The sequence below is a fragment of the Podarcis liolepis genome (genome assembly GCF_965112155.1).
Source record: "Podarcis liolepis genome assembly, chromosome: 5".
In the NCBI taxonomy this organism is placed as follows: domain Eukaryota; kingdom Metazoa; phylum Chordata; class Lepidosauria; order Squamata; family Lacertidae; genus Podarcis; species Podarcis liolepis.
The window spans coordinates 61,426,884-61,551,001 of NC_139556.1; the positions used below are offsets into that span (position 1 = coordinate 61,426,884).

At 47.8% G+C, this 124,118-nt stretch overlaps 2 protein-coding genes across 8 annotated transcripts; one reads left to right on the forward strand and one right to left on the reverse strand.

The window, feature by feature from the left end:
- Window positions 1-9,053: 9,053 nt before the first annotated feature.
- GOLGA7B (golgin A7 family member B) lies at window positions 9,054-43,786 on the forward strand. Of its 2 annotated transcripts, none has more exons than XM_083505807.1 (5): window positions 9,054-9,212; window positions 35,802-35,927; window positions 36,373-36,525; window positions 38,904-39,005; window positions 41,734-43,786. In XM_083505807.1, the coding sequence occupies exons 1-5, from the start codon at window positions 9,141-9,143 to the stop codon at window positions 41,839-41,841; spliced, it is 561 nt and encodes a 186-aa protein (XP_083361933.1). In that variant the 5' UTR covers window positions 9,054-9,140; the 3' UTR covers window positions 41,842-43,786. The 2 variants fall into 2 exon arrangements, with proteins under 2 accessions (XP_083361933.1, XP_083361934.1); XM_083505808.1 differs by lacking the exon at window positions 9,054-9,212 and adding an exon at window positions 29,687-30,260.
- An 11,575-nt stretch (window positions 43,787-55,361) lies between these two features.
- On the reverse strand, window positions 55,362-92,461 carry CRTAC1 (cartilage acidic protein 1). 6 transcript variants are annotated; one of them, XM_083505790.1, is made up of 16 exons: window positions 92,383-92,461; window positions 85,064-85,266; window positions 76,611-76,807; window positions 73,534-73,664; window positions 72,734-72,890; window positions 71,303-71,437; window positions 70,538-70,677; window positions 69,506-69,642; window positions 68,742-68,824; window positions 67,045-67,145; window positions 66,747-66,915; window positions 65,702-65,850; window positions 63,089-63,131; window positions 62,677-62,820; window positions 56,537-56,662; window positions 55,362-55,734 (listed from the first exon to the last, which is right to left on the reverse strand). In XM_083505790.1, exons 2-16 carry the CDS (start codon window positions 85,264-85,266, stop codon window positions 55,604-55,606), a joined length of 2,046 nt encoding a protein of 681 aa, XP_083361916.1. In that variant the 5' UTR covers window positions 92,383-92,461; the 3' UTR covers window positions 55,362-55,603. The 6 variants fall into 6 exon arrangements, with proteins under 6 accessions (XP_083361916.1, XP_083361914.1, XP_083361917.1 ...); XM_083505788.1 differs by lacking the exon at window positions 92,383-92,461 and adding an exon at window positions 92,044-92,249; XM_083505791.1 differs by lacking the exon at window positions 92,383-92,461 and adding an exon at window positions 85,565-91,852.
- Between the last annotated feature and the right edge of the window lie 31,657 nt (window positions 92,462-124,118).

The window sequence follows — 124,118 nt, forward strand, 5'->3', positions numbered from 1 at the left end:
CTATGTCCACCAGTTCCCCTTGGGAGATCTGGGGTTAACCTTTTCTTGCTCTATTTCCAATAGCCCCTGGAAAAGCAAAGGTTAGCCTTTTGCTCCAAGGAGAGATGTTAGCATGCCTGGATGCTAGCTGGGAAGGGCAAATTGATTTCCCCCTGGGGTCTTTGTGTTTGCTTTTTTTGCTGGGAGACATTGTTGGAGACAAGATGACGCCTGCTTGGGGGCACTGCTTGGAAAGGGGGAGTTGAGGGAATGCTGCGTATTGACAGTAAGGGACAGGGGCATCTTCACTGACTACACTGGGGAACAAATTTTTTGTTGCATTGACACCTGCAGTTGTTCTAACCTAATTTCAACGTGCTGAATTCATATCTGAAGTTGGTTTTGCTCTGTAAGCTCTAGTTTTTTTTTTGCAATTCATGTTTTTCACTTTTCACCATAATCTTTGTTTTTCACAATGCAAAATTGTTTTTGTCTACTTGAAGAAGCCATGGTCCGATCTGAAAAATACAAATATTTAGGTTACAGAACTATAAAAATAAAGAAAAATTAAGTTTGCAAAACAATGATTACCATGTGGTTAGGGTAGATCAACGTGTCAGTGTCCACTTGTCCCCAGTGTAAATATGACATATCGGCAAAAGTCAGAAATAGCAAGATAACTATGGCAGGTACATGAAAATCAATTTCAGATTTGTAATCAGCATTGAAAGAACATATAAGAACAGTTGAAAAATCTCATGCAACAGAAAATGAAAAAAAAATTGTGGTATTACCTTGCACAAGGTTTATGACTCTACTGTCTACCACTTAGATCCTCTGCTCTCCTATGCATTTGAAGTACTTGGCAAAGGAACCTCTCTGCTACATTTTCTGGGGGTAGCATTATATGGCCATTCATCACTGCAGTGGTGTAGTGGCAACATAGAAACTGCAGGAGCTCATCATGGCAGCCCCCATGGCAACACTGCCAAGGAGAGCCTTGTAGCCCCTGGGGGGGGGCGGGACTCCAAAATGCAAGCAGCAGAGACACACACAGCAGTGCAGCACAATTCTCAATTCAATAGGAGCTACATGACTGCAACCCCACTCATGGTTTCCTGGGAATAAGCTCAGGTGGACTCAGCGGTGCTGACTTCTGACTTGCACAAGGTTGTAAAACACAGTGAGCATCCATGAAAGATTTCCAGCCAACCAAAATGCAACCTTTTGGTCAGAAATGCACAGAACAATTTCAAATGCAAATTGTGCCAAGAAGTGGTACTCCTTAAATTGCTATTGTTCAGGCAGGTGATGTCATCACTCCTGACAAAAGTCCCAGAGCTGCACTCTCCCTCCACTACATTGTGGGGTTAGAGAGCTGCCATGGCTGTTTACACTGTGGTTTTCACCCCAGAAGGAGCGGCTTATCTGTATCCTCCAGCATGCTGTGAACTGAGCCACTGCCATGCTCTTGCTAGTCTGAAATCTGGGGAAGTGAGGGGAGGGGCTTGAGAACAGTTGGCTCATGGTGCACCTGTTCTGGGAGAGCATGCACACCATTGGATCTCCATGCATGTTAAGCTGCCATGGTATCAGATATAGACATGTGGTTCAGCCCTGTGTTGCCAAGATCAGATTCTGACCACTCTGAATAGGTGCAGATTTTGAGTCCCTTCTGGACTCACAGCTGTCCATGGAGGCGCAGGTCAATTATGTTTATCAGCTCCACCTGGTACGCAGGCTAAGACCCTACCTGCCCGCAGACAGTCTCACCAGACTGGTGCATGCTCTAGTTATCTCTCGCTTGGACTACTGCAATGCGCTTTATGTGGGGCTACCTTTGAAGGTGATCCGGAAACTACAACTAATCCAGAATGCGGCAGCTAGACTGGTGACTGGGAGCAGCCGCTGAGACCATATAACACCAGTCTTGAAAGACCTACACTGGCTCCCAGCACGTTTCCAAGCAAAATTCAAAGTGTTGGTGCTGACCTTTAAAGCCCTAAACGGCCTCGGTCCAGTATACCTGGAGGAGTGTCTCCACTCTCATCGTTCTGCCCGGACACTGAGGTCCAGTGCCGAGGACCTTCTGGCGGTTCCCTTGCTGCGAGAAGCCAGGTTACAGGGAACCAGGCAGAGGGCCTTCTCGGTAGTGGAACCCGCCCTGTGGAACATCCTCCCACCAGATGTCAAAGAGAAAAACAACTACCAAACTTTTAGAAGACATCTGAAGGCAGCCTTGTTTAGGGAAGCTTTTAATGTTTAATACGTTATTGTATTTTAATATTCTTTTGGAAGCCGCCCAGAATGGCTGGGGAAACCCAGCCAGATGGGCGGGGTATTAATAATAATAATAATAACCCAGGCAGTGACATAATACTCCTTCTTACTGAGTCCATTATCTTTCCTCCTAGAATTTCCAGGACCCAGGTGGTTTTTATCATGGACAATTTCCTATGCCTTCAGCAGTTCCCTCGGATGCTGCACCACAGCAAGAATGAACAAGATAAACAACTTAAGTGGCTCATTTACGTTTGACTGAATGACCATTTTTTTTGCAAAGTGGCTTGGAAGGGCCTAGCTGAGAAGGTTAGGCCAGAGGCAGAAGTACTCTGAGTTTCTGTTGGGATGCCAATATTATTTTTAATTTCTCCAGCATGTTTTCTACAACAGAGAGCTTTTGCTGCTTCTTTTAATTCATCCTCATATGCATGTGTGGTCATGATCTAGGGATTTCAAGGTGAGTGACAGCCGTAATGCCCCCAAAAGGACTGGGAGGGACTGAGAGCTGTTTCAGCACTGGTGAGATATCCTGCCATTTTGAACAGCCTGCAGTTTTGACAGGCAACCCTGTGCATAACACATAACAGTAATGTAAATCTGGATATTGCCAGAGTGGGGGTAATTGACCAAGCTGTCCCTTTCAAGGATCAATTGTAGCTGGCACCAGGGGAGCTGCTGGAAGTCACCTTCTCTCTCCAACCTGGTCCTGGTTCTGCTGCTTGGGCCGTTAGTGACAAAACTAGATCCACATTGAGCACCCTCAAAAATAAGAAGCTGCTGCTTTAGGGAGAATACAGTCCTGTCCAGGACCTGTTGAGCACCCCTTTGACAGCCAGAAGAACCAGCCACCAAATACACCTCCACCTTTATAGGATAAGCTTCACCAACCTAGATGTTTTGGACTAGAACTCCCATCAACTCTAGCCAGTATGGCCCATGTCCATGGATAATGGGAACTGAAGTCTAAAACATCTAGAGCAGCAGTTCTCAACCTGTGGGTCCCCAGATGTTGTTGGAGTACAACTCCCATCATTCCTAGCCAGCATGGTCAGGGATGATGGGAGTTGTAGTCCAACAACATCTGGGGACCCACAGGTTGAGAACCACTGATCTAGAGGGAACTAGGTTAGGGAAGGCTGTTGTAAGGGCTAGTAAACAATGATGGCTGGCCCATTGGTTATTTAGCTGGGTGACAAGAAGCAAATAGCTGACTGCAAGGGTTTATGGTTGGTGCAGGAGAAAATATATTAGGCATATCTGGTTTCTGGGCACCCTTGTTCAAGAACCGCCTCTCCTCCCAGTCACTGAATACCTTACATGGGTGTGTGATGAAACAATCATTTTATTTTCCAAACTTTGTGTGAATCTACTTAACCAGTTTGGACCTACAATTTGGTTGTCAGCGATAGTAATAACCCCGGGGCTGTAAGTTCTCAGTGAGTTCCTCTGAAGGTTTCCTTCATTTAATATTGTGAGATTGAGAGCTGGTGTAGTGTAGTGGTTAGAATGTTGGGCTAGGACCTGGTAGACCAGGGTTCAAATCCCCACTCCGCCATGAAACTCACTTGGTCACCTTGGGCCTGTCGCAGTCTCTCTGCATAACCTATCCCACAGGGTTATTGTCATGGTAAAATGGGGAGAAGAGAACCATGTATGCTTTGAACTCCTTGGTGAGATGTAAATGTGACTGATTGATTGATTGATTGATTGATAAATAAATAAATAAATCCTGGGTGAAGAGTGGCTAACACTTGTTATCTACACACACACACACAGCAAACAGAACAGAGATACTTTAACAAAACAGCAAATGGCATGTTGTGTTGCTTTAGTGGGAACACTGTATTAAAATATAAGATCTTGTTATTCCACCCCACTCAGCATCCCTCAGGCTCTGAGCTGGGGAATTGAGATCTTCCCTTTAATAAGGATGCTGACAATCTGGAGAGAGTTCAGAGGAAACCGAGTTGGGAAGATGATTGGGTTGGAATGCAAGACCTATGAGGTAAGCCCAAAGAATTGGGCCAGATCGCTAAAGAGAAAATGAGGGGAAGCGGACAGCACAAAAACTGCTTTCAAATAAATCAGAGGCTGCTTTGAGCTGGATGATAATTTGAAGGACACCGAGCCTGGGAGTAAAGGGAAGGAGTTTTGGAGAAACAGTGGAGGAGGGACCTACTTTAAAGGAGACTGCAAGCATTGGGCCAACTGGGAGACTCCTTCATTGCAAGGTGGTTTTTTTTTTAAATTTAAAAAATGTTTGACAAATACTGTTTGGGAAAGGACTGGGTCAGATTGGTCCAGTTATGGGATGGGTCTTATGGAGATTTTAAGTCATTTTTTGCACTAACATAGTGGTTCAACTGGTTTGTGGAAAAGGGAAGGAGCTGGGTGTTCCTATATAGTCACCACCTAAGGGTTCTCATTTGCTTTCCTAGCAGGTATCCTGGTATTCTGTGTTTTTTTTACCAGCGGAATTCAACAGGTGAAGCCTTATCTGTATTTCCATGTGGGGAAATCCAGCACTTGCTGAATTTCTGTCTGATGTGCAGCTAACTGCATGGGGGTATCTCCCCACTAGGAGATATGTCCTCCTGGCACCAGGTATGCTTTCCTGTCCTCTCCCTTTCTATCATAGGGTGCTGTGCCTGAGGTGCTCCTCTCCAGCCTCATTAGCACTGATCTGTTCCCTGTCTGTCAAAAACCCAGCCGGGCCGAGAGAGTCGCTGCTGCAATTACTGTCTCCTCAGAGAGCTTCAGCAAAGACACCACATGTGCCTGCAGCTCAGCCAGCCACAAGATACCAATTAATGTTACTGACTGTGAACAGCATGGCCAAACTCGACTGCTTCCCTCTGGCGCTGCTTCCTGCCAACCCTTCCCCAACCCCCATGCTGCAGCCTTAGCTTGCAATGGGGAGAGGGGTCTTCTCTGCACTCCCCTTCCCCAAATCTGGCTCTCCCTCCTTCATGCACTCAGAAAAAAAACTTACAATGTTTTTAATTCCAGCTTTGTGGCTGAATGAGATGACCCATGTCGTAGGGTGCCAGCCTCTAGGGACAAAGACAGCTTTTAAAAGGGGATTAGGCAAAAGAACAGAGGATAGGACTATCCATAACTGCTGCTAGTCAAGAATCCATAAGACAAGTAGTCAAACTTAGTCTAACAGTAGTAGATAGCTACAATCTCAAATACCCAACTCTCTTTTTTAAAAAAGATCAGTCTATTTTCCTATTACACTGCAGATTCACAGTACACTCCTTCTAACATTTTGGTTCAGCCCAACTAGTGGTGCTTAGGCCTCAGAAGTATCAAGAACACGTAAAAGCATTGCTCAAAAGCTCTTTGAGTAACACCTGCAAAGAAAAAACAGTTTACATGAAGTGAAAATATCATTGGGCGACATTGGTTAGGCTGCTGGCTGAACCGCTTAATCCATTTTCGCTCTTCTGCAGCGTTTTCACGGCACTTGGCACCTGCAGTCAGTGGCGTAGCGTGGGGGGTGCAGGGGGGGCCGGCCGCACCGGGCGCAACACCTGGGGGTTAGGGTTAGGGGGCGCAAATCCACGGGTTAGGGGGCGCAAATCCACGGGTTAGGGGGCGCAAATTACTTGCCTTGCCCCGGGTGCTGACAACCCACGCTACGCCACTGCCTGCAGTCCTGTTGTCAAGGTGAGACCACCACACCAAACCATGAAACCTGGTAGGAGTGGCTGGGTGAATTTTGTTTTGAAGGTGTACAACAACTGCTTTGAGCTTGCGTTATAGAAAGAGAGCTGACCTCCATCAATGTCGCAATAGACTCCTATCCTGTCTGGAACCCAGGACATCTAGCTATGCAATGTCTCCAGGATCAGAGGCACCATGCATCTTAATACCTGTTGCTGCCAGGGAATCACAAGCAGGAGAGGAGGGCTTTTGCAGTCATGCTCTCCCGATGGGCTTCCCATGGGCCTCACGTTGGGAAAGGGGACGCTGGACCAGATGGGCTTTTCCTGTGTTCTTATGTTCACTTCCTGTGGGAGAAAGGAATCGCTTCCCCCTCTTCATTTGAATGAGGGAATCTGCAAAATCAGGGGAGGCCAAGGTGTTTATGAGCTTGGTTCCTGCTGTAGTATAATACTAATGTTTTGGCGTATCCAGAGTATAACGTGATCGGCAGTCAAAGGGGGAGCCCCGGAGAAAGGGAGAGAGGATGATGAGCAAGTTCCACAGAATATTCAAGAGATCTGTGCACAGTGATAAAGGGTGGATTGATGACGGTGATTCAGAGTGCTGCAAGAAGAAAACCTCCAAATGAGAATATGGTTCACTATGGTTAGATCCCCCACCTTTCCTTAAGGGCTCTTTAATGAGCATCTTACTTTTCACAAGGAAGTAGTACAGCGCCCTCTAGTGTCACACTGGCAGCATGGGGGGGGGTCACTCAAAGGGGAGAATGTCCCCTGACTTATCTGCAATCCTCCTGACGGCACAGCACCTTCTCTGCCCTTCAAGTTCAACCCAATTATTGATGTTGATCCACAGTCTGGCTTTGCTGCTCTGCTGGGGAAGCCTTGCCAGTCCCATAGGCCAAAGGTGGAATGCAAACCTGGTCTTGGGTTTGCAAAGATCCTGGAGTGTGAGAGGGGTAACACACAGACAAAATCCCCTTTTTCTTGGATGGGGGCACCTCTCCTCCTTCCAGAGGCAAATGGGACTCCCATCTCAATCAGGCTCCAGTTGGCCCCTATGTCTTTGCTCCATGAGACTTGCTCATCTCAGGCTGCCCTGAGCTTCAATCCATTCTGACTGAATGAATGCATGAATTATGCCCCTGAGCTCCACCATCCACCTTGCTGAGGTCCCTGGAATCACTGCAGCAGGTGCCTTCGGACTGTCAGTATTTTGCAGGAGGGATTCAAACATAGGCTTGTGCAATGAAAGTGGATTAAAAGTGTTTTGTCACTCTAGTGCAGCAAATCCACTTAAAATAACGACGACATTGGTTTTCTGAGATTTGGAAAGGGATAGGGGAATGCATTGAAAAGTGTGGGGTGAACAAATGGCCAAACGACACCCCACAAGCAAATCAGGATGAATGCTCATTGTCATCTAAGCAGATCAGAAAGAATGCTTAGTTAAGGCAGGACATGAAAGCTTTGTGCAAGCATGTAACCTCCAGGTAAGCTTTGGATAGGTGCTGGATAAAGAGGTCATATGGAGGACCCCAGAGGCTGGCAGGAATGAAGTCCAAAGACTACAGAGCCACCTTTCTGGGGATCAGGGGGATTATGAAAGGCCTGTCTGGGCTGGGCTCAGAGCCAGTTGGCCCATCTGCCCTGTCTGTCAAGACACCTTCATTACTGCACACCCTCTGATCTCCCGGCACTCCTTGACCTTTGGGAAGGAAGACACAAGGGCTTAGCATGCTCTGGCCACTTCCCCCCACCTGATCAGGTAGGGCCTCTTTCCCACTTTTATATCCCACTTTCCCATCCAAATGGACCCGCAAGTTGGCATAAGAGCAATATCAGAACAAACGTTTAAAGAGCAAAATAACAGAACAAGGCACCCCCACCTGCAGCAAAACAAAACAGAGCTGAATAAAGACCTATTAACCAGGCCATTTAAACATCGGAGGCAGCACTTTCAATTGTTCCAAGAAACCAGGTGCCAGAAAGTTGGTACTATAATGGGAGTTTTGTGTCTCATGCACCAGTTAACACTGGGATCATCCAAATGACCTCTTTATTGAACAATCATCCTGATTTGCTTGGACAAAGCTTACACAAAGGTATAGGAGCCAACTCCTAGGGGCTGAGGCCCCTTCACCCCCCAATAAAATATTTGAGGAGGCCAGTTATCCCCCAAATTTGATGGGCATTGCGTGTTCGTGCATCACATTGATTATACAGGGCAGGGCTTACCTGCCCCCCCTTTATTCAATTTGGCACCCTACGCCCCGTCTTAATTGAGCATTTGTTCTGATTTGCTTGTAGGACAACAGGACAATGAACATCCATCCTGAATTGCTTGTGTGGTTTTCACACATATTCCCATTACAGTGATAAAGGTAAAGGGACCCCTGACCATTAGGTCCAGTTGTGGCCGACTCTGGGGTTGCGGCACTCATCTCACTTTATTGGCTGAGGGAGCCAGCGTACAGCTTCCGGGTCACGTGGCCAGCATGACTAAGCCGCTTCTGGTGAACCAGAGCAGCACACGAAAATGCCGTTTACCTTCCCGCCGGAGCGGTACCTATTTATCTATTTGTACTTTGACATGCTTTCGAACTGCTAGGTTGGCAGGAGCAGGGACTGAGCAACGGGAATCTCACCCCATCGTGGGGATTCAAAACGGCAACATTCTGACCTCAGGTTAAGAACTTAATTTGTTCTGGAGGTCCATTCTTAACCTGAAACTGTTCTTAACCTGAAGCACCACTTTAGCTGATGGGGCCTCCTGCTGCTGCGCGATTTCTGTTCTCATCCTGAAGCAAAGTTCTTAACCTGAGGTACTATTTCTGGGTTAGTGAAGTCTGTAACCTGAAGCGTATGTAACCTGAAGCGCCTGTAACCCAAGGTACCACTGTAATTCTCAACTCTCCCCTCCACACATATCAACGGCAACCTCTTGGGGTGGAGGCTCTGATCCAAACAGAACACAGGAGTCTGTGCTTCTCTGACAGCTCTCCCTCTCTGTTGTGTCGGAGCTCCAGCAATGTCTTGAATCCTGACACTAGCCCTGGAGGAGGAGCTGGCCGGGGTGGATGCATGACCAGGCTGGCTGGGCCTGGGAGCACCTGTGCCTGTCAGTGACATGCCGGGGTCAGCAGACTATCTCAGCCGGGCAGTGGAGGCAGGAAGAGAAACAGGGACTGTGCTTGCAGCTGGCCAATGGGGGCTGGAAGCTCGTCTGAGAATGCGGCGAGACCCTCGGCTGAGACAGGGACATCTCTAGCTTCACAGGTACTGAAACAGCATCTCCTCTCCTTGTTGGCAGTAAGGCCTCACTCAGCCCCCCAGGCTACTGTAAGAGCTGCTTCCTTTTATAGGGCCAAAGCTGGGTACTGGGAGATTGGAAGCTGAGTGCCACCTCTGAGCAGGTACTGTTTCGTTGCCCCTGTCGGCTCCAGAATGCAGCCTTGGCTTCTTCTTCTCCTGGGCGAATAACCCCCTCGTAGGCCGCTAGAGGACTCTTTCTCCAGCCCCCAGCCTGTTTTGTTTCATGCCGCAGGCTCTGATGCCTCCATGTCCTTGTCATTTGCTCTCTGCTGCTTAAGATTTATTGAGGCTGTTGGCTACAACTGAGTGCTTTAGAGCTGCAGGCAGCAACGGAGAAAGCGGAAGGCGGCTGTAAGGAGAGGGGCGGTGGTGGTGGGAGTTCAGCTAGAACGATGGCGAAATCCCTTTGGCAAGGCAGGGAAGCTACGCAGAAGGGGGGGGGGAGGAGAAAGACATTGCAGGCATAGTTCCAAGTACCCTTGGAAAGAAAGGAACAGGTGATATAGCAGGGTCAGGTTCTGCAGTGGTGCATTTGTGGTGGGGGGGGGGTAGAATTCTGACATTTAAAGCTAAAAGTGATGACAGGGAACTGTGTGGCAGAAAACTGCCTTTCTGTTTATTTGGTGGTGGTGGTGGTGGTTGTTAATTATCCACTCTCCAGCCTAAGATCCCCGGTTGAGTTACAACAATTAAAGCATAATATTAAAAACAGTTCAAAACAACTTACAACCACAGCAATAAGATGGGTAATAATAATAATAATAATAATAATAATAATAATAATAATAATATAATATTTGTACTTAACCCATCTGACTGGGTTGTCCCAGTAACTCTAGGGCATCTCATGTGTCCAAAGCCAGGTATTACTATTAGAGATCATGAATGTGAGTTGCAGACCAGAGGCAACCTCTGTGGGTCTGGCAGGGGGGCATTGATAAATTCTGCCCTCCTGGCGTTGATCAGTGGTACAACCACATGTGGCTGGGCGCCTCTTAAGTGCTCCTCACAGAGCCCTTTGACTTGTGCCTATGTGCCAATCCCAGCGGCCTCCCACTTCTCCTAGCTCACAAGCCCTCCTTTCCTCCATGCCACACACTTGCGCTCTTGTCCCCAAAGCTGCGGAATGTGTCCTTGGCTGAGGCTCAGCCTGGCCGGTGAGAGGGGAGGGAAATGCATCTGGAGGCGGCCCAGTTAGTGCTGTGCCATGCTGTTGCTGCTGCTGCAACTCACGCTTCCCATACTAATAAATCCTTCCTGGCTGGTGGAAGCACTGCAGAGATGCTGCCTACCGCATTCCCTTCTGCCCACCCAGGACAGAGTCCCTTCCCTTGGAACAAGGTCAAGGAAGAAGGCTTTGAGCAGCAAGGATCTTTCCTAGCCCTTTGGGGTCTCGGCTGCCCTCCTCCAGCTGCATTCATAATGCTCTCCCTGTTTGTCAGAGCTGGCTGGCTGACAGGGAGGATATGAAATATGAACAGAACAGCTCTTTGTACAGAAGGGAATCCCAGAAGGTGTGCTGGGAGAATCAGAGCCACAGTCCAGGAAGCTCCTCCAAAGCTCCCTTTTGGGGGGATTAGTGGCTGTGCTTCAATGAAGGCTCCTTGACTGCCCTCTTGTGCGGACTCAGGTTTGCCCTCCATCACCTGTAGGTCTCTGGCTTCTTCTGGAAGCAATGGCAGTAGCCTAGGCAAATTTCTCTCTGGTGCAGCAGAGGATGTACTGGGAACAGCTCAGGAGTTGTGGTGGCAAGTCAGGCAATATAAGTCAGAGTGCACATATAAGAATATAAGTTGGATTAGTTGGTTAGAGCATGATGCTGATAATGTCAAGGTTGCAGGTTTGATTCCCATGTGGGACAACTGCATGTTCCTGCATTATAGGGGGGTTGGACTAGATGATGTTCAGGGTGCCTTCCAACTCTTCAGCTCCATGATTCTATGACATGGGAAATTGCATGCGGGGCCACAGAAGACGAGGATACTGGGTGTGAGGGCTGGCAATGGCAGTAGGAATATACAGCCAGGCACCTGAGCAATCAAACTCCTCTCGTGTGTAAGAACATAAGAAGAGCCCTGAGAGATCAGACCAAGGGCCTATTTGGTCCAGCATCTACAATGCCTGTGGGAAGTCTGCAAACCGGGTGTAAGTGCAGCAGCACTCTCTCCGACTTGTGAGTCCCAGCAATCCCAGCATACTGCCTCCAACCAGGTCGTCATTCATCATTTCCATGGCTAGTAGTCACTTGTCAGTTTTCCACTTTCTTTTCTCACACCATCATGCCAGGTTCCTAAAAGAAGTCTTTTAGAGCAGCCTTCCCCCAGATGTTGTTGGACTACAACTCCCATCGGCCCCAGCCAGCATGGCCCATTTGTCAGGGATGATAGGAATTGTAGTCCAACAACATCTGGGGACCCAAGCTGAGGAAAGGCTGCTCTGAAATATTTTTTAAATATCCCATAATTCTTTGCTAAATCATCTGAGCCAAGTCCCAGTAGAATTCAATGTTTTGGGACCAAAATAACTTACACTAAGGAGGAAGGGGCCCAAATAGTGCAGAAGTAAAAAAGTTTTCCCCTACATGCATTATAATGTATTATTGTTGCAATATATTATATTGTTATCTTCATCAATAACAGCAACTTTCCCATATACAATGGTACCTCGGGTTACATACGCTTCAGGTTACAGACTCCATTAACCCAGAAATAGTACCTCGGGTTAAGAACTTTGCTTCAGGATGAGAACAGAAATTGGGCTCCGGCGGCGCGGCAGCAGTGGGAGTCCCCATTAGATAAAATGGTGCTTCAGGTTAAGGACAGTTTCAGGTTAAGAACGGACCTCCAGAATGAATTAAGTACTTAACCTGAGGTACTTAACCTGAAGGACACTGACAAACTGGAACGTGTCCAGAGGAGGGTAACCAAAATGGTCAAAGGCCTGGAAACGATGCCTTATGAGGAACGGCTAAGGGAGCTGGGCATGTTTAGCCTGGAGAAGAGGAGGTTAAGGGGTGATATGATAGCCATGTTCAAATATATAAAAGGATGTCACATAGAGGAGGGAGAAAGGTTGTTTTCTGCTGCTCCAGAGAAGCGGACACGGAGCAATGGATCCAAACTACAAGAAAGAAGATTCCACCTAAACATTAGGAAGAACTTCCTGACAGTAAGAGCTGTTCGACAGTGGAATTTGCTGCCAAGGAGTGTGGTGGAGTCTCCTACTTTGGAGGTCTTTAAGCAGAGGCTTGACAACCATATGTCAGGAGTGCTCTGATGGTGTTTCCTGCTTGGCAGGGGCTTGGACTCGATGGCCCTTGTGGTCTCTTCCAACTCTATGATTCTATGATTCTACCATTGTATTGTTCTTTGTCCTGTTGCCTTTGTTTGTGGGTGTTTTTTTTGGGGTGTGCCAAGATAACTTGACTAGCCTTGTGGGTGCTATTTGTGGGTGGGTATGGGTGCCATATGCTGTTCCACCTGGAAGCCAAATGTATTGAGCTAGTCCTGCTCACAGCCACCTCTTGCCCAAACCTCCATGCATAGCTCTGCTTTTACTGAGAGCAGCTGTGCACCAGGGTCAGGAAGAGGAGCAAGCTGTTGGGACAGGGGGAGTTGTGGCTGGTGCGATAATAAAGCTCTGAGTGTAAAGGTGCCTGGTTTGAGAACGAGTGGTTCCCTTTACGGGAAATCCAGCCAATGCACTCTCTTTAAAATACTATTGGACTTTAAAGGAGGATTGGACAAATTCATGGAGGATGAAGCTATCAGTCGCAACAAGCCAAGATAACTTTACTCTGCCTCCATGCTTCTGAATACCATTTGCTGGAAACCCCAGGAGAAGGGGGCTCTTGGGCTCAAATCCTGCCCTACTGGTTTCCCACAGACAACTGGTTGGCCACTGTGAGAATAGGATGCTGGAGTAGGTTGGAGCTTTGCCCTGATCCTGCAGGCTCTCTGCGCCATTCACAAAGAAAGGTGCAGGATCGCAGCCATCTTCTATCTATCTGGCTCTGTCCTATCCTTCGTTGCTCCTATCCTTCATTCACCTCATTTCTGCCTTCCTGTACTATGCCGAAGGGGCTGGCCATTGGTCAGCTCAGATTCTGACCAGACTGGAATAGATATGAAGTGTAAACAAGATGCATAGTAATAAGTAGCTAGCTCTGGCAGCTTGAAAGTTTTATGTTCGGTCTTCGCAGACCAGACTTTGCAAAAAAATAACTTGGCCCTTCAGTCAAGAGGAATTTGAAAATTAATATGCAAAAAAGAGAAAGCTCTGGATTGGTGCTGCTGGCTAGTGAAGATGCCGCCAAGCTTAAGAAGCTGCAAGCTGTGCTGCCCCGTGGCACCATCCTTTATGGCCAAGTGGGAAATGTAGGCAAAAGCTGACTTCATCTTCCTGCAGTCTCTTCCTGAACAGAGAGTGTTTGTTGGAGTCTGGTTGTATAGTTTGTTGATGGTTCTGGCCCTGCCAGCCAGATAAAGTTTTGCATCTGAACCAGGACTTCATGATGGAAAACAAACAAACAAAGGACTGGGTGCTTCCTGGTCCTGATTCAGTTAGGTTCATTCATGATGCTTCAGGGAGAAGAGCAGTTCTAAGCCAAGTGCTTGGTGCTCCAGTTGGTCTGCACGGCTGTCCATTCTTACTCACAAATAGTAGCTGCCCCTACCACCCTCTCCCTTCTCAGCGAAATATGATTTTTGCTTGAGTCCCTTTGTCTGCTTGGAAGACCTCAAGTGTGGGAGGGGAGGGGAGGGGAGGGGAGACAGAGGAGATGAAACCTGCTTTAGACTATCCACCAAAAGGTCATGCATCAGAGAGTATCTCCCACGCACAAAGGTACCCTTAGAAACAGTTCTCTGGAGTTTCTCCTTCCACACGCACCTGGTGCCTTTATAGAAAGGTCAGCGCATATCTCCAGTAGCTTCTGCGGTCACCTGGCTTGGCTGCTGTCTGTCTCCATCCTAATGATCCAGTCGGAGTTTGCTTCCTCCCCATCCTTGTTTTGGAGTGCAGCTGACAGGCTCCTAGCTAAACCGCTTGTTCTCTCTGTTACTTTGAAGAGGGCTTGAGCAGGCAGATGATGACAGCCTGGCCATAATGGGTTTAATGAACTGGGGAAGCAGCTGCAGATTGTGATGAAAGCTAACAGGGAGGGGAGTGTGAGCAGGATGAGGGCTTTCAGATGCCTTCCCTTTTGGTCTTCATAACTTGCAAGGAGAAGAAGAAAGCTGACTGTGATGGTCCAGGCCTGGATAGTGCTGTGGGATTTTTTAAAGCTAATAGCCAGTATCATCCTTAACTTTCCCATTCTTTTGTGCTTTTGGTTTCACTGCAATTGGACAAATAAAGCAGGCTTCAAATGAACGTTGATCTGCAGTGAGCTGAAAAGCAATGCATGAGTTGTGCCCTGTTTCATGTGAGACACCTAAGCGATATAAGAAGAACCTGCTGGATCAGGCCAATGACCTATCTAGTCTAGCATCCTGCCTTCGCAGTGGCCAACCAGGCGGCTGGGGGAAACCTGCAAGCATGACCTGAGCACAAGAGCACTTTCCTCTGCTGTGGTTTCCAGCATTTGGTATTTAGGCTCATACTGCCTCTGACCATGGTGTAGAGATGCTTAAGTATACAGAATCCTGCTTCAATGCATGAGATGAAATTCCAGGTTTCCTTCATCCCAACCATTTTAGGGTTTAGGGATTTGATGTCTACATAGACAGTTGGCTCACGCAATGGAATAATCCCCCACAACAAATTAAACTAACCCATATAAAACCAGCATATCTGAGAGAAACCTAGGTTACAAAAACAATTCTTCCTTTTAAAAAAAGGTTTCCATATGAGGGGAATTTTGCTTCACGTTGTATGGAAGAGCATTCAGTCATGTGAGCTCTCAAGCTGCAGTGGGACAGCCTAGACTCAGATTTACCAGTACAGTGGTACCTCAGGTTAAGAACTTAATTCATTCTGGAGGTCTGTTCTTAACCTGAAGCACCACTTTAGTTAATGGGGCCTCCTGCTGCCGCCGCGCCGCTGGAGCACGATTTCTGTTCTCATCCTGAAGCAAAGTTCTTAACCTGAGGTACTATTTCTGGGTTAGTGGAGTCTGTAACCTGAAGCGTATGTAACCTGAAGCGTATGTAACCCGAGGTACCACTGTACCAGTTTGGGGAGAACGCTAAGCCCTTCCACAGGATTGGGGACCCTGTAGCCTTCCAGATGTTGTTGGACCCCCAACTCCCACCAGCCCCAGTGAGCAGAATCAGAGGTCACAGGGGTTGGGAGCCCATAGTCCAGCAACATCCAGAGGGAAGCAGGTTCCTTATCCCTGGCATTCATAATACAGTGCTGGCTTGGGACCAGAAGTCAGCATGGTTGAGCACCTGTTGACTGCCTCCCCTCAAAGAGAAGGAGTGGCTGCTGCCACCTGTACATTTAACCTCTCCTTCACCTCGGCAGAAGGCCGATGACCATGTGGATCATGTCCTGCTACTCTGCTCTTTCTCCACCTTGCCTCCACTTACCTGTCTTCTCCTGCAGAGGGTGGACAAGTGAAGACACTGGCAATTTTGAGGAGGAGCAGTAGAGGAACAGCAACAAAATTTGGGCAGACCCACACCATGCATTTAAAGCACATGACCCTCCCACCAAAGGAGGGAACTGTGGTTTGTTAAGGATGCTGGGAATTGTAGCTCTGTGAGAAGGAAAACTACACAAGTCACCTGGAACACTTTCCCTGCTGAAATCAATCAGGCACCCACAGTTCTGATATGTTGTCACATGCAGAAAACATTTTTTTGCCCACTGTTTTTAGAGAATGACTTTGATTCAGTGCTGGTCGTTTGCTTCTTACTTTTTCATGCTATGGTTTTATGATGTTTGAATGGTTTTTTTTTGTACACTGTCACAATATTTTTATGAGTAGGTGGTTATTATAAATACATACATAAATAGAACAGCAGCAGCAGCAGCTGCACACTAATGTGCTGCCCCCCTATGGCTACTGGGAGAGGAGAGGATGAACCATGGACAGGGGCCCTTGCAACCCGTAGTTAAAGGGGTCCATTAAGGTCCACTTACATGAAGCCTCCCTGCCCCAACCTTGGAGCTGACCCAGATTCAGTGATCACTAGAGTGATTGACGTAGGGGTTGATTTTCCCTATGATCCAGCTCAAACGCCATATTACTTGCTTTTACTAGCTACATGGCAGGCAGAAGTTCATTAGCTGAAGTTTTCCCAGCCCTGCATCTCAGAGAGAGGGGTGGGGAGAGGGGGCAATGTACTGTACACACTGTACTGCATTTTAGGGCACACCTACTTACTTACCCCTTCTGCGCCCTTGTGCATACCTTGGCCCCCTACCTTCCCTCTGTTTCCCGAAGGCATTCATGCAAACACAGTGGCAGGTACCCTGCCCTGCTAATCATACGTTGCAGAGTAATATGCGCAGCTATTCTGTTCTTCCTGCTGTGCAGGATTTTCCCATTCCACAACAAAGAGCGAAATGGCTATTATCTCCATGCCGTGGTCTAAGAAAATAGCCCCTAAACAGTGGAGAATTGAAGGTTCTGAGAGCAGGGGTGGGAAACCTGCAGCCTCAGGGCCACTTCCAGTCTTTGCCTTAATTAATTGTGTGCAATTCTTCTTGACTACGTTTTGCATGGGGGAGGAAGCAGGGAAATAGAGAGAGAGAGAGAGAGAGAGAGAGAGAGAGAGAGAGAGAGAGAGAAAGAGAGAGAGAAAAGAAGGTTCTCACTTTTGGCTCTGGTCTGCTCACCCCCCAAGCAGGTTACTTCAAAGGGAATGTGGCCCTCAATGGGGAAAAGTGTCTCTATTCTTGTCTGAGAGGGATAGGCATTACTACTCCATTGAGAAACACTTAGATCTGCATCTTGGCTTCCCTCCAGGTGCAGAGCTTCCTTAATGCATGGGTTAATTCTCCTTGATGTGGCTGTCTTGGCAAAAGTAAATTAGGCAGGGACACCTGGGAAGGAGACCATCTGCCAGGTGTTTTCAAAGCCAGCTCACAGGGTACAAAAAAGAGCAGTCTCTTGCCAGCAATTCTTCATGGAAGCACGGACTCCCCTTCGCTCCAGATTAGGAGACGTGTTATATTTTCTCAACACAGAGTTGTTTGGATAGGGGAGCATGGGGAAATGTATGTACATCATCAGGTGTGACAAATAGACCTGGCCGCCCTCCTTTTCACTGTGGCTGTGTACACACCATGCATTAAAAGCACATTTCCTCCCCCCAAAAGAGAACTGTAGTTTGTTAAAGGTGCTGGAGATTGCTACTCTATGATGGGTAAACTTCCCAAGATTCTTTTTCGGTGGGAGGGGTGTGTGCATTAAATGTATGGTGTGTACTATATGCATGCTGGGAAGACACAGGGAATTGCATCTTCCGAGATTGTGCATGAAAAGAAGATACGATCATTGCATGTGGCTATCTAGATGGAGATGCCATGCAATTACATAAGCAGAAGCCTTCCCTGTAACATAGCTGTCAACTTTTCCCTTTTCTTGCGAGGAATCCTATTGGAATAAGGGAATTTCCCTTAAAAAAAGGGAAACGTTGACAGCTATGCCCTGTAAGGGGCAAAACATGTAACCGGTGGAGTGACCGTCAGGTACGAATAGCAATGTGCTTGGTGAACGTGACCATGGCCAGGAACTTCTAAGGTGTGTTTTTGTTGCTCTAGTAAGGGAAGAGTGATGTCATCTCTGTTCCTTTAGGGCCTGCAAAGCTGTGCTGGGAGCAATTTAGTAAGCTCTGAGACTTCTCTAGCCTCAGCACATTCTTCCTTCGCTCCTTCCCTCTCCACCTGCTTTGTAGAGCATCCATGTGCTGCTGTGTCCCAGAAGATAGGGAGCTCTTTGAAAGGAGAGAGAGAGAGAGAGAGAGAGAGAGAGAGAGAGAGAGAGAGAGAGAAGCAGAAGCGACAATATGCTTTTGAGGCCAAACAGGCAGACACGTTTAATTATACACTGTACAGCACAATATATTTTAACTAACTGCTAGCTATTTCCCTAAGTACCCCCTTATCTCTCAGAGCAATATAAAACCTGGGATGGATTATACTGCAATTCTGGAATCTCTGTATATATTATCGGCTGGGATTACGGAACACATCCTGCATAAACACTCCACTGAGTCAGAACAGCACCAGGTCTAAAAATAGCTCAGCACTGTCGAAACCCAACAACCTGTGAACACCCTCTCCCCCAGTACATATGGGGTGACAAATTCCAGCTCCCTGGCTTGAGAAGGATCCAGCCATTCAGGAAGAAGCCGAAGCACAGAGATTAAAGGCAACACAGCTTCTTAGTTTTATCATAGGCACGTCCCTGTCTTATGAGTGGAGAGGGGATGTCTCAGCTGACCTGTCTACCCACAACCCACAGGACTGCTGCTAGACTCATACAGTGCTTATACCAAATGAATATAGAGTTGGAAGGGGACCAAAATAGAGTTGGAGGGGGACCAAAGGGTCATCTAGTCCAACCCCCTGTGGTGCAGGACTATTACAAAGAAGCTCCTTATATGCCAAGCAAAAGCTCAGTAATCACCAAAATAAACTTCTGGCAAAATGAGTGTGCAATAATGTATCTTGTTGGCAAGGAGTGAATTGTACTGCATTGCTGGGGCTGCAGGAAAAATGAGTCCAGTTTCCAAATTTGATACTGGCGAGTTTGTGAAGAGGGGTGGGAGAGATGGTCTGTTTGGATTAAATGGTCTTATGCCTTTCCTGCCCCAAAGCCCTGAAGAAACACAATTGCTGCACTTCATCAGTACTTTTCCAGGGACATTTTGTAGTATGTTTAATACAGGCAGTCTCAGCCATGCCCATTCAGACCACACCTGGAACACTGTGCCCATTTCTGAGCTCCACCATTTAAGAAGGATATTGACAAGCTGGTATGTGTACAGAGAAGGGCAACCAAGATGCTCAAGGGTCAGGAAAGCAAGGCAAAATCACTCGGGGGCCACAGAAAGGTTCTGGTGAAGGAGAGTGTGGCCTGGAAGGGGGATCTGGTTTGGGAAAATCCCAGAAGGCCTGAGAGAGAAACCTGGAAAGAAGGCCACATTCAAAGCCCTGGCCTGATGTTCCCTACCACTCTTGTTATTTGCATATTTTAATTGATTATTGATTGTTGATTCCTTGTCAGCAACCCTGGGGGCTTGTTGAAGGACATGGTAAAAAATCTCTTAGTAAAGCAGAAAAGCAAGCAAGCAAACAGATTTCCCAAATTCTCTGAACGTTCTTAGGGTGTGGCTTCTTCTTCTTCTTCTCTTTGGTGATCCACCAGGTGTTCTTTAGTTCTCTGGTTCTTCTTTGACCCTCAGCCTTAGAGTTGGCATAGGTTTTTTTTCTTAGTGGTGCAGTTTCTATCTCTTTGCTAGATCTGAAAGGCCTTTCTTTTCTTGTCAATAATGCATTCAATCTCACTGTCATTCTCATCAAACCAGTCCTGGTGTTTCCTGGTTTGGTACCCAAGTTTGTTCACAGGCTGCAAAAATGGATGATTTTAGCTTGGTCCAGTGTTGTCAGGGTCCTTAAGAGTCTTTTGGAAGCAATCCCACTTAATAGGACCTTGAAGGGCTTGCATGTTCATTTTGCACCTTGGTTTCATTCCTCGAAGCCTTCGTTGAGGTATAATCTTGATAGCCATTATGGAGTGTATTAATCGGTGATCTGTCCAGCAATTGTTGGCACTGTCATAGCTCTGGTAAGGAGCACGTCACAGTGATTTTCAGCTCGGGCAATTACATAGTCGAAGAGGTGCCAGTGGTTCGACTGAGGGTGCCTCCATTATGCTTTTTATTTATTTATTTTTGTTGAAAGTGTGTGTTGGTGATAACAAGGGTGTGTGACACCCTGCTACTAGTAATGTTAAGAAAAGACGTTTTTAAAGGAGTTAAAGAAACAGGATACAATTCAAACTTAATTTTTAATACATCCCAAACCTCAGACCAGCTAAACCTGAAACAATAATCCTTATTCACCATCTCTCAGATTAACCTGCCTCACAGGAATGTTGTGTTAATACGGAGTTAATACAGAGAAGGGAAGAGCCATGGTATGGCCCTTGAGCTCCTTAGAGGAAAGGGTTTTTTTTTTAAAAAGCAAAATAAAATAAATAAACAAGCATTCACTTATACCAGGAGCCCAAACACTGAAATCACTTCCAGTTAATGTGCTGAGACCAGTTTGAGAGGCTGGTAATAAATGATTATTTCAACACACCCCTCCCAAGAGCTGAATTCAACTTAAAAGAGAGAGCAATGCTTAGTTCTGTACACTCAGCTCTCTTTTGCCTCTGGTATACAAGTTTAAAGATTTATGTTTAACCCCTATTAGTGCTTTTGTTCGAACAGGCTTTGCAGGTTTTTGAAACAATTAAAAACATTTGCAAGATTTAATCAGCTCATGGGACAAATGGAACAAAGGAAATAAGCATGTAAGTCATAGGTGCTGACGTCTCTCTCTCTCAAACCACTTTTAACTCTTGTCTCTTTCTCTCCAGCTACCTGAATTTCTTCTACTAGCATTGCAAAAGCATGGTTGAGACTGTTTTCACAAGTTATCGTTTCTGGCTATGGTGCCTACTTGCATTCTGAACTCCATACCTTAAGCTCAGTGGATCATCTTCACCTCAGATAATTACATCTCTCCTTTCCTTCCATAAACTCTTTGAGACATTTACACTTATCTTCAACCATCATGTCCTCTGTCTTGGCTTTTAGGAAAGGTACATAGATGGATTTGCTGTCTTGAAGGTATCAGGAAGGGAATTAGATCGTGTCAGATGGAATCCACATTGCTGATGACAGAAGGCAGTGGAAATTTGCCTTTGTCTTTGCTCAGCCCCTCAGCTCATTCCCACTCTCTGGGCAACTTGGCAGCCCTGAACAGAAGGGGGTCATTAGGCATTGCTAGTGAGATGTGCCAGTCAGGAGCATCCTTTAAGGACAGTGCCTGACACTGGTACAGTGTGAGTCTTTGTCATGGGCCTCCATATCTGTCTAGCAGATGGATGGGGAGTGGGGAGGGGAACTTGTGAGCAATAGTTGAATGAGTGCCTTGGTCAATCTGTCTCTGGAGGCTTGACCAAGACTCCTTCTGTTCCCTCTGATGAATGGGTTGAATGGACTGTTGTGTTAGGGTAGGGAGGGTCCCTCATCTGTTTGTGGCTCATTTTCACATCACCCTGCTGCCCTGTGTGTCTTGATAAGTGATGAGCCCACGGCACAGTAGTGGAATCAATAATGCACAAAACAGCTTCACTGGCTCCATCCCAGCCCTCTACAAGGCCTGACTCTTGCTTGCTTCTCTGTGCAAGTGATGGATGGAGCAATGCAGTGGAGCGATAGCTCTGGGCAGGAGGCAAGGGCACACATAGGCCTGGGAGAGCCCAGAAGGGCTTTTTCTCAGGGAAGATTCATTGCTGACTATCCTGCTCTTTTCATTTAATGCAATCATGTTTCACAGACTCGGAGATCATACTCTGTCGAAACAGATTGTATCTGATCTAAGGCTCGAGGGGGAAATTAGTAATTAGGTGTGGGTGAACAAATGCTCCACTCATTCCTCCATTCCAGCTTTGGAAAAGGTTGGGTTGGGGTGTTTCTAGAAAACCACGGAATGAGATGTTGCCAGATGATCTACTTCAGCAAAATGCAGGTGTGGTGCACATGTTGCTGGACTCCAACTCTCATCGTCCCTGACTGTTGGCCATGCTGACTGGGGCTAATGGGAGTTGTTGGGCCCCACAATTCCTGGAGGGCCACAAGCTCCCCATCCATGCTCTACAGCACTCTGTTAGCAGAATAAATAAGAAAGTTGAATGCAAGCAAATAAGGAAGTTGAATGCAAGGTTGAATGAAACCAATTAGATCAGGTTGGACTTGTGTATTTGTGTTTAGGACCTAGTCTCCTATGCCCGATCACTGTCAGGTTCTGGGTGACTCCAAAATCTAGAAACATCTCAAATTTCAGATGGTGCCTATTTCCCTGGGGTGCACAACTGAGAGGAACGGACACATTTCAACAGTGGAGCATACAGGTATGCCTTGCCTGCAGAAAGTGTGAGAGCCCTGGGATCTCCATAGAAAACAACAACTCTCATGTCACTGGGAAAAGCCTCAGCTAGCTTGTGTAGGGTGTATTGACTTATGTGGCCCACTTTGTAACAAGAAGCTCGATATCCTCATTTGCACTTCCCTGCTTCCTGTAGACCCAATACAGGCTTCTAATCCGCCGACTGAATATTCATGAGCTTGCATGCTATTGCCAGATCTGCTGGAAAGCTCTCCTCCCCTAAAACAACGCCTTAAGGAGGCAGCATAGATTCTCCTTGGAATTGGAATTTGGGGGCACCGTCAGTTGTTCAATGTTATTTACAGAGATGTTTGCTTTGGGGAAGCCCAGTAGTGCTTGAAGTTCAATAGGCTTGAAGTTCAATTATGTCCTTTTCCTGCACAGTCCTGCCTGTGTTGAGGACAAGCTCAAATGCAGCAGCTGATTTTGTTTCCTGAGGTGTCATCACCACTGTGCTAAAAAAGAGAGAGAGCAGCTAAGATGTGAATACAGAGGGCACAATGTTTATGTTTCCCCCTCTGCAGAAAAAGAATTGAAGGATTCAATGGCAAAGCTGTTAAGCCCTTTACTTCTGCTCCAAGAAAGGAGTGGCAGACCACAGTGAATGTGTGAGTGTGATTTTTTTTTAATTCATACATCCAAAGGCAGAAGTGTTGCCATAGAAACACAGCACATCCTTTTTGCCAGCTGGGGGAGATGGCTCCTGGATGACGTCATAGAGAGGATGACACACACGTGGCACAGAAAGGTGTGGACAGTGGAAGTTGAACTATTATGGGGAAACAAAAAAGGGGAGCATAGGAGCCAATTCCTAGGGGCTGAAGTCCCTCTGGCCCCCCCAATAAAATATTTGAAGGGGCAGACTCCCCCAAAGTTGATGGGCATTGCCATGCAAATGGTTTGTGTGTGCGCGCGCTGCATCTTTGTGATCGATGATATGGGACAGGGCTTACCTGTCCCCTCCAATACAGTGGTACCTCGGGTTAAGAACTTACAGTGGTACCTCGGGTTGCATACACTTCAGGTGACATACGCTTCAGGTTACAGACTCTGCTAACCCAGAAATAGTACCTTGGGTTAAGAACTTTGCTTCAGGATGAGAACAGAAATCGTGCTCCGGTGGCACGGTGGCAGCAGGAGGCCCCATTAGCTAAAGTGGTGCTTCAGGTTAAGAACAGTTTCAGGTTAAGAATGGACCTCTGGAACGAATTAAGTACTTAACCCGAGGTACCACTGTAATTCGTTCTGGAGGTCCGTTCTTAACCTGAAATTGTTCTTAACCTGAAGCACCACTTTAGCTAATGGGCTGCTGCGCAGCCGCCGCCCGATTTCTGTTCTCACCCTGAAGCAATGTTCTTAACCCGAGGTACTATTTCTGGGTTAGCGGAGTCTGTAACCTGAAGCGTCTGTAACCCAAGGTACCACTGTATTTTATTCGAGTTGGCACCCTTGAAAGGGAGCATCAGGAGGTTCTGAATGGGAACCCCAATCTAGTATGTAAATTCTGTGTCAATCTGTCTCAGTGCGGTGATGGTTGATGCCCATTGGGATTGGTGAGGCAGAAGAGAGGCAGACCCAACAATAGGTGGAACCAGATCTAAATGAAAGGCAAACCCACTTCCTAACCAGTTGTAAATAAGAAAGCAGGCAGACAGACAGAGAGTTGGTTGACGGTAGACTGAGGTTGGTGGTGCAGTGTCCAATTTGCCCATGCAATGAATGGAGTGAGGATAGCAGATAGTCCTGCTGAAAAGAGAACATTTAACACTTGTGGACAAGGGAATTCCTACTGCCTTTTGTTTGCCCTGATATTCTGGCACTTGCCAGAAGGCAGCATCTGATTTGTGACACACAACCTCACTGGACTGCATCTTTACTGCATCACCTGATTTCACTAATTTTGAAGGCTACAACCAGGTTCTGTCTGATGCATCCGTGGGTGATTGCAGTGGGCGATGGCTGCCATGCCATGCTGGAAGGGAGAAGCTTGGCATTCTCTGAAACAAAGTAAGTATCTTAATATGAAACACTGCATACAATCATCAGTACCTAGAGTGAATGTCAGTAAAATAAAATGAATAAAGAAGTCAAATGACTCGTAGAAAAAATAAAAGCTAATCACACCCCAAAGCTGAATATCACTGGCTAGGATCCCTGTGGTGTGCAGGCATATTCCCCACCTACCCAGTTAGAGAAGATGACACAGTTTAAAAACATTTCATGGAGGGTTTATTTTTAGATTCAGAACATTTCTTTCCTATCGGACTAGTTCTCTTGTGATTCTAGGCATCTGGGTGGTGTTGGTGGTTATTATTGCTTCTTTTACTGGCTTCTCTCCATCAAGGGCGACTGATCCCCATCAAAACTCATGCCACATACATGTGTGTGGTCATGTTGAGAAGTTGGCATTTTCTGGACAGATAAAGTTTTTTTTGCAATGGACTTCCTTGGTAGTGCATATAATACTATGATTGAAACACAGATAGTATCAGCTGGCTCCAAGCTTCTGTCTAGCCTCTGTAAGGAGCAGAAAAATGTCTGTGTTTGTTGCTGGTTTGCCACTTGTCTTAGGGCTCTTCCAGACTTCTGCTGTTTTGGGGTGGGATTCAATCACATACCAGTGAGTCCATCTTTTGCACCGCAAACCCACTTCCTCCTCCCCAAAGCTGGTTTTTGTGACAATGAGAGTGATGGGGAAATGCCCCTGAAAATGTGGAATTATACTTGCTTGACACAACTATCACATAACTTCCCCACAAACAATTCAGAATAGTCCTGTTCTTGCAAACTTGTGCCAACAAGGCAGCATGAGTGCTCAAGAAACAGGTCATCTGCAAGTGACCTTAGCTAAATGATAATGCATTTCAGGATGCTTGTGCCAATACACCAGAGTCCTTGCCACCAGCTCTCTAATCTGGACTGAATAAACTGCTTTTATTCTGCCAGCTGTAGGTTCTAAAGTCAGCTTTTGGACTGCTCTGACCCATAAGAGAAGCAGTCCCAGGCTAGCTGCATGCATCTTAAGGTTTACAACCTCTGTTATTATTTTCCCTGCTGTATTATTTCCATTAGTACATTTTTAAAAATTCAGTGCAGAGAAGTAGCTAGGTCAGCATTGCCTCCCATTGCTTTTCCAATTGAGGTAGAAGCCAGGCCACTCATACCACATGCAAACTAAATAGGGCTGATAGTGGCTGTGTCAGTAGCAGGCAGAATTATGAGCTTCAGTCAATTTTCTTGGTAGATTAATCGACTAAAGGAATCATCGGATTAATTAGTAGTGCTAATAGTGAAAGGTTTGTCATCGGATTAATTAGTAGCGCTAATAGTGAAAGGGAGCCACCCTGCAGACTTCAGGCACATGCCAGCTCCTCCTTCTTTGGAAAAAAACAGTTATACCAACATGTTCTGCATGCATGAGTAAACAGAGAAATATAGGATGAAGATGCCCCTTGTTGCTCATTCCCCTTATTCCCCCCCCCCCCCAATCACTGTAGTTCCACTGACGGCTGTGTCTTTGTACCCTTTGAACTGAGGACAATGCAAGATTCCTCCATGAAATTCAATGCAATTTGCTGACAGCCAGTCCCCTTCCATGGCGAGACACAGCATGTCTGACTGCAGCAATCATGACCTAAAAGGACTGGCTTGAGTCCATTAGGCAGCAGGCACAATTACTCTTCGCCATAAAGCACCGATGCTGGCAGATTCCTCTCTCCACTGAGTACCATGAGTGATTTGCGAGGCGTGCTTCCTTCCCAAAGGCAGCTCATGTCCTGCAGGGAAACTTATTTTTAGAACGCCATGGAAAAGTCCCATTGGCTTGCCTTAGGTCCTCCCAGTGATCTGAGGTGCAAGGAGATTCAGTTCCAGGGTTCTTCAGGGTTCTTCGGGGTTTCCTCACCTCTTCCTAGAAGCATTTTATAGATATTACACATGCCTGCAGACTGAGGCTGTGCACACATCATATGTTTAAAGCACATGACTTCCCCCCAGGATTCCTGGGAAGTGTAGCTTGGCAAGGGCACTGGGAACTGTAGCTTTGTGAGGGATAAATGACAGTTGTCAGTAATCTCTGGGGGAAGTCATCTGCTGTAAATCTGTGGTGTGCATGCAGCCAGACGAGACAACATATATTGTAAGCTCCCTAAAGAAGAGACCTATCATTTTTGCTTATGCTACCCTGCGAAGCTCCAATGCACATTGACTGTGAGGTCTATCTATGATATGCCATAAAAAGCACATGGTGCATATCACACAGTAGTAACATGTCTTCCATCCTTAAATGCATGCTATTTGTCATTTTACTCTGGATGCAATCATCCACCTTCTATCTTGTATGCAAGCAGCAAATACTGTTGCTAATATTACATAAACAGAAAATGTGGCGTCTCCAAGAGCTAGAGAACTGAATCCTTTCGAAGCCATACTGCCTAATCATAATAAATAATACTGCCAGAGACCTCACCATCATTTCCCTAGAGTGAGCACGGATGTGCTTAACCCAGTCTGCCAGGTCTTTCAATTATTGACTTATGAGTATAAGGCACTGCCTTGACCTAAGACAGTTTCCCAACTTGCTCTCCTTCCCAAACACAATTCCTTATATTGGATTCAAAGCACCCTAGCTGTGTATCACTCTTCAGCCACCCTCCCACTCTGTTTTCCCCATACTGCAGACTGTACCAATTGCCTGCATAGGTCTAATGAGCCCAGACTTTGTTCAATCTTCCAGAAGTTTTGCTCCTCTCATTGAGCTGTAGCTAATCTTTCAGCCTTTCTTGTTGATGTGATTCTGTGCAGTGATCTCCAATGTGCAGCCTGAGTTTCCTTTCCAAATCTTCAGTTTTCGGGGGGGGGGGGGCGACACGCCATGTCTGAAGATCCGTAAATGAAATTTTAGGCTGCACTTTGGGGAGCGCTGCACAGAATGGCAATGAGAGATACTAAAACATTTCCAGAGCAGAACTCCTCTGCAGATAATTACAGGTTCCAAGCACTAGGCATCATCGTTGGCTTTGGGCCAGGCGTGCCCAGCATCTGCTCAGGTCAATGCAGCATTTCTGCTCATGCCAGCAAACAGCTGGATTACCACTGGCTCTCAAACCTCCATTCTGCTCAACTGCAGGATTGAGAAGCTTCTCAGCAATCCATATTGCTCCTTTAATTTGCCTGAATGACAAGATCCTTTGAGAAATTTTTCTTGTGCCTTTGTACAATGAATCTGACAGGGTCCTGGGTTGTATTAATTGGGAAGAGATGGGAAGAATGGAGGAGGGCCAGAATGACAGGTTTGTCTTCAGGGTGAGGCAGAAGAAGCAAGTATCCTGGCTTGAGAGTTGGGTGTGGTTCTTCTGCAGGTGTATACAGGGTTGAATTAGGCTTGCAGCTGATATTTATATGTGTGTGTCTGGGTATAAGTATGCATATCTGAAGTCTCTCTGAAGTATCACATAATGACACTATATTTTTAGACCTAAGCATTTATTTTTCTTCCTTCTTTCCTTTTTTTCTTAAAGGTAGCACATATATATCACAGAAACACACCCACCTAAACTATTCCTGCTATCTGCATATATCTCTGTTTCCCTTATGTTGCTGTTGTGAAGTCTTGGAACATTCAGAAACAGTCACAATTTTCAAGACAGAACAGACAACAGTAAAAGGTTCATAAACAGGCCAATTTCTATGAGGGGCTAGAGAGCTCAGCTTGGGTGGGGGAAGATTCACATAGGGCAGAAGAAATTATACCCATGTTGTTTATATTCCATGAAGTCTTCAGTACCCTATATAGCTTGTTGCCCCTTCTCTATGTCTGCTGAATAAATTCTGCAAACTAAGCAAAGACATGAAAATAATAAATGTGCATAATTCATAGAGATTGCAGAATCTAGCCTTTTCCTTAGCACTGAACTCCATAATTCAGAGTACATTTGAAGGCAGCAGCTGAATAGCAAGAGGCCCCAGGAGGTAAAGAAAACAAAGAGCAGATCCTGACGCAGAGTAGAGTAGGCATGGACTGAGAAACCAAAGGGAAGGATAAGTAAATAAGGCAAAATCCTAAGGCAAGGATGATGAACCTGAGGCCCTCCAGATGTTATTGGATTACAATACCAATAATTCCTGGGTTGCTAATGGTGCTGATGGCACTTTGAGCTGAACAACATCTGAAGGGGCCAGGTTCACCACCTTTGTCCTAAAGAAAGGACAAGCAGAAGAGACAGTGAATTGAGAAAAGGATTAATCAGTGAGAAAGGTGTTAGGAACAAAGCTCCCATATGGCCTCAAGCAGGTGTGGAGAACATTTGGCTCCTCCAGATACTGCTCAACTACAGCTCCCATCATGCTTGCTAGGGCTGATGGGAGTTGAGATAACAGTGACTGGTGGTCACCTGGAAGTTGCACTAAGGAGAAAGCGGAGCAGGCAAACCCCATAAAACAGGATAAGGGACCTTGTGCTGTTAGGAGAAAGGGTGAGGACAGGCAAAGATGCTTTGGAGATTAGAGGAGTGTTGGTCAAGGAGTGATATGAGAATAGGTGTCAGGAAACATCCTGTACCTTTAAAAGTACTGTAAAAGGGAAAATCCAACCAAGGGTAGAAGAAGCCACACCAGGAACTGTAATTATTATTTTAATCAAATGGTCAAAGCAAAGGTACGGAAAATCTCTCAAGGTGTGAACATTGCAAGTTTAAGGAGATAGCAAGGCCCAGAGATGCAGGGTTGAGTTTGAACTATTAACTAAGGGCACTGCATCTAAAGTTGCCCAATTGTGAACTCAGGAGAGAGGATACAAATATATTTAATTTCATGAAAAATTATGATTTATTGGTATCTTTCAGTCCTGTTTTGGGAATATCATTCCCTGGAACAGGGAGAAAACCCATTATCTTTAATTCCAAATAAATATTCAGAAATCATAAAATGCTTTTATCCACATTTCCCTCCGAAGATGAACACTCCCTGGCCAGTTCTAGACAGTAAGCATGGAGGATCAAGTATAGTGCAGACACGCCACCCCAGGGAGGGCTATTCTGAAGGAGGCCCTTCTGTCGCTGTGCCTTAAGTGCCCATTAGTGCGGCCAATTAGTCAGTCCCACACCATATACCAGGTCTCCCTTAGGCTTGGTATGTAAGGGGTGGGTATGTGGCAGCTGGGGCCAAGCGTCCCCCATCAAAGAGAACTGCCCTGGAAGCGGAGGCAACAACACCCGCCAGCAACACCGGGACCTGAAGCTCTGCGCTATCTCTCGCTTTGAGGCTGGGGTGGCACGTGCCCCAAGTAACCCGCACGCCGGCTCTCGGAGGACAAGCAGGAAACGAGCGAGAGCCCGGTTGCTCTTTTCCTTGCTCTGCACAGCTCCGCCTCTCGCCGTCCCTCCCGCGAGTCAGTGCCGGAGCCCGGCGCTCCAGCGTGGGGACGCCCTGGGGGGATGCGGCTCCCACGAAGGCAACCCGCCCCCTCCCCTTGTGGTGGAGATGCCATTCACTGAGGAAGCCTGAGCGTTGAGGCTGGGGGCGAGCGAAGCAGCTGCCGGTTGAGGAGGGGATCGCGCTGGGGGAGCGGGTCGTCAGCACCGCGGACAGCGCTAGGCGGGGCGCTTTGCCCCCGACTCCTGCGCCTCCCATTCCAGCACTAAGGACAGCGCAGAACTCTCCACGCCCGTTGCCCACCGCGCTTCCCCGCCGCGGACGCCGCCCCAGCCCTGCGGGTGGCAACAAGCTCCGGGGAGCCGAGCGCTTCCTCCGCCTGCGGCAACAGGGACATCGCCCTTAGGTCGGCTTCCTGGGAAAGGAGGAGCCGTCGTCACCAACCTGCTCTAGCCTCGGCTTCGGACTCCCGGGCTCCCGAGCAGCGTGGAGCAACCACGCTGGCAGCACAACATGGCAACCGAGGTGAGCAGCGCGGGGAAAGCAAGAAGCACAGGAGGAAGCTCTGTCGAGTCATGGCAGCCGCCGGGAAGCATCTCCTCCTGCCTTGCCTGCCTAGTTTCTGCCCGGTGCGGTAGGAGATCGCCAGACCAGGCGACCCTCACCGAGGCTGGCTGCTCCGGCACCGCATCCTCTGGGTTTGTTCTGCAGGCCCCAGAAGTCCCTTGTGCCTCCGACTTCAGCGCGGGTTAAAGAAAGGCAGCGCCGAGAGCCTCCGGCGTGTGTCTGGGGCTAGGGTGGTTGGCATGTCATGGCTCCCTCCCCCAGCTTGGCGCTTCCCCTGCTCCGCAATCCTGGGTCACTAAACAAGGCAGGGCATTGCTAATAGAGAACGAGACCTCGCTATGCTCAGTGGCTGAGGCAGCGTGTTTCTATGGGTGCAGCGCAGAGTCTCATGGCAGTACCTGCCAGCGTCAGGCAAGGGTCAGGAGGACGACAAGAGGAAGCCACAGGGCGAGGACAGCAGCACCCCGATGCTTCCCCAGGCTGTCCTTTGCATGTGGCTCTGGTGATGGAGGATGAGACCACCTGTGGCATACGACTCTCCTCTTTAAGTGTGGGTCCCATTAACCAGCTTTGTGAATCACCGGCAGCCACCCCCATTGCTCCGTGTGGAAGGTCTCAGTAGTAGAGCCCTGGGACCTCCAGGTAGGACTGAGAGAGACCCCTGCCTGAAATCCTGGAGAGCCATTGCCAGCCAGTGTGGGCAATACTGAGCTAAGATGGACCAATTATGTGGCACAGCATAAGGCAGCTTCCTAGGTTCCTATGTGGGGTTCAGAGCAGAGCAGAAAGGGTGGGGGAACGGGGATCCAGCAGCGCGATCTGCCCAGGTGTCCTATAGCCAGGAGCTCTCCAAAGTCAGCTCCTTCATCTTACACCTCAAGTCCATCCCTTAGGGCTGTTCTCCACAACCTATGCTCTTCACCTTCCCCCTCCAGCGCCACAAAACAAGGTCTTGTTTACTGTCGTTGTTGTGCTGCTGCCGATGCAGCACCGAGCAGGCGAAAATGGTCTGAGCCGGAATGGGAACTACCGAAAGGTTGTTACTAGGGGAAAGGCGGCAGTTTCTAAATGCGGGTGGTGCGGCGCGCGGGGGGGGGGGGGGTTGCAGCCTGCTACTAACGCCACAGCAAGGCATCCCTGTAAAAGGCCAAAGCATCTGAGCACACGGTGCGCCCTGAACCCCTCCCCTGTAGAGTAGACCACTTCCCCTTCCTGCTAGGAAAGTCAATAATTTTTATCCCAGCAGATCTTCAGCATCGCAACCCTTGTTGTTGAGGTTAGGACCTCGGTTGACTCCCATCTTGCACATGCTCAGATTAAATAACCCTTGACTTGAGCCCAAACCCTCTTGGGAAAAAACGAGGGCTGTTCCAAAATCCAGGTAGAAAACAACTGCTGACTTTCTCAACATCTAGAATGATTTATGAATCTGGAGGACCCGAGATCCAATATAACAGAGCATGTGGGAAATTTAATGAGGTCAGAACCCGAGGCATACCTTTTTTGAAGTCTTGTAAGGAGACGTCTAATAGGAAGGAAAGGTGTGTGCTCCCTGCCAGACAGGGTGGGGGCTGCTTGCAAACTGGGAAGAAATATAAGATTTCATCATGCCTCTAAATAAAGCCAGCATCAGACTGCGAACAGGCAGGATGACAGATTATCCTACACTTGCTTCCCAGGGGATCTGAAATGCCTCTTGGAAGGTTTGAAACTGGGCTGAAAGGATTTCTAGATTATATATACTGGGCAGCTACAGAAGTTTAAAAAGGTAAAGGACCCCTGACAGTTAAGTCCAATTCCACAAAGCTCATTAGAAACTAAAGTCAGTGGGATGGACCCTGGAGCTAAGAGGTGTGCAGTTCCATATCGATTCTTAATCACTCTGGGATTCATCACAAATAGGAGAGGAATAGCTTGAGACACAAAATCTGCTGCCACCTCTTGGAATTATCCGTCACACAGCTCTAACTCCCAGCAATCCTATTCAGGATTTTGCAAGCTGTCAGTTGGCATATACTGCTGCAGTTAATTTCTGTTTTCTTTCTGTTACTCCATTCTACAGTACATCTTTCAGTGTTGGTTTTAACGTTTTGGACCTGCTATGTTTCAACTCAAGCTGAGTAAATTTCAATAAGTTTTTGAACTGATTTTTGAGAGCACATAACAGCTAGATAGTTGGTTTTTTAAAATAGTTTTTGCCAAAAGTGCACTTTCTTGTTCTGTTAATAGCTTATTGACTTGCCACATCCTCATTCAGCATATTCCATTATAAATAATTGGTAAACCAATGAGTCATACAACCTGGAAAATCAAGATACAGAAGTACACCTCAATAACAACAAGGTGTTCCATACCTAACTATGTATTTTATCCTCACACTATCAAACCCTCAAAAATGACGTGTTTCCATCAAAATATTTTTGTGAAATTGATTTTTCCAGAAGGTTATTAAATAGTTCCAATTTTCTGTATAGCTTCTAATTGTGTTAATCCTATTCCCATACTGAATCAAACAACATGTATTAACTTTATCAATTAACAGATGTTCCATGCATTCATAACTCTTTCATAGCTTTAAGTTATTCTTCCAAATTGTTTTTGTGATTTCAATTCTTGCAGATATAATTTGGTTATTGAAAATCCTCTGGTTTTATCCATGTCCTCTGCTCTATAACACAGGAGAAACCTTAATGGTATTAAAGGCAATACAGAGAGAATGGGCTTTTACAGAATTGGCGTGTGTGTGTGTTTCAAAAAGATGGAAAAATAATGCATTACAATGCAGAAAAATATAGGTAGTGCCAAGCTTATTTTCTTCTGACATAATTTTTGTACATCTCCATTTCTTTAAGCTTTCTTATTTATCCCTCTTTCTGTCTGATTAACTGTGTCTTTGGGAGTCTGTGTGAAGGGCTTGGGAAGCTTCTGGAGAAAAGGCAATCTCCTTCAAAAGCAATTTAGTTCTGCTGCAGAACAAATTATAAGTATAGCTGGAAATACAGAATTAATAGGATTTTTTATTTTTATTTTGGTTACCCACAGTTTAGTTCACACTCACATATACATTACATCATTGCATGGGTCAAACACAGTGGACCTTACTCCAAATGGAACCAGGACACTTTGAAAGAATAAAGAAAAGTGTCTGGTTTTACCAGCAATTTTTCAGAACTGTTTGGATACTTCATGAAGAAGGAAACTGCATGAGGTTTTTAAAGGCTTAGATAATCTGGGTTTAGGAAATGCAAGTGTCAAGAGAACACAAAAAGTAATATGGCATGACAAAGACGAAGATGCTGAGCATAATTGTTAGGAACAAGTGACTCAATGTATTGTTTCATGCGTCTTATGCAGTTTAATTATTACTGTGACACAATAAGGTAGGGCAGAAATGGGTCGTGAACCCAGGATTACCCACACCGAGTCTAATGCTCCAGTCATTGAGGCACACTGCTCACTGCTCAGTTGTGTGTGTGTGTGTGTGTGTGTATACACCCCACCCCACCCCTTCTGGATGAAATAGGACCAGAAAGGAAACACCCATTAGAATTGCCAGGGGATATTCAGCTACAAGCTGGCAGTTTATGAAGTTATATTCATATAGTCACAAATCTAGGGGCGGCTGGAACAACTCAGAGTGTTTAACAAAAATGTTTATAATGGGTTAGCCTCAGGAAGGATACACACTTTTACTCCCTAAAGTTATGTGACAGATGTCTGCAGTGTTTATGGAGGATCTTGCTTTGGGGTTGTAGTTCTTGAGCCTACGTTAAATAAGGAGACAGATGCCAAGGCTAGACTCCATATCAGCCTGAGGCTCTTACCTTTTTACCATGCATGATCTGCTGCTCTTACTTTTTATCTGTGTCTTTGGCTGGCTGGGATTCAAACTGGAGGTGGGATGAGTCTATACATTCAGCTCAATCCAGTCTCGGAGTTGGCTGGCAACCAGGGGAAGAAAGAGTGTTTGGGGAGCAAAAAAACCCTCTGTGGTTTATTCTGGAAGAACTTGTTCTTGCTTTGTTAGGTGTGTCTCTTCAATTGAGGTCATCCTGTGATCTTTCCTATATGTTCCTGCCAGCCCCACTCTTTGTAAGATATATAACCCCAGAGTTTCAGGTTTTCCAGTCATTGATGGTCTTGGGAACCTGCTCCATTGCTTACTACGGAGCATCTTGCCAAGTTCCATTGATAGTCCTCTTGCTCCAACAGCAGCAGGCACATGTTGCTTGTATATAGGGATAGCCCATAAAATGCAATAGGAGGGCTGATTCACACATGGAGGTTGCACAGTTCTCAGCCAATAATGTGCACTGCCTCAGTCGGAAATTACTATCTGTTGTGACATAAAAGCTTCATGGTGTTTGATCTACGATGACTGTTTTACACATCTAAGTTACTAGCTAATGAGTATGGATGTATGAATTTACTCCATGTCTAACCTTCAAACTGCATTTCCAAATCTAAAATCCTTACCAATATTCTAAGGTGATGCTCAAGAGATAAGGAACTGTGTTATAATCCACTGCAGCAGGGCTTACCAAAATTGTGAACTACAGTCTCATAGAACATATTTTCAATCAGTTTTGGGTAGGTTTGCAATGCTGAATTGGTTAAACAGCTGTTGAATGGCCTTCTGGTCAACTAAAGAGATGCCCTCCAGATAAGTAGCAGATCAAAACAACTGTTCTTTAAATGCAAGCAAGTGTCAGACGCCATCTTAGAAGAGTCATTCTTGCTTCTTGCTCACACAACTCTTGCTTCTTGCTCACACAACTCTTCTGAGATGGTACTCTCAATGAGGAGTGGCACATCATCCAAAAAACAATGGGTGGCATCCAAACCTGTGCAAGCCATGTTCCATTTGTGCAAAGTAACTCACCTTCCTCTCCTCTTGCCCTGCACCCTGCACCCAGAGTGTTTGTGGGGATGGCTGAAGGGGCAGTGGCGTAGCGTGGGTTGTCAGCACCCGGGGCAAGGCAAGTAATTTGTGCCCCCTAACCCGTGGATTTGCGCCCCCTAACCCGTGGATTTGCGCCCCCTAACCCTAACCCCCAGATGTTGCGCCCGGTGCGGCCGGCCCCCCCCTGCACCCCCCATGCTACGCCACTGTGAAGGGGAGATGAGAGAAGGGGATATTTCCAATGCACAAGCAGAAATCAGTTGCATGAGAAGAGCAGCATTGACTATAACCCAATAACAGTACTCCATAATCATAACTATTTTTTTAAAAAAATTATTTGTATCCAAGTCCATGTAGATTCAGGGACTCTTTAGAGCAGGGGTGAAGAACCTGCAGCCCTCCAGGTGGTGTTGGGCTCCATCTTCCACCAACCCCTGCTAGCATGAACAATGGATAAAGAGAGTTGTAATCCAGCAATATTTGGAGGGCCACAAATTCCTGCCTTAGATGCATGGCCTCAGGGTATGGTGTGAGTTTCCCCCACTGTTCTAGAAGGGACCTTTGCCTGTTGTAACCACCTGCCTCTGCTCTGCCAGGTCCACAATCTCCAAGAACTACGGCGGAGTGCTTCCCTGGCCACCAAGGTCTTTGTTCAGCGGGACTACAGTGACGGGACCATCTGCCAGTTCCAGACCAAATTCCCTCCAGAGCTGGACAGCCGGGTACAGCCAGTTTTCTCACAGGGTTCATGCTGACTGGTGAAGTAGGTGACAAATCCTTATGTCAGACAAAGGCATTGTAGTCTGGATGCCACTGAGAGCAAGGTGTTAGTGCACCAATGATGTTTCAGATGCTCTAGAAATCTTAAGCTGCAGAGAGTGGTTTGCTGCCTTCTTAAACACCTGGGGTATGCCTCATTTCCTTTTATGATTTATTCTAACTTGTTAGCTGTTGTGATCATATACAAAATGCATAGCAGACCATCATGCTCAAAGATGTGAACACACACTTCCATTCCACCGTACACCTGCTCTTGTTCCAATGCTCCCTTCTCCATGATAGCATCTATTATTGTGCACTGGGTGAAAGATGGGTGCCATAAACAATGGAAGGCCTCCTGTGTATACATCTTATGGCATTCTTTCTCTCTTTTTCTCCTCACCAAAGATTGAGCGGCAACTTTTTGAAGAAACTGTGAAGACCCTCAACAACTTCTATGCGGAGGCTGAGAAAATAGGGGGCAGCTCCTACCTGGAGGGATGTCTGGCCTGTGCCACAGCCTACTTCATCTTCCTCTGCATGGAGACCCGCTATGAGAAGGTTTGGAGCCACAACATGCATTGTATTGTGATATAACAATTGACGTTGTTGCTATATAATATTGATTGGTCAATATGGAGTGTGTAAGTTAGATGAACCACCTGATTATCCACGTTCGTAAGATGTAGATTCCTTGTTTCTGCCATATTTAACAATATCCTGTCCAACCTCTTCTTGTGCCAATAATCTCAATTTGTGAATCATTGGAGTTAAAGGTAAAGGTAAAGGGACACCTGACCATTAGGTCCAGTCGTGTCTGACTCTGGGGTTGCGGCACTCATCTCGCTTTACTGGCCGAGGGAGCCGGCATACAGCTTCTGGGTCATGTGGCCAGCATGACTAAGCCGCTTCTGGTGAACCAGAGCAGTGCACGGAAATGCTGTTTACCTTCCCGCCACAGTGGTACCTATTTATCTACTTGCACTTTGACGTGCTTTCGAACTGCTAGGTTGGCAGGAGCAGGGACTGAGCAACGGGAGCTCACTCCATTGCGGGGATTCGAACTGCCGACCTTCTGATCGGCAAGTCCTAGGCTCTGTGGTTTAACCCACAGTGCCACATCCTTGGGGTTAGGACTGAACTAAATAGGATATAAAGGGTTACCATCCATAAATGTTGTGATCACAACTATTGTAGCAAAGCTGTAGCAAACTGATGCTATCCATCGGTGCATATGGTGCTGAAGCACCCAGAAATTAGAATGCCAAGCTGATGTTTTTATTTATATACTTGCTTTTATTTACTTAATTGTGATAGTATGTGATCTGAATCCTGAACCCACACAACGTAGGATCATGTAGACAATGAGGTCACACTGGCAGAGTTTTTAGCTTTGTCTGATATGCTGATGGCAGGAATCCAGTGAACACTTGGCTCATGCATATGGACTGAAGGATTACTTGCACATAATGAACACCTAGAGTTTCAAGAGTGGAGAGAGAAGCCCAGTGTGGACACATCCTCATTCTTTGGTTTTGTTCTTTAGAGTCCCCCCCCTCCTGGTTGCGTCTGAAATTTGCTTATCTCTAACAGCAGGTAGGCAGGGCCTTGAATATCCTTGCCTAGTAGAGAGCTCTGGTAGAATAGAACCAGGGAGACCTGCAGCAAAATGTTGCAGTGTGGAATGTTCTTGGGCTCCTCCAGATGACCTGTTTATTGAGCACTCATCCCAGTTTACTAGCACAAAGTTTTCAGGGCAATTTTACAATACCCTCTCTTTATTGAGCATTCCTCTTGAATTGTTTGTGGGGAGGTTATATGACTTCCTGTCAACTGACCATCATCACACACTTTTTAGTGAACTTCCTCATCACTTTCCTTCCTGCAAAAAGTCTGGAACTTTTTTAAAAGTAGATTTGTTGTGCCACAGCACTTTAACTGTGACAACTAAAAATTCTGGTATGCAATTAAATTCTTCCTGCGATATAGTGACAGTCGTTCAGTACCCTCCCCAGGATACTCCATTACATTTTCCACCCAATCAGTTTTCCTCCCCCCACCAACATGCTGCAATAGTACTGCATGGCCACTGAACATGTTCTTTTTGGGGTTCCCTATAATTTCCCCCCTAAAGATTCTTTATACTTCTGCAAAAGTTAGAGTTTCCTGAAGCCTGTTGATACTTCCCTCTTGCCCATAGCTGTCTTAGCTTCATAATCAGTGGTACTGATGTCTGAACATAAGAAACAGAGGGAATAATGAACAGGATTAAAAGGGAAAGGCACATGATTTAAACTGACAGCCTGTTTCAAGCTGTAGGGAATGCTTTCTTTGTCACAGGTTTTGCTCAAAATGTCAGACTTGACAACTCACTATTTTCCAGGGTTGAGAAAATATTCAAAATAGCAGAGCATTCTGATACACTTAACAGCTCTCCCTTCAGGTTTTATACATTTCATCTGAATGTAGCTCTACCTTTCTGTGAAGTCTTCAGCTAATTTAGATTGGGCTCCCATGCATTCAAGATGTGATGCAGTCATTCACAGGGGCACATAAATAGCGTAGGAGAGAGGCTAAAATAATTCTTTTGGTTTCACTTACAAAAAATGTTCTCAGGCAGATAGTAGGGCAACATGCTCTGTGTAGGAGCACAGTTAGGCAATAGAGTGACTTGTCTTGGGAAACTTTCAAAGATTGATGGTTATCAATCAGAGATTACTGAAACTGGGAATGGGATATCTAGGTCAACACCAGCTTCTGTTATTGAGGTGTTTCATCTGTTGAGGTTTCATGAAACACCTTTTCCTTCTTGAAGTAGGTGAATCGAAGAACTTCAGAGGATCCCAGTAAATGGATCATCTTCCCTATATTTTGTGTCTCATTCTGGGGCTACATCTTCGCCAAATAGTTGCTGAACGCTTGTCCAATTATCTCACCAGGTTCTGAAGAAGATCTCCAAGTACATCCAAGAGCAGAATGAGAAAATCTATGCTCCTCGAGGGCTGTTGCTGACAGACCCAGTGGAACGGGGCATGCGAGTTGTATCCTTCCTGGTTAGCACCAAAGGGGAAAGATATGGTCACTATATAGATCACTCTTCTTACCCATGTGGCTGACTCTCACCAACACACACACACGACCATTTCCTGTGTCCCAGTTGAGATTCTCTGCTCCAAATTCAGCATTCAAGCTCAAAAAAGAAGTTGCGGGATCGTACTACTTAGTCTACTTACTTATTTTACAGTGTTTGTTTACTGCTTTTGAACCACAATGGCTCTCAAAGCAGTTCACAAAAATAAAATCAGATCTACAGGCAGATGATATTACTCCACACAGCAACAAATCTGGACTCCCAAGTGCTATCAGTGATATTTCGAACAATAGCATTGTGTGACTCTGCTCCCTTGACAAGAGTTGGGGGAAATGGGGCAATATAAGGCTGAAGTTTTTAGGAACATAGGAAACTGCCTTATATGGAGTCAGACCATTGTCCCATCTTGCTCAGTACCACTGAGCTATGACCCTTCCTAACTGCTGCTCACTTTTCTGCTGCTCTCAGCAGATGGGATCAGCTGGTTTGAGGCACAGTGTGTGGACAGTGATGTCTAAAGTAACCCCCCAATTCCCTTTGCTGGTGTTGCTGCCTCCCCAGGTTCACCACAGTGCCACAGGAAATGACCCTTGCTCCCAAAGGGGCTACCAGGCCTATGCTTAGCAGCCAGAGGTTTATGGTCTTTGTGAAGGCAAGCTTCTTCACCAGAGGTTGTGTCCAGCTATTGCGGCTTCTGGCTCTGCTCCCTTGAAGGGATGTGGTGGCCAAGAAGAAGTGGGTACTGAAAGGCTCATGTGTTCCCTCCAACCCACCAAGCATTCCTGCTGCCTCTAGTGCTGCCAGGACTCACAGTTTCCTGAACTCGTCAGCAAAATGTATTTTAGCCTTCAAAAACACCAGCAAAACACCGGAGGGATTATAAAGGATGTGCTTGGGATGTGTTTGTTTAGAGCTTTAAAACTTTGCTCTTCAGATGAAAAAGGCTCGCAAAGACCAGAAATAAAACAGTCCCTGCCCTCGGGCTCACAATCTAGGGGACACAGCACAAAATGAAAGAGATTTGGGAGGGAAGAGGTAAAAGCAAAGTCAGGTGCAAGTTTTTAGTTACAAAGAACATCTCATAATGGAAGGCAGTAGCATATAACTTTAGGGCTGTGCCTGCAAGAGTGAGCATGCAATACATTCATGGGGCAACGACTACTTTTTGTGTAAGGAAAGATTAACTGTCTTATCATGTGCCTGCTTACTCTCTCAAACATAAGTTTCACTTAGTTCAGTAATACTTACTCCCAAGTTAATAAAGCATTGCACGCTTTCAACTATTTGGCTTAGATAAGTGGTGGTTAAGGAGTGGAAGTAGACAGATATGAAACTATGACTATGGAGCAACCTTCTTTCACCTTCTGTGTGATATCATACAGCAGGAATGGAAAACCTGTCACCCCACAGATGTTCTTAGGTTCCAGCTCCCATCAGCGCCAACCAACTTGGTTGGCCAATAGACTGGGATTATGAGATGGAAGCCACAGATTAAGCGCTCGTCCACACTTCTGCTTGTCATGCCACTTTCCCTGGGGTAATGCAGCTCTTTACCGCTGAATCGGAGCAAATGTCGATTGGGTTTTCCATGGACTGACACTTGCTCCAATTCAGCGGTAAAGAGCAGGTTTTCCTGGGGAAAGAGGTGGGGCAAACAGAAAACCTCTGGGACCTGTTCTTTCTAGGCGAGGGATAAGTGGAAGTGAGCAGATGCTCCAGCAACACAGGATGCCAACCCCTTCTGTAGAAGAAGGCACCTGATGTCAGATAAAAACAGATGAGGCATATTTTTACCCAGTGCATAGTTGACTTGTGGAACCACAACAACATGCATTTGAGACAAAGCAACTGCCTGAAAGGTGTGCTGTCATTTCATATTTCAGCTGCACATGCCAAACTGTCTGAGGTTGGAACAGTCAGGAACTTGCTCTTACCAGATCAGCTGATGTCTTACAACAGGGGTGAGGAAACTTCTTAAGTCTGAGGCCTCGTTTCCTTGTGGGGAACCTCCCAAGGGCTACTTGCTAGTGGTGGGTGATGCCAGAGGCAAAGCTGGGTGAAAGATCAGATGGGACTCTTCCAGCATAAATCGGAGGTTTATATACACACATCTGTCCAGCCAGGCAGAAGAACTCAAGGTGGACATACAGCAAGATTGTCCCAGGAGGGGCATGGTCTAGGGCACGGCTGTCAAACACAAGGCCCACGGGCCGAATCCAGCCTGCCAGACCTCGTCATGTGGCCCGTGTAGCCGGCCGCCAGCCTTCACCTTTTATTCTCGCTTCTTTTTTTTTTTTTTGACACAAGAAAGCCGCCTCTTCAGCGCATGCGTGGCAGCCTACAAGCCAGAGAATGTCTGCCCTCTAGCGGCGCCGGCCGTTCTACACAGGAAACCTCCACTTTACATGCATTCCTACAGATACAACTGGCCCTTTGAGGGTGACCAAACTGCTGATGCGGCCCCCGATGAATTTGAGTTTGATACCCCTGGTCTAGGGAGTTTCCTAGAGGCTGGATGGAGAGATCTGGAGGGACACAGTTGGCCCCTGGGCTGGAGGTTCCCCACCCTGTCCTACAGCATTGTCAAGCTCAATGTGCATTTGTGGCTGCTGAACAGGGGTGTGTGAGGCTACTAGCTCTCCTTGTTCCCTGTGTCCTCCTTATCCTCTTGCCCACAGATCGAGATCTCCATCTATGAGGATCGTTGCAGCAGTTCCAGCTCTGGCAGCTCAAGCAGCAGCAACAGCAGTGCTGGCGGCGGGGGTGGGGGAGCCGGGGGCCGGTGACTGGCACAGAGTCCCGGCAGGGATTTGTACTGCCGGGACGACGGTGTCTCCGAGATCCGCAGACTGCGCTACCAGAGCACCCGCTTCTGAGCAGCCCCAGGGGGGTTGGGGTGCCGGCAAGGAGGGTTGTGACACCCCTGGGGAGGGGCTTCTGACAACCAGCGGGGGGCAAAGTCCTTCTAAAGAGGATGCTTGGCCTCAGCCCCAAATGAGCCCAGTCTCCCCATGGCTCAAAACCTGGATAACCTGAATTGACACTTCCTGTGGGCTCCTGGGGACACTCCTGCCCACCCCCTCCCCGGGATGTCCAAATGTGTCATTGTCCAAGTCCTGTCCTCACAAGCTGCAGGTACACAAATACCCCGTCCGAATGCACCCTCTTGCTCAAGGTCAAATGACCAGTAAAGATCAGCCCAGCATGGTGAGGTGGGATGGGGTGGGGTGTGGGTGAGGGAACTGGTGGTTTTGGGACCCTCTGACAAGCCTTTCCCTGAGCACCAATGTCCTCTCCCCTCCTGCATTGGCACTGACCCCCTATCCTAGCTCCTGTCTTTTGCTTGCTGCTGTGCATGCCATTCTCCTGGCACTTTAGGCATGGTCTGAGCATTCAACGTCCACAGTGCTGTGGTGGGGCCCCTGCAAGTGCTTTGCCCACCCTCCCGTCCCTCCTGCAGGGTGCTGGTACTGGCAGAGACGTGCCCTCTCACAGATTCCAGGATGGACTCTGTACTAGGGCACATGCCTCATGCTCTGGATCCTTCTGAGGCAACAGAGGGACAGGGGCATTGTATGGAGCCACAGGAGGAGGTGAGGCAGCACAGTCCCCCTCTGCAGCACGGATCCTGTCGAGAACTATATAGTCTTCCAAAGTTGAAAGACTGCACCTTGCCACCTCTGACCAGCTGCAACAGGTTTTCCAGTTCAACCAGGGATCGTGGAGAGCATCAGAAGATGGGAGATGTTGGAGGTGCTTTAGTGGAGAGGCCTCTGGCTCCTCAATTCCTCAGCTCATCCCAGTCCAATAAGCATCTTTGGGATTATGTATGTAAATATTTAATATAGCCCTGGCTACCAAAGCTCCACCCCTCCCTTCACCCTTACACCACATTTGGCAAACAGAAGAAAGAGGAAGGAGGATGAAAACTCCGAGGTGGGTATGGAACCCTGCAACATTTGACCCACTTCCCTAGTGCACCTTATCACTTGCATGCACAAGTTGTCTCCTTGCTGCATGTTCCCTCTCCCTCCTTCCTGTAAATAGCTACCCGGGCCCCACATGCGTATGTTTGAGACCCTCTTGGTTCTGTACCTCTTCTCTGAGTCCCCAGTGCCATTCTGTGAAATGAGATGGGAAGGCAAGGGGGAGACGACTGAGCCACTGGGTCAGTGGACTGGGCCGCCCAATGAACAGGCGTCCAAACCTTGGGCGAAGCCTACCACCACTTCTGGCAATGGACAGCAGTTCCAAAAATGTTTCCAGCTTCTCACACACCACACGTCCCATGCACAGCTAGATGTCCTTGTGGGGGTCACTCAGTATAAGACTTTGTTTGCACCCAGCTGTGGAGGGGGAGATTGTTGGAGGGTAGACACTAGGCTGTTTTGGATGCTTGGCTGGGCAAACTCAGCAGTCACTCCACTACTTCGTCAGTGCTCCAAACTTCTTGATTTCAGAATGGGATTTCCTCCTTTTTGATGGTGGGGATGAATGTGTTTGGAGAGTGACCAGACCCTGACTGTGCTGCAGGGAAATGGGAGAGCTGCAGAGGGCATCACAAATGCATAGAGGTTAAGCCAATGTGACCCTGGGAGGGTTTCCCTCTGTACCCAGATGCCCTGAGAAGCTGCTCCCCATGCCATATATTGGACTCATGGATCTGGTCATAGTTGTATCCCTCTGACTCTACATGAAAATTTCTGACAATAAACTAGAAGTGAGAATCTACCAGTGTTGTTTTCTTCCTATCCGTTCTCTTAATAAATAATAGACCTGGCTCCTGCACATATATTTCATTCACAGCCACCCATGCTGTTGTCTTAAGGCTGCATAACCTATTAGTAGTGATGGTTCCCATGAATTAAAATATAAAAGTATAGTATGCATTGTCTGGATGATTGAGAACTATCAGCAGGCTTACACTTTTAGGACCCTGTTCTGCTTTAATTGGACCTTTATTCGTATGCTTGATTCTAGAGCCACTGATGCGTGGTTGAAGTATGCATTTAACATTTACCTGGTGCTAACACTGCTCTTGAAACAAACAAGACAGATGCTGGGATCATGATTGCACCAGAGATTTTGCTGGTTTCGTATGTACTATGCAGGTTTGAAGATATCAATGGAGCTGATGTTCAGCTGACCTGCTGCCTGGCTTGGTGGTACTCATACACAGGTAGGTCTGCAGGCAATTGCTCTAAGTCTAAAGCTAGCAAATGAGCTTCATCAACAGAGACAGGTTTTCACATGCAGATTGTCTCACTGATGTGACCTATGCAAAGAAACAGAGTCGGGTTTGTGTAAAAGGCCCTGTATCCTTCCAGCACTCAGAGCTTTGCCCTTGACAGAGATGACCATGTTAGCCAAAGTTAGTTTGGATTAATGTGGGAATTATCCTATAACTTTTGTGAATTAAAAAAAATGTGAACAGTCAGAAGACCTCAGACATCCCCCCCCCCAAAAAAAACCAGAGGACTCAGAAAATAGTATTTGTTCACCTACCCAGAAACTGCCCTCCATCAGCCTTCTTCCCCCCAAACAAATCTCCCCTTTCTTCCCCTTTAGGAACATTGGAATCTGCCTTATATTAATTAAGCCAAACCACTGGTCCATGTAGCTCACTATTGTCCACACTGGCTGGCAGCAGCTCTTTAGGGTTTCTAGCAGGAGACTCTCCCGGTGCTACCTGGAGATTCCGTGGATCGAACCTGAGACCTTCTGCTTCCAAGGCACATGCTCTGCCACTGAGCTATGGCCCTTCCCCAAGCCAGGTGTCGTCTTTTGATGGAGAAGAGCCACAGCTCCATGGCAGAGCATCTGATTTGCTTGAAGAAGGTCCCCGGTTCAACCCACAGCACTTTCAGGTAGGGCTGGGAACACACACCCTTCGCCTGAACCCTGGAAATCAGTGTAGGGAACACTGATCTAGATGGACCAACAGTCTAACTCCATTTAAGGCAGCATCCAATGTTCCTATATTCTCTTGAAGCCATGCTGGCACTGGGAGCTTCAGGAGAGGCAGGTGGGGAGAAGAAGGTTTCCCTTCCACCTCTTCCCCATTGCTGTACCATGCTAGGTAGCAGCATCATGGTGTGTGTGTGTGTGTGTGTGTGTGTGTGTAAGAGAGAGAGGGAGGGAGGGAGGGAGGAGTTAGTTAGGGAAGTTTTTAATGTTTGATGTTTATTGTGTTTTTAATATTCTGCTGGAAGCCTACCAGAGTGGCTGGCGAGGCCCAGCCAGATGGGGAGGGGTATATGTAATAAACAACAACAACAACAACAACAACAATAATTATTATTATTATTTACCATCATCATCAAATCAGTAGGTTTATATTCCATTTTCTGATTGGTGTCCTTCAAGCTGCTCACACCATGTATAAAATACAAATGGGGACATTAAAAGACCCGAGTGGATGCCAACATTACATAAATAGGTTTCTGTTCGAGCTGCAGGCTGTCCCCTTCCTATCTTTCTCCCCACCCCATGCACCTCCAGAATAGATTGGTATATATATATATATATATATGCAGGTTTTGGTGTCCTCGGGTGTCTTCCCGTGTAAAAGTTGGGGTGTCTAGGCGACGTTTCGACGAGGTCTCACTCGTCATCTTCAGGCTGGTGCTTTCGGCTTCTTGTTACTGGAACAGAGCGGGATCTCAGTGTTTGAGTTCCTATAAATACTGTAGAGGGGTGTGGTGTATTGCCTCAAAAGTTCTGGGCAGAGGGGAAGTTCCCAGGCTAGTGTTCTTTTCTTCTTTTGTTCCTTAATTACTTGAGGGATATCTTGAGTGATTTCTTGAGTGATATTCTGAGTACCACTTAGGTGGGTCATTAGGTGTGGATTAGTTGCTAAAGCCTTCGTGTCTTGACCTCTTGAATTTGTGAAGAGTTTTTCTGGGAAGATGGCTGTACTGCACTTAGTTGTGCTTTGGCTTGGCTTCGTGTATAGGGGCACAGGGCACAAAACCACAGCTCGCCCCTATACACGAAGCCAAGCCAAAGCACAACTAAGTGCAGTACAGCCATCTTCCCAGAAAAACTCTTCACAAATTCAAGAGGTCAAGACACGAAGGCTTTAGCAACTAATCCACACCTAATGACCCACCTAAGTGGTACTCAGAATATCACTCAAGAAATCACTCAAGATATCCCTCAAGTAATTAAGGAACAAAAGAAGAAAAGAACACTAGCCTGGGAACTTCCCCTCTGCCCAGAACTTTTGAGGCAATACACCACACCCCTCTACAGTATTTATAGGAACTCAAACACTGAGATCCCGCTCTGTTCCAGTAACAAGAAGCCGAAAGCACCAGCCTGAAGATGACGAGTGAGACCTCGTCGAAACGTCGCCTAGACACCCCAACTTTTACACGGGAAGACACCCGAGGACACCAAAACCTGCATTCCTGTACCCGTGAAAATCTACGAAAACAAATATATATATATATATATATATATATATATATATATTCTGAAAAATAAAAGGTAATTGTACAACATTTTCAAATTAACACTCCATCATCCACATTTGACTTCCCATCCACCCCTCCATGGTTTCCTCAAAATTCCAATTCTGCTGCATATCATAATTATTCTATGCTTTAACTTCTTCACATAAAACTCGCTTCGGCAGCACATATGCTAAAATTGGAAATGATACAGAGAAGATCAGCATGGTCCAGAGTAGATTATGAGGGTGTGCAGGGGCAGCAAGGGGAAGGAAAGAAAGATGAAGTCCCACAGCTTGTGTGAAAGTCCATTCTGCTCATCTGCAGACAGCAGTGGATATACTTTAAAACAACAACTGTGCCGCTGAAACAGGCACCTGGTGTTCTATCCCCCCCCTTTATGTTTATTACTTAAATAACACAATTTTAATAGTACAGAACAATCCCTGCCTCATAACATAGAGGGGAAAAGGGGAGTAAAATAAATTTTAAAACATTTATCCGTCAGAATAGCCCATCAGGAAGTACCAAAATTCAAACCTACAATGTTCAAAACAGCCAGAAAATTTTGTATACTTCTGGGATATTTCTTTGCATTTCATCTTTGCTTGCATAAGCAATAGAACAGTGCCAATCTGCTGCAAAAGAATCTTTATACTTCTTTAGATTATTCATTAATTTATCCACCCAAGTGACTTGCCAGCCCATCTTATACCAATTAGCTTCTGAGGCACTCTTTCAGTCCATTGAGCAACAACTTGCCACGCAGCAGCAAGAATCTATCCAATTAGAGGTTTGGAATGGCCATCCCCATTGTTGTTTTGAAGAAGAAGAAAAGTTTAACAAGAACAATTCTGGAGATTTCATCACTTATTGTCCAGTCATTACAGGAATTTTTGCAAAGACCACAGTCCAAAACTGTGACACTTTTTCACAAGTCTAGCACATATGCTGGATTGACATTGGTTCCTTATATCCTCTCTAACACAGTTTCAAACTAGTATCATGGACAGGCTGGAGGCAGAGGAGTAGTGGGAGGCACCAGCTGGGGAACTCCCAAGGGAACCACCAGGGGAAGAAGGCTCAAAGCCAGGGGACTGGTGGTGGGATGAGAATGAGTGGTCAGAGGGAGAAAGGGGAACAGACTGAAGGGAGGGGGCGTCGGAAGCTGAAAGGGTCAGAGGCTTTAGTGAGCAGGAGGAGGCTGTGGCAGAGAGCAGCCCAGAATCAGACAGAGGCAGAGGCTGGAGAGGAGGGGAGCCAAGAGGCAGAGATCAGGCAGGTTGCTGAATGAAGCCAGGGAGCCTTCCTCTCCCTCCTGGTCTCCCAGAACCCATGGAGGTATGAAAAGGAGCATCGACAGACACGGCAAAGAAGTCTCAGGTTGCATAGGAAGGAGACTTAGGGAGTTGTGGGGAAGTGGGAGCGTTCAGTCCTTGCAACTGCCTCAATGGGGCAAGATCTGCTGGAAAGAGTTGCTGTGCTCACTGGGCCTGTCTTTCTGAGCTGTTTGTTTCTTTGAATAAAGAGTTAATGTCACGGACGCCTTGTGAGTTATTGTTTATCTGCTCCCACCTCCCTCCTTGACAATTAGATATATTCATTTGAAACAGTCTCGTACCATTTCTGCACACTTTTTCATGTTCGTTCCCTCATACCAGATGATGCTGATTTAATGGGCAGCTTTAACCACATAGAATTCCAACTACTGCCTTGATTCTCTTCTCCTCAGGCTAGTTGGTGTTAGGTGGCCTGGGAGTGGCAGTCTATCGGGAGTGTGAACTTGGCATTGCCCTCACTTGCTTTCCATGGATCATTTGGTGCCAAGGCTTATGTAGGCCGGCCTTTGCTGCCCGCTGCTTGCTGGGCTACAACTCCCATCAGCCCTAGCCAGCATGGCCAATGGTCAGGAATGATGGGAGTTATAGTGCAACATCTTGAGGGCACTAGATTGGGGAAAACTGATGTTGATCTTCTGCTGTGCTAGGCCCCAGCCTCTCTGTGCCTTCACCAAGATCTCAGTTATTCAGAACTTACAGCAGTGTAATAATACATATCAGAAAAGCATGTGAACTAAGCCAGATAAGAGTTTGGGGGCTTGTAACACTTGCCTCTCATTTAAAGTGGGTTTTATGAGCCCCCAGAGTTCATTTCTGAGCCTCATATGGCTCACGAGAACTTCACCAGCATCTCTAGTCCCTGGTGGCTCTTGCTTGATCAAGTTTGTGCAAGACTTCCCTGACAGGTGATCAGCATGGTCAATGATCTACTTGCCTGGGAGCCAGAATTCTTAATCCAAGCTTTCCCTTTGCTCTGTCTCCACCCTCAAAAGCTGGTAGTTGGCATTATTAAATCAAGGAGCATTGACCACAGAGAATGTGTGCATAGGGATGCTCATTCATGGCCAACTGTAGCATGCAGGGGTATGGGGACTGGGACCAATACTGTGGCATGGATTGCAGCGATTCAGAGAAAACCTATGTGTGAATTCATTCCCCCCCCTTGAAATATTCTAACCATGAGGTTGCAAAGCCCTGCAGGTCTTCTGAAATTCATGTTTGTATCACAGCACCCTCAAGTGGTGAAGGATTTTAAGAGGCATAACCAGGGCTATACAGTATATTATATATATATAGTAATATATATATATATATATATATATATATATATATATATATATATGCAGGTTTTGGTGTCTTCGGGTTCAGAGCTCTGTTTCAGTAACAAGAAGCCGAAAGCACCAGCCTGAAGATGACGAGTGAGACCTCGTCGAAACGTCGCCTAGACACCCCAACTCTTACACGGGAAGACACCCGAAGACACCAAAACCTGCATTCCTGTACCCGTGAAAATCTACGAAAGCAAATATATATATATATATATATATATATATATATATATATATATGTTTCATAATCTCAGCTTTTGTGGTTTTTGAAAAATGAAGCCTCTAGCCCTTTTGGCTGTGAAGGTGTGCTGAAAAGCAACGTGGGCAATATCTGCTGAAATCTCAGGACCTGGAAAGGTAGCTGTATAAGTTTAGCAGCAGCAGAGGAACAAGTCTTCCGTGTTCTTTGCCCTTCCGACGACTAGCAAAGGCAGAATAAATTATGCAAAATATAAATAATTGAAGAATGAATTATGCAAAATAAGAGAAGTGTACACATTCCCCCAACCTGCATAATTTATATAGATTGCAGATTTCGGCATTGGCACTAAAAATATTTATTTATTCAGTACACCAAGTCCTTGCCATAGCCATGGATTGTCTCCATGGAAAACCTTACATTATTTTAAATAACAGTAATAGCAATAATGTAGAACCACAGATTTCTACTTTTGAATGCCCAATCTATGGATGACTCTCTTTTCCACCATGTTGGACCATGTTTACGCAAACAATTAGAAGGCATAATAGAATAGAGACTCTTGATCCCAGAGTCTTGGGTTCAATCCCCGTGTTGGGCACAAGATTCCTGCATGGCAGGTGATCGGACTATATGTCTCTTGTGGTCCCTTTCAACTCTACAATTCTACGATCCTTGGAATATGGTGCAACAATATCCTTTATTGTTTGATCAGTGATTCATCATGACACTGGTTGTTGGTCCAGTAAAAGGTCTTATTGATTCTGTGCCTCTGTTTCTGTAGGACCAACACAGCAATAAACACTGCACAATAAATGCTGTAAATCCATATCAACTGTATAAACTATGACAGGCTGTGTTTGTGTTCAGAACAGTATGAATGGATAACTATTTTGTGTTGTGTTTTTAAAATGTGGTTCTGTTAAAGGCCCACTCATCCCTTGATGAATGTAACATCAGGTGATGACTTCCACGGGTGAAACAGTCATCACAGATCAACTACAGCAAGACAGAACATTCAAACTACCTAATATAACTCTGGGCACAATATTTTTCACACATTTATCTGAGAGCCATGAAGTAATATCAGTGAGTGATGAACTATCAAATGATATATAAGGAAGTGTGAATCCATCCTATGAATCTCTTCCATCCATCTGAAGATCACACAAATGAGCTGCTGGAAAGGTCAAGACCCTTTGCCTCTGGGAGATGGATACTCTTTAGTTTTATTGACTCTTGTGTCAGTGAGAGCTGCGCTTGCTATCGCCTTCTTTTACCTATCTTCCACATCAGCTTTATTTCCTTATTTCCCATCAACTTCCACAGAAGGCATCATCCTTTTCTATCTCCTAGAACACGGGTGTCAAACACAAGGCCCGCCAGACCTCGTCATGTGGCCACCGCCGGCCGCCAGTCTTCACCTTTTATTCTCACTTTTTTTTTTTTACACAAGAAAGCCGCCTTTTCAGCGCATGCGCGGCAGCCTACAAGCCAGAGAACGTCTGTCCTCTAGCGGCGCCAGCCGTTCTACACAGGAAACCTCCACTTTACATGCATTCAGGAAACCTCCACTTGTTTTTATATTGAGCGCATGCCATCCTGTGATGTGACAGATCCAACGGCTGCCTGAACCCTTCTCTCCTGTACTGTAAGTCCTACAGATACAAACGGCCCTTTGAGGGTGACCAAACTGCTGATGCGGCCCCCGATGAATTTGAGTTAGACACCCCTGTCCTAGAAAGACCAAACCTGATTTAGATAGCCCAATAGCCTGATCTGCTCTTCTGCAGCTACCAATGTACCTGGGGACCAGGCTGATGGAGCAGTTCCACATGCACCAGAGGCTGGAGTCTAGGGTAAGGAGTGCCATTCAGTAACAGCTGATTGGAGTGTGCTTGTGTTAAAAAATGGCATGTGGCATTGCTTGTATGAATCTGAAGGAAGTGACCAAACACAGGCAGGTGCCTCAAAGGGGTTGTGTATAGTCCTGCTAACTTAGCCAGGAGTTTCTGCTGGACTCTGTCTTTATGGGTGGAATGGACTCTCCGGAAAGTGATAGACTCTCCTTCCTTGCAGGTTTTTAAGCAGATGTTGGGTGGTCATCTGTCATGGATGCCTTAGTAGATATTCCTGTATTGCAGGGGGTTGAACCCTCAGGGTCCCTTCCAACTCCATGGTCCTTGACTCTTTGAGGCTTTAGATTCTGTCTTTTTACTCCCCCTCCCCATAGGTCTTCAGAGCTAATGCTGTGGTGTTTAGTGCCATCAGCTGGGGGAAAGTATTCTGCAGTCCAAAGCATGCCTAGATGAGGAATATTCTACAGTGAAGAAGATGGCAGATATTAGGTGGGTATGAAGGTCCATTGCCTGGGAATTCAACACAATAAGAGGTGGGCAGGCCTGGGAACCATCACTTCCCTCAATTGCTGGCCTCTGTGTGTGTTCGCTGCAGAGTTGTTTGTGGAAGAAGCAGGGAATTATGGGAGTCATATGGGAAAAAGAATGAATGTGGCACCACAGAGTCTAATTTTAATGCACTATGTGACTATGATGTAATCCAAACCTTTCTGAATATACATTACACCCTCCAGCAAATCATGTCAAAGGGGTGTGTGTGTGACAGATGAGTTGGGAAGCTTGGGCTGACATAAGATAACAAATGGCCCTGTCATTTTGTAAACATAGTGCAGGATTTGATGTTCAGGATGATTGTAAAATGCTAAATTAGAGATGCAAGATCATGTGACATCTCTGAAACGGTATTAGCATCTTGAATCTGATCTGAGGTGTGGACCAGGCTGCCTATTCCATAGACCTCCTCAGCTCAGTTGGCTGGCATAGATTTCATATGGTGACTAAAAGCAGTTTAGATCCAAGTGTTTGAGCTTAACTGGATTATGGATTTTGCTATTAGCAAACACAAATTATTTGTGCGATAATCACTGAACATTCCAGACACCGTGACAGTTTCTGCATAGGGGTCTGGAGATCTAGCAATACTATCTTAACCTTCCATGATGATTCACTGCCAGCCTTAAGCCTCTTGACAATCAGTTCCATATATATCTCTCACAGAACCAACATCTGCAATTAGTAGGAAAATTGTGGTGGAAGCCTGGAAGACTGAGAAATGACAGAGGTGATTCTGATACCAACATACCAGATCAGCTATAAAATGAGATAATTACATTATTCTTATCAGTTTTCACTCTTTCTAAGGTAAAATCATCTCAGTTGCAGCTAATGATAAACCTGTCTCCCTGCAGGCCACCTCTGACTGTCATTGACCTGGGGACACAAGAGCCCCATGGTAGCCAGAAGGTAGGGAGTCCTACACCCCTCGTGCTTTCATAACCCACTCCATCAGGGGCCTGTCCAATAAAAGCTTTGACTGATGTACACTTGTGTTTCTGTGCTAGTGAAGGCTAGTGAACAGGGGTCTCTGTTTCCCATTTGTTTCTCAGCTGTGTTCATGATGAGCCACCCCCTGGGGGGGGGGCGCAGGAGTTTTAGGGACTAATCCACTACCACACCCACATCACGGCTCAGCGCCCGCATCTTATCCAGCCTCTGTCCGCTCCTACTGCAATCCCCCTAGTTACTGCTGGTGTGATAAATCATGCAGCTGGGCTGCATGGTGGTGAAAGATAAGGGGGTGGGGGGGGGACATTGATATCATGGTCTGCTGGATTCTTAATCTGCAGACAGTGGCAATCAACCAAATGAACATGGGAGATGTAGCGGGATGAGATTAAGTGGGCTGGTAAAAATGACAGGCAGCCTGAAGCTGGTCAAAACCAGGCAAGTAGCCAAAATGGGCTATTGGTCCCTGCAGGGTTGGTGTCAGTGCTCACCACCTTTGGGCATCTTCCAGGGCCCCAGGGCCCACTGCTGACATCTGTTCTGGGCTTCACTTAGAAGAAATAAAATGCACCCACCACCCTCTAAGCAACCACCATTCCACTTTCCTATGGCATTACTGGTGTAGCATCACTGCAGGGTATTGTGGGAAATGGAGAAGACTGTTAGGCTGCTTGGAACATTGCCATTCACTGCTGCAAACCAGGGCCCTGACTCTTCCCCAGCAACTGATGCTTGTTTACCCAATAATAACTCCCTGAAGGATTCACCCTAGAGACTCACCTGTCACAAAGTGCACAAAGGTGTTTTTTTTTTAATACCCAAGGAATTGTTCCGCATACGAGATGATGTGAACATCAAAACGTCTTATATAAACTACCCACCGCTGACTGGGTGTTGTAGCAAGAAGTTGTGCCTTTCCTTTCCATTTGCGATCATTCGGCTTGTCTGCATTTGTATAAATATATCCATATTTAAGCAAACAGACATTTTTAAATATAGATTGCTCTGCAGTAGATCCTGCAAATCACCTGCTTCTGGCCTTATCTATCGATTAACTCGTTCACTACGGAAATATGCCAGAGCTGCCCAGAAAGAACTTGGAAGTTCTGGCTCCCATCAGTAACAAGGAGAGACTCCTCACCAAAGAGAAGATTTTTTCCTGGTTGTGTGTTGCTCAAGCATCATTACTTGCCTGATTATAAAATAAGCAGTAATGTGATTGTAGCATTTAAAGCTGGGATTTAAGCACAGCACTAACATTCAAGAGCCAATTTCCTTTCTAGCTCAACCTTTTAAAAAATGGGTTTTCCAGGAAACAAGTGGAGATCATTTTCTTGAGCTTGGTCTCCCAGGCGAATGATGGTGACATTGTGATAAGTAGCCTGTCACAAGGTCAGTGTCACGTAGGAATTTTGTCTGAATGGTCCCTCGATAAATTCCACTTGCTCTGACTGCTGAAAGGCATCTCATACACCCTGCACAGTGTTATGCAGGACTGCCCTGTCACAAAACCCCTAGGTCAGTAATGGCAAACCTTTTAGAGACCGAGTGCCCAAACTGCAACCCAAAACCAACTTATTTATTGCAAAGTGCCAACATGGCAATTTAACCTGAACTGGTGCATAATCTGCAGTAGCTGTCACTACTCCGACTCCTATTTAGCCCTGAAGAAAGAACTACCTGGTTACCATATTGCATTGTATCTGGGGAATATGTGTGAAGTCCAGGCAAGCCCTCTCAGTGTTTGCATTGAAAGAGAAGATGCATATAGATCTTTTTGCCGTACATTAACCCAACAATTACCCATTCTCAGCACCATTGTTTGCCTTCATGAAGGTAAGTGTAGTTAATATGTTTTGACATCACCATGAGACTGGGTTTGTCTTCTCTATGAGCTACTCATCTTCTTTGTTAGGATAAAATACTTGTTTCTGCAGCAGCCAGAGCAGCTTTTATTAAAAACAGTGTTTTCTCTGCTCCCTCGCCCAGCCCCCACCGGCCCCTATACAGAGTGTCCGGTGTGGCCCTGGGCGTGCCCTCACCCACTGCCTTGGCTGTGGTTGAGCTCAGTGAAGCAGTATGCCAGCAAGTGGGAGGCGATCATGGCATGGCGAGCCCGGTGGGGCCCGGAGCACCGATGCTGGGTGAGGGGCGATGAGGACAGGGTGGAGGCGACCCTGCCTGGCTACCTGGCACTGGAACAAAGTGGCTTCTTGAGGTTCACCAGCGATACCATCCTCCCCTGTCGGCTCCCGCATGACGCGCCCTGCCCGGCACCTCCCACTGGCTCCGGGCAGGAGAAGGCAGCTGCTCAGCTGCCCCATTTGAGCTGAGGACTCTACACACTGCCCTCGCCTTCTGCCAGCTCTGTGCTGGGGCGACGGCACACATGCCCACAGAGGGGCCTCTTAGTGTCCCCTCTGGCACACGTGCCATAGGTTCGCCACCACTGCCCTAGGTAGCATTTGTTACATTGTGTTGAGCTAGGAAGTCATTTTGGGCTGAACTCAAGAATGCTTTGCCTGGTCCTCAGGCTTACAAAGATGACTCCACAGCAGGACTCTCTGAACTTTGTTGCATTGCGATACCCGGGCAAAATCTGGGCAAATAAACCCCAAAGTTATTTGCGAGAGTCAGGAAAGAGCTTTATTATTATTATTCAAGAAAAGCAAGGAAAGGGTGATTCGGTTCTCCAAACAGGTCCTAGTGGGTTCGCCTGGAGGAAGTGGAATCACTAACTCGGGGGAGAGAAGTTGTCCTTTTTGCCATACAGAAGCTGGGCGTTGTCTATCGCATGAGCCACTAATGCCGGGCATGCACTTCAGCTGGCAGCGCCCACAGCGGAACACCATTGCCAATGAATCAGCTCTTCACACAGCGCCGCCTGTCTGCCCCCAAGGAGAAGCCTTGCTGGCAGTGGCAGTGGAAAGAGCCAGGCTCATTGTGGCAGATGTGATCACAGGGGCCCGGTCTTTCTCTGCACTCATTTACATCTGAAAAACAGAAGGAAGAGACATATTTCACCCAGTGGGAGGAGCAGATGCCAGCGGGGATTTCAACAGAGTGCCCAGCAGCAAGGAAAACCAGCTCCTTGGAGCCTACTCCTTGCAGCTGAAAAAATGAAAAAATGATGCCTGCAGCAAACGGTTACCCTACTCCCTATTATTGCAAGAGGTAGTCGCTGACCCAGCTCTTCCACAGTTTTGTGCCATGAAACACCTCAGAGAGACCTAGAAGAGGACATGCTATGGCAATGCCTGCCACCATGGAAGGTCTGGGGGTCTGGCTCATTGCTTGCAGACTTTTTGGAGCAACAGCTGCTGGCCTGCTCAGTAGACATTGGCTACTATTTTTTAAAACACCCCCCCCCCAATGTATATACAGTGGTGCCCCGCAAGACGAATGCCTCGTAAGACGGAAAACTCGCTAGATGAAAGAGTTTTCCGTTTTGGAGGTGCTTCGCAAAACGAATTTCCTATGGGCTTGCTTCGCAAGACGGCAATGTCTTGTGAGTTCCTGCTGGTTTTTTCCCCTCCCCCCCTTTTTCTAAGCCGCTAAGCCGCTTATCAGCTGATCCGATCAGCCGATAAGCCGCTAAAAGCCGCTAATAGCGCTAATCCGCTAATCCGTCAATGGGCTTGCTTCGCAAGACAAAAAAACCGCTAGACGAAGAGAATCACAGAACGGATTCTTTTCGTCTTGCGAGGCACCACTGTACTACTTGTTTGTAATAAAAGCTTGCAGTGGTTTACAAAAAGGATTAAAATATTAATAAAAGACAGTTTAAAAACTTACCCAGGCACTTGTTGGCATCTTGGGGATCAGTCTTGAAGCCAGGGTGGCACTGGCAGGAATGCCCACCCTGTGTGTTGACACAGACGTGACTGCAGTTATGCAGACCATAGGTGCACTCATTTATGTCTGGGCAGAGAGGAAGGATCATAGTGAGCGCAGCAGTGGTTAAGTGTTCCTGTTCACACACGTGTCTCCAATCTCACGAGGAGACCTCATGGGCATCTCTCAGACAGCTATTACCACTGGGGAAAACATGGTTAGATTCCCATTCCTGCTACCCTCAGGGTCAGCCTTGTAAAAAGGTGCCCCAAATTCCCATGACCATCACTACCCCCAAATTGCTGGGGTGGGGTGGGGTGGGGGGTGAAAACCTGGCCATGGCAACTAATTATGCAGACCTCATTGGGGCAGCAAACCTTTGTGACAGATGGCTCGGGTGGCACCCTATATTTAGCCATTTAGCAGGTAAGTGAAGCCTCCAAAGAGATCCAGAGGAAAGCCATTTTGCACCCAGTGGACAGTGAAGCAGTTTTATCAAGAGCATGAACTGTGCTCTATTTCCAAGGAGATGATCTGAGACTATCCAGGCATCAGTGCTTAGCATGGGAAAGTAGTGTTTCCCCACGTCCACTACTGTACTCTGGTGTGGGGAAGCTTGCAATGATAGGCTGCTGATTCTTTCTTTTTCCCCTCCAGAGGGCACCAGTGTCCTATCTGATTGTTGCCATCTGGATATGCAGCAAAGAAGCAAGAAAAGGCTTGGTCACTCCTTCAGGTTGTGCTCTCGAACTTATCTGGCCAAGTGACACATCTCCTTATATTAATTGATCAATGGAAGCTCTATAGAACCACAGCCCAGGTGCCCAGAGTATGTGACTTTCGCAACAGAGCAAGGGGGTGATGCGGCAGATCGGGATTCCAGCCTCTACTCCAGCTGTAGGTATCTCAGTGCCCCGCTAGGTCAGGTGCACGGAAAGCAAGAGCCTCTCAAGAGTTCAGTTCCCTAGAACTAGACAAGGCACACAATCCAGACACATAGCTCACGGAGGCACATTAAAACCCAAATACACATTTGAGCACATGGCAAAGAATGATACGGTGTGACGTGACCAACACTTATCAGCACCCTTGTGTGGCACACCAACGTTCACTCACATTTCTGGTTCATTCAGGCACACACTTGTGAACATGGGACTCACACGGCATATATGTGGACATTGTATTGCCACTGTTTATCCCCTGAGGTCTTCTTCCAATCAAACTATCATGGGATCTACATGCATTTCTGCTTCTCCATCAGCAGCATAGGGGTATGTCAATTCTCTCTCTCAATTTTAGACATATCTGAGGACTTACCTTTCTAAGAAATATGGCCATATAAATCAGCAGCAAAGACCTCTGAGGGTTTAAAATGGGGTCGGAAGCACAGAATCATGGAACTGGAAGCCACCTAATGAGCTACCAAATGGCCGATGTCTCCAACCTGGACTGGAACCCAGATGAGCTGTTCAGAATCTGGAGCCCCACATCAAACCAATGCCTTCAAGTTACAAGAAAGGAGAAAACTTTCTGACAGCCAGAGCTGTTCGACAGTGGAACAGTCTCCCTCAGGAGGTGGTGGACTCTCCTTCCTTGGAGGTTTTTAAAAGCAAGGGTTGGATGGTCATCTGTCATGGATGCTTTGGCTCAGATTCCTGCATTGCAGGGGGTTGGACTAGATGACCCTTGGGTCCCTTCCAACTCTATCATTCTGTGATTCTTCCCACTCTCTACACACACTGTAAATAAAGATTTCCCAGATTCAAATTATCCCTGAACAATTGCGTCCAGCCTTTTTAGCTTCCTGCCCAAGATGTATTTCAAATGTGATCTTTAGGGCAGGTAAACCCATACCTAGTGCAGAAGACCAGGTGGGGGATTTTTTAATCAGCCATGATGTGGAGCTCTTGCTGCCCTGCCTCCTCTCTGCCTCTTATTTACTACGTTTCTTGTGTTAGTTTCACTGATAACAGTGATGGAGAAGGTCAGGGATAGGAAGAGGCTAGGGTGGGATAGAATCATTAGTTATGTACACACCCTCCTGCAAAATTGCCCTGTGGACTCACAACTGAATGAGTCCTCAGCACAAATGCAGCATGAAGTGCATGAAAAAAAGGGAAGCTGTTCTGACCCTCATGAAATGCAGCAAATAAATGATGTGCTGTAGCAATGGTGCTTTCTCTTGGCGACACCAGACTTTGAGGCTTGTTGTTCTGTGGCTTAGTCTGGCCAAATCGATCAGCTCCTTCTGTACAGGTGAAACGGTTGCAGAGAAAAAGCAGTCCTGCTTTTCAAGAGGACAAAGGCTTCACAGCAGTGCAAGGCCAACTGAATTTCCCATCAGGGAGATGTGGGTCCTGGCAACAATGCCAGAGATGTGACAGGACTTCAGGCAAACAAATAAAGGCTTCAGGAAACAGAATCCTCTAGAGGAGAGCCCCAAGAGGTCATGATATCTTGGATTTGATTCTACATCATATTGGAGAGAGGATTGTTAAAGCTGAAGAACCACAAAAGCTCTGTGTTCCAGAGGACAGAAGTAGACCTAATGGACGTAAATTACTGAGTGGTAGATTTTGGTTGAGCATTAGGAGAATCTTCTCAGTGCTAAGAGAACTTTGGCAATGGAACTAATCATGTCCAGTGGGGATTGGGCCCTCCTTCCCTAGACATGTTCTAAGCAGAGGCTGAATGGCTGACTGTTGGGATTTTGGGTGTAATTTTGATGTAATTTTAGATTTCCTGCATCAAGTAAGGAGTGGGGATTCTGCTAAATTGCAGCTCCCATCAGTCCCAGAAACCATGGCCAATGGCTAGATATGATGGGAATTGTAGTTAAGCAGAGAGCAATCCACAGGCTCCCCACATTAGAAGACAGCCTACGAGACCCCTTCTAGTCCTAGGATTCTACAAGCAAAAATAGCAAAGGGATCTGTTCTCTCTGCAAGAAGCATATTTAGGCTGCAAATGAGACAAAGATGTATGGAATGAAATTCTGAAACTGTATCTCTAGAAGCAGGAAGAGTAATGTCATTAGTCAAAAGAGAGCCAGATAAACTTATGAAGGGTGTTGAATGAGAAGCATCATCTTAGGTTTCAGGAACAGTCAAATGTGGTCAGGAAATAATTAACCCTCCCCAAAAGGTGTGAGTTTCTTTTCTCTCCTTAATAACAAAAAATATCGCTCATTGGTAGTGATGAATGAACTTTGAAGTTAGGTTTGGAATTGAGCTGGGTAGGGAATGGGGAGCAGGAATGAACTATCCCACCCCTAATTCAGAAAATAGTTAAGAGGGATGCTGAACTCAGTTCCAAGCCTGTTTCAGGCACACTTGTGCCCCGAAATGACAAGATCCATAAATTTATCCAAACCCTCACAATGGCAACCCATACCCATTCACCTGTCTATGCCCTCTCAAGCCCCTTGTTCCTCTGCATGTATCTTTGCTGCTCCTCCAACAGCAGGAAAACAGAGAGGGGTCTCTTTCTCCCCTTCCCTCTTTACTGTCTGCATGCTGCTATGGTTCTGTGTTAGACCCAAGGTGTACTGGGAAATGTAGTTTCCCAGAACTACTGGCATAGATTACTGGAGTTACACTTTCCAGTGCTTCTCACATCTGGCACACAGCATGCCAACTGCCCTCTCCCTTTGACTGCTGAAGCACACAAACAAACAAAAGCATGGAAATGAAGAGGCAGTGATGGATGGGAGGCAGGAACACGGGACATTTTTAGTCCTTCTCTGGCCTGGATTTTAATCTGAACCAATGAAGAACTTTGGGGGTTCTAGTTCTTGCAATATATTTTAACATAAGCTCATCCAGATTTGTAGTCCAAGGATAACGGTTTGATCCCTCACAAGGGTTTGTGAAGGTATCTTCTGCCAAGTCAGGTTGATTGGTACCTACATGGATTTCTGCCTTTCCCCTTTCCCCCTCCTGGTTTGTGGCACAAATCGCTTGCCTGAGCCTTCTAGGCTTCCTTTACTGAATGCTTTTTGTAGCAACCATGTTTTTCAGTGTGTCTAAGGCAGGAGCACAATAACTTGAGAATGGGAAATGCACAGCCATCAACACAAAGGAGAAATCATGGCCAATCAAGACACCCTGGGTAATGCCCATTTTTATTCATTTTATTTACATATGCATTGCATATTTACAAACATGCATATCCCCTTCACAGTTATGGTGTTCATAGTATAATAGGCATTGGCCATGCTGGAAACCTGTTTTCCATGTGACGCCCTTACCTTTGCCTTGTAACAATCTTTGGTATGGAGCGCTTTGCTCACTTCTGTTGTGTGCATGTTATGCATTAGAATAATCTAACAAAAAACAGTTGTTGTTGGATTACAGCTCCCATCATCCCTGACTATTGGGCCAGTAGGACTCCAACAACATCTGGAGGACCACAGATTCTGCAATCGTGATAGAAATTGCAAGGGCTTAAAGATTTTGGTTGAGCTGTTTGCATAGGGAAGAAGTCACCACAGCTCAAACAACTGAGCTACTAAATAGCAGAATGGCATGGCCTTGGCTGGGAGGCAAATAGTCAACATGCAGTTGTCTTACAAGTTGAAGCCTCCTTGTGTGTAGCCAAAGTCCCGTGCAAATGCCTGCAGTCATTCACCCTGCGGCTGTTATGGCTACCCACCTCCCTGAAGGTTCACACATGTCTCTCACAAAAGGAAACTGGCACACAGCTTGGCACCACCTCATTCTTGGCCTATGTTGGCACCACCTCATTCTTGGCCTATCTTCTGAATATAAGTTGTGGCCCCGCATTCCCACCCATACCCCCAAGCATAGCTGCAAGCAGGTGCTTATAGACAGTGCAGAGTTTATTGGGTGGAGTGAGCTGAGAGACCGGGTGGGTTCAAACTTCAGACACACACTGGTAAGACAAGGTCAAGGTGAATCCCGGTCCAGTCGGGCTGGGGGAGCAGGAGGAGGAGGAGGAGGGAAGGGAAGCAATCATGTCACAGGCCAAACCAGCAGGCACAGGGTAACTGTTATCAGTTTTAACCAAGCAAGCAACTACCAGCGGGAGCAGCCATCTTGGTTAAAGGCAAGCTCCTAGGAAGATGGCAGCCACTCTGAGGAGACAAAGCATTGGTGGGGCCTCCGCCCTGTCTTGTTTTCTCAGAAAACATGCAAGGGGTGTGACACTAGTGAGAGAGTGTCGTCCGCCGGGCTGCGTAGTGCCCTTTGCAAAGATGGCTGCCCCCACCTCAGTCCATGTTCCCAGGGACCACCATGAGAAGACTGGATGAGAGAGATTGGAGGGGAGGAGTACAGGGGAAGCCACTTCCATCTATAAAGGCTGCTTTGTGTCCTTTATTGGCAAGGCTTAAAGTGCATAGGAGTGAAAGCAGAGTCCGAGGCAAAGTGGAAGAAGAGGGGCAGAGGGCAAGATGGGGCCCAGCCAGCTCCCTGAGGAAGGGTATCCACCAAAAAAGGCCACTTGAGCTGCACAGAGAGGGAAACAGAAAGAGAGACAGAGAGAAGGAAAGAGAAAGACAAAGACAAGGCAAGAGTTAGTGGCAGTTGGCAAAGAGGAAGGTCTTCAGGGGCTGAACCAAATGTTTGCTGCCTGACAAGGGCCTGGTAACCCTACCTACCATTGAACATACAGAGGAAAGCAACAGGTGTGTGTGTGGGGGGGGACTAAGCACCCATTTCCACACATCCCTGCAAATTGCACTCTTTGCCCACTGCTTTGCAGCTGTTCGGCAACTATTACGCTTTTCCAGACCCATGCCTGATGCCAGATGTCATATTTGGCCCAAAGGTATACTTTACTGCTTCTCCTCCTTTGCTCAGGCATCCTAACACAGCATACAAAGCAGGCGCTACAGTGTCCCCCACCCCACCCCATGCCATCTTCTCATTGGTCAACGTACAGAGATCGTGATTCCAAGCTCAGGACCTCACTGGCTTCACTGCTTTCCCTTGCTCCTTCCCTTCTTGGGATTATGAAATAAAGAAAACCCAGCCTCAGGTAAACTTTTCACCGCTCGGGTGGCTTCAAGGGAGGGCTCAGCCCCTGTGGGGAGCGCCTCTCTTTCTCCCTCCCTCTGCTCTGCCAAAGCCATCACTCACCAACGCAAGCTGTGCCGTCCTCGTTGGGCTCAAAGCCGCGATTGCAGCGCTTGTTGCTGCGGCAACGGTACCCGCCATATGTGTTGATGCAGATGGGCCTGCCCCTGGGGCAGACAAAGGGGAATTCTGCACACTCATCCATATCTGAGAAAGGGGGCAGAGGGCGGGGGGAGGGAGGGAGGGGGGTAAAGAGAGAGAAAGAGAGTGTGACGGAGGCCCAGGACAGGACAGAATCTAACAACAGCCTCTTAACACCACGGTTGGGCTGTTCCTTTATCCCCAGAGACTACCGCTGTGCGGCTGTGGACGGCTGCCACAAAGAGCCCGCCTCGTGCCCCATTAAGCCCAGTTGTGGGTAGAGGAAATTGCACCCGAGCACCATTCACTGAGCTGGCCCTTGCAGGTGACTCACCAACACATCGCCCGTTCTCGTGCTGAGAGAAGCCTTGGCCACACTGCGGGGGAAAGAGAGAAATGTGTTATCCGTGTGCTGCCTAATTGCCTCCCAGCCTCGGCTCCCTCTCTACCTTGCCTCCTCCAAGATGCTATTTCCAGGAAATCGGGGGGTTTGTGTGGCTGCCTCAGACCATATAGCAGCTAATGTGGTAGCTCTCAGCCCTTAAGTCTCTTTTTGTTATCATCTCAGTTCTCAAAGGTATACAGAAAGTTTCTGCTCAACACTTTAAAACAGCAGGGGAACCTAGGCTGGGCTTTCACAGCTGGCAGGAGATGAGATGAGTTCCCCAATCATTCCCCAAGGTCTCAATTGCCTTGTGCGCCTATTTCTTCACCTCCAAGTGTTTTGCAACGGGCAAATTCACTGTCCTGCAATCTGGGCAGCAAAAAAGGAAAGGGTCGGTTGCATGCTGTTCTAGACTTCTTAAGATCTGTGACGAAGGGGATGACATATTTTGCTGCAACTCCACATCTCTCCAGTATTTATAACATTTCTGTGTAGCAGTGGGAGTAATGCTACAGCCAGACTACCCAAACCCAGACTCTGTGATTCACATATGGAACCCGTTGGACACGTGGCCTTTCCACTTCACTTCAATGGAAGGGAGAAATCCATATGTACAAATGGGTTCATATTCAGAGCCACTTCCTCTAAAAAAGAAAACGGGGCATCCTTTGCAAGTGATTTCCTATAATGCACAGTAAAGGACCCACGTCAGATTTCTGGGTAGTGGGCTTCTTTGGGAGGATGGGCAGGAGCAAGTCATGTTCATTTCCATGGTGTAGATGCAGGTCCTCTTAACATCTAGTAAATTTGCCATTGAACACGGAGAATTCACAACTCAGCATCCACCAAACAGAGAGGTTATCTAACCTACATAGCTTGCCCTTGTCTGGCTGCCCATCCACCTGAACATGACTGGTCCAACTATCTGATGATGGTGTACAAATTCATACCCAAACCTTTCGTCAAAGCAAGTGAATATTCAGGTTCTCTCTGCAAACTTCAGCAGCCTTTATTGGTCAACTTGACAGATGGCAGCAGAGGAAGCAGAGCAGGGGAAAGACAAAGTCTGCTCTGGACCACTTCTCCAGGAATAACTCCAGCAATTCCTGCTGCAGCCAGAGCTGAAGAAGTCGTGTTGCAGAACTTTTTGGCACGGACTGTCTAGCCATTCTGTGCCTCCTTCCGCTGCAACTCTAGTGTTGAAATTCACTGAGCTGACGGAAGCACATTTTGTAGAAACGTCATTTCAGTTATTATCTGTCTAGCACACCAAGGCCCCTTCGGCTGGTTTACAGCCTCCCTGATCACTTGAACTGTTGCTGCCACAAATCAGGGAGCTCCAAAACAGACCACTCAAAGGGAACAGACTCAAATAACTGGTGTTATTAGTGGCATTTGTATGCCACCCCATAACACAGGAGTAGGAAATTAGGCCAGCTGATCAGCCTCAAGGAGTCCTCTAATCGACGGTCTGGTTGGTCCAAGTCCAGTTTAAAAATAAGGCACTCTAAGAAGGGGAAGTGAGCAGGGGCCCTGAACCTGTAGCTAGCATCTAAACAGCAGCCAGAGCAGATACACAGGTTACCTGGCCAGAGTCTTCCCACCTGTATTTCTGTTTAAATGATAGTAATTGTTTTTCAGTTTGCATCTATATGTATAACTTGACATTTGCAAATTTTATGCCAACTTGTGTCCTCTTTTGGGGGGGAGGGTGTATGTGAAAGTGGACACCCTCCTGGGAAGGCTGTTGCCTAACTGGGCAAGGAAACACCAAGTTTGTCCATTAAAAGAAAATGACATTTGAAAGAGAGAGAAAACCTTGACCAATGGTAGCCAGTGAGCTTGTCCTTTTCTTTCAAACCCCAAATGTAACTTCTTCTGCAAATCTAGTGCCCCCTCCAACTACTTGGAAGTCACTGTCTTAATTTTGGGTGGCCCCATTTTACTTGACAGGCACTCAACCACCACAGTTCACTCTTAAGAAGGGAGAAGAGGCCCGTACAAAAAATATTGCAGTGCATCTTCTTTCCGTATGCTATAAGTCACAAACAGCTAAAGCAAGTCACTCTCTCCCATTTTCTGTTTGGTTTTTTTATATGACACTCTGCGAACCGCAAATCTTAGGGACCAGTGAACACACTCAGCCTTCACTTTCTTTTAAGAGGCAGTGAATTGCCCTCTTTTGATATTTTATTTTTAGATTTATTTATTTGCACTTCTGCGAAGCTCAGGATTCCCCTTTGCCTGCTGAGACACCCTCAGTGGCTCTTTTGATGTCCGTTTCTTTCAACAAGGGGGCACTGAATTTGTTATTGGAGGGAGTCCTTATTACGAAGATTCTTGACATGCCTTATGCAGGAAACACAGCTTAGGTTTGCAATTTGCCTTTCTAAGGGGACAAAAATAATACCTCTGTCAGCATAGAGGCTCCAACAGGATTTTGCATGGCCCCTTTTCTCAGTGAGATGAGAAAACGGAAAAATGTGTCAAAGAGGAAAGGGTGAAATTGAGGAGGGATCCATTCTAAGAAACATGCGCATGGCTGGCAAAGGCAGGGCTCACCTCCAGAGGCAGAATGGTAAGGGGTGATCCCGGAGTGTCCCGGGGATAGGGGATCTCCAGCACTGAATTGATCTCGCTGCTTGCTATCGACCGGCTGATCACCCGGCCATCTGGCCACGTCACCTCCAGGCTGCTAGGCTCATCCTGTCCTACAGGGAAGAAAAGCAAGGAAGGGTTGAGCCCAGGAGAGATAAACAAAAAAACCCTGAAGCCCACCCAGGGACCTGAATTGCTCTGGAGAACCATCTTCCTCTCATGCGGTGGTCTGTGCTTTCCTTTCCCTCTCCCCCCTTTCAGCCATTTCTTCCTGCAGAGATGAAAGAACTTGGGATGTGATGAGGGTCATGTCCTCCCATCAAGCACTCTGAGCCAACACTAGCATGGCTCTTGGGCACAAGGCCAGCTGTGAGCAGGGATGTGGGGCATTGTGGGGCACGGGCCCTCTGACTTCCCGTGCCACTTGGCTTCTCAACTCACAGCGTGGTCTAACCCGGCCAGGCCCCACTAAGCTGGGCCACCTCGGGGCTGTGGAAGAGTAATGAGGTGTGGAGACATGCCGTCCCCTCTGCAGGAACAGCTGGAGGGGGCAGGCAGGGGCCTCGCTGCAACACACGTCCGCTCTGCTTTTTAGGACGGCAAGCTCCTGCCACTTGCTTTTTAAATGAGGACAGGAAGCAGACTTTCCAAATGTTTTGAAAGAAGAGGGCTGCACACCGGGGATAGGTAGGTTTCACCAAATCTACACTGTTTTTCAGCAACATTAGCAGACTCGGGAGAAGTCAAAGATGGGGTATTATGCCTAGAGGCAGAGGTTTCAGACTGAAGGGAGTTTTGTAGAGGAAGGACAGAAACAAATGTCCGCATAGCTTGCAATGTGTTCTGGTAACGCAGGGCCGGTATTATCAGGGATGAGCGGCAGATGGGATACAGGAAGCTCAGAAGCATCATTGGGATGGCCGTGAAGATGGACAGGACGAGAAGAGACCTGGGAGGGCACACACCCCACTCAGGCTCCAAGCCCTGCTTCCAACTCCTCCACACTCACCCAAGCCGAAATGGGCAACGGGCTCCATCTCGCACAAGTACCCAGACCCTCCGTCAATGATACGCAGATGGGCACCACTCTGACGTGTGAAGAGCACCACCTTGGCACCGCGAGCAAATGCCCCAAAGCGCGTACGTGGGATCACTCGCAGCCAGTTGTTGCCAGCGCCCTGTGGAGATGGACAGACAGACTCAGCCAAGGAATGAGCAGGCACGAAAGGGAGGAAGGAGTGGACCATGCCTGCTCAGATGTGGGCTGGGATCTGAGCGCATGGTGAGGAGCACCTCTCAGCACCCACCTCGTTGACCTTGAAGACTGAAAGCGGCTGGGCCATGGACTCTCCATGTGACAGGATCAGGTCCAGCCTCCCATCGCCATCAAAATCCACCACTGCCCCCCCTGGAATGACACAACGTCCATAAGCAAAGGTCTTGTTTAGCACCCATAGGACCATATTCACCTTCCATTTGCTTTGTAAATGGCGACATCATTTCTGCGAATGTTACTCAAGATTCCAGCGTCTTGGTGGTGGGTGGGAATTCCACACAGCCAACCCCTGGATCTTAATTTAATTGTCGTGAAGTAAGAGTCTGGCCTGGCTTGGTTTCACCCTTTAGTGGGGTAGGAGTCATCTTGCATCTTCTTGATGGAGGCACACTTTAATTATTTTTATGGGTTATGATATGGTATAAATTCTTACTGTTTGGTAAGTTGTTTTGTATTTTAATATTTTGAAGGTCACTTAGGGATGTTTTGCAAAAAGTGCTGAAAATAATAATAATAATAATAATAATAATAATAATAATAATAATAATAATACTTTGCTTTCATGCTTTGCTCTAAGAGTTGGCCGAGCATGTGCATGAGCATGAGTTGGGGCAAGAGGATATTTTGTCTCTCTCCCCTCCACCCACCAAATCATAAAGTTCTGATCTTTTCATGGGGCACCAAAGCCCCCAGCTCTGCCAATCCTCTCCTGTCTCTTTTGAGTGCCTGCTGTCTCTGCAGTGAGGAGATGCTCCCTGCATCCATCCCCCTGCTGATTATCCCTTCTTCAGATGTTGATGTAAGTTTTTTGGGACACGAGAAGTGTGTGACTTTTAAAGGAACTGCTAACGGTGAAGCCAAAAGCCGGCCAATCAGACCTCTGGATTCTTCCTGGCAGAAGAGGCAAGGAGGGTTCACCACTAGGGGAAATAGGTTGAGTGGCGGTATGAGAGAGAATCTTCACTGTGGTGACACCGCAACTTTGGAACACCTTTTCTCAACAGTTGCACCTGGCACCAACTCTGCTGTCATTCCAGCACCAAGCTAAAGCCCACCTGTTTGTTTGCCTGCCAGTCACTTTGGTGATATGTATGTAATGGTTATGCTGGGCTTGAAGCAGATTATCTGTTCTTGCTGTTGCCTGCTATGCTGGTCTTAGATATTTATTCTGCTTTATTTTTGATTGTTTAGATGTCGTTGTTTTGTGCCTGGGTATTTATATGCAGGGGACGCGGGTGGCGCTGTGGGTTAAACCACAGAGCCTAGGGCTTGCAGATCAGAAGGCCGGCGGTTCGAATCCCCGTGACGGGGTGAGCTCCCGTTGCTTGGTCCCTGCTCCTGCCAACCTAGCAGTTCGAAAGCACGAAATGCAAGTAGATAAATAGGTACCGCTCCAGCGGGAAGGTAAATGGCATTTCTGTGTGCTGCTCTGGTTTTGCCAGAAGCGGCTTAGTCATGCTGGCCACATGACCTGGAAGCTGTATGCCGGCTCCCTTGGCCAATAAAGTGAGATGAGCGCTGCAACCCCAGAGTCGTCCGTGACTGGACCTAATGGTCAGGGGTCCCTTTACCTTATTTATATGCAGGGTGGAGTATAAATACAAATTTTGGAACAAGCACCCACCCCAGGCCGTCTGGTGGTTAGAGTAAGCCCTCTGTTCACTAAGCCCACTCCTTCTAAGCGAAGCCACCTGATCATTTTCCTCAAGAGACATTGTGGAGACCCACCTGTGCCACGCCCCTCGGGTTCCACGGCATCACCAGGGTTCAGTTCCTCGATGGCTGGGTCAGCATGCTCTCGGCGGACCACCCTGTGGCAGAAGGGGAGTGTGCCAGTGCAGAGAAGATGCACTTCCCTCCCACAAAAGGGCCCGTCATGGGAGTCAAGCCTACTACCACTACTCCTGAGTGGGCACCACCCTTTGCTCACACACTCTCTTGCCAAATCCTTATCTTCCCAGAAAGGGGCCCTGCCCACTCGCATAGCAACAGGTTTCCGCACGGACTGCCCAGATTTGCCACATGCTGCTGCTATCACTTTATTAGCCTGAGAAATGTAAGCGGCTCTGTTTAACGAGCCATTGATTGCCTACAATTAATGGGAACCGTGCATAAGTGCTAATTAGTGAAAGGCAGAACCTCCAGGGATGTGGTCTAGGCGGAACAGAACTGCTGCATTAGTAGCGGTGTAGGAAGGAGCTCAGTCACAGCTCTGTCAGCTGACCGGAGGGAGGGCAGAGCAGGATAGGACACGCCCTCCTGTGGGTCACAGCAGTGGGGGAACTAAAAGGCGCTAGATTCTGGATGCAGAATCCAGCCCTCCCCCCTCCCTCGCCCCATATTCTCAAGTTCTGCATGCAGGACTTCCTAAGGATGCAGCGGGTTCACCACAGACTCTGGTGCGGGGGTCGCCCTCCCTGCAGTGCCCGGGAGCCTGGTAAGATGGGGAGCCCACTGCCCCAGCCTCTGGTGGCCACGTGGCTCTCACCCACCGGAAGAGGCGGTTGGCGGATGAGCCGCGATAGGCGATGTTGTTGAAGAAGACCTCCAACTCCTGGTCATTGTCAAAGTCAGCAGCGATGACGGTGCGGACGGGTGATGGCATGGACAGTTTGGGCGTGGCAATGTCCTGGGGGAAGGACGGGGGTTAGTGGGGCAGGGCTTGGGCTGGAGCAGGGCCAAGGGGAGGGGTCAGGAGGCATTGTGGCTGGAAGGGCCAGAATACAGGGGAGCCATGGAGTGGGGAGGGGAGGAGAGCTGGAGGAGCTGGGCGCAGCGCAGAGACTGCAGTCTCCTGCAAGGCAGCAGCTGGGGAAGGAACCAAGGAGAGGAAAAGGCTGCCTGGTCGACATGGCAGGAATAAGCAACGGTGCGGAGCCGCGGGTCTAAAAGATGAGGCAACCCTTTAAAAACAAGGAACATCTGGCGGCCCAGCTGGGGGCAAAGGCAGCAGTCTCCTTGGTGATCTGCAGTTCTGCTCTGGCTTTCCAGAATGCGGGGGGGGGGGGGGGAATAAAGCACAGAGGAAGCGCCGAGTGGCGGTGGCAGTGGAGATCCCTGCCTGCTCCAGTCCAGCCTTCGCACATTGAGCAGGAAGGTCTGAAGGGGAAGGGTTCACATATTCAGCTGAGCGCACTTGGAAGTGTGCCCGCAACTGGGAACTCTCAATTGCACAACGTTCCTGATCCTAAGCGCATCCAGCTGAACACACAAAGAATCCTCCTCCAGAACTTCAGGAGTCAATGCACGAAAGCTGGCAAGTGTTTGTGGAGCTGGGGGGGAGGGGGAGCTAGGAGTGTGGCTGGCCCACATGGCCTTGCACAAAAACACCCCCCTCACACACACATACACTGTATCTTTCCCCAACACCAAGCGTTCACTGAATGCCTGAGTAAGGCTTCTCTGTTCCACTCTTTCTTAGGCACTTCAAGGACTGGACTCTCCCTCCCTGATCCCACCACTTCCCTGCTCACAGCCCAGGCCTTTCACCATTTGGGGACCTCCCTCTTCCACGTGACACTTACTCGGAAGCGCCCACCTGCACTCATCTGCAGGTAGAGCCGGTGAGGTCCATTCCAGTTACCGTAGATCAGGTCCACTTTGCCGTCGCGGTTGAAGTCGGCCAGCGCCACGCCGCGACCATGCTGGTAGGGGTCATCCAGGCCTGTGGAAGGCAGCAGAGGAAGTCAGCAGGGCTGAGAGTGCCCTGAAGGCAAAAGGACGCTGTGGACTCAACTGAGCCTTCCCTTCTGCTGATGCCAGGCTCAGAGGTTGAGCAGCTCAGAGGTTATCAGGCAGCTCTTGCCCCAAGTGGCTCAAATTCAGCCTGTCAAGGGACAGCAGAGGATGGGACAGTGGGGGGCAGGCTACAGGGGGCAGAGGATGGCTGGTGGAGCAGGCAGTCCACAGGCAGGGGCCAGAGGACCTCTGCAGATTCCCATGGACACCTAACCCATCCTTCCCGCCTCTCCCCGCAGGTCCCCCTACTCCTATTCTCTTGCTGACAAGGAAGGAGTGTTTCTAAAGGGAATAGGTGTCATCAGCAGCACCACAGTGATGGATGCCACCCTGACACCTCGTTAAACTCCAGTGATCAGCCAGACGCTCAATTACTGGTGGTGGCTGAGCCCTCAGGCACTCATCATCACACACACACCAGCAGGCAAGGAGAGGGACAAGGAAATGGCAGGACCCCACCAGGATGAAAGAGGGCCAAGCAGCTGCTCTGGTGAGTTCTGCCCCACAGCTAATGGCTTCCGATGACACCCTCACCCTTGCCACTCACTCACCAGCAGAGGGCGCTACGTCTATGAAGGTACCGTCACCCTGGTTCTTGAAGAGGAAGTTGGCTCCGTTCTCGTTGTCGCAAAATATGTCGGAGGCTGCTTCACTCAGGATGGGCCCCACAGCCAAGCCCCGACCCCCTGGGAAGAGGAACAATGAAAACCAGAAGTTAGCGCAATATGGGCATTACAAGTGGGATAGGTTCCGGTCGAGATGTTTCAAAATCATCAAGCCATCCACTTCTTGGTTCGCTCTCCTGCTCCCTTACACCTCTTTTCACAATTATTGAACTTCACTTGAATGTTGGGGTTCAGTCTTCACCAGCGATGGTCACCACCACAATTATTACAAAAATAGTCAGTGGCAGTTCACTGCCATAGAGACTGAGAGCAAGACAAAAATGGCATATAGCTCAGCAACACTTCCCAATTGCCAGGACTGAAGGTGTCTGCCATCCACCCCTCCTAAGGCTCCTCCTCTCCCGGACATCTCCTAGGCAGCCTCAAACTGTGTCTGGGCACCTCTGGTCTCTGTTCTGTCCTCCTTATTATCCTGCGTGTTCTTGGGGAGTAGGGAGGGATGGGAGCTTATCGCAGCTGGGGAGGGAAACTCCCAGGATGCTTCAGTAGTCTCTTGACCACCCTCCTCTGCTTCAGCCTCAGAGTCTGAACTGCTGCCTGTCACAGGTTCCTCCTGCTCACTAAACCCTGTTGTCCCTTCAGTATCTAGCATCTCCTCCCAATTTCCCCCCTCTGATCTCACCTCAGTGTCCCACCACCAATGTCCTGGCTCTGATCCTTCCCTCTCTGGGATTTCCAATGGGGGGGGGGAGAGGTTTCCCAGCTGGTGTCTTCCACCACACTTCACCATCCAGCCAGGACCTAACACCTCCCTATACTGGAGGCTTGGGCTTAGTTGGCCAAACTTGGCTTTTGACTGCTATTTTAGTTTTCCTAATAGCTGGGATCTGTGTGATTTTCCAACAATAGAACATCTGAGGCATTGTGGGAAAACAAAATGGTGGACGGATGTGGCAGTTGCTAGAGGAGCTCTGTCACTCTTCGTAATGCCCAGCCACGTATAGGAATATAGGAAGCTACCTTATACTGGGCCAAACCACAGGCCTATCTGGCTCAGTATTTAGAGTCATAGAATCATAGAATGGTATAGTTGGAAGGGACCACAAGGGTCATCTAGTCAAACCCCCTGCAGTGCAGGAATCTTTTGCCCAACACTGGGTTCAAACCTACAACTCTGAGATTAAGAGTCTCATGCTCTACCAACTGAGTTCAGACAGGAAACTCTTTTCCCTTCCTGAAGATGCTGGGGGCTGAATCTAGAACTTTCTGCATTCAAAGCAGAAGCTCTACCATTGAGCTACAGCCTTTCCCCTTATGCTGGGCTAGCTCTTGGGAGACAACCCTCTGCCCTCATACCTGTGAACTTGTTGACTCCGGCATCTGCCGCCACATCATTCAGTGCCACAATGCCATTCTCCAGGTCGCTGGCAGCTGTGTCCATCTCGATGAGGGCATGGGGCCCAACTCTCATACTGGCATAGTTAGCTATGTAGATGGAGTAGCGACCAGAGCCCTGTAGGAAGGGACGTGGGGGCAGGTGAGAGGCCTGAGTCTTCCCTGGATTGGACCCCTCTCTTCCCAGCACGAGGATGGACGCAGAGGGTGCCACACCCAGGGCCCTGACAGGGATGAGTCTATAAAGGTAAAGCCAGTCGCAGGCACCTGAGCAGAAGCAGCGTAGTCCAGCCATGGGCTCCCAAACAGGGGGGTGCCATCCTTCACGCTCCCCTGTTTTGCCTCAGACATCTCTTCCAACCACTCCCTGTCCCCCCCCCCATTGTTTCCCTCATGGCACCCTGATTTAGCAATAATCGTTTGAAAATAAGCCACGCAAGGCAGAGGGAGAAGAAAGCGCAGGTGACAGGGGCATAAATCACCTAGACAGGCTGTGTTTATCAGCAGCACGGCACCCGCCTGGCATGGCAGTCCCTGATGGGAGTCCTGACAGTTGTGAGGGAGGCGGAGGGGGAGGCAGAGCTCGGCCTTGAGAAGTTGGGTGGAGAGCAGGCCCCTCTAAGCCCATGTCCTCCCCTCCTCCAAACAACTGCACTGGTGCATCTTCGGCTCCCAGCTGGCCCCACCCCCCATGGGCCTGACCCACAGCCCTGAAATCACAGCCTCAAGCCAACCCACCCCAACCTGTTCCACACACTCACCGTCCTGTCCACGCAGGCCACGGAGCGCCCAGCAAACCAGCTTGCCACACCCCGGTTCACCTCATCACTCAAGATGTCCTCCCAGCGCCCGTTCCGAAACTTGAACAGTTTGTCTGTATAGGTAGCTACACCTGGGAAGGAGAGATAAGGTATCAAGACGTTTCAGGGTCTCCTGGCCAGGTCTGAATCAGCTCTCCCTTTCTCTCCTTCTCTCCCAAGACAGGAAATCAGTCTGGGTTGTGCATGACTTTCTCTGGAGCCCTAACCATGTAATTATGCCACGGGCCCTCTCTAATTGATGCTCCAGACGATCTGTTTGTTCAGCATTCATCCTGATTTGCTTGCACAAATCTTGCCTGGTTAGACTATGCATTCATTCTGATTTGTTTATGGGGAGGTTATATGACAACGGGTCCCTTCAGACTGGTGCTTTTTGTGGGTATATTCTGCAAAATGTCACTGATGCAATAATTGTGCATTAGTGGAGGGTTTACACCACCCTCAAATCTACTACTTTATGAGTTGTTCTGTGATGCCCATGGAGCACATCATCACCATCGGAAGGGGAACTTATGCTTAGTGCAACAAAAACTGGATAAACACCCACTGACCCCGAACTTCTGTGATATGAAAAGTTGCAGGTTTTCAGCACTGAACTACAGAATACGCGCCTATTGCAAACAAAGCAGTATGTTTGTCCTGAAACCTTTTCAGGGATGAACAGGCTTGAAAGTGGGATCCTATAAAACTGTCCTGACACCATCATGAGCACAAATAATGATGAATATTCAAGAGAAGAGACATCTGGAAGGACCCAATGAACATCCTGATTTGCTTCTGGGGTGTTTACATGTCTTCCCATTAATCATTTCTTCATGCCACACTCTTTAGTGCATTTTGCTGTCACTTTCCAAACCATAAAAAGTCCCCTGCAAGTGGGTTTGTTGAGCTAGGGCAGCAGAGTGCTTTAATCCATTTGAATTACACAAATCTAAATTGAATTGCTCTTGCAAAATAATGACAGTCTGGAGACACCCTAAGCCTCCAGCAACTGCAGGTTTGGTGTGCAGAGACTTGCTGCAAGCCTGGCTCTGAACTGCAGCATTACACTTTGCAAGTGTGACACCCATAGATGCAGATCTTTGCAAGTGATGAATGCACCCCCGAATCATGATCTAGATTGAACCCTTGCGGCTGTCCCATTTGGATCGCATTCCCTCTGCCCATAGATGCCTCTTCCTGATCATCCGCCTTTTGGGGCTCCCCCTACTCTGCCGGCCTCGCCCAATGCCTAATTGCTCTCTGGTACTGCAGGGTTGCGATCAGGACTGCGCGACAATGAATGCAGCAACCCCAGCAAAGCTTAAGGGCTGGTAAGGGAGGCCCAAAAGAATAAACTCATTAAGGTAAAATGTGCCAGAGCAGCGCGGAGCCATGTTCATCATAAAGGGAAAGGGGAAAATCAATGGCAGGCACTGGCCGGGCCCTGATGCCAGGAGTAATGTGAATGGCTGATTTAGGGAGCCTTTGGCAGCTGCAAAGCAGTAATTAGGTGTGTCAGGAAGACTGATAAGTGGAGCCAAGAGCAGGTCGATGCTGCAGGTGAGGGGCCCAGCCCTACTCGGGAAGGATGCAATGGGGAAGCGGTCGCTTTTCTAGGCAGATTTCCGGAGACCCCAAGAAGTGCTTTGGACCAAAGGAAAAGCGGTGGTGGTGGTGGGTGGGCATTTATCTTTTCCAGATATATTCCGACTAGGAATGGCGTAGTTCCAGCATGGACCCAATAGAGCAGTGGTGGCCAAACTTGGCCCTCCAGCTGTTTTGGGACTACAACTCCCATCATCCCTGGCTAACAGGACCAGTGGTCAGGGATGATGGGAATTGTAGTCCCAAAACAGCTGGAGGGCCAAGTTTGGCCACCACTGCCATAGAGCAAGCCACAGGCTGCCAGATCTGATCAAGCAACATATTTCTAGGATTCGAACATGTGAAACCATCCAAGCAAAGCATCTGTTGACTTGGGTGCAATTCCTAAGTAGCCCCAAGGAAGGGGCTTGGGACAGAACCAACAGTGCGTATTTTGAGGCTGGTCACACCTAGGCATTGCAAAAGCATGCCAAACACCACCTCTGCTCCTAAAGCAGCAAAGGGTCTCTTAGCAGCAGTCTAGGAATTAGGGAACCACCTTCCCAGAGAAGAAAATATTAGACCCTCTACCATTAGGTTGCAGCATTGCCGGTGGGGGTGGGAAAGAATATGCTTTGGGGTTTCACTACTTTCTCCCTTGCGTAATCCCAATGCTGTCTCAAAGGATGTCTCCTTGCCCAGCGAGATACTTGCCTGTCCCTCAGAGATCCCAGGGCTCCTGGAGCTGCAGTCCCTGCTGGCAACTAGAGATGTGGCAAAGCCCTGAGTCAGCAGCCAAGTCTCTCCTCCCCCACTCCCCCCCCCCGCCACCCGCTGCTGCCAGAGAATCGACAAAATCACTCAGCTGGGAAATTAACTCCAGCCTTGAAACATCCCACCCTGGTGGCCAGTGAAGGTCAGGGAACTGGAGTCAGTGGCTCGGGGCTGGCAGGTGAAGAGCCCCAAAGCCAACGGTGTGAAGGAAGGGAGCCTGCACTGACAGGACATCAGCCAAGAAAGGAGAGTGACCACTGTCCATCACCACCACAGCCACATGCCCCTCTGTGGATCACTCCCATTCCCTTTTCAGTCTGCTGTTTGCAGGATAAATGCCAGGACCTGTTAATGATAGGATCGTTTGTGAAGAAAACATCATGTTTTCATCATCAGTGAGTGAATGTGGACTGATGGGTGGGTACCACGTGTTTAATGGGTGTTATGGGATGGGTGCATCACAGCAGAGATGAATGGAGATGGCTCATGGCAGACAATGGGTAGGTGCAAGAACTTAGTAAAAGATGAAAGACTGATCAAGGTGATTCTTGAGAGGCAGGTGGGTCTTGATGGATAGATATCAAGGACAAGAAAGTTCATAGGGCACAGGAGAAGCTGGATATGCTAATTGGGTTGCCAGCAGGCAAATGTCAGGAAGGAACAGATTTCGCACTCACCGGAGAAGGCGTTATTGGTGTTGAGGAAGTAGATCTCCTCCCGCCCGTCCCCATCAATGTCGCATGCTGTCACACCAATCGCATTGCCTTGGCGATCCCGCAGTGCATAATATGGGGAGCTACGTTCATCCACTGCAAGGTTCACCAGCCGGCCCCGTATCTTGTCATACTTCAGCACCAGGTTGGGACCATTGTACCTGAAGGAATGGAGAGCAGGAAATGTGATGTGGGAGGTGCTTCAAGGTAGCAGTGACCCTTCCCACCAGATCTCCCCAAGAAAATCAAAGTCCACCATTCTCATTTTGTGGGGTTACCGGGAGACGCAGCAAAGGGCACATCCCATCATTGCTATTCCTGGGGGAAAGGGAGGGGTGTGTCACAAAGAGAGTGGAGCTTGAAGCCAAACATGGAGGAGACTTCAGAATGTCTATATTCCACTTGTATTCTTCTCCTCCCTGCAGTTCAGGGCAGCAAACGAGGGGACTATCCCATTGAATCCCCACAACAAAAAGAACAGCAAGGCCAAGGTCATAACATGGGTTTCGTGGCTGGCTCCATTTCAGAGCACAGTATCTACTATTACTATAATCCTGCTGTAAAACCTGGCACTGTAGATGTTCCAAATCAGGTAGATAGCACTGCAAAAAGGTTTTTGAATTCTTACTTTACTGTAAATAAAAGAAAAGGGGGAAACCATCTGCACCCATGAACAATCCACCAACCCAGCAAATATATATATATGTGAATGAGCTATCATACCTAATTTAAACATATATTGCACATTCATATAATCCAGCCATATGCCCAAAAGGGTATCCAAGTGAGACAGATGATTGTTTGATACATGATGCTTTAGCTGACATTCCTGCACTGCAGGCAGTTGGACTGCATAACCCTGGGATCCCCTCCAGATGTACAATTCTACGGTTCTATGTTCAAATGTGCAAAGGGCAGTAAGATTTTCAGACCACCGTGCAGTAGATGGTGGGTGGTTATTCTTCTAACTGCAGGGTTAAGTTATAAGGATTTGGAGGTGGGCTTCTGGCTGTGGGGCTCCCATCTCTATGGAAGAAGAGTTCCTTTTTCTAATTCATTTCACTCAAACTGAAGGACTCTGTGATCCAGAAAGGCAGTACTGGGGCTCCCAGGAAATAAAAACCAGCTGGTAAAGCAATCCAGGGAGGTGCTTATTCGAAAGCGCTGAGATCTGATGCCCAGAAGATTCAGGTTGAAATTCCCCTTGTCAGTTTGGGGATCAACACAACCCACTTGGAGCTTGAATGCCAAACCGGCTTATGACATTGGGTTAGTCTGGAAACCCCTGGCAGGCAACAGCTGACACTTCTAGTACAGGGATGGCACCTGCCCGTCTTCAGGACAGCTACGGCCCAGTGGCACCCTCCCACGCCAAACGTCTAGTTAATCAGCTTCTCAGAACCCTGATAGTCAGATCCAGCATGAGACCCAGATTCTTTTAGACATCCATCCATGCTAACATCACACAATGCGAAGTTGCAGAAACGCCTGAGCAGTTTCATCTGGCAGCTAATGATGTGTGACTCTAATGTGGTTAGCATGGAGTTTGCGAAGGCTGAAAATGCACAGTCTAGAGAGAGAAAATTAATACAGCAGAGGAGAAGGAGGTCAGGTAGGGAGGGAGAAACCTTGAGGCCAATGTTACAAAGCTCTGGAGAAAATAACGCTCACCAGCACCCAAGGGGAATCAGGATTGGGGCCTGATAGTGAAGCGCAATCGATAAAAAGAGCCATAGCTGCATCGGAGGCTGAATCCTGAGCATCAGAGGTGCATCAGAGGTGAACATATCAATATATTGGCCAGATTCACCTGAAAGTGCTAGTGCCTGTGAGACTTGGGAGAAGAAAAAACTGGCTTTGGGAAATCTACCACACCATCACTGAAGCCATCTCAGAAGCAATGAGTTCCTATAAATGTTCACACTGTCCATTTCTTCATTCTCAAACAGAACATGGATTCAGATGCTTCCCAATGATTTCAACCAGTACATGATAGCCAGATGATCTGAAGCTTTTCTCATATGACTGGCTACAATATTCCCCCTCCTCCCCATCTGTAATCATGAATAGGAAGGAGGCTTTCGTATGATGAATGCCATGTGAAAGGGTTAACAGCTGCTCTGAGTTCTTCCAGAGTCTTATTTCTATGTGACATTTTTGTGGTTGGCATAGCCTTTGCCTGATTGGACATGCACCCTACTGAAAAGCACAGTGCTGCCTAGGCTGTGGTGAAGGTCTTTCCGGAAAGGTGGCAGTCTGTGATCCAGAGCGCTCTAGATCTGAGCAGCTAAGAAACTTTATTGGATAAGACAGTTCCGCCCCTCTCTCAAGGAGCCAGACACGCATAAGGAACAAGTGCAAAAGCAAATTAGAAGTAGCTAGGCATGAGAAAGGAACTCGGCCTGCAGATGATTTTGCATAGTTCTAACTCTAGTCTCTCTTGTTAAGGAAGCACAACACCACTTCTCCTCGATAAAGGCTTTCCCAAGAGAGCTGAGAAAAGTATTTTGCCGCTTAACCAGGTGAACTTGCCAACTCCAGTGCTAAAGGCTTTAAGAGATCCAGGATGGCGAAGCAGAATAAATGCTCTCCCACCTTGTTCCCAAAGCCAGGCAAGTTGGAGCAGAGGGCTGGGCACTGTTACTACAAACCGTTTCATTGCTCTAGGGCCCATAAAACTCATTTGGACATCGGAAAATTAAAGGGAGTACATGAAGCTTAAAATGTAGCTTTTTGATATGTATGAACATGCTCAAAGTCTCCCGGATCTTGTAATAATCTCAGCTAAGTTACTTGTACCAGATAGGTGCCTGAATTTTGAGAGGATCTCCTTAGGACGCATGCAGGAGGAGTTGCAAAGACGTTCTGTTGCCTTTCCCTTTCCAGTTTTTAAAAAGTTGTCTAGTGCCTCTTGAACAGATGAGTGAGCACCAGTTCCCAGCTTAGGGCTTTCTGCCTGGGCTGACTCAGCAAGCGCTATACCCTGGCCTCGGATAAACAAGTTACACAAGCAGCAGTCATTGGGTTATGAAATGTCCCGTCTCTGTTTATGGTTATGGCCTGGCACGGGAGGGAAGCAGATAATTGCCTCCCCCCCCTCCACATCTCCCTGGGATGGTTGCAGCCAAGCTCCCTGGGAGGGTTTTAATTCCCCCCCCCCTTCCCATCTGGCCCAACCACTCCTCATTCTTAGGCCAGGAAAATATGGAGCACCGCCCTTGTCAAGACTACAGAACACAGATGGGATGGGTCATCCAAACAGACTCCTTAGCAATGGGAGTAGAGGCACAATCCCATTTCAGACCACAGTGAGCACTTACTCTGGGACTGGCAGTAAACCCTTGAGCTAGCACGTGTCAGTGATTCAAAGAGAAGTCAACAGCAGCAAACCTGCTTGTGCCCAGACTTGTCTTCAGGTGAGACATTCAGCTCCTTAGCACACCCCCTCCCACTGCTAACATTTTGCATCCAGGCACAACAGCAGCATCTGTGCTATGAAGACTCCAAGTATCAACAATGTGGCCATGGACCATGTGGAAGTGGTATCTGAATTGACATTGCTGAATATAGTCAGCTTGGAGGCAGACACTCCATTGGCAGAGGAAGGAAGATACCTGCAACAGAGATCGCCAGGTCAGCCTGGTCTCACTTCAGCAAGACTCAGCCAGTCTCTGGTATGAGCACATCTTGGACAGCAATAGCTTCTCTGGCGTGAGCTGGAGGAGATACTGGGCATGTGAGGGGGTGTTTGCTATAGGATGCTTCTTGGAGTTGCACCAGCACTAATGACAAAACCAGAAGATGAAAGGGGAAATGCTACCATCTGACGGGTGGAGAAATAATGGAATTCCTCCCCAGAGAACACTCAATGCGTTGTTGAAGCTCTTCTACATAGATCAGACCTGGATTTGGTGTTATTTGATTTCTATTAGCAAGCTGGAGAACCTACGTATTAATCTTGCAAGTGACACAAAACTAGCAAGGTCTGCGAACATTTTAGGCGATAGGAGTCAAATTAAAAATGAATTTGGCAAATCAAAATCCTAGCCACAGGTGAGCTGGGGGAAAAGAGGAAAATAGGAAGCATTTTGAAGGAAAAAACCCCAGCTGAACTTTAGAAAAACTTGGCTAGGTTGGCAGTAAATACTGCTGAGAAGTGTCTGGAGATATAGTGGATCATAAACTAAATGTGAGCTAGGAGTATGGCAAAAGCAGACAAAATGTTGTTTTGAGGTTGCCTTCTCAGAAGCAGTGTGTCTAAGAAGCAGAACCTACTTGCTCTGTTCAGCACTGCTCAAGCCACCGCTGAAGAAGTAGCGTCTCCTTTAATAAGAACATTGACAAATTGGTGACAGTTCAGGACAGAATGATGGAGATGCCAGGTTTGGAATGCAAGTCCATGAAGAAAGGTCAGTGGGACGACGGGACAAAAAGGATGGATGGATTCAGGTTAAGCACAAATACAGGTAAATGAGCAAGTTTGCTGAGCTGATGCAGACATTTCCCTTTAATAAAGCTTTAAGAAGTCAGATCAGATATAGACCCGCCAGAGATGCTGTAGATCAGGGATGGTGTTTCCACAGCCCCCCAGAAGTCATTGGACTCCCATCATCCCTGATCACCAGCCATGCTGGCTGGGACTGATGGAAGCTGGAGTTGAGCATTGTCTGGAGAGCACCATGTTGGCTATTCCTGCTGTAAAGAAATTGTGCAATCCCAGTAATCCATGATTTAGCAGAACTCACTGGAATCAGAGTTCCTTCAAATTGTTTGTGTCATGAGGACAGCAGTCTTCATAATTATATCCGTGTTAATATTAGTAGTAATGGTAGCAGCAGATCTCCACAGCCTAGATTTGTCTCATGAGGTGTGGGGTTTCTGTCTCACAGTGTTAAAAGTATTGTGGCTTGCAGTTCCTGACAGTCTAGAACATAGAATCATAGAAACGTAGAGTTGGAAGGGAACACAAGGAACATGTGCAGAGGTCTCCAAGGGACAGTCCAATCAGGGCAATCTGTGTATTGCCTGACACTTCCTTTGCTGAGGACTGCATCTTATTTGGCTGGCAGATTAAGGGGATCCTTGGGATACAGCTGAAATCCTGCTGCTATTGCAGTATGGTTCATGGGGGCGGGGCTGTCCTCTCAAGGATGCCCTCCTGGACCTGCACACATATATGGACACACAGTCTTTATTATGCTTGCATGGAAACCTCCCTTGATGTTTGCTCCCTCCAGATGCAAAACTGTTGGATCCCTATCAGGACAATGTGGAATGGGCCGGATGGCTGGCTCTTCAAGCAGCTGGCCAAGCTTCAACTCTGCTCCTCATCCCCGCCAATTGGAACTAGGAAGATTGGGGATACGCACAGCTGAATGCCTTGCTCACTGCTGTGCACCTTTGCAAGCCAAGTATGCCAATAATGAGCTGGGGCACTTCCTCGCTCTGCAGCCAATTAACACAATGTCAATTGGTGCACACCGAGGCCTGTCAGCACAGCAAGAGAGAACCTGGAGAGGAAAGGCTTGCCCCTCCCTCCAAGAGAATGCCAGCAGCTGCTCAGTCCAGGTGAGATACCATGGCCAGAGTGCCTAGTCACAGCAAGGGAACCTTTGCTTTTCCTTAGGTACAAACCATTTTTTCACATTGCTTTTTCCTGCCGTCAGATACTCAACCCTAAAGACTAGGGAGAGGGTAAGGTAGTTTGGGTTCCAAGTCAAAAGTCCTAACCTGCTTGGGGCAAGGATACGTGAAGGATCGCCTTGTCTCACATATTTGGCACAGTCAAACACTATCTATGGTCAGTTTCTGAGGCTTCTCACTGGTACTCCCAGTGAATGAGGTTTGGTGGGTAGCAACCAGAGAGTGAGAAAGAGTCCTTTTAGTGGGGCATCTTTGTTTTGGAATGCCTTCCCTAAAACCTCTTGCCTCTGTTGTGGTCTTTTTGGTGCCAGATGAACTCCTTTTTGTGTTCCTAGGCTTCCCTGTCTTAAAAGTTCTATCTTAAATTTCTTAGCACTTTTAAGATCTTTTCCACTGTTGTTGTTCTCCACTGCTGGTTTTAAATCTGGATTTATTCTGCTGCTAGGTTTAGTCTGTTTTCAGTTTTATGCTTACCTGTTATTATATTTTCACATATTATTGTCTTGTTTTAGTGCAAACCAGCCAAGGGACTTTTGTTACTGGGCAGTACAGAAATACTGTAAGTAAACAAGTAAGTAAATTACAAGATGGCAGCCACATCATAAAGAATGTGGTGGAAACTCTGGCCTGATAATGCTGATGGGGCGAGGGTAACTTCTGCAGCCAGGAAGTGTGCTGCTATGCGGATGACCACACACTGGAAAAGAATGGCTATCCACTTGGAGGAAAGGAGCTAGCTAAGTGTGCATGAAGTCAGCTCATCTGCATAGACTGTGTCAAAGGCTGCTGACCTTAGAGCTGGGCAAGAGGACTTGGCGAAAAGAGAGAGGGCTTGCCTCGCCTTTGAGTGGATGACCAGGTCAAGGCACACACCACAGCAGTTCAGCATTAACACAGGTGATACAGGGTGTTGGGTATTAGGACAAATGGGATATAGCTTTTATTTTTGATGCTCAGCGAATATAGCACCAAACACACACATGAAGGAGGTATAAGAAGGAATGCAAAAAAAAAGAAGAGGGGCAGACTTTAGGGGTAGGAAAATGGAACGGAATGAGTGCCTGGAATCTTGAATTCCACATTGCAACATTTTGTTGCATGACTCACTTGTTTGTAATGTTAAAGAACGAGAGCCCAGGATCCTTCTGAATGGAAGGACGTGCATCTACTTTATATAACGATGCCTGGAAAACAAGTTGGGCCCTGTATCACAAAGTAAAGGAGCCAACCCCTCAGCTGAACTTGTTACTGCAAAAGAAATTGTGCTTCATTTTGTGTTCATGCAGCACAAAGAGAATGAAAGCATTCTGGCCTGGGGGAGCTTGGGATGGGGTGCTCTGTTCCACAGAGGCAAATCCAGAATGTGCTTGCATGGAGCAAGGTGGGGCAAGGAGGCAGGGGACATGGGTGGCCATAAAACACACAACGTGGCTTTGGACAGCTGAGCGCAGCAGCCCAAGAGAAAATTCTGGGACCCTAATATCCCCAAGCCTTTACAAGCCGTGTTATTACTTTATCTTGCTGCTGCATTAAGGACGGGCAGGACAGAGCAACACCTAAGGAGGAATTCAAGGGTTTCAGCGGGAGACAGAGGCTACGAAGAAATGAGATTTCTTTGGAAAGTGAACTCAGCCGAAGAGGTGAATACGATCCAGGAACCGCCAGACATAAAAGTTATCCGGCAGATATATGCTCCTTCCCCCAGCTCAGTGCAATTCAGAGAATGTTTTATGGGCCGGACAAGTTATACAAGTGGTGGGCAAGTATAAAGGGACAGCCCCCCTCTAATGCCCATCCACCAGGTCATGACTCCCGGGTGGCCAGCTGGCAAGGGGGGCTCTAAGGCAGCTGCAGGCAGAAACAGTTTGTCAGAGAAACGACTTGGGAAGACAGCTGCTAAAGGAAAGCTTTACTGCAGATGCACGTTCAGGCCTCCATCCGTACCTTTGCGCTATTATTACTTCAGGTTTATTTCAGGTACTACAGCTTGACCCCAGCATGTTGAACATCAGAATGAAAGAGCAGAAATATACACCTTTTTCATTCCTCTAGAACCTGCCCTCCAGCTCATGGACCAAACTTGGCCCATGCCAGGGGTTCAGATATTGCATGTGAGGTCGTTTCCGCCAAACCACACACACTTGCCCCACACTTGATGTCAATGTGACATCAGTGTGGGGCTGGTATAGACACAGTTGCCAATGCACAAATCAGAAGTCTTAAAAGTGGGTCCACAGTTGTGCATTGACAAGGGAAAACAGGCTTCAGCCAAAGCAAAAGGTGGCTAGAACCAAAATCTGCTGGATGATTGCATCAAGCAGGACTTGGCTCTACCACCCATCAGCTGAAGCCCACTGGACTGCATGTGCATGGTGCTTTGAAGTCCCGACTTTAGGACTTCAAAGCGCCCAATTACCTGGTGTCAAATTTGGCCAAAGGAGCCAAAAAGGTTTCTCACCCCTGCTCTAGAACAAAGGCAGGCTGCCTTGGGGAGGTTGAGGACACCAGACAACATCAAGCCTACACTTGCCTCCAGCCTAGAATCTCCAAAATAACCTTAAAGTACATGCAATCTCTCCCCACCCACACCCACTCCGCCTCAGAGAGACATGTCAAAGATGCATGTATACCTAGCCTAGACTTGGGAATGTGTATGTAAACCTGCCTAGTCCTGCATCATGTCAAAGCTCACCCCAACCATGGCACCCTCTTTCCTGGCAGCCACCTCCATTCTCATACCTTTGACAGCACCCAGCATTATCCATGGTACCCACCCAGCCACGATGATCTCAAAATCTCCATCCTGGTCCACATCAGTCACGGCCACACCATAATTGAGCTGTGTCGGATTGCTGTCATAGTCAGGCGGGAGGATCTGATCCGTGATGGCTGTGAACATGGGCTCACTTCGCTGAGATCCTTCACCAGGCCAAGCCAGAACCAAGCTCCACAACAATAACAGCCGCCACTTTGACATCTACAAGGAGAGAAGCAGGAGACTGTCAGTCCTGTTGCCCTCACCCATCCAGCTGCTGGGGAATTTTCCCCCAGACGTAAATTCTGAGCCATATTTCTGGTCACAGTTTTCAATGTGTGTGACTGCTTCCCAAGGGAGATGAGCCTCTCAGGCCTTCTTATTTGGATATGGAAGTGAATGAATCCCGCCTTGTTCTAGCCTGGGCTCAGATGGTGTTAGTACTTCAGAAATCCCCCTGGTCTCCATCCATGGCAGACTATGCGCCTACAGAGAATCTGCCTGTTTCAGTGCTACTTACCCTGCAAATAATTGCATTTGGCAGGCGATCTGATGCAGCCTGCCTTATTGTTGGGAGAGAGCCACCCTGCCATTGCAGATCCCAGGCAAAAAGCCCCAGTCTTTGGGTTTAGGCCTGGTTGCCTATTGCTCAAGTGCCAGTGATCCTCCGCACTCCCCCATTCAGTGCAAGCAGGAATAAGGAAAAGCAATGAAGTTGTGTTTCTTAATCCTCTGGGCTTGCTGGGGGAGAGCTCTGGAATGTGAAAGCTGTGGCAGCCTTGGGCTGGTGCCCAAAGCAGGAAGTGTTAGGACTACGATTGATGCAAAAAAGAGAGAGAAAAAGTCTAGGGTGGGGATTTTTTTGACCTAAAGTGAATTCAGCTGTCGCACAGATTTCACATTGGGATGCGAAACCAGACTTGCTCCAGAGTTCCACATCATGGTTGAAGAGAAAACAAACAAAAACGACAGTGGATTAGACCTCACAGATACTCTGCCCTCTTCAGGACTTTGATAGGAAGAGGGAGATCCTGAGTTAGCCTGTGCCTCCAAGCAGAATGACCCATCTCTACCCTTTGACTGCATCAAAGAGAAACAGAAGATTCTGTCTCTGGACTGGACTGGGCTGGGAGGGAGGGAGGGAGGGAGGGAGGGGAGAGGAGCAGCTATAAACTGAGTGCCAGGCAGAAACAGTACTCGTGTGCTTATCTTCAATCTGGAGTTCTGTCACTTCTATAGGAAGATGTATATATGCACAGCCTTCCTGCTAGCCAGACGTTTGCTGGTGACCGTGAAATTAAATTAGCACTCATAGAGAATTAACACACTGTATGATGCATGGGCAAAATAGACAGAAATTTTCAATTGCTACAAAAGTGGAAAGGCCTTCAGTACCCCCAGACTCCCAGTGGGACACTACAAACATTTCTCATAATGGAAAAGGCCTTACAGAGATCTAAGTTCATTAAAGCCATAAGCATAAATGGCCTTCCTAAATCAGATCAAGGGTTCATCTAATTCAGGTCTCTTTCCAGCCAAGGCCATGAAACACTTGTAAGCAGGTTTATCCCTCCAACAGCCAGCCAGAAGTATACTGCCCTTAATCAAGGAGGCTCAATTTGGAGTGTCAAGGTGAGCCAGTGTGGCTCAGTGGTTAGTGGGCTGGACTAAGACTGGGGCCCTGTTAAGCTCACTGGGTGACCTTGGGCCAGCTACTCTCAGCCTAACCTACCTCGCAGGGTTGTTCTGAGGATTAAATGGGGAGAGGTGGGATACATATACAAGCAAGCAACAAACAAATAATTATACTATTCCATTTCACCACATCTGTAGTATAATAATAATAACAACAATAAATTAATTATACCCCACCCATCTGGATTGAATCTAAAGCTGGTCATGGGCTCTCCTATTTGTTATGAGAAGTATATAAACACATTGAAGGAAAAGGCACCTTTCAGTGTGTATAGGATGGGCACACCAGTAAAACTACACACTAGGGAATATAAACAACATCCAAAGATGTGTGCAAAGACATGGTGAGATCACACTTCTGTTCTAGAAAAAACCCTGCCCCCTGGCTTTGTCTGTATAATAATTAGGGACTCATAGCATCATAAAGCTGGAAGGTATTAAGAAGCATCTAGCCTGCTCCTTAAGGCAGGGTCTTCTCAACATTAAGCCACATCCAGATTGTTTATTGGCTCCTCCTACAGGATAAGCCATCAGATGTGTGACACAGGCAGAGGTAGAGCAGAGACAGTGTCCTGCACCAGAGGACACTTTCCCAGTTCAAGGGGCTGTTTAGAAAGCGTCTCAGATCAGAACCACCCTCCTGCACTTGAGGGTGCATTTTCATAATTAATGGAGCTAATCCTTAAAACAGGTTGAAGCCACCCCTTTCCAAATCTGTACATGCAATCAGGGTAGCCAGGAGCTTGGCAGGGGAGGCACTTTCTCATTCTGTCATTGTGTGCATATGGAAACTTGACAACTTACGCTAATAAGCAGCTTCTTCTTTTTCTGGGGCTGCCAGCTTGGAGCATTCTTATAAATGCAGCCAATGGCTAGGATCAATACTGTCTTTAAAGCCTCTCGGGGATACTTTATCCACCCTGATTGTGTGCACAAAAGGGTGGTCAAAGTGCAAAGCAAAACATGTAATATGTCTTATGATCATTCCTATGGAGAACACCTGGTTAGCTCCACCATTAGCCATTTGGGGCTCCCCCATTCCCCTGTGGCAGTACCTGGCTGTGTTGTAGACTCCAGCATGCAGATCTGCTGTTCACTTCCCCATACCCACCTCTGAGTTGTAGCTTGGCTACGCAAGTGTTTCTGCATGGTTTCAACCTTCTGCAGCAATTTCCCGGCTTGGACCCATCATAAAGGGGTGGGCTAGAATCCTTAGAAGCATCCGATTCACCTTAGGCCAGCAGCAGCATATAGTGCCAGAACCAGACACATCCCAAATCCATTCAGCTCTTGGTCCAGAGCCAGCTAGATCCTGCTAGCTCCAAAACCTTGCCTCACTCACCATATGCTCAGTGTTATTTCCTGAAGGGGGAATAAGTGGTGCTTGAGTGGTCATTGCCTTTTATATAATAACGTTTAGGGCAGTGGGATTCATGGTGTGGCTGGCAATTAGTTGCCTGACAAGTAGCCAGAAGGCTGTCTAATAAATACCCCACTGGTTTAAAAGTCCGTCTCAGATCAAACTTCAATGGGTGCCTGATATATGAGAGTTAGAGAATTCTGCTCACAGTCATGGTGCAACATGACAGGAGCCAACACGCACAGTCCTGTTATTCAGATAGGATCTTGCCTCTATCCACTCACCATGAAAATAGTCTGAAGAGTGCCGTAGATTCCTCCAAGCATTGGGATTAGGCAGGAGCTTACGGAGAGGAGGGTACGTCTCCCAGGTGTTGGGCCACAGCAAGCAAGATATCACACAGAGCTGGCAGTCTGGGTGCTAGCACCACCCTCCAGTTCAAGCCCAGATTAACTTGTTGTCAAATTAGAACAGGATGGTAACAGGTACCTGGTGACAAAGATGGTGTGTTCTACCATCGGGCTCCCAGCATTTGGTTTGGGCTAATTAAACCCATACATCAGTGAACTCCAGATAGATCATTAGGGAAATGGCTATTAATTAAGTTGCCTTCCTCTACACACAGCGAGAGTGCTTATACCTGTGCACAAGGCAGTCAAGCAGACAGTCACACAGTTGATCTTTGTAACCCTTCTTCCCCCTCCCAGGGGCTCTCGACTTTCCCACTGGAGCTTGGACAACCTGGTCTCTAAAAGCATAATGTCACAACATAGTTGCTTAACAAATTAGAGAGTCCCTTACATTGATGGTATTCCATACATAAACGTGAAGTGGGGGAGGCAACTGTTTACATGAGGAATGAGCCTTCTGGATGTTGTTGGGACTCCCATCAGCATTGGCCAGTGGTCACGAGGGTAAGTTGCAGCTCAACAACACCTGGAGGACCACAAATTCCCCAACCCAGTTGTAGATCATGGAACACAGGAACACAGAAAGCTGCCTAATACTCAGCCAGATCACTGGTCCATCTGGCTTCATGTTGGTACCTATCATCTACCCTGAATGTAAGGTGCTTTCCAGAATTTCAGACAGGAGTCTCTCTCAGATCTATCTGGAGATGCCATGAATTAAACCTAGGATTTTCTGCATGCAAAGCAGATTCTCTGTCACTGAACTACAGCCCTGGAAGTCTCTACTCCCCAGCCCCACAACTTTGTATTCACACTAGCAAACCACAACTTCCCAGGACATGCACACAGCAAAGAAAACTCCCAGAGGCACAATGACCACACATTCCCCAGAGATTCCTATATGAAAGTCTTTACCAGGCATGAATTGCGTGATGAGAGAAGATTTTGTCTGATCCCTTCACTTGATTAACTGATTAACACCTTCTTCCTGGAGCCTGGAGAGCATCCAAAAGGGAACTGAATTGGCGGTGGGAGACAAAAATGAATGATCTAGTCCCAGAGTGGCTGATGGCTGCTTCTATTCTCAGGATGCTAGTCTCTTGTTTTGGATGCAGCAAGAGTCCAGCCCCACCAAGTGCAATGTGCCCATGGCATTAAATGTCGGATGGTGCAGGGAAAGGCAGCAGAATACGACATGAGTATCAGGCACCTGGGCAGGAAAAAGGGACCCTCCCAAAGACCAGGGAGATGGTCTTCACTCTGAGCAAGGGAGGAAACTGTGTACAAGCAAAGAAGGAGAGCTGGGCCTTTGCCTGCTTATTGCTGGGTTGTTTAATAATCCCTTCCCTTGTCTCTTATGGGCAGCTCTGAGAATGGAGACAGTAGAGACTAGGTAAGATGGCATACATCCAGGCACCAGTCCAGTCTGTCCTTGGACCAAGCTTGGGCTCAGAACTGGGGTCAGGCATCTTGGCAGTCGCCTGCTAAGGGGATCCACGGTATAGATATGCTCTTAGAGATGCCCTTGGCAGCTGGAGAAGGGGGAAAAAAGCAGTTGGTCGCCATCTTGTTCCGAATGTGGACATTGATGGAAGTCCTCTCCATGACTTTGTGCCCTGCACACCACCATTTTCTGTCCCACTAAACGGGCCAGCTCTTGAGTAAAGGATGCAATGTGTACAAGAATGCCCACTCAGTGCCCGCACTGCAGTAAATTTGCCCTGGACAGCTTGCTGTGGTCATAGACAGATCCCCTTTCTCTGCATTCTGTGTTGCCTGCCCAACTCCAGTGCTTGTAACACTCTGACGTTAAAGTGGTGATATGGCACCAAGGAGGTGAAAAGTTTCTCAAATGGGCAGTGCTGGTTCTCCACCGGGCAAAGGAGAAAGCACCTCTCGGGCCATGGAAGCAGCTGCGCAGTTCCATGTCTTGCATGCTCCTACAGGGTGTGGTTGATTACACTGCAATTTGCACCCATTTACACAAATGGACGGAGATACACTTAACTCAGTAGGAGTTAAGGAGCAGATAGCATTAGAGGCTTACAGGAAGGTAGGTGGTCCTGCTAGTGACACAGCAGGGCCTTTGCATGCTGGGGGCAGACAGCGGGATCTGCATGACATGCTAGCATGGGCATTTGATAATTCCCAAGTGAAGGCACTGTTTTATTTCCTATCATGGAGAGAGAGGGAGCTGTGTCCCATTCGCTCCAAGGCGACAAGGCCAAGACATGTTCTTTGGCGAATCCTGGACATCCAGAGAGAGGATGCAACAGAAGCAAAATTTTAATAGTATTGTTGCTCTGCACCAGCAAGCAGCTGCCATTGTACACAGTTCCTGCTATTTATCCTAAATGACTTCATAGCCCCCGTGGCACCGCCATCTCTGTTATAAAGCACGGCCCTCCAGCAACCTCGCAGTGAGATAACACTGCCTGCGCTACTGTGGACTAGTGACATCACTAGCTCACAATGTCATTATCCAAATGCATGCCCACATTTTCCTCGGTGACGTCACAACTGAACAGCCAATCAATTGTGGTAGCATCAAAATAGCCTGGAAACATCACGAGACACCTCCTCTGTCTCCCCCCCCCCACCGGCCCAAGCCACCATATTATCTTCCAAAGTACTACTAGTTCAAGCAATCTGAGCACAAACAAATCCAGCAAGACTAATGTGTGGCATCATCACCACATTAGGGTTCAGGTCCTGCTCAAGTCTTTCAGGGCTGCTTTTCCTTCAAATTCTATTTTTCTGGAACCGCTGCTGAGAACAAGAAGAAAAATGTTCCTGTCCTGGGCTGCACTGCTGTCTTCCTTGAGCCCGCTAAATGCCAGCCCACAACCTGCATTAATGCTGCAGGAGACCTTCCCTGCAAAAGGGACAGGGCTCACCCCCCAGGGTGTTCGGGAAGCAGCCACAGATACCTCTCCCTGCCTCCCACCTAGTGCCTAGGGAGTTGTTCTTCAGAGTTGCCCCCCCCCCCGTTGTTTCCCCTGTGCCACACTGCAGGGTGGCCTGCCTGCCCCAAGCTGGGGCACAGCCAGCAGCTGCCGCCGGTGCAGTGTGGAGACAAAAGCAGTCACCTTAACAGCAAGCAGACCTTGGCACTCTTGGGATGCCTGTTCCCGGCTCGCTGTCGGGGGGCGCGGCAACCAGAGAGGCAAAGTCCTTCCCCAGGCAAGAGCTGAAGCTGACCTGAACGGGAAGGGTGCCCCCACCCCACTTTAGTCCTCCTCAAAGCCAGAACCTCTTCCCTTAGTTAGACCCCACTTCTCTGGGCCACCCCTTCCACTCCACTTGCCCAGCTTTCCGGGCTCCCATGGCTCTCCTCCGAGTCCCACTCTCAGTCCCCATTTCCGCCCGCCCGGCTCGCTGGCGCCGCTTGGCGTCCGGGGAAGCGGGGCGCAAGCGCGCGCGCCCTGTGCGCCCTTCCCGCCTCTCCGGCTCACTCGCAAGCGCCCAACTTTTCTTCTCCGGCTCTTTGGGAAACTTCGCCCCGTCGGCCGGGTCGCGGCCAGCTCTACTCACCGGGCAGGCGGCGGGGGCCCGTGGCAGGACCATGCCGCCCAGCTGGCCACGGAGCATCCCGGGCGGGCTGCCCCAATGTCCGCAGCTGGTGCTGCCTGCCTGCCTGCCCGCTCGCTGGCGCCTCCGCTGCTGCTGCTGCTGCTGGTGCTGGCGCGTCTCCCTGGCTCCCGGCGTGGAGCTCCTCCGCCCCTTCTCGAGCTTGGGCAAGTCCAGCGGAGCGCGAGCGCCTCTTTATGTAAAGCCTTGTGCCCGGCAGGCGGCCAATCAGTGCGGCCCGAGCGGAGCCGGGCACCCAATGGCGACGCCGGGAGGTTGGGCCGCCTGGCACTGATTTACTACCTGGAATTGCAGGGGAAGCGCGGCCAGGCAGCGCCGATCAATACGGAGCCAAACTGTGACGGGCGGGGAGGATGTTGGGGGGCGGGCGGGGGCGGGGGCCTGGGGTGTGTGGAGGGCGAGGCGGGAGGAGGGGGGGGGTGCAGCCTCTTTCAAGAGCACAGCTGGTAACCTTCGCCAGGGAGCGGGGCTTGCCGGATCGGAGTGGCAAGAGCTGGAATCGAGCCCAGCAGCCCCGACGACGCGCACCCGTAGATGGGCTCCCGGGGAGACCCCGAGGCAAGCGGAGGGCAGGGAGATGTTCCGCCCCCTCCCACCAAACCTCCACCCACTCCACCTCCAGTTCGCTCGCCTCCCCGAAGCTGATCTTGGCCGGCAGAATGCATATACAGTATATATATATATATATACTGCCGTGTGACACGCTCCATACTGTTCCTTTCCGGTGAAGATAGGAGCGGCAGCGGCGGCTTTGCCTAGGGAAGCAAAGGATGAACGGACTGGAGCAGCAGGAGATCATCCCAGGGATAATTGGAGATATTGGGGGGGGGGGGAGCCGGGCTGTACACCTGAGCTGTAGCCTTGGAAAATGTGGCATTCTCATCCCGGCAGCAACACCCCTTTCCATTGCACTCTCTTCTGCCAAATAGCACCCACCACACCACCCTGGGCTGGCACCCTTTTCTCTTAGGCTCTTGCACACACATCCCGCCGCTTTTCCTCCTTCACCCCGATGTGGTTCTGAGCCGTACCAACGCCTCGTGCGACTCCTCCGTTGTCTGCCTAGTGATGAGCCTCTTAAGCTCTCCAACTTTGGTTGAAGATGTGGACAGCAGATACGCCCCCGACCACCACTAACTAAACGTGTGTGCGGGGTGGAGTGGAAGAGACGAGCAAAAGCCCAAGAGGAGCCGGGTCCTCTCCAGCATCCTGTTCTCACAGCGGCCAAGCAGATGCTCGCGAGCATGGCAGGAGCGCAAGCAGGCAAGCAAGCGCTGTTTGTGCTCCCCGGCAACTGGTGCTGTGCCGGTGCATCCCGTGTCGGATCCTGGAGGCGGCATCGGGCAAGCAAGGACAGGGTCGTGGCAACATCCGGTCCTTGCCAAAGCTCATTCACACTTCCGCTAGCCGTCCCAGTCCCATCAAGTTCTGGCTCTGGCTTGACCAACCCACTCCCTCCCTTAAGGAAGGGCTGCTAGGTCCTAGAGCACGTTGCACCTGAGACCCCCAATGGCTGAGTGTCCCTTGCTTGGACTTCGACTACTTTGGGCGCTTCCTGGGCTGCTGAGTTCTTCGCGGTACCAGGAGGGCGCCAAGCCCTTTGCGCGCTGTTACTAGGGAGATTACACTATGGTCTTGTAAAGGAAATTACTCTTTATTTCTCTAGTCTGGCTGCAGATGTAAGCGCACGTGTTGGTCTTGCGTTTTTGTTTTTTGTTTTTTTAAATGAGTCGCGTTGAGGAGAGTCCTTCCGTAAGACCGTAGCACGTGGGAGCCAGTTCAGCCAGGGTAGCATATTCACAGGATCCGTGAGGGCTTAGGCTGGATGTGTCTGTTTGTACAGGCTACTAGAACCACCTTAGCATGGTCCAGATGTCAAGGGGTGGAAAGACAAGTGGCCCTCTAGACCTCTATCTGGCCCTTAAGACTGTTGGTGGCAAAGGAAAAAATATATAGGCATAAAAGGAGAATTCCCTGGATGCCAAGATCCAATTTTGGGGCAAGTACTCCACAGCAGTGTGAGATTCAGGGGGTTTCAGAGTCTGTATTTCCTTTAGGAAAAAATGAGGCACCTTGTATACTGTGGTGTCTTTATGATATATGGTTTATTTACGCATATATGCAGCTTGAGCCTACGATGAAGGGGTTCCCAGCATCGTACCCCAAGAGAGTCTTGCTTCTTTCCTAGGCACAGTCCTGGATTCAAACAGCTGCCAGCCATTTCTCTGTTATCTGTTTGCCACATAACTCCTACTCTCTAAGCTTCTGGCCCATATTGCTTCCTCCCCCTCTTCTCTAAGCTCTTGGCTTTATCTCTTGAGTGAAAGTTGCCACACCTCTTTGCAGTCTATGGTGAGTTCCTTTGGTCCATTGTAGTCCTTAATGCTTCATCCCTCTGGTGACTGCCTCAACAAAGGAAGCTTAGTCTATCTTAATTAGCCCTTAACACATGTTAATTCCAGAGGATTTAGAAGCATCTAATACACTGGTCTAGCACAGTTTTAGCATTCTGAGCCTTCATTACATCCAACACCTACTGAACCTAGTAATTTAGGGAGCATCTCACACCCATGAACTCCTAACAATCCTTTCCAGTGTCAGCCAAGACCCCTGCCTATTCTGCAAACAACCACAAAGTGCTGTGGCTGCAGAATACAAAGAAATCAGTCAAAATTGGCCAAGATATAAAACAGAAGACCCCTTAGACCCCCTTGCAGGTGAGATCCATAGCTTTGCTACTCAGCCACATCATTAACCATACAGCTGCAGATCCCTCTAAAGCAGGTATTGAGCTTAAGCAAGGGGGTTAATTATAAAACCCCACTTCCCTAACAGCAAAGCAAAGTTAATGGGTGCTTCTTCAGCTCAAGTCACACACACCATCAGAAACTGTAAGGGCTGCTTTATGTATTCTAATTCCCCACATATATCTCCATGTAGATAAAAGCATGTGCGCTTTGACGTTTCAAGTATGGCATGAGTGGGGATTCTTTGCCTCACAAGTACATTGATCAGGCAGGCAATATGTGAGTGGTTGAATACATCATACACTGGAGATTGTAATATTTCATGCATCTCCAAAGCAATCCAATATTGGAAACATCCGTGTGAGATGTACCCAGTGCCCTCTTCTATAGTGCAATTTCATTTTCAAGTTGGTCCAGCCACAGCAGAGTCAGTATTTGCCAGTGCCAATTTGCATGCATTTGCTTCTTTTCTTGCATACTGTATTGAGCAAGCTTACAATGACCTGCGCCTAGCAATCATTTTACGCTAATTGGGGTGGTGGTGGTGGCATATTTTAACAGAAAAACAACAGAACAACCCAAGCAGTCACACACATGTGTAACAGGTCTTCCAGTAGGCCAGATCTTAACCCTTGCACGTCAAAACTCTTCCAAATCCCCCCGCTTTAACCACAGGAACAATTACTCATCTTTTCATAATAATCCACCCTGATCTCTATTATGGTCGAAGCCCATGTATCAGGAGGGTAGCTGTGTTAGTCTGATGAAGGTGAAAGAGGAAAGAGTCTTGTGGCACATTAAAGACTAACAAGTGTTGCCAACAGGGCGCCCGTGAGCATGTGTGCCTGCCAGTACCTCCTATGATGCCCTTGAAATGTCTTTGCAAATATCCTCTTTTAAAATTCACAACACATGAGGGGTTCTTTGCTCTTTTACTTATTAATTTATTTCAACAAATCATATACCGCTTAACACTGTGGTAGTCTCTAAGCAGTGTACATTAAGGTTAGAAGGATACAGGAACTATATAATTCGTTAAAAGTAACCAGAAAACCAGAAAACTTTCTTCAGACACTTTCAGTTCCTACTAGCACTCAGTCTCTCCTACATCAAACATGTCAACATTTCACTGGATGCCCGGATTCAACACTCTCCCTTCAGTCTGTGCTACACAATGGGGAGATGCAAAGAGCTTTTCTCTGTAAGCAAGCCTAGTGGTAGCTGATGCTGGTGTCCGTCCCCCCCATTGATGGGGTGGCTAATGGGGAACATGCCTACATCCCCATTTTGTGGTCCTTTCTCTTTTTCTGCTCTTTTAGTTATGGTAACCATTATGCTGCATTCACTCAGTAGCCGTTTTGTGACTGCCACCCATGGCACTTCCTCAAAATTTCCAATGTGCTCAGGCACAGGAATATAGGAAGCTGCCTTATACCGAGTCAAACCATTGACCCAACTAGCTCAGTAGTGTCTACACTGACTGGCAGTAGCTATCCAGGATTTCTGGCAGGACCCTCTCCCAGTCCCTCCTGGAGAGGCAGGGGATTGAACCTGCGATTTTTTGCTTGCAATGCAGATCTTCTACCACTATGCTATGGCTCTTCCCCCTATAATTCCAAATGTGTCTGGGCATGATCATTCATGGACTAGCGTTCAGTTCATCATATGCATGAGAACAGTGGGAAATTGTCATGTCATTGCCATTTGACTTCACTGCTTACATTCTTCTCCCTAAATGTATATCAATATCTATGTCTCTACACCTGCCTATTGACTACTACACCTCATGCATCTGATGAAGTGGGTACTAGTCCCCGAAAGCTCATGCTACAATAAATCTGTGAGTCTTTAACATGCCACAGGACTCTTTATTATCAATGTGACTGGAATCGGTATGTGAGTTTCATAGACAAGTGCGCAGTGTGAGCCTGGAACTTTTATCTCTTCAAAGGCAATAGAAGATTGCATTGGTGTGAGTGGATTTTGTGCTGTGTGCAGTGTATACCTAGAACACCCACTCCCTCAGAAAGTAACAGTGGAGCTAAGATTGGCAAAGACTAAAGCAAAAAATGAAAACGATATTCGAGCCGAGGTGCAGGTATAATTTATATTCAATAGGTGGTCAAACATAGACACTTACTTCTCATGTTTTCTACACCTATAACCGGAGTTGCAAACATAATGGCTCACTCTATTTTAGTTGAGGTACTAGAGAAGGGAATATTTTCCCAGTATGTCAAACAGCTGCTTTTAGGGGACAAATTTATGAGCTTCTTCCTTGTAGCTAAGCATATTAGAGTACAAGCATGGTGATGACTTCTCATCCTCTTGGGAGAATTAGGGTTGCTTCATATAATTTGAAAGTTGCTAAAGGGAAAAGTTAATACATCACACACGTGTGTGCGTGCATAGGAGGGAATGAGGCACACTTACAGTGGTGAAATAGACATGTTTGTCAAACCACAGGTAGGATTCGCACAATTTCTTACACAGCAGTGATTTCTGAGTAGGAAATGCCTCTCTCTTTTTAAGCCCTGGTTTGTGTGTCACCTCACGTGCTTTGAAAGCAGACTATGTGACTAATTAGTTTTCGAAACAAACAAATAAATAAATCTTGTGTGAAGCGGCCCTCATTTTTCCTGCCTGATAGGATACCTGAAAACCACGCAGAGCCACCAATTAGGAGATATTGTCACAATAACAAATATGTGTATCGAGACACATGAACTGGTATAGAAGCAGACATATCCATACACTTTGTTGTATGCTTGCGCATATAATTACACCACAGCCACCACATATATGCATGTGAATGAGCATGCACTTGTACAGTCTCAAACAGTGACAGGACTAGATTGATGCATGCAGTAGAATGAGGTGGTAGAATAGAATTGGCTGCACCACTTCAGACTGAAGACAGGCAATATAAATTCCAAGTACACTCTACCTTAAACAAAATTTAAAAATCCCTGCAAGTGGAAAACTAGCACATCAGGGAGGCAGTTTCTAGCTCAGCCATTTCCCCACTGTCCTAGTTTTCTACTTGCAGGGAGTTTCTGCTGCTGCTTTCTGGTTTACACAGGGCAGTCATTCAAAGGGGTGTTTTCCATGCATAGTCTGAAGTTGTATCCTCAGGACTTTACTGCCTAATTTCCAACTCGTTTTGCCGCATCCATCCAGAGGTACCTTAACTTATTCTGGTGTCCTGACGGCTCTGCTCCTGTTTCATTCCCGTAAGAGATAAGACAAGGAAAACAAAGAAGCCCAAAGAAACCCACGTGTGCATTCTCCACAGATGAAGGTCTTCGGATGAAGAGTGGTATACAGTTTTAATAAATAATAATAATAATTCTCAGCTGGCCTGTGGGGGGTCATCTTCCAATGCCATCTGCTCACACCACGCATTTAGGGAGGACCTCCTATTTTAATTAGGGGGACACTGTCACCATCCAGAGGACCATGAAGGGTAGCAGGAATGACAGGTCTTGGAATGGGCTCCTAACAGTTGTGTTGGGAGTGGGAGTCTTTACCTTTGGTGATGACCCCCTGAGCTACTGCTTTTAGAAGGCTACCGTTGCCATTTGTCTGTCTCAACAGACAATGGAGTGTGCCTCTGGGGGTGAAGTTAAACCACTGCATTAACAGTGCTGAAGTAACCCCACAGAGCGCAAGCTGCCCAAATGACAATACCCTTCTCTTGGCCTCACTGATGTGGTCCAAAGGAAAGTAGAGCCATACACTTGGCACCAGCTTGGCTGCAGGAGCTGCTGGAAGGAGGCATACAAGGTGCCATCGTAGAGACTCCAGATTTATGTAGTTTACTCCTTAGCCTTTTCTTCTTTTAGAATCATAGAGTTGGAAGGGACTTGAGGGTTGCCTAGCCCAACTCCCTGCAATGCGGGAATGTCAGCGAAAGCATCCATGACATCTGCTGTCACTCCAGAAAGACGAATGCCTGCAAGTGCTGGAACCCTGAGTTCTCTCACCTCTCAGAGATTAGGGAGGCGTGTAGCAGTTTTAAAAGCAGGATCCCGTATAACTGCCCCAAATGCCACCATGAGCACAAATAACCATGAAGGGACAACAGAAAGGACATCTCCGGCGCTGCCTTTAAGCCACCATTGTTATTGGCGAGATCTCTGAATAATAGAGAAGGCATTCTGTTTCGTGGAGCCCTTGCTTGGCCCTTGGCTGTGCTCACTGAATTGCTCTGTATTGCCTATCCCCGGTCTGCGTCTGACACAATGAAGGGCAGAAAGGCAGCGGGAATCCGGGATATGAAAAATGATGCCCTGATGCCTCCTGCTCGAGTTGTTGTCTTCTCCCCATTAACAATGCAAAAAGAATAAAGAGTGCTAATGATATTGGCAGTTTATACTAAATCGGGAGGTGTCGAAACAGCAAGGAGAACAGCAACAGGAATGGGGGCTGGCAGTGGGGAGAGAGTGGCAAAGGTGGGTGGGGCAGTGAGCGGCAGCAAGTGACTCTGCAAGGAATAGAGGCTGTGGAGAGGGGGCAGCAGCCCAGGGAGCTGGGAACAATGGACAGGATATTAGAGAAGAGCTGGCAGTGAGATATGGCAAAGAATGGCGGTGCAGAGGGGCTGGAGGGATGTGTGTGTGTGTGTTGGGGTGTGTGTGTGAGTTTTGTGTTCCACTGTCAGTCCAACTATGGCAAAAAAGTCTAAATGTTACAGGCATCATCACTGGCATAGTTGTAGAGCTATGTGCAGAGCTTTGTACCATCTAATTAATGAATCGAATGTAAAAAAACATTGTGAAACAGCAGCTCCGAATTTTTCTCAGAGCCGTGTCTCACACCTTCAGATTCACTACGAAGTCAGAAATAAAGGCAGTTCTTTTTTTTCTGGGGGTACACATACCCCTAAACATTTTGTGAATCTTTATACTCTTGTCCGGGGACGTGGGTGGCGCTGTGGGTTAAACCTCAGTGCCAAGGACTTGCCGATCGCATGGTCGGCGGTTCGAATCCCCGCGGCGGTGTGCGCTCCCGTTGCTCGGTCCCAGCGCCTGCCAACCTGGCAGTTTGAAAGCACCCCCGGGTGCAAGTAGATAAATAGCGGGAAGGTAAACGGCGTTTCCGTGTGCGGCTCTGGCTCGTCAGAGTAGCTTCGTTACGCTGGCCACGTGACCCGGAATTGTCTGCGGACAGCGCTGGCTCCCAGCCTATAGAGTGAGATGAGCGCACAACCCTCGAGTCTGTCAAGACTGGCCCATACGGGCAGGGGTACCTTTACCTTTATACTCTTGTCCATTTACTGTATTCATTTTCCCCGATTTGAACTGTAAAATGGTGATTTTCTTGAGTCAAAATGAGAGCACTCCTAAACATTTTTTTAAGGAAATAAAAGGAGCACTGAATAAAGTTCAGAAGATTAAATATTAAGTCTGCAATGGTTCTTCAAAGCTCAGACTGTTCTGATCTTTCTTTTCTGTGGCTGCAGTTTCCAGAACAAGCATTGTTTTGTTTAAAGCAAAGGTGCCTGCCTGCCTTTCTAACTTACGACCTCAGCCATCTGATATGCAGGTCATTTTAAAACAAACTGATCTAAGAAAGACCCCATCTGTACCTTCGTCACAAATATTCACCTGGAGCATCCTGCTAGACTTGGTACTCCAAGGAGGGCTAGCAAGCTGAGGAGCGGAGCCAAGCAAAAAGGGATCTCTGATAACTTGAACGGAAAAAAGAATTAGCCATTTCCCATCTGTGGATTACCTTGTAATTCTATCGCTCTGTCTGCAGACTCAGAATGAATGATGGAAAATCCCAAGGCCACAATGTTTTAAGCAGCCTTTCCCATCCTGGTGCCCTCCAGGTTTTCTGGACTTCAGCTTTCATTATTCCTGACCATTGATCATGCTGGCTGGGGCTGATAGGAGTTGTAGTCCAAATCATCCGAAGGGCACCAGGTTGGGGAAGGCTGAGCTAAAGAAGCACCACGAAGCTCTACTGGGCAGGAACACTCCTTGGTTCCTGGCCTGATACTCTCAGCCCCTAACCCATGTGTGCTGGCAGCAGGTGGGGAGGTGACCGCAGTGAAGGGGACTGCGTGGCAGTAGCTCCGGTTACATAGCAAGAGCGAGTGCTTGAGAACAGCAAGACAGCAAAAAGGGCTTTTAGTGAGAATGAATAATTCACATTTTGAGCAATGTCCTGGCGACAGGAAGAGTCCAAATAGGTCCCTGGGGCCTGGTCCACCAAGGGAACGGTGAGGAGGGATGTCATGCAAAGAGGGGCAGGGAGAGAAGAAGGACAAAATGCAAGGGAGGGAAGCTTGGGCAGGAGTGGAAGAGTAATCAGGCTCCTGACTTCTTAGTAGTGATATTGAAAGGCGAATTTTGCCCGCCGCTGCTTTTCCTGCCATTGCATCAGGAGAAGCTGTCTGGGTATGATGGGAGTTGTAGTCCAGAACATCTGGAAGGCACCAGGTTCTGAAAGTCTAATCTAGATCCTGGGGGACTTCTTTCAAGACAGATGTCCTCTCTCATAAAACCAAAGCCACTTTGTTATAGTGTCTCTTACAGTTAGCAGCCTTGATGGCTCTTACTCTGATGGGTCTTTCTTAAAGGATTCAGAGAATGGAGAATCTCTGACCCTCCAGATGTTGCTGGACTACAACTCCCACCAAAAAAAGGCATGGTAGTACAGCAATATCCAGAGGGCCAAAGTTTCCCCACAGATGGAGCACATGGTCTGGTTGAAATAATGAAGAGCCACCATCCTAGTGCCTGTTTGCTTTTCTGCCATTCCTGGACGGAACATGCCCCATACACGATACCAGGTCTGTGAAAGCAGCAAGTGTTCCAAGATGAGAGGGCACTAGAAGTCTAGTGTGGTTTCTACTGCAGGCTTTTTCGGCAGAGAGGAGGGACGTCCAAAGCCATTGTTTCTCACGTGGTGGATTCTGAGCTGGCGTCACTATTGAGTCCAGGAAATAACAATAAGAAAGAAGAGGCAGAGGGAGGAAGAACAATGGAACCGCCCAATCACTATACTTTCAAATGTCTCCAGACCCCTGGAGGCTCAAATCTTGTGCAAGACCCTTGGGCTCATGTTCATGTTGTGTGTACACATGCAAGTGGTTTTAAGAATGAATGTTCATGTGCTTGTTTATACCGAAATTTCAGAGGTGCGGGAGAACTTGAATATATTGGGGAGGTGCTCAGCTTTTCACTTGTATTCGTACATACAGTTGTGAGAAGTGCTGGATGCACGTTGCATTTTTGTGTATGGCTGTCTTCCAAACCAAGGCAGAGCAAGGCAGTTTGCCTAGCCAAGCTGCTGACCAATAGCATTTTGAAACATTTCTTGCATGCCTATTTCTATCTCATATCTGAATGCCTAATTACATGGACTGAAGACATAAAACAAAATGGATTTTTTAACAGTGATTATCACTTAAGTAAACAAACATCTGCAAACTGGTTGCACACACATTCTGTGTAACAGCTGGACATCTGTATCAAAACTCTATGCAGGGCTAGGTCAAGTTATATTGCTATCCTGTGTGAACATTATTTTTCCTGCCTCCACTGTGCATCCTTTGTGTTCTGGGGGTTGAGTTGGGTTCCCTTCTCAGGGGTTTTCCAGTTGCAGCCACTTCCCTTCCTCTTCATAAGTTAATGAAACAAGAGGGGGGGAAGGGCTGCTGATGTCCCAAAGTCTTTCCCTCAAGTTTTCCAGAGGGGCAATGTCATGGACTGGCTAGATGCAGAGGAGTGGTGGGAGGCAGCAGCCAGGGAACCCCTCCCTCAAGGGAACCCCCAGGGGAAGAAGTCTCAGAGCCAGGGGATTGATGGTGGGACCATGATAAGTGGTCAGAGGGAGAAAAGGGAGTGGGCAGGGCGGCGGAAGTGTCAGCAGCAGGAGAGGTGACAGGCAATGTCTTGTGTTCCAGAACAGCCCCATCTTGTGTTCCAGAATAGCCCAGTGACTATTAATTTCTGATCTGCCTATACTGTGTCCTAGTCTGGCTGCCCCATATCCTATATGCAGTGAAGACGTAACAGAAGCCGAGTGTCATTGTGGGCTCTAAAACTGAGATCGCTCCGTAACAGGATTAATTGTGAGCTGGTGCGGGCTACTGATCCATCGTGGAGACTGTTCATTATGAAATCTCCTTACAGACAAGACCACAAGGTGAGGTGGTACCAGAGACAGCAGATGCATGCCAGGGCATTAGAAATCAGGGCTGGCTGAGGCTAGCCTGCTTCATTGCTCAAGAATCAAAGCAGATATGGCGCATTGGAAGTAACTCTAGTGCTGCTCCAAATATCAGGCTCTGGGGAGCTCTGGAGCCACAACTGGATGCCTTCCCCATTGAGATCTGGGTACCAAAAGAATGGACCAGGCCATGTGCATGCTGCCTGCTATTTCACAGCTGGTGTTTCCTACTCAGCAAAGAGTCTTGCCACTTCCTCAGTGGTGCCATCGGGGCAGGGCATTGGGGCCAAAGTCCAGGGGCCCACTCAGCAGAAGGAGCAAGGCTGGTTTACTAAGGGAATGCCTTGAGGGAATGCCACTTCCCATCTAAAGAGCAGCATGAAGTCCAGTATCTAAAATTACCTAAGAAGAAGAAGAAGAAGAAGAAGAGTTTGGATTTGATATCCCGCCTTTCACTCCCCTTCAGGAGTCTCAAAGCGGCTAACATTCTCCTTTCCCTTCCTCCCCCACAACAAACACTCTGTGAGGTGAGTGGGGCTGAGAGACTTCAGAGAAGTGTGACTGGCCCAAGGTCACCCAGCAGCTGCATGTGGAGGAGCGGAGACACGAACCCGGTTTCCCAGATTACGTGACAACCGCTCTTAACCACTACACCACACTGGCTCTGCGCCCCTGCGCTCTGTGGGGAAACAAGTGTGTGCTGATGGGAGCAGGGGTGGCAATAACTTTAGCCCGCTGCATAGGGTTCTTACTTAGAAGCATCCGCAAACCATAGGAGGCTACCCTGGATTGTGGGGAGAGTGTGGGGAAAACCTCTACTGAGAGAGCAAGCTGAGGCTGCATTTTCAGCTGGTTCCAAAACCCAGTCCCCCCCCCCTGACAGCTAGGGCCTCCAGCTCCTTGGAGATTGCCAGCATTGCCTGCAGCAACCAAAGTGGAAATGCAGGGCACAAGCTGCACATTTTGTAGCTTCCAGAAACCCCTGGAGTGTGGCACAGCCAGGTGACTTGTGAGCAGCGCGCAGAGCGAGAGGGAATGGACCAGCCCAGCTACCCGCCTATTGACCCTCGTGAAAGATTGATTAGCGCCCAATGGATCTTGCTGACTAATCAGTTCCAGTCATTGTCTATCAGGACCATTTGGGTTCCAAATGGATGACACCACGGCCCCGCCCACTAGGAGCCGGTGCTCACTGATAAGGAGCCTCTATCAACCGCTGCATGGGCTGAAAGGAGCGATTTCTCTTTGGTTAAGCCAAACTCCAAGCACACCGTGTATTCATTGTAACAATTCAAGCCACGCTCTCCCAGGAGGTGGAATCCGAAGATCTCAGTTTACCATCTGCAAGGCAAGAATAGCTCTGGGCTCAGAACCAGTTGGCTGGTTGATCAGCCATCATCTTATAGTTAGGGTGACTGCCTGAATGTCTGCCTTCGAAGCGACAAATTTCAGGTGGACCCTAGCTGAGAAACAGGTATCGATGGAAGATTGTAATTGCTACCATATCTCTCAGTGGTCTGCCTACAGCATCGGTTTCCATTCTATTCTAGAATTAATGGAGACCAAGTACTTGTTTTTTTCCTACATAGTCCACACACAATCTAGACCATAGGTTTTGCCCCTTGCAAAGTGCTTCTTGAGAAACTGGTTTAATTGCCGATTGATTCTCCATTACCCAGCAGTGTGGCAGAAGAAGAGTGGATCTACTCTGTCCAATGATGTTGTGGTTGAGTATATGCCAAGATTGCAATTACTACAGTGGTGCCTCAGGTTAAGAACTTAATTTGTTCTGGAGATCCTTTCTTAACCTGAAACTGTTCTTAACTTGAGGTACCACTTTAGCTAATGGGGCCTTCTGCTGCTGCCACACCGCCACCGCACAATTTCTGTTCTCATCCTGAAGCAAAGTTCTTAACCCGAGGTAATATTTCTGGGTTAGCAGAGTCTGTAACCTGAAGCGTATGTAACCTGAAGTGTATGTAACTCGAGGTACCACTGTATATGGAAAAGTTGCTGTTATTGATGGAGATAACAATACAATATATTGCAACAGTAATACATTATAATGCATGTAGGGGAAAGCGTCTGTAACCCGAGGTACCACTGTACTTCCTTCTTATTCGCCTGTGGGGGGGGGGAGAGACTTAGTTAGCCTAAATCAGGAGGTTTTTGAAGGTGTATCAGCTAACCACACCCACCCTTGTGGACAGCAGGATGTGGAATAGCTTGAAAACAGCATGTTGGGTGCAAGTATGAACAATTATGGATTGAGACAAACTACATTTCTGTGCTACAAGCAGGTTAATGTGTACATGGTCATGGTGTGCTGTACAGTCCCCAGCACAGCTTCACGACAGCTGTCACTCTTGGTGTGCTGGGAAAAAGATTCTCTCCAAGAGCCTGTTGCTGGCTGTCCTCTGACCAGTCTTTGCTAAGGGGCTGTTTGGAGACATGAAGCCTCAACCCAGAGATGCTAAAATGCATCCTGTTGGTGTTGTTCCATGCAGCTGCTGCTCCCATCTGCCCGTGTGCTGGGAGCTCTGGAGTTAACCCTTTCAGCAGCAAGGTCAGGCGCACAATTTGAATTTGCTTGGCAGCATCACGTTTGTATCCGCCAGGAAGCCCTGGGGATGTGCTGGCCGTGACGTTACTTGGAGACGCTGCCGGGGAGCCTTGCTCGCAGATTTCTGCTCAAGCTCCACCGGTTGGCACCAACCCCCCTGGAGCCCCCAAATACAGCTCTGTGTTGGAGAGGAAAGAGGGCTAAGCCCTGAGCTCACAGTTTGCACTAGCAGGGGAACAAATGTATGTGATTAGGTCTTGTAACCAACAATGATTTGATAGATAGATAGATAGATAGATAGATAGATAGATAGATAGATATAGATATATAAATATACACACTGAAAACACCCATGACCAGAGCTGGCTCCTGGTTTGTGCAAAGTGCCCTCTGATAGGCCCTCTCAGACTTACTTGGTAGTAGTGTGGCAAGCAGCAGCATTCCAAAGTTGACCTGAAGCTGCCGTTTTAGTTTCCCACAATGCTCCAGAACACCCATTATTATGTCCTTCTATGGCATTGTAGGAAATTAAAATGGATTCTTGCAGACCCAGCTTCCTGCCATTGAGGGTCCAGACCTGGTGCATCCTGCTGGTGCATTGGGGACCCGTATTGTTCAGGTTTCTAATCCCTATATACTACATTTTGGCCCAAAGGCCCCCCAAGTGGTAAACAGTATAAAGTGGTACCTCGGGTTAAGTACTTAATTCGTTCCGGAGGTCTGTATTTAACCTGAAACTGTTCTTAACCTGAAGCACCACTTTAGCTAATGGGGCCTCCCACTGCTGCTGCGCCGCCGGAGCACAATTTCTGTTCTCATCCTGAAGCAAAGTTCTTAACCTGAAGCACTCTTTCTGGGTTAGCGGAGTCTGTAACCTGAAGCATATGTAACCTGAAGCGTATGCAACCTGAGGTACCACTGTATTAAAAATATATACAACAGAGTTCAGTACAATGCCATAATTAGCAAAGAAATCTATATAAGGTAACAAAACTGCAATATAGGAGCTCCAAAGGAAAGCCTCCCCAAGCCTGAAGACTAATGGATGCTTTCATGAACCCTATAGGCCACATGCTTAGGGACAGCGTTTGGGAAGGCACAGAGAGATTTGCCAGATATTTCATGTTTATTTGAATGCATCATCTCCATAACCATGAGGGCTAGTACCTTAAAAATAAACTTAGTTGGTCTTTAAGGTGCTACTGGAAGGAATTTTTTTATTAAAAATAAATGAAAGCTATGATTGTCAGGGATCAAAACGCTGCATGAAATTCCACCTACTGGTATAATGAATTGGGGGGGGGGGGTAAATGTTTAAAATAACTTTTGTAAAAACAAACAAACCCAGAAGCCTTTTATTAGGAATTGTAGGTACTGACATTCCAAAGGAGCAGAAAAGACTTTCCATGTATGTGACAACAGCAATGCGGATGCTACTAGCCCAAAGATGGAAAGAAGACAAAGTCCCTACCAGAGAGGAATGACAAACCAAGCTGTTGGACTATGCCGAAATGACAAAACTGACCGGAAGGCTCAGGAACCAAGAAGACCAAAACTTCAATGAAGAATGGGGAAAAAATATAATTTATCTAGGAGACCACTGTAAGCAGATGAAAAACTTAGCAGGATTTTCATAACACTTGTAATGTAGCGAATATTATGGATAATATGGAAAGATATAAAATATGGACTATGAAATAATATGCAGTTGAGAAGGTGGACAATAGGATTCATGGAGGGGAAGGCGGGAAGTCCAGAGATTTGGAGAAATCCCTAAATAGGGATATGTAATTTGGTTTGTTATAATTCTATATTTGTAAAATCAAATAAAAATTATTATATATGTAGAAAGGGAGGCTTGGGTGGTGGTGAGTTGGGGCAGCACCTTCCCATTTCATATCGGGTGACGAAACAGGATGGCACTGTCCTTGCTCATCCCTCAAAAATGCCATCTAAGAAGAGGAAAGGAATTCCTGCAGCAGGGCACTTTCCCTCCCCTCCCCTTCTTGAATGTACACGCTGTAAAATGGAAGACCCTGCAGTATGAGAGACCAGTCTTATAGCACACAGTCAACCCAAGTGGAGGTGACGATCTTCTTGTCAATGCCCCAGTCCCATCCTTGAAACTACAGTCTGCAAAGAGGAAAGAAGGAGACCCTCTAAGCAGAACAGGAGGAGAGAACTGCCTTCTACTGAGCTCATTCACAGGGCCATCTTAAGCATGTATGGCGCCGGGGGTGCAAAGATCCACCTGGCGCCCCTAGGTTGCCAATGGCCTGCCCAGGCGCATCTTATGGAGCGAAAAATACGGTAGTTTCAGAAGCAAACCACAGGTGACAGAAACAATTGCAAGTCCTGTGGCACCTTAAAGAGTATCAGATTTATTGTGGTGGCATGACTTTGTACAGGCTAGAGCCTACTTCATCAGATCCAACACAGCAGATGATGAACAGCCCTCTTTATTGAGTGCTTGATCCTGGGCTAAAAACCTTAGGTTGCAGTTTCAAGTGTAGCTGTTGCTGCTCTGCTGCTCTGATTCTTACACTACCTCTCTGCCCTGTAGAGGGGACAAAGACAGGCTCTTGATATGAGGCATGCAATGGACAGAGGAGGCAAGCAGCCTGCTCCCATACGGTCATTTACACAGCACTACTAATGGAGTAATATGTGGATCTGTGAGGTGTCCCCTATTTTAAGATATTACCTGAATTTGAGCAGGAGCACCTCTTGGGTTGGACACAACTGCTCCATACATGTCAATGTCTGCTCCAGGGAGTTGTATCCTGTGAGTCTGGGAAGAGCACTCTGTGTTGAGAAAACCTTTGTAATGGGTCTGCCCTCATCCCAGAAAGCAGCACACTTCAAGAGTTGTGTTTATTTATGAACGATAGAACAGCAACTCAACATAGCAGCTAGAACGTGCTACACCGGCAAGGCTATATGGGTCTAACTAGCTCCCACTGAGCTCTAGAAGAAGCTACACCCAGAGAGAGGAGTTTCTGTTGCAGACCTGGCATCCCACACTCGCCACACCGGGCACCCTTTAGTTTGCCAAGCTGCATAGCCAACCCCACAACCCCAAAGAGTTTCTTATTTCGGACTTTTTCGATCAGACAATCTTCTTGGGGCTGAACTTTCTCCAGAAACAGTTGCATTGTGGGGCGACGGCTGGCCATGAAAGGCCTTCTCAAACAGCGTTGCGAGACTCTTGACAGCTCCTTTCTCTCTGCTGCTCACCCTTTCACTCACAGGGTCCCTGTGGTCTTTCCAACAGCAGTTACAGATCAACAGACAAGGGGAGAGACAGGCAGCCGGCAGCCCCGGCAGCCACGTCAAAGCTGATTCGAGCACCATGTGCTGCTGAGCAGAAGGTCTTCTGCACAACTTGGAAATATTCAGGACACGAGAAGAGCCTGCTGGGTCAGGCCAATGGCCCATCTAGTCCAGCGTCCTGTTCTCACAGTGGCCGATCAGGAGTCAAGTGCAAGAGCACTCTCCCCTCCTGGGGTTTCCAAGCAACTGGGATTCAGAATTATTGCTGCCTCCAGCTGTGGAGGTATTGCACAACCATCATGGCTCATAGTCATTGATAGCCCTCTCCTCTAACCCTCCTTTGAAGCCATCTAGCTTGGTGGCCAACCTCACCAAATTCCATGCTGCATAAAGAAGTCCTTCCTTTTATGTGTCCTGCATCTTCCAACGTTCAGCTTCATTCAGTATGGAGGCCATCACAGAGATGAGACATCCAAGGGAGCCAGCATGTGGCCACCTTAGGGTGCAAAACATCCCAGATGCCAGCATGCATAGGGCTTAAAGAATCTTGCATTTGATGAAGCCTCCGTGGGGAAGCAACGTTGAGAGACGCAAGATGCTGGCAGGTTTCTGAAACCTTTGAGGCTGCAATCCTAAGCATGCTTTATGGACATAAGTCCTTTGAAATCCATGGGAGCTGCTCCTAACGTATTTAGGATTGGGGTTGCATGAAAGAGAAAAACCCACACCTGTCCCTATTGTTACAGATCCCTGATGGGGAAGAAGGCACGTTGGGTGGGATTTTCTGTGCAAATTGGAGAAGCACAGGAGCCCTGGCAAACCAATGGGTAGAATAGGCGACATTGCTCTGCTTATAACAGGAGATGCTGCTGATGGGATGAAAGAGCCCTGGAAACCTAAGCAGAGCTCTCTTCTGGGTCTGATGCAGTTGCTGCCATATAGGGCAACACAGAGGTGTGGGGCATGAGGGCCCACAAGCACTAGAAGACCCATGAAACCCAGAAATCCCCTCCAATCATTGCATATCATAGACATCATCATATAGCATATAAACTGATTATCCATCACATAGCCGTATATGTGATATATACCACATAGGAAAGGGTTTTTTTGTTGTTGTACACAGTGGTTATACAATCATTCAGTTTGCTTTTATATTTCTCGCTGACAAATTACTTCATATTTAATTAAATCTCCTCCTGTCATGATAATGTTTCATCTCCAATCAGAAGGTATGTAATTGGATGTTGGTATATAATCAAACTTAAGTGGGAGGGCTTCCCCAATGCATTTCTCAGAAGGGTCCACAGCTAAGTATGGCTGTCACCAGTCTGATGAAGGTAAGACGGCGGGGGGGGGGGGTTGAAACTAAAACCCTTTCCTCCCCAGAGCCTTCTGTCTCACAGGGCATTTCCACAATGCCAGTCCCAGTGCCGGAAAGCAATGGTGCAATTCAGCCTGGGATGTGGGGGGCAGGGAGGAAGGCAGGGAGAGTGATAGGATTTGTAGTGTCATCCTGCACCGAAGTGGTCATTTCTCTTTTGGAATTCTCGTGCTCACTCCTGTCTCCTCTTTGGGGCCGGATGCTGATTAATGCAGAACTTTCACTGGGATTCTGCAGAGGCGAAGGAGTGCTGGTGAATGAGCAGGATGAGTCAGGGAAGGCTGCGTAAGGACCAGCATAGGAAGGTGCAGTGAAGATTTCGCTGGGGCTGCTATTGCCTCCATCCCCAGCTGCTCAGGGCTCGGCATGTTGAGGAGCTGGAATGGAGGATTTGACTCAGAAACTCGGTTACAACCTGATCTGCTGCTGCTGCTGCTATGGAAACAGTTGCTAAAACCAGGGCAAGGTCCATAGCTGGACTGACAGGAGGTCCCAAGGTGCAGGCAAAATTGCTTGGGCTTATCTGGGGGCTTGAGGCACCCTGTCTTCTGTGACACTTCCAATTTTCCTGGTAGTAATAAGGAGACTCCCAAATCTCTTCCATCCCAGGTGTTCTAGCTGGGCTGGCTCAGCTGGGTCCATTCTCTACTGGTTTCAGAGATTGGTGGATGAGCCTTCCTCCTCCTGCATACCAGTGGTCACTATCCAGCAGCTGCAGCAGTATTTCAGAGCAGAGCTGAGCTTACTGCTAGGATATCTTAGAAGGGTCAGTAGGGCAGCATTGTGGAAGGGAGCAATGCATTGTGCCTTGGCACAATGTGCAGGAACATAAGTTCCTGAATCAGACCACTGGTCCAACCAGCTCCATATTGTCTGCACTGACTGGCAGCAGCTCTCCAGGATTTCAAATGAGGGGCTCTCTCAGCTCTACCTGGATTTGTCGGGTACTGAACCTCAGAGCTTCTACATGCAAAGGAGATGCTCCATCACTGAACTGTAGCCACCCTGGTGGGTGTCTTGCTGCTGCTGTTAAAAAGTAATGGACAAGGGGCAAATGAAGGATGGAGATCTTATAGGGAAGCAAGGTTGGGCTGGGCAACAAGCAAAGAATCACAGTGAGGAGGGTGCCAGTGCACCTGATGTGGTACAGAAGCAGCAGCCTAAAGGGGCCCATGGCTCAGGCTTCGCTGTGGCCACATTCAAAGCCTATGTTTAAAGCACAGCGCTAGCACTTTAAACAGTTAAGACTATAACTCTCAGCCCCCTGAACAAACTACAGCTCCCAGAATTCTTTGCAGGCTGATGAAAGTGGTATCACAGATCCTTAACTGTATGGTGCAAGTGTGGCCTAAAAAACCCTTGTGACAGAGTCAGAGTGGGGCTTGCTAGAATGGAGAGCTGCTCAGGATCCAGCAAACGCCCATGTTAGACACATTATATAAAGGGGAGCAATCCAGCTCAGGGAAAGAGCCGTCGTGACCGGATATCTAAGGCTCCCCAACATGTTTTTCTGTCTTTCCCAAAAGTGGTCATCAGTTCAATCCCAGTTCTTCAGCAGCTGGATGTGGAACAAGCCTGTCTTCCTTCTCAGATAAATCCCCCCACCAGCAAGAAAGTGCACATGAAAGGCAATGTATGCCAGCAACTGCCATAGAGATGAGGCATATTTTAGGGAGGGTTGAATAAGAGAAGGGTCTGAGAAAGGGACAAAGAGCAGCACTGCGAGGCTGGCGTCCAGGGCACGTGCCTAGACTCTTAGCTACAGCAGATAGTCTTTCCATCTTCAGTCACTGATCTGGCCTGTCCACGCAAGATCTGTTTTAGCCCTTCCAAAGGGACCTTCTGCCAAAGGGTGATCTAGGAGCACTATCCTCATTTGGCTGTGCATCTTGTTCCTCATCCTCTGTTTATCACTGTTCCATCTTCAGTAAACTCATCTGATTCATTCTAATTGGGCACAAAATGTTTTGTGGTAAATGTGTGGGGAACTGACCCAAATTCATCAACTTGATGTGTGTGTGTGTGTGTGTGTGTGCATGCACACACGCACACTAGCACGCACGGCCTCTCCATGGAGACAAAAATCTATTATCTGAAACATTTTTAAAAGCCATTTTTAATAAGGTGCAGAATAAAATTGTACATAAATTCCAAAAACACAGATGACAAATGCATATGGATAGACAATATCGTGAAATGTGATGTTCCAGTACATTACAAACATGAAGCATTTCTGAATAAATTGCTTAGTTTGTTCCCCTGAACGATTCCTTATTAAGTAAGTCAACTTTGACATCAGAGTGATAGACCATATTCTCTTATACCAAACAGATCTCAGTGGAAATGTAAAGCACAATATGCTCTGAAGCTTTTTATAAATCCTGAAGAGACCTGAGATCAGGGAGGAGGCACTGCTGGGGTCCTCCAGGAAGCAAGATTCAAATAGGACAGCTAAAGAAGTCTTCTGCGTGCACTGAGCTCCTTGGGTCAGATTTCTGAGCAGAGGTAATAACTGGGATTTGTTTGTGTCAGTCTGAGAATCAGCAACACCAACTGGAACCTGGGATATCAGAAAGACATTGCAATTGCCGCATTTTAATATTTCATACAAGGTGCTAACACACCTCAGGTAGGTGCTGTTTTGGAGTACATAGGAAGAGAAGGGAGTCCAGAACAGACCCTAGTCCAGCATCCTATTCTCACAGTGGCCAAGCAGGATTCAAGCATCCTATTAGTTGTTTTCCAGCAACTAATATTCAGAAACGTTGCTGCCTCAAATTGTGGAGGCAGAGCATAGCCACCTTGGCTAGTAGCCATTGATAGCCTTATCCTAAATGAATTTGCCCAGTCCTCTTTTAAAGTCATCCTAGTTGTGGCCATCACTGCCTCCTCCTGGATGGAACTGTTCAGACAGCTAGGGAGAGAACAGAAGAAGAGGAGGAGGAGTTAGGATTTGATATCCCGCTTTTCACTCCCTTTAAGGAGTCTCAAAGCGGCTAACAATCTCCTTTTCCCTTCCTCCCCCACAACAAACACTCTGTGAGGTGAGTGGGGCTGAGAGACTTCAGAGGAGTGTGACTAGCCCAAGGTCACCCAGCAGCTGCATGTGGAGGAGCGGAGACGCGAACCCAGTTCACCAGATTACGAGTCCACCGCTGTTAACCACTACACCACACTGGCTCTATGTGACCTGCTTTACAGAGATCAGCCCATTATTCGAAGGAGTCCTCTGTTTTAAAATCTGCCCAGTTTAAAGATAAATAATCACAGGAAGGGAGAGCAGAGGAGTTGAAACTCATGCATAGTTAACATCTGGGCTGCAGGTGCACACAGGTTATCTGGTGAGATGCAGTGTGTCTCCATCTGGATCCTTGTAAATATTTCTAAATGTGCACCTATACATGCAAATTAGCATATGCTAATTTCAAACTGGGAAATGATATACAATGAAATGAAAAGGATGTTTAAAATAATGTTTGGGGGGAAAACAAAAACAAAAAAACCAGAAGCTTTTCTCTTGGGAATTATAGGGACACAACTACTTAAATGGTATCGAAACTTATTCATGTATGCGACTACAGCGGCAAGAATGTTACTTGCCCAAAAATGGAAAGAAGTCGTCCCAGCAATGGAAGAATGGACACAGAAACTTATGGAATATGCAGAAATGGCGAATCTTACTGGGAAAATAAGAAATCAAGATAACAAACTTCTTATAAAAGAATGAAAATGGTTTATTGAATATTTACAGATAAATTGTAAACAGGAAAAAAAACCACTGGCAGGAATATTGTAATAACCTGCAGTTTCATAAGAGTATATATTTAAAGAAGATAAATAAATGAGCAAATTACGTTAATTTGGATATGGAGAAGATATTAAAAATAAATTTAAGGAACCGCAGAAAGAGTGGGAAGGGAGTCAAGTTTTGAAATGTCAAAATGATTGTAAAATCAGTGAAGCGTGTGAATATTAAAAGTGTGTGCGTGTGTGCATGTGTGTGTGATGTTCCTGTCCACAAACATAATGGCTCAAGACTGATTTGAATGTGACACTGACATATAAGGGGAAGGAGTACCAGCACAGTGGGCCAACTCACTTAAAACAAACCTTCAGTTCCTATGGGTGCATCACTAGAGCACCAACTGTCCAGACCATAAATCCTTGGCATGGCTAAAACTTCTGGGACAGCTCAGATTGTAGAGCAGGAGACTCTTAATCCCAGGTTTGTGGGTTCACGATGAGCAAAAGATTCCTGCAATGCAGGAAGTTGGACTATTTGACCCTCATGGTCCTTTCCAGCTCTACAATTCTATGGTTCAGTGATTAATGTTACACGAATATGTGAGGCAACCCAGCTTATCCAAGGTGCTGGCTGCACAGAATGCCACAAAGCCAACATTTTCTGCAGCTGACCAACATTGCAGAATCAGGTGTCGTAGAGCAAAAAAGGTGCAATTCCATATTTTAGCCACCAGAAGGCACTGTGCACAGCTGGGTGTTCCGAAATTAGGCACCCTTTTCGTTTTGGGAGAAGGTCGTCCATAGAACACATAGGAGCACAAGGTTGTCTGAACTCAGCTGTATCTTGTACAGGGTCTGGGCTCCCTGCCACTCCCTTAGCCTCCTGGTGCCATAAATCATTTTCTAATTTATAACATGAATAATTGATTTTGCCGTGGCAGCCTCGGCGATAAATCTCCTGTGCACACATGCATAAGAAAATAATAATAATCCTTCGGTGGAGCGACCGGGGCTCCCTCTATTGATTACCTGTGCAGAGGGCCACTTGCCCACGATTCATGCTCTAACGCTTCCTTGCAGTGCTGCTGACTGAGCCGGGCAAGGACTCTCCCTATGGATAGGCCATGTGGGGCATGCTTTGCAAGGGATGTTAGCATAGTTTATCATAGAATCATAGAACTGTGGAGTTGGAAGGCACCCCAAGAGTCATCCAGTCCAATCCCTACAAGGCAGGGGTTTTTTGGCCCAATGTGGGGCTCAAACCCACAAACCTGAGATTAAGAAGTCTCATGCTCTACCAACTGAGCTACCCCAGTTCAAGGGCTTTGCTGGATTCCCTTGCAGAGAGTAGCAGATAAGAAGACCCCTGACAGAACTGTGGGAAGGACAGGTTTCTGGAGCAGTATTATTCGGACATTTTATCATGGGAAATATTTGGCTATGGAGATGGGCTCTGTCATGCTCTACAGGGTCAAAATAATATCATTTGCTCGGGCTTCATTTTGAGGGGTCGGTTTACAAAAGGAGCACTGTCTGGGTGTGATTTTGCTAGAAAATCAGACACACACACTCTGCCTTGTAATTGCAAATGTTTGTGGAGAGCTTGTGACTTGTTTTTGATGGAAAGGCGCTCCACACATAGAATCATGGAATTGTAGAGTCGGAAGGGACCCTGAGGAGCATCTAGTCTAGCCCCCCCGCAATGCAGAAATCTCAACAGAAGCATCCATGACAGATGGCCAGTCAACCTCTACTCATGACCAGTAGCACTGTTTTTTTTAATTACCGGTATATCATTTCCAAGAATGCTTTTAGAACTTTACAGGTCCACCACGTAAGATAGAAGGTGCCTTCCTTTTGCTTACATTTCCAGCAGATATGTGCACTTGTCTTATACATTTTTGCAAGCTTAAAAAAGGTAAAGGTACCCCTGCCCGTACGGGCCAGTCTTGACAGACTCTAGGGTTGTGCGCCCATCTCACTTAAGAGGTCGGGGGCCAGCGCTGTCCGGAGAAATTTCCGGGTCATGTGGCCAGCGTCACAAAGCCGCATCTGGTGAGCCAGCACAGCACACGGAAACGCCGTTTACCTTCCCGCCAGTAAGCGGTCCCTTTTATGTACTTGCACCCGAGGGTGCTTTCGAACTGCTAGGTTGGCAGGTGCTGGGACCGAGCAACGGGAGCGCACCCTGCCGCAGGGATTCGAACCGCCAACCTTTCGATCGGCAAGCCCTAGGTGCTGAGGCTTTTACCCACAGCGCCACCCGCATCCTTTGCAAGCTTACTAGGAGTCAAATACCACCGGTACATCATTTTCATATAATTTTCTTTCAGCGTACAACATGCTGAGAATTTCACCACCGCCCAAGCTTCCATTACCTGGATTGTGCAGCGGTGCCTGGTAGCAACAAGGGCAGATTCTGGTGAGATCTTGTGAGATCTCACTGAGCTCTTGCAAGATCTTACGGAGCTCATGAGATCTTGTGAGATTTCAGTTACCGTATTTTTCGGACTATTGGACGCACCGGTCCATAAGACGCACCTAGATTTGGGGGGGGGGGAATAAAGGCAAAAAAAATTTACCCCCCCCCCAGGCGCGGGGCTGGGGCGGGGAAGCCCGAGCTTCCCCCGCCCCCAGAACGGGACCCAGAGCCATGCCGAAGCTGCGCGCAGCTTTGGCATCGCTCTGGGAGCTTGCGGGGCTGGGGGAGGAGGAAGCCTTCCGCCAGCCTCCAAACCATGTCGGGAGACAGCGGGATGGCGCGCTACGCCTCTCCCGCTGTCCCCCGAGTTTGCGGGGCTGGGCCAGCCTTCTAACCAAGTCGGGGGACAGCGGGAAGGGCACGCTGCGCCCCTGCCGCTGTCTCCCGAGTTTGCGGGGCTGGCGACGGGGAGGAGCAGGCTTCTCCCCCTGCCAGCCTTCTAACCAAGTCGGGGGACAGCGGGAATGGCACGCTGCGCCTCTCCCGCTGTCCCCCGAGTTTGCGGGGCTGGCGACGGGGAGGAGCAGGCTCCCCCCCCAGCCTTCTAACCAAGTCGGGGGACAGCGGGAAGGGCGTGCTGCCCCTCTCCCGCTGTCCCCCGAGCTTGTGGGGCTGGTGGTGGGGCTCTCCTGAAGCCTGGAGGTTGTGGGGCTGGTGGGGGGGAGAAGCAGGCTTGCTTCTCCCACCCCCAGCCTCCAGATCAGGTCGGGGAATAGCGGGATGGCGGAGCACTGCCATCCCGCTATTCCCCGACCTGATCTGGAGGTTGTGGGGCTGGTGGGGGGGAGAAGCAGGCTTGCTTCTCCCACCCCCAGCCTCCAGATCAGGTCGGGGAATAGCGGGATGGCGGCGCTTCGCCATCCCCCTATCCCCCGAGCTTGTGGGGCTGGGGGGGAGAAGCAGGCTTGCTTCTCCCCCCGCCAGCCTCCAGATCAGGTCGGGGAATAGCGGGGTGGCGGCTCCGCGCCTCCCCGCTGTCCCCAGCTTTTGGGTGCAGGCTGCTGCCCGCAAGCCTTGCGAGCCCGCGGGACATCCCGCCGGGCTTGCAAGACTTGGGATAGCTTCCTGAAGCCTGGAGAGCGAGAGGGGTCGGTGCGCACGGACCCCTCTCGCTCTCCAGGCTTCAGCAAAAGCCTGCATTCGCACCATAGGACGCACACACATTTCCCCTTCATTTTTGGAGGGGAAAAAGTGCGTCCTATAGTGCGAAAAATACGGTAGATCTCACAAGACCTTGCTAACCTAATACTGCTATTAAACCAACTAGGTTTAGTAGGATTATGAATAGGGTTTCCATGTTGGATTGCAGCTAGCACTGCCGGCAGGGTAAGGTCCTGGCACTTACCGGTACATGACCTCTCACTACTGGCATTGCTGGTGCTGGCAGGGTTGAGTAAGGTTGGCACAGTGCAAACACACCAGTGCAGCCATACTGGTGCTCATACCAGTGTGTTCACACCACATCAACCTTACCTCTTTCCTCCTCTACCGTCTTGTAAGCCACAGTGATGTCAGCGTTGGGAGATATGCCAAGTGTCTCCCCCCACCAAATGCTACTGGTTGTGGGTGGCCTATGATTTTAAAAGATTCCACATTCTGCCCAAGTAGTGCTTTCAAGCGGCCATTGTAGCTGTGCTTTTAACAGCAGCTCGACATGCAGACATAGGGTGATATTCAATTAAATAATTGCATGAGTGGACCACAATGGGATTTTCCTCCCTCTCTTCCCCCTGTGATCCCCCTAAATCTTTTCTACAGGTTTCCCCAAATCCAGATTCAGGGACAGTGCAGGGTGGGCAGGCCATAGGCCTAGGCAGGCCAGGTCTTCCTGTTATATACCTGCTGGGATTGACAAGGCATATGACCCTCACCTGAATCTCATTTAACTCTTTGGGGGGGGGGAATTAGCATCAGACATCATGTGCATGGAAGTTGCCAAATCAATTAACCAACTAGGATTACTGTTAATAGCACCAGTTTCCCTATAACTTGATATTGCTCGATAGTTCTGATGAACTGCAAAAGCATTTTTAGTTTGCTTTCTGTTGCCACCCTGGAACTTTTCTTTATTCTTTGCTGAAGTTTTGGTCTTCTTGGTTCCTGAGCCTTCCGGTCAGTTTTGACATTTCAGCATAGTCCAACAGCTTGGTTTGCCATTCCTCTCTGGTGGGGACTTTGTCTTCTTTCCATCTCTGGGCTAGTAGCATCCGCATTGCTGTTGTCACATACATGGAAAGTCTTTTCTGTTCCTTTGGAATGTCAGTACCTGTACCTACAATTCCTAATAAAAGGCTTCTGGGTTTGTTTGTTTTTACAAAAGTTATTTTAAACACTTTTTTCAATTCATTATACCGTATTTTTCACTCAATAAGATGCACCTGGCCATAAGACGCACCTAGTTTTTAGAGGAGGAAAACAAGAAAAAAAATATTCTGAACAAAACAGTGGATGTATGATTTTTGTGATTCATGCTGTGGCCACAGACATGATATGTGATTTAACGGTGAGTTAGGGGTAGCCCAATGCAAAAATTCTGAAGATCCATGTGGATCTGTGATTTGTAACCATGTTTTTGCGGCATTGCAGCCCCACGAAATGATGGATGCATGATTTTTTGGTGCAGGCTATAGCCATGGACATGCTATGTGATCTGATGGTGAATTTGAGGTGACCCAGTGCAAAAATCCTGAGGATCCATGTGGATCTGTGCTTTGTAACTACGTTTTTGCGCCATTGTGCTTTTACCTCCCCCCTCCCAGGTAGCCTTCTTCAACACCCCCTTCCCTCTTGTTTGCCTTAGTGTCTTTTCCTTAGCTGGAGCAGTTTTTTGCTCCTCCTTTTCTTCTAATTTCCCTCCTCATTGTTTTAATCTCCCTGTCTCCTCTCTTTGCAAGTTTGCTGTCTTTACCTCCCCCCTCCCAGGCAGCCTCCTTTATCGCTAGAGACCCTTATCTCCCCTCCCAATCACTTGCCGATCAGCTGCTCAGCGGCTTTGTTTCAACACCCCCTTTCCTCTTTCTAAAAAAAAGCACAATCTGCTTTTTGCCCCTGGGCAATTCGGCTCCAGGGACCACACATTCACTCCATAAGACGTACAGACATTTCCCCTTACTTTTTAGGAGGAAAAAAGTGTGTCTTATGGAGCGAAAAATATGGCACTTCAAATATTTGTGGTACAAAATCTGGCAGTGAAAATGGGCCCTGATTACATTGCTGTTGTTGTTGCTGCTGCGGCGGCTGCTGTCATCATCATCACCATCATCAAATTCATGCACCTGCACCATTATCCTTTCTTAACAACAGCTAAGAGCTAGAGTGGCCATGTGGGCCATTTTACAGAGGACAGTCTTCCATTTGAGGGCATCCTCTATTTCACAGTTAAGGAAATGCTGGCTCGCCAGACATTGTTAGATAGTGTGGCGTAGATGAGGCCCTGGGAAACCATGGTTCAATTCCCCACTTGACCATGAAGCTCAACGGGCGACCTGGGGCCAGTTACTACCTCTCAGCTTAACCTACCTCACAGGGTTGTTGTGGGGATTGATGAGGACAGGGAGAACCACATAGGCCACCTGGAGCTCCTGGCAGAAGAAGGTGGGGTATTAATGCAATGAATGAACAGACTTTAGTCAGCCCCAGCCAGCATGTTCAATGGTCAAGAAAGACTGGAGTTGCCCTGCGCCATCTGAAGGGCTGTAGCTTCATCACCCCTGCTTTAAAGCCCAGTTTAAAGACAAATAAAGGAGAGCAGGAGGCCACTTGAAGTTGCCTATTAACATTCAGCACCTGGACAGCAGATCCATCAGGTCACCTGGTCAGTAATTATTTCTAAATCTGCATCTATATATATAAATTAACCTATGCAAATCTGTGCCATCTTTTGTTCTCTTTTTTGCGAGGCATAAGTGGCCGTCCTCGTTAAGAGCTGGATGCTTCACAGTAATGCGCTGGCTGCAGGGATGATGCACATTGCAGAAGAAATGCCTTGTTTTCTGTCCACTAAAGTGGTTACTTTGAATCTTTCCCCACCCTCGACATTTAGAATCATCACTGCGAGGCTCCCTAAAGCAACAAAGCAGCTGTCTGAACCTCCCCATTGTTGGAAAGGCAAAATAAAGATGGTTTCCCGGCAGCGTTTATTCTTTTCTCAGACCCACGCAGGGAGAAGTGGATAGATGAAGAGGAACCAAGACCACATGGAACCACAGCATGCTTGAAGGAGCCTGAGTTAAGATCCCCGGTAAAGGAAGAATCGTGTGAAAAATGCACGGCAGGCAGCATATCCTATTGATCTCATTCTAACGTATGCAAGTGTGCTTAAAGGACTGCAGCCACAGACAGTTGCCTCATTGACTGCTTCTTTCTTTTTTCCACATAGTTTCCCCATTTGCATTGCAGCTCTCAGTGTGGCAGGTTCCACAGGCAATTGTGCACTAGCTGCTAATGGCTTTTTTTTATCAGTTTCAGAACTTTCCTGGGAGAGAGCAGCTAACCTCATATTTCTCACAATCCTATGAGTTTCTCAAGCTGCCTTATGAGCTGTAGCACCACAATAACCTGCCCAAATGTTTCTGGGCAAGATCTTCCATGAATTCTGGGGGGCAGGGAACAGAAAGGTCAATGCCCAGCAAATGGTGTGTGCTCTGTGCGGCCACTCTTTGGAAGCAGATGCACTGCTGGTGTGCAGGAATGCTTTCAGTTTGGGCTGCTCCCATTGCAGATGCATGGGCCTCACTCACCATGTTATCCGCTCTCACCAACTAAAGGTGGGACTACTGTTTCCAGACTGCTAGCTCTTCAGGAGCTGCTGTTCTTGGGAAGGGGTTGCATAATGGATCAGAACAGTTTCTGACTCTCCTTGGCTAAGCAGTGGCATAGCATGGGTTGTCAGTGCCCGGGGTTGCATGGAGGAGGTGGGTGGGTGCAAAGGAAATGGACGGAGTACACCTGTGCATTCAACTGCCTAACAGTGTCTGCCTCACCCAGGAGATCACAGCTGCAGAGATAAGAGTCATTCCATCATCTAGAGAGATCACTTCCGGATTCTCATGGAGAAGCTGTTTTCAATGCAGCCCAGCAACAGAAGCGCCCAGCTGTATTGAGGTGACACTGCGTGTTGACATTTTGCACTGGTGGCAACTGCCCCTGTGACACCCACCCCCGCATGCTACACTACTGTGGCTATGGCATCTACTTGAGGGCATGGATGTTTAGGGAAAGGCCATAGCTTGGTGATAGAGCATCTGCTTGGTGTGCAGAAGACCCCAAGGTCAATCACTCCAGGTAGGGCTGGGACTGTCCCCTGCCTGATACTCTGGGGAGCTGCTGCCAGTCAGTGTAGACAATACTGAGTTAAATGGACCAATAGTCTGACTTGGCCTAAGCTGGCTTCCTGTGTTTCTATGGGAACTTCAAAATTTACCAATGCACCACTGAATTCCTAATTCCTGTCATGAATGGATTTTTGACAGAGAGATGGGAGGGACTATAGCTTTAAAGCACATTCAAAGCACATTTTAGGCACTGTAGTTTGTTAAGTGTTGGTGGGAAGTGTAACAGTGAGGGGAAAACTACAGTGCCCATAATTCTTTGAGGAAGGAAATGTTCTTTAAAGATACTGTATAGTGTGGAGAGGGAGAGAGAGAGAGAGAGAGAGAGAGAGAGAGAGGGAGAGAGAGAGAGAGAGAGAGAGAGAGAGATGGTTTCAGGATAAAAGCAAGGGAGAGGTAGATGAATGAGTTTCTCCATCAGTACTGCCCACCAGGGGACGGAGCCAGACAACCTCTGAACATTGAGGGGGTTCAGCCCCCTCAAGAAAAACATTGGGGGGACTGAAACTGCCTCAGACCCCAGGAACTGGTGCCTATGCTCCCCATTCATTTTGGGGTAAGGGGTAAATAAATTAAGCAGAATCCCCCCTCACGTCTTTTTTGGTTTGGCCCTAAGTTTCAATCTGTTGGTCCAGCTACCTAAGTCTATCTGCCCAGGAGAGCGCTGCCTGCCTTGCACGGGTTCTGGACCTGTCTAGCACTAGCCCCGGTCCCTTCGCTATCCCTCCAGCCCTGTGTTCGCCCCCCTCCCCCACAGCACCCTTGCCTACACGCAGCCCTGGAAAGTCGCAGCAATGCCAGTTCAGCCCTGCCGGAAGCTAATAAAGCAGAGGAGTAACGGAGTGAATCCATATGGCTTTAATATGCGACATTAAAAGGTAATGGGAAAATCAATCCCAGCAACAGCAGGGTTCCCTCCACAGCAAGTGCAACAAAGGCACCAGCCGTATTTGTTTGGCAGTGCCAGGGGAGCTGGAGGTGTCAGGTGCTGCACGCCTCACGCTGTGCCAGGGTTTCATGTGTTGTGACAAGTCGCGGGATATTCATTTGGCAGCAGCTCCCATTTTAAATGTTGAATAATTGAAGCACCATACAAGGAGAATAGAGATCTCGAGGTTTGCAATTCTCCTCGGCGCAGCTGTTTTTGTACGAAGCGTCACCTGTTGTTATTTCTACTATTTGCGTCGTGCCATCCTAAATAATGCCCAGGAAAGTGTGTGTGCGTGGGTATTTTGGATGCAAGATGTCCCTGAGCTCCAATAGTAGGGAGCTGGGGACTTTGCAATTCTGGCTACTGCCCAAGTGAGGATCCTGGGCTGTTGAAACCCAGCTTAGCAGTTATGACATATACACCCACCCTAACTGCTGCCGCCTGGGGCCTGGTGCTAGGGGTTCCTGCGGCTTACAAAGGTATTGTGTTGGCTCCATGAGCCTTGTGCCAACTTTATCCCAGTTCCCAGTGACTCCAACCGACAGGTTAAGAACACACAAAGAGTCCTACTAGGTGAGGCCAAAGGCCCATCTCACCGAGCATCCTGGGATATCACAGAGGTGAGCCAGGTGACTCTGGGAAACTGGCAAGCAGAACTGAAGAACAAGAGCACCCTCCCCTTGTGTGGTTTCCAGCAATTGGCATTCAGAAGCGTTATGGCCTCCAACTGTGGAGGCAGAGTGTAGCCATCTTGTTGAGTAGCCTTTGATAGCCCTCTCCTCCATGTACGATGCCTGTGGGAAGAGTCCACAAGCAGGGCATGCATGCAAGCTGGATAGCTCAGTCAGTAGAGCATGAGACTCTTAATCTCAAGGTCATGGGTTCGAGCACTATGTCGGGCGAAAGACTTCTGAGTTGTAGGGGGTTGGGCTAGTTGACCCTCGTGGTCCCTTCCAATTCTGTGATTCTACGAAGGGAGACCAGATCACCCCCTATGCTGAGTGTTCTGTATCTGAATCCAGGTATCATTCTGGCAAAGAGCGAGGTGGGATAGAGACAGGTAGAGGGAACGATAGTTGTGTACCCCATGGGATTCGGGAACATCTTCAGTGAAGCCTCCAAAGGAAGTGGTGCTGGCAGTGTCAGCCCCAAATAATTCAAAACTCCTTTGATCGGTAATGAGAAGAACCAAGAAGAGGGTTGAATTTGGAGCTGGAATTTGAAACTACCGTGGGTGGATGAAAGGAGTGTATGTTTGTGTATATGCATGCGTGTCTGTGCCCTGACGTACATGTGCAAATGCAAGGTTGAATTATTAAGAGCTGAAGAGGCATTCATATCCCAGGAGCGAAGGGCAGGAGTTATCGCCGTTATTACATC

Bases quoted from the DNA above. Each gene is read 5' to 3' on its own strand.
- GOLGA7B (XM_083505807.1), top strand. From the start codon at position 9,141: ATGGGGGCTGGAAGCTCGTCTGAGAATGCGGCGAGACCCTCGGCTGAG. The intron at 9,213-35,801 runs GTACTGAAACAG...CTGCTCTGCCAG, and splicing joins GGACATCTCTAGCTTCACAG to GTCCACAATCTCCAAGAACT. The intron at 36,526-38,903 runs GTTTGGAGCCAC...TTATCTCACCAG, and splicing joins TGGAGACCCGCTATGAGAAG to GTTCTGAAGAAGATCTCCAA.
- CRTAC1 (XM_083505788.1), bottom strand. From the start codon at position 92,100: ATGCTCCGTGGCCAGCTGGGCGGCATGGTCCTGCCACGGGCCCCCGCC. The intron at 73,665-76,610 runs GTGAGTGCGAAA...TCTCCTTCCCAG, and splicing joins CACCAATAACGCCTTCTCCG to GTGTAGCTACCTATACAGAC. The intron at 65,851-66,746 runs GTGAGTGTGGAG...TCTTCCCTGTAG, and splicing joins CGTTGCCCATTTCGGCTTGG to GACAGGATGAGCCTAGCAGC.